The sequence below is a fragment of the Mustela erminea genome, chromosome 11 (genome assembly GCF_009829155.1).
Source record: "Mustela erminea isolate mMusErm1 chromosome 11, mMusErm1.Pri, whole genome shotgun sequence".
Taxonomy (NCBI): domain Eukaryota; kingdom Metazoa; phylum Chordata; class Mammalia; order Carnivora; family Mustelidae; genus Mustela; species Mustela erminea.
The window spans coordinates 61,444,006-61,588,184 of NC_045624.1; the positions used below are offsets into that span (position 1 = coordinate 61,444,006).

Genomic DNA, 144,179 nt, shown 5'->3' on the forward strand with positions numbered 1-144,179 from the left:
TCTGCTCGGCAGTGAGCCTGCTTCCCCTCTCTCTCTGTCTGCCTCTCTGCCTACTTGTGATCTCTGCCTATCAAATAAATAAATAAAATCTTAAAAAAAAAAAAAGAAATTCAGGAGTAGAGAGTTCAGGGTTAGAACATTGGCTCATGATATCATCAACCTCCTAGGCTCCTTATTGTATCTTTCAACCCTACCACCCACAGCTCGGGCTTTTCTCCTTATGGTTACTTCATGGTTTCAAGATGGCTGCTTCATCTCCATATTCGAGGTAGGAATCATCCATATTCCAGATAGGCGAGAAAGGAGGAAGCAACAAGGAAAAGAGATAGAATCTGTAGCAGGAGAGTAAAACTTACCCAAATCACCTAAACATCTGCTTACGTCTCCCTGGCCAGAACTCTGCCAAATGGGCCATAACTGTAAGTCAAGTGTTAGGGCCGATTTAATGTTAAAACCTGTTTAACTGTTAGGGCCTGCTTAGCCAGAGCGACTCCATATTGCCTAGGTAGCCATAGTGTTGTTTACATCCACGGACTTCATTCCGGGAATAAACGCCCCTGTAGTTCCTGGCATGGTTCCAGGTATCGATTCCGGGAGTAAACGCCTTAACAATAGAAGCCACATACCTTGGGTCTGCGGTTATGCCCTATAAAACCAGCTTGTGAGATCGGGAGGGGGTCACTCTCTTTGGAGGCGGCCCTGGCCGGTCGGTCTCACTTCTAATGCTTGGTATACAATAAAGCTTCACATAACTTTCACTTTGTCTCAGTCTCGTTCCCCTGGTCGGTCAGTCTAACTTCTAAAGCTTGGCATAGAACAAGGCTTTGCATAACTCTCACTTTGTCTCAGTCTCGTTCCTTTGATAACGGACCCCAACATCAAGCAAAAACATGTAGTATTTTTGTGTTTGTTTTTTATCTTTTTAACCTGGATGGTTTTCTCCTTTGAATAAAATCAGAATTCTGTTCATAAGAAAAAGTAAAAATTCCATATGGACTAGGGACTGGATGGCTCAGTGGTTCGGCGGCTGCCTTCAGCTCAGGTCATGTTCCCCGGGTCCCTCGCTCAGCGGGGAGCCTGCTTTTCCCTCTTCCTTCTTCTCCCCCTGCTTGTGCTCTCCCTCTCTCTCCTTCTCCCTCTGACAAATAAATAAAATCTTTTTTTTTTTAATTACATATGGGCTAAATAATAGCATTTAGCATAGGAGCTTTCTCTGAATTCCTGAAATATGAAACATTTTCTGGAAGGACCTTTTGTCATTACCCCTGTTACTCTTTCCCCTGGAACAGTTTTTCATGATGCTTATTTGCCTGGTAACATCTACTTATTCTTCAGGTCTAGCTTAAATGTTACTTCTTGTGGAGCGTCTTCTGTGAGGCCCGCCTACCCTACTCTCCCTCAGATTTCAGACTAGCTTCCTTACTACTCTCAGTATGATTGACTGTTTGAAATGTGATATAATTTTCCTTTAATGTTCTGGCTTTTCCACTACACTCTGCCTATTTTGATCACCATTATATGGTTTTTATTTTTATTTTTTTAAAGATTTTACTTATTTATTTGACAGAGAGAGAGATCACAAGTAGGCAGAGAGGCAGGCAGTGGGGGGGGGGGGAGCAGGCTCCCCGCTGAGCAGAGAGCTCGATGCGGGGCTCGATTTCCATCGAGGCTTTCACTCTGTGCACAGTTATACAAGGAAATTTGAGTTGTAGGGTTCACTTGTACCTGTGAATGTGATCTCATTTCAAAAAAACATTCTTGCCGATGTAACTATGGCTCTCGAAATCAGATCATCCTGCGTTAATGGGGCGTGCTCTAAATCCGGTGACAAGTGTCCTTCTAAGAAGAAAAGACAGTGAAGGAGCCTAGTGAAGGATTGGCGATGAGCCAAGGAAGACCTCGAGCTTCCAGAATCTGAAAGAGCAGGAAAGAGTCTGCCCTCGAGTCTTCAGAGTGAACGTGACCCAGACGACACCATGATTCTGGATTTCTGCTTCCAGAGCTGTGAGAGAATAAATTTCTGTTGTTTTAAGCCACCAAGTTTGCGGTAATTTATGAAACAGACAATTTGTGAGAGCAATAAAATAACTACAACTAAATGATCTGATTCGCAATCCTCCGGACTCCCTCACCCTTCTAAGGAGGCAAGGCTCTCCCCTCAGCTCAGCCAGTGATCGCTTGCTTGTTTGCTTCTGGTGCTTTGGGGCTCGATCATGTTGAAGGGCGAAAAGGAGAGTAACGGTAAGAGCAGGAATTGGGCTGGAGCCTGGGAAGAGATGAAGGAGGAAATACAGCAGCTTCTGCGAAGAGGAGGTTTGGGGCAAGGCCTGCTCTGTGTTCTTCTATATTAAACCCCCTTTTGTTGCCTTCTCAAGAGAACTTCAACCAGCCCTGGAACTACTTCAGAGGCTTCCGGGAGCGGGGTCTTTTTCTCTTTAGTTTGCAGTATTTTTTTTTTAAAGATTTTATTTATTTATTTGACAGACAGAGATCACAAGTAGACAGAGAGGCAGGCAGAGAGAGAGAGGAGGAAGCAGGCTTCCCGCGTAGCAGAGAGCCCGATGTGGGGCTCGATCCCAGGACCCTGGGATCATGACCTGAGCCGAAGGCAGAGGCTTTAACCCACTGAGCCACCCAGGCGCCCCTTAGTTTGCAGTATTAATTGAGATTAATGTGGTGGTGAGGGGCACGTAAATTAGGTTACATATATATTTTTTAAAGATTTTATTTATTTATTTGACAGAGAGAGATCACAGTAGACAAAGAGGCAGGCAGAGAGAGAGAGAGAGAGAGGGAAGCAGGCTCCCTTCTGGGCAGGGAGCCCGATGCGGGACTCGATCCCAGAACCCTGAGATCATGACCTGACTGAGCCGAAGGCAGCGGCTTAACCCACTGAGCCACCCAGGTGCCCCAGGTTACATTTTTATAACCAGAAAATAAATGATTTCTCCATGACAAAACAAAATGTGTGTGTGTGTGTGTGTGTGTGTGTGTGTGTACACCAGGATACTCTTGATATCTTGTATTCAGAGATGGCTACAGATGTTCAGGAAAAGGAAAGCTTCTTTTACTTCTGCACCGACCACACCGGCGCCCCGACCCACCCAGACGGACAGCACCAGAATCTATGCCTCCAATTGGACAACAGATGTTTTCTGCTGGTCTGGAGAGCTTCTATCTCTGCATGATTTGCCTGGGAAACTGACCCCCCAAAGTTTTATTCTCTTATCTAAAAATGGAAATTACGTGTCAAATCTGCCTTCTGGGCTCTGTAAGCACCAATCTAGCCATGATCTGCTGTAGGCTAGAACACAGGCAGAGAGCCCCCAGACTCCTCCGTCTCTGGCCCCATAGCCTGCACACGTTAGCCCTGCAAGTGTGCCATGATCTACAGGCAGGGCGTCTCCCCAAAACAACAGCAGCAGCAGCATTAGCAGTCTGATGAAACCCCTTAAATCCCAGCAGCCCATGTAACGATGAGGCCCAAACCCGAGAATACCCCTGCTCTGAACACTTAGCTTTTGTTAATTCCCATCTGATTCTGAACACGTGAGATCATCGTGCATACCACATACTTACATACAGCAGGCTGCATCTATAAAAATTCCAAGGCTAAGTGTGGTGTGACCTGCATAAAACCAACCACCGTGTTAAACACATTTAATGTGGTTTAGATTAGGGATAGTGGTTTGTATTGTGTTTACTCATGTTACCTGTCTCCAGGTCAGGTAGTAGTCAAATGGATTATTCAACCATTTTCTTCCCCTGGTGACCACAGAGACACTTCTTCTGGATTTTATTTCCTTCCTTAACACAAAGCTATCATGGTAGTGTTGTGTATTGGCACCAAAATGGCCCGTGGTCTCTAGCACACCTCTTACCTCCACCCCAGACCTCGCCAGGGAGGGCATCTCCTGACTCCATGGACAGGTCTCGCTATCGGACGTGCGGCTTCCGGTTTTTGAAGGTGGTGCTCGGACATGGTCAAGTCTATATTTCCCTGTCTACTGTTTACCATCCATAGAGAAGTGGGTTCAACCCGTAGACAGATGGGTCAGGAAATGTGCTCTCAAAAACCACATTCAGCAGCCCTGAATCGAAAAACACAGCAGCTCCACCCAGAATGGGTCACACTCTCTAGCAACTCATTCTGTTTTTCATATTCCACGAACTCTCCAACTTCACTGACACCTTGAGGTAATTTGTGTCTGAAAAAAATGATAACATTGATAATAAATACCTCCAGGACTCCTATCATAGGCAGAGGGCAGGGAGAAGCAGCAAGCTAGAGACAGATCATACGAATGAGCCTTGGCATCAGCTTTCGCCACGATCTCCCTTTCCAAGCATCGGATCCTTCTAAGATGAGGGAGACAGTCACAGTCCCCCTCACTTTAATTGCCTGCCTGCCTTTTTCACCTTTTCCCTGAACTCTATCTGACGTGAGCTCCGTGATGCATAATAAACACCTAAAACTTTAAGCAAGACTGTTTTCCAGAAGATACAGTTGCTAAAGACTCCTTATTCAGCTGCTATTTCCAGTTCATTGGAAAAGGAAGAGGTCAGGAGGGATTTCCACCTGTTAGCATCTTTGGTGGGTCAATGTTCCAGTGACAACTTGTCCCCACTCATCTCTTCCTTTGACCATTCTGAGGAGCTGAGGGCCATCCCCTGTCATTGTTGTTCCCCTGAATCCAGGGATCATCAGTCCCCTGGGAGGAAAGATCTTATAAAATACATCCCAGCACACGCTCATGCCGATGCTGGATAATTAGGAAATCTGAAATGATCTCATTCTTGTTTATTTGTTTACTTGGGAGTTGACATTAGCCAGAATAATTTGGATAACATCAACATTAATCTTAATTCATGAATTATTAAAACAGACTGTGTCACAGCAAATTTGCGGGAATAATATTTTAATTCAGTACTGTTCGTAATCAGTATGGAAATGCATTTTATGATCAAGCATTTTTAATAGTTTCATTTTTATCATAATAACCTTAAACAAAATCCCTCTAAAGAAAATGGACTTTGTCAAAGTAACTACATCAAAAGTCAGTTTTTTTCAGAGGTTCTAGAAAACATTATGACTACTGAATTCTCATGCTGGCATTAGGAAGAAAATGTATTGGAAATCATCATTCCGAAGAGATGGAGGCAGAATGAAATATGTGCAAATATCATAGTCCATTCTGTGCTGAAAATGACATCTTAATTCGGGACTGGTGTTGTCAAATAAGTCAGCTGCCATTCACATCATAATGACAGAGAAAAACACAAGTTGCAAAGCACAAAGCAAATAATACCTCCAATTTGCTTTCCACTGATTGCATTATACAAGGAAATTGTAAATCAATATGTTCATTTCTTTACCAATGCAAAAAAATTAATTTATCACTTAAAAATTGTCATATCTTTTGGTGCACTTTTGTAGGCATATCTATTGGGTATATACCATGGAGTGAAATTTCTGGGTCATGGGGTATGTATGGATGTATTCATTTTAATCAAAAGTGGAAGTTTTTCAAAACCAACCTATCAGGGGCGCCTGGGTGGCTCAGTGGGTTAAGCCGCTGCCTTCGGCTCAGGTCATGATCTCAGGGTCCTGGGATCGAGTCCTGCATCGGGCTCTCTGCTCAGCAGGGAGCCTGCTTCCCTCTCTCTCTGCCTGCCTCTCCATCTACTTGTGATTTCTCTCTGTCAAATAAATAAAATCTTTAAAAAAAAAAAAAAAAAACCAACCTATCAGTTGCAACTTGAACCAGCACTGGCTGAGACTTCCAGACGCACCACACCCTCCCTAGGATTTTTACTTGGTATTGCCAAGTGAAATATTTTATTTTAGCCACTCCCTAAAGAAGACTGGAGTCCAAGCACTTTTTATAGGTGTAATGGCTTCCTTCGTATCATTTTTCATATAAAGTTATAAGCCTCTGGCCCCACCCCCAGGTTGTTTTTCTTACTGGGGGACAACAGCCAGCTAGAATGAACGGTCATTCTAGGCTGGACATATGTGCCTTTGAATCCAAACCCTGTTCAAATGCATCAGGCTTAAAGTGCACGTTAGGGTTTTTACCCTTCTAATTGAAAGTAAGTTTCAGCTTACTGCTTTGTAGTCAAAGAGCTGGTTGCTCTGCACAACAGTATCCATTCAGAGTGTGGAGCTTTGGGAAATGGCTGGTCGAGCTCCCGCGAGGCTGAATGATGAGCCTGTTGGACAGATGCTTAATGTTCAACTCTATAGCAGGCTTCTCACCATTACTGGAGGACAAACATTCCTAAAAATACAGTACAGAGGCCATTCTCTTTAGCAGGACTGTTAGAGGAGTAGGTGGTGTGAAGAATAATTCAAGAAGCTACTAAGATAGGAGATAGGAATATCCAGAGTTATGCTGGAGTAAGTACAGTTGATCTCTAAATGGCTCTCCAGAGCATGTGGGTGGCTCACTGGGTTCAGCCTCTGCCTTCGGCTCAGGTCATGATCTCAGGGTCCTGGAATCAAGTCCTGCATCAGGCTCTCTGCTCAGCGGGGAGCCTGCTTCCCCTGTCTCTCTCTGCCTGCTTCTCTGCCTACCTGTGACTTCTCTCTCTGTGTGTCAAATAAGTAAATAAATTCTTTAAATGGCTCTCCAAGACAGAGCACTTCTGACTGGCTGTATTTTCTTGTAGGGAAGCATATCATATATTTTTTTTCTTTGATGCTTTCTGAGAGCATATGTTACTGCTGTGATGCATTCAGAAATCATATTGCTATGCTTTCTTCTCTTCTCTTTCTTTTGGGCAGGTTACAACTCCATAACCAAACTGAATAATCATTTTAGGCTTTCGCAAGCTTATCATCTTGCTGCCTATCCTGTCTGAGATTGCCATTCAATAGATGTTAACTGAGATCCTTCTATATGCCTGGAAATCAGAAATAAGAAAAAGCCACTAGATGAACTACAGAAACATAGTGAAATACAATTTACACTGAGTCACTAATCTTGCTCATTATTAATTCTATGAAAAAGTACTCTGATTCCTTCTCACCAGCTTTAAACAAAAGCTTGCCTGATCCTGACAAAAAAAAATTTTATTATTTTTCATTCCACGATTCCTAGAAATAATGCTTTCCTATATTGTTTATGTCTAATGTTCAAGTGCCATCTTCATTAGTATCCAGATTAAACTTCTGTAGCAAGAAGATTCCTTTTCAGGTAAACGCCTATTAGGTAAACATTAGTACTGAGTCACGTGGCCACGATGGGCTCCAAGTAAGGCTGAGAGATTTCAGTTTTACCTCATTAGTGACGTATTTGCTAAAATTTTGGTCGATTCTATGATTAGAAGGAATGAAGGGATGCTGAACACTAGGGTACCTTAAGTAGCTTCTACCATGATGTATTTATATGATAACTCAGTTATCCCCTGTCTCTTTCATCCCACACACGTCCTTTCCAAGAGTGAGCAACGCAGAGTTGACTGCCGTGCCTCCAGTCGCCAAGTCCCACACACAAGTGCAAATATCCTGACATACAGCCAGGAAATAGAACCAGGAAAACCATAAGAAAGATTCCTACTTGGACATGCAAAGAATGGGAAACCTACAGAATCACTTGTCTAGAGCAGCGCTGAGATCTTGCTGGACAGAAAGGGCAAAGAGTATCTTCACTAGAGGTGGAAAAATTTCCTTAATGAAATCCTGCTTTTCTCTCTCTCTCTCTTTTTCAAAAAGATTTTGTTTATTTATTTATTTGACAGAGAGACACCCAGGGGGAGAGGGAACACAAGCAAGGGGAGTGGGAGACGGAGAAGCAGGCTTCCCTCCCGCAGGGCAGGGAGCCCAATGTGGGACTCGATCCCAGGACCTCTGGGATTATGACCTGAGCCAAAGGTGGACGCTTAACGACTGAGCCACCCAGGTGCCCCATCCTGCATTTCTCTCTGAAAAGCCCGGTGTCATTTTGGTCTCTGGGCTTTGCCCTTTGGGAAACTCTCCTCTTGCCAAAATCCCCAGGGACACAGCCCCTACGCATGTTGGAGAGCGTCCCTTCTCTTCCATGCTAGATGGGATGATACACAAGGAGTTCTATGTTTTGAGCAGAATTTAGCATGAGTTTCTCTCTGCTGAGAGGATCTCAGGCGGTGCTTTATGGCTAAATAATCACAGATATTTGCAGACTAGACTTGTAAGTTCTTTAGTGGTATAATTGGCTCAAAATCAGAATTGACTCTTTGTCTACTTGTTCCTGGTAGTTGTATATGAAAGAAACCACAACTGGAGACTTTCTCTGGATATCACCGTAACAATCATCCCTCTCTCCCTTAAATGAAGAGCAGCTACGATGAGAGGAAAAACACCCTTAATCTGATTTTGGATTGGCTCACATTCCTGGCTGAGAACACTTAAAGGAAGGCTCCTGAATAAGGTCCTGAGCTGCAACTTTATCTACTGTTATTTTGTTTATAGAAACAGTTGGCTTTTCCAAGTTACTAATCCCTTAGTCAATTTAGATTAAAGGCCACCTGCTGAGAAGACAGCGGCCTTAGATCTCCTTTCATCTTTGCTTTAAACTGATTAATTCCCGCCTGACTTCACCTCTCTCTTAGAGCGCATTGCTAAAAGCTGCAAGGAACCCCCAGCACACATTAACATTCTGCACTTTCTCAACCTTAGCAGGCATCTAATCTGCCTTCTTAGTTACCACTGGTAACAGTTTTATTTACTGTTTTACCATATAAAGGATTATGAGTATCTCAGCCTGTAATACCTACTTACTCACTCGTAGCACGCCTGTCACTAAGTCAGGATGCCATATATTAGAACAATTTTAATTTATTTATATTTATTATTATTATTATTATTTTAAGATTTTATTTATTTATTTGAGAGAGAATGAGTGAGAGAGAGCATGAGAAGAAGGTCAGAGGGAGAAGCAGACTCCCCTAGGAGCTGGGAGCCTGATGTGGGACTCGATCCTGGAAGTCCGGGATCATGACCTGAGCCGAAGGCAGTCGCTCAACCAACTGAGCCACCCAGGTGCCCCATTTATTATTATTATTATTATTTTATATTAGAACATTTTTAGGAAAAACTCTACTTCTGGACTCAGTTTTTGTATTAATGAGGGTACAGGCTGAACTGCTCTAAAGAGACTCCAGGATACAGTGGCTCAAATATGGCAGAATGTACTTTCTTTTTTATTTATCAATTTTAAAATAAGCAGGTCCAAAATCTGTCGTCTACTACATGAGGCTTCTATCTCTGGGTGCAAGGTAGCCATTCAAGCTCTTATCACTTTCCAGTGAGTGGGAAAGAAACAGAAAAGGGAGTACAGTGAACTTCCTTCTTAAGGAATTGACTAGAAACCTGCCCTTAGAACTCAAAAGAACTTGTGCTCCTATGTCAGTGGCCGGAATTTTGGTCAGACGACCACATCTTGCTTCTGAGAATGAGAGAACATGAACCTTGAAGACATGTAAAAGGAAAAAGGTGACAATAGATAATATAGACTGATTAGCAGATACAGATATCCCATTAATATGTTTTGTTCCCCCCTTGCTTGTGTTTTTGACATCACTTTGAGAGAAATAGCACATATATGTAGAAACAGTATTTTTAGTTCCCAAGTTACATATAAAATTACATATTTTTCCATTTTTTTCAGAGCTAGAGAGAACACCTCTTTGGACTTCTACCTTCAACTTTCTGAATGTTCAATATAATTGCAATGTCTTACTGTTGTGCTGGGTTATAGAAAACTGTATCTGGTAAATGCAAAAAGTGTGTGGATATATAAAATGGTTCGTAACATTCCAATGTGAGGTGGATATTTTTCTTCCAAACACTTCTTCCCCCAAAATTTCTTCCATAAACAAAGGAATTTTCCCTACCTTCTACTTAGGTGTTGTTTAGTTAATTTTTTACTTCTCACCTTTGCATATACAGTAAATCTCATGGAGCACAAAGTATTTCAAATCAGGAAGAGAGTTTCTGGCACTCGGGTTTCTTCCCCATTGCCCCACGCTCACCACCATTATTGTTTTATTGATTCTACTCAATCCTTGAGCTTCTCCCAACACTCCCTCCTCTTCCTGCCAAGGTAGCTATGAGTAGTGAATAATTAATTATGCTTAAAACTCCATTCCTCAGTGTATCCACTTTTTGACACGTCCATGAATTTTGGTTTCGTTCATGCAGTTTATCTTGTCTTCTCGGTATTCTGTACATTGGAGACTGGCCATGCTCTTGTTCACTGTCTCCTTCTCTTGTCATTTGGCTTAGCCTGGGGTGGCCGCCCATGACCTCCCCTGACTTCCGGTGTTTTCCCAGCATCCACACTCCCCAGTGAAAGCTGTCTTGTATGTGGACTGTAAGATGAGCAGGCAAGCAAATGTAGGCTTACCTATTAAAGAACCCGAGGTTAAAAAGTAATTAAGCAATTTACCTAATATCCCCGTCCCAACTAGTAATGATAGAGCCAGGGTCCTCCTGACGTTTCTTTTAGTTAAAGGACCTATGAAGACACCATGCAGTGTTTAGTGGGATGTTGGTGTCAGAACCAACTACACTGCTTTCTGACAAAACAAAGGAAGTCCAATAGCTCAATCATCTGTCCATTGCATTGCTATTAGATGCCATCATAGGGATGCCCAGGAGGGACTCTTGTTCTGCTGAGACCGGAGCTGTTTCCTTTCTGTGGGAAAAACCATGCCTGGATTGAAATTACACCCTTTCCTTTTGCATTCAAAAAGTCCATGAGTACTAAATATATTAAAAAAATAAAAACCAAGGCAGCTAGAAATTTTAGGATCATAGAATATTTTCACTAACTACAGAGTACCTGTGATCCTTACCAGGAAATAGAACATAATAACTTTGCTATTGATGTTTTTTCATTAAAAGTTGTGGAATTATTATTCTGTGGCTATTTGTTCTTACACATTCTTCTGAGCTTGTGGCAGTTTGAGCTTGTGGCAGAATATGAGAGGATTTGCTCCTATGTATCATTTATAAAATTCCTTGATAAATATATGGGTTTTGGCAGCAACTTCTTTTCCTAAGGAATCTCATCACGGGAACATAAAGCAGAGGGTTGTGTGGATTCTGGAGGGATGGTTAGGCTTTATATAAATTTTCTACTTTGAGTAACTGATGACCTCTTGGGGCCTAAAACATTACAAAGGCAAATATAAAATACAGACTTAAATGAGCCGCTGATTCAAGGATTGTAAAACCAGATGTTATCTGTACTGCCCTCAAAAAGGTTCATGTAAAATAATACTTGACCGAATAAAAAATATGACCTTTTTTGAAGTACTTTTATATTCAGGAGTCAAAATTTCAAATAATGATTCCTCTCATTCAAACCTGGGTTGAATATTATGTACCATTAGAAGTCTGTTGGCTAACCTCACCGATGACCTGCTGAGACTATTATCATTCTAGTAATGTCTCTACTGTATCTAAAATACAGGCATTCACAGATATCCTGTACCTGAGAATAGAAAAATGCCACTCTCAAAAACCAAAGCTCAAAAATCTCTTATCAAATTGGATCCTTCAAAATATTGTTGTTCAAAATATTTTCAAATTGTTGTTCAAAATATTTTGGTTTTGGCTAAAGCCCAGTGAAATATTATTGTACTTCTTCCCTTGTCCCCATAATTGTCCCATATTTACTTTTGTCTTTTCAAGTAGTGCTACTATAATCGTACAGATAGCAAAGGCCCATGTCCGCCCAGGACGAAGGATTTCCTTCTGCCTCCATATAATATTCTCAGGTTGGAGCAAGAACAGCGACTTGGCAAGAACTGGGAAAGAGATGAAATGCTGACCAGATTTCCCTCTAGCTACAATGATATTTGTCGTCTGTTTCGGAAATGAGGTTTTAAGGCTGAAGGTGGAATAGATGGAAAGAGTTGGAAAATCTGTTTCTCAGCTTTCCCCCAATATGCCAACCACTAGAACACTGAGTTCACTATATGCCTTTTTACCTTGTGTGGTAGGTAGAATTATAAACCCTCAAAGATTACCATAACTTGCCTGGAACCTGTGGGTGCATCACCTTACATGACAACCGTAGGAAGGAGTAGAGGTAGGAAAGTCAGCCAGAGAAGGAGGCATTACTAATGGTCACACAGCAGAGGTCAGATAGGGAGAGAGAGAAAGATTTTTGAAAAATGCTACACTGCTGGCTTTATATACGGAAGAAGTGGCCACAGGCTAAGAAATGGAGGAGGCCACTAGGAGCTGGGAAAGGCAAGGAGAAGGATTCTTCCCCAAGAAACTCCAGAAAAATCCAATGCTGATAATCCATTTTATAATTCTGAGCTCCAGAACAGGAAGACAATATATTTGTCTTGTTTCAAGCCACTGAATTTACGATAATCCTCAACAGCAGCAATAGGAAATGAGTACACATCATTGATGGTAAAATTGATGGTAAATTGATTGTAAAATTGATTCAACATCAATTTTAAATATAGCATCTCAAAATTGTCATGATTAAAACTGAAAAAAAGGCTCCACATACACACACTGGTGTCCATATATTTTAATATCTGTTAAATAACTAAGTCTTAGGTATAGGGTCCCTATTTCATGATGATAAGAATATGGCAAATTGAGTTAATCTGAAGATCTCATTTGTCCTTTATGTGAAATATCATGTTAAAAAACGCAGCTCTCCTATCGTGTGGTAATATCTCATTTTAGCTTCTCTCCTTAAAATTTCTCTGGGGTAACTCACTACTTTTTTTTCCATTTTGAAATGCAGATCCTCTAGGTTTGGGATTCTTGGACTTGGTGATGTCGACTTGTTGGACTAAATAATCCTATGTCGCAAGGGCTGTCCTGTGCTGTAGGATGTGACCCGGCACCCCTGGGTTCCACCCACTAGGTGCCAGCAACTCCTGATGTTCCTTAGTGTGGCAACCCAAAATGTCACCAGACATTGCCCAGTGTCCCCTGGGGAGCAAAATTCACTCTGGTGGAAAGTCACTGTTTTAGGAAATGCACAATTTGGTGAGAAATGCCCCTTAAGCATCTACTACAACATTCACAAGAGTATGATTATATTATAGAAAGATGCGGGTTGTTGTACGACTAAAGGAGGCTGACATCCTCACCATCATGGATGCCCTTGGACTTCTTGCCTCACTTTGGTCTTTTTCTCATCTTTGCTGCTCCTCCCCACCTCTTGTGCATCTCCACAGTGGAACATCCTGGGACTCAGTTATCCTGTCAGATGCCTTCTTTATCTACACTCACACCTCATGTCATCACGTCGGCTCTCACGTCTTTAAATGTAGCCATGTGCTGACTCATAGCAAATATATGTCCCTGGCCATGAATTCTCTATTGAACTTGACTAGTCTACCTGACAACTTCCACTGACAGTCCAGTAGTAGGGTGAGCATCTCAAAAGGGAACATGCTCAACTCCTGTTTCCCAGTCAAACGCCTCCTCCCACGGCATTTCCCAGCTCAGTAAATGGCAATTCTTCTGAGAGTCGATTTCTCTCATTTTCTCACAGCCATTATCAAATCCATTATTCTCTTCCTGGCTTCATATCTCAAACATATCTGAATCCAGTCCCTCCTCACCAGCTCTGGCCTGGATTACTATCCAGTCTCTTCACTGACCTCTCCTTTCAGGTTTGCCATCCTCAGTCTCTTCTTGACTCAACAGCCAAAGCTATCCTCTCAAAATGTGAGACAAATCATGTCACTTCTCCGTGTCTTACCCAGAGGAAAAATGAAAATACCACAATTTCTAGGCGATCTATGCTTCTACTACCTTTCTGCCTCATCTCCCGCACTTCTCCATCCCTCTCAATCCTCTCCAGCCACACTGGCCTCCTCACAAAGCCTTGAAAAAAAACCAAGCAGCTTCTTTTCCCTCTGGTTGAAGACTCTGCTAGATCTGTCCAGAGATACATCCAGGGTATTAGTCATTGGTCATGATTCTCCAGAGAAACAAATCCAGTAGGAGGGGTGTGTGTGTGTGTGTGTGTGTGTGTGTATTTGTGTATAATTGAGAATTATTTTAAAGAAATTTGCTCATGTGATTCTGAAGGCTGAGAGGTCCCACAATACTCTGTGTACGAGCTGGGGACCCAGGAGAACCGGTGGTGTAAATTTCCATCTGAGTACCAAGCCCTGAGAACCAAGAGAGCTGATGGTGTACATCACAATCCTAGGACAGAAAACTGGTATTTCAAGCCAAGTGGTTAGACAGAGAGAGCCAATTCAACCTGCCGCCACATTTTTGTTCTATTCAGGCCCTCTACAGATTGGATGAGGCTCACCCATGCCGGGGGAAGGCCAACTGCTTTACTCAGTCTACCGATTCAAACGCTAATCCCTGCGAGAAACACCCCCACCTAATAACCCAGAAACTATGTTGAACCAAGTATATGGGCATCTCATGGCTGGGTCAATGGGACATAAAGTTTACCATCACTGACTCAACCCCTTACTTACTTCCTTTCAATCTCTGACCAAATGTCAGCTTAGAGAGGCCTTTCCTGTTCCCTCCATCTAACATGGAATCCCTCATCCCACAAATGCTATCCTCTCTGGCCTTAGTCTTTTTTTTTTTTTTTTTAATTTTTTAATTTATTTGACAGACAGAGAGATCACAAGTAGGCAGAGAGGCAGGCAGAGAGAGAGGAGGAAGCAGGCTCCCTGCTGAGCAGAGAGCCCAATATGGGGCTCGATCCCAGGACCCCGAGATCATGACCTGAGCTGAAGGCAGAGGCTCAACCCACTGAGCCACCCAGGTGCCCTTCTGGCCTATTCTTTTTATAACACTTATTGCTATACAGCAGAAGAAATATTTGAGAATTTGTTTTTTTTTCTGTCTCTGTCCACTAAACTGTAGCTTCACTGAGGACAGGGCATCCTTAACTGTCTGCTCTCTGCTGTATCAAGGATATACATGAGGTCAAGGATATACATGAGGAGTGATTTATCTATCTATCTGTATCTCTATTTTATATGTATATATATATATATATAATAGATATTATAGATATATATCAATATAGATATATAGATATAGATAGATATCATACATATATCAGATAGATAGACAGACAGATAAATATGCCAGATATACATGCCAGGGTATCTTGGCATGTAGCAAATGTATTATAAAAATCAATATATGATTGCACTCTGTTGAACCTCAAATTTAGAGGATAGTATAACATATTTCTAGAGTGAGAACACAGCCACATTTGACCTGCCTAGAAGCACTATTCTTTTTCAATCTAAAATAAAAGTACATATGACTATTTTTCAGTGTTTTGACCAACTAGTAAAGTCTGCCTTCATTAACATGGAGGAAGAGTGCCCTCTACTGTTTAGATATACGCAGTTCTAAAGTCTTAAAAAAAGTCTTAATTTTTGTTTTAATCAGGCAGAACATTGATTTAATTAATTTGAAGAGAGTTACAAATAGATAATGTCCATTCTTATTGCTTTAAAATAAAAATCTGTGTCTACAGTAAATGGAGAATAAATCTTATGCTGTGGGCATGCAGATTTCTTGTACCGGGATAATTACTACCTCAAATTTGATTCAAGGCTAGAGTAGGACATGGAAAGAAATTTTAAGTCAAAGGCATGTTTGTCAATTATCAAATACTGTGTTTGAAAGATAAACAATGATCGTTTTTGCTGTTCTTGCATATAAAAATAATATAAGTATGCTCCCTGGTTAATGAAGAGGGCTCCAGAGCCTGAGAGAGCTGTGTTTGATTTGTAAAAGGCTCTACTAGGTCTCTACCTTTGCTGCATATTATAATCACCACGGAGCATTTAAAGACTATTAATGCCCAGATCGCTTTCTTTCTTTCTTTTTTTTTTTTTTTAAGATTTTATTTATTTATTTGACACAGAGAGAGAGAGAGAGAGATCACAAGTAGGCAGAGAGGCAGGCAGACAGAGAGAGGAGGAAGCAGGCTCCCCGCTGAGCAGAGCTCAATCCCAGGACCCCAGGATCATGAACTGAGCTGAAGGAAGAGGCTTTAACCCACTGAGCCACCCAGGCGTGCCCCCAGATCACTTTCACCAAGAATACTTCTTCGTTTTCAATCTTTGAGCTTTTTAGGTCTCTCTCTTATTAGAGTGGTTCTCCATGAAGGGGCCATTGTGCTTCTCTATCTCCCCAGGGACTTTGCAAATGTCAGGGGGCATTTTCAGTTGGTTCACTGTTGGTGGAGGAGGAGAGTGCTACTGGTATGGGGTAAGCAGGGGCCAGGGACTCTACAAATCAACCTGTAATGCTCAACCCCTCCCCCCAACACTTAAAACAAAGGATTACAAAATGTCAATAGCGCCAAGGTTCAGAAGCCCTGCCTTATTACACTACTTATAACCCCCAATAAAATTTGGAATAGAAAAGATTAGAACAAACAACTGTATTTTGCTCCAGATCTTACTGAGAAACGTTTGTTTTCCTCTCTCAAATAGGATGTACATTTTTTGCAGATCGAGAAATGCCCATTCTCTGGTCACTGGATTTTATTAAATGCTTCACTGCATCTATTCAGGTGTTCATATGGTTTTTCCTTTTTAGTCTGTTAATGGAGGATTCTTGACACAGTCTTAAGTGTTAAGGTGGGCTCCATGACAAACTTCTTCAATTTTTACATATCGTTGGATCCAGTTTGATGTATTTTAAAGGTTTTGGTATCTATGTTTTGAGAAATGCTGGTATGTAGTTTTTCTTTCTTATAATCTGCTTCCTTTTGGGTATCAAGATAATATTGGCCTCATCAACGAATCAGGAAGTGCTTTCTCCTTTTTCTTTTTACCATCTTTTAGTGTGTATATAGAATTGGTTTTATTGCTTTCTTAAATGTTTGATAGAAGTAACCAGTGAAGCTAAATAAGGCAACCGGAGAAAGACAACTATCATATAATCTCCCTAATATGAGGAAGTGGAGATGTAACATTGGGGGCTTTGGAGGGTAGGAAAAGAATAAATGAAACAAGATGGGATTGGGAGGGAGACAAATCATAAGAGACTCTTAATCTCACAAAACAAACTGAGGGTTGCTGGGGGAAAAGGGGTCGGGGAGAGGGTGGTGGGGTTATGGACATTGGGGAAGGTATGTGCTATGGTGAGTGCTGTGAAGTGTGTAAACCTAGCGATTCACAGACCTGTACCCCTGAGGCAAATAATACATTATATGTTTATTAAAAAATTAAAAACAAATAAAAATATGCAAATCTGCAAAAGAAGAAGAAGAAGAAGAAGAAGAAGAAGTCACCAGCGAAGTCCAATCAAGCCTAGGCTTTTTTCTGCTAGGAGATGTAACTATGAATTCAATTTCTTTAGCATGCACACATTTTGCTACATAGGTGGCTGGAATACTTTGAGTTAACCTGACTAGTCTGTCTCCCAAGGAATTTGCCTGTTCATCAATGTCAAATTTATAAGCATGAAATTATGTCTCTTTTTTTTTAGTGTCCATATGTTCTATGGACTCTTTTTGTCCGATATTAGGAATTCATATTTCTTCCCTTTTTCTGGAAGAGTCCATATTAGTCATTCCCATCTCCCTGCTTTCTTTGGGTTTAATTTGCTCTTCTTTCAGTTTCTTAAGGTGGAAGCTTACATCATTGACTTAAGGCTTTTCCATTTATGTTACATTAACATTTAATGTTATAAATTTCCTTTTAAATACTGAGTTAGCCAAGAATTTGATAGTCTGCATTCCAATTTTCACTGAAATACAAATAGTTTCTCATTTCCCTTGGGATTTCTCCTTTCATCCAAAGATTTGGAGATAAGCCAGATATCTCCCTGTCGTTCACATCCTGTTTAATTCCACTATGGTTAGAGACCATCGTATGATTTTTTCAATTCCTTGTATTTGTGGAAATTTCTTTTATGGTTCAGAGTATTATTTTCTGTCTTGCTGAATATTTTAGATGTCCTTGCAAAGCAAATATGCATGCTGCTATTATTGGTCGCATGTTCAGTACGTATCAATCAGGTTAAGCTGGTTGAGAACGTTGTTTGAGAACTCCATGTTCTTACCGATTCTCTTCTCACTCTACTAGCTGTTGAGAGATGATTTCCCTATTGAGATGTAATTCCGTGTTTTCTTCTGTTTTTTTTCCATAGTTTCCTTTTCAGTTTAACTTTTTGAACCATATAGACTTTATCTAGGCACATATATGAAAATGTGGATCCAACTTTACTTTTTATTCTATCAGCATCAAAGTAGCTTATCATTAATATTTTAGGTAGTATGGTAAGATGGTATTTGAGAGAAAATTATGCTAGATAATTTGTAAAATACATAGCATAGCTTAAAAATATCTAATGAAAGTCTTTAAAACTAAAAGGGAAGAAATCATAGTGGAGAATAAAGACAGCGAGAAAAGTTTCAATAACACATTTTGAACTACAACATATGCATCCTGTACATATAAAATGAATACTATTATTCTTTATTTTGACTAGGATTCCATCCCTCTGAATAATTTGTCTAATGTGGAGGTTATTTTGAAACCAATTTTCTAGTGGTCTTGCAAAATAAAACAAATGGTAAGATAAAATAGTAGTTCATTTTACATAGGTTCCTCATTTTCTGGCCTTTGGCTCAAAGTTAATGTCGCAGTCTGATTTCTTATTTGAAATTTCTGATATTGGGGTGCCTGGGTGGCTCAGTTGGTTAAGCATCTGCCTTCAGCTCAGATCATGATCCCAAGGTCCTGGGATGGAGCCCCATGTCGGGGGTGGGGGGTCCCCTGCTCAGCAGGGCGTCTGTTTCTCCCTCTCCCTCTGCCCCTTACCCCCTCCTTGGGCTCTCTTGCTCTTTAGCTCTATCAAATAAATAAATAAAATCTTAAAAATCATTAAAATTCCCAAGATGTGCTACTTCTGACTAGAATATTATTTCTTTTTTTTTTTAAGATTTTATTTATTTATTTGATAGACAGAGATCACAAGTAGGCAGAGAAGCAGGCAGAGAGAGAGGGGGAAGCAGGCTCCCCGCTGAGCAGAGATCCCGATTCGGGGCTCGATCCCAGGACCCTGGGATCATGACCTGAGCCAAAGGCAGAGGCTTTAACCCACTGAGCCACCCAGGCGCCCCTTAGAATATTATTTCTGGTTAGCACATGGTTTTCCTGGATTCACTAAATTTTGTTTTCTAGTCACACATTTCATACAAAAAGGAGTGTGTTATATTATTTGAAGTAAGGAAAGGTCTGTAAAAGCACTAGTCACTGAGGACCAGCTATATTTTTTTGTTTTTTCATCCCAAAAATCTTTGAGGAAAATAAAAAAGAAGAAATCTAAAGTTCATATTAAAAATTAATAAGCAATAACTCCATTAAAGAAAAATAGAAAGTTATGAAACTTCTCTATCTTAAGCTGTATAAAACTGCATTTTAAATCCAGAAGATGAATTTGTGAGGATTTACATAAAATCTGAGTTTTAAAATGATACAGTATCATGGAATAACCACCCTTCTATAATCCACCAATCGCCTTTTTAGAAGTAGATGGTTCCCCTCCCCTCGTAATGATTTTACATGATTTGCAGGTGTTTCTTCAAGCCATAACAGCCTTAGGTATGAAACTCAAAAACAGCAACTCCCTAGCTCACCCTTTCTAGGTAATTTTTATAAATCATCTTATTCCCATCTCCCCACCAGCTGCCCACCACTTTCCTAAATGTCAGGTTTGTAAGTCTTCTTGACACAGAAGCCGTGGTTGCTGGTAATTTCTGCAGCCACCTCCAGTGTTGGAGCTGGGCACCGCTGCTCAAGACATCCATCCTCCCCACAATGCTTGCGCTGACCACCTGGCTGGCTCCTTCGTGGTCACCATCTCTGCCTCTGAGGACTTGGGTTTGGGTTTAGGAAAGCAATCTCTTCATAGCTCAGGCTTAAAACAGCAGTTCTGCTTAAGATGAATTTGTTCTAGTTCAGTGGTGACAGGAAAGAACCCTAAGAACCCTAAGGGATCTCCCTGCTTCTTCAGAATTCAGGCATGACAAAATGAAGCCATTCTATCAGACATGCTCCCAACGCCTGTGTTCTTGGGATTCCCTCAGACTGGCTGCGATCACAAGGTCCATTCCTTCCCCGTCGAGTCCAGGTTTTGTTATCATCTACCCAAAAAGACCTTCTAGAACCACTCTATTAAAATTGTACTCTGCCCCACTCTTGCCTAATATTTCCTGTCCTCCCTCCCTACACATCTTTCCTCCATAGAAGTTACATTCTGATATATTTTACATTCTAGTCCCCGCTTATCCACAGGGGATACATTCCAAGATCCCCAGCGGATGCCTGAAACTAAGGTTAGTACAGAGCCCTATACATGGTATTTTTTCCTATACGTGCATAGCTCTTGTTGAGGTTTAATTTATAAATTAGTACTTAGGAGCAATTAACAATAACAACAAAATAGAACGATTATAATATCCTGTAATAGAAGTTGTGTGAATGTGGGCTTTCTCTCTCTCACAAAGTCTTATTGCACAGTCTTATTCTTCCTGGGGTGAAATGCCTGGGGGACGCAACAATAAATGGATGAACCATTGTGTCATAGCGTCAGGTTACTATGGGCCTTCTGAGCTTACCTCAGGAGGATCATCTGCTTCCAGATCACAGTGGACTGAGGTTAACGGAAACCAAGGAAAGCAAGACTGAGGGTAGGTGGGAACAACTGTATCTACTTATTGCCTTTGTTTTTGTTAGCTTCTTCCCTGGATTATAAACTCCATGACAGTTAGGATTTTGTCTGTTTCATTCATGTTGGATCCCAAGTGCTCAGAATAGTGCCCCACACCCAGTAGATGCCCAATAAAAAGATTTACTGATGGAACAGTCTTTAGAAGTGCAGCTTCTCGCGACTTCCTCACCACTCACACAAGCTGTGGGTCCCCGCACGACCGTTCGCTTTTCTGCCACAACGTACGGGCTCGATTCTGCTTGCCAGGACCATGCCGGGACCTTCATCCCCCAGAGACAGTGTGAGAATTCCTCAGATCGTTCCTTGGCTCTGAGTCCCCTTTCCATGGAAATGTGACTCCTGCTTCTCCACGAGTCACCTCCTAGCCTACTGCCAAAGTTCGTTTCTGCTTTACGAGTGCTCCTCCTTCTGGCCCAACTCCTATCTTCTGGGGTCTGTTAAATTATTTAAACAAGGAGGCCGTTAGACTGAGTCGTGCCTCTAATGCTGCAAACCAAAATCTATGTCGGCAAACCAAAATCTAACCCTACAGATGCCTCAAGGTTACAAAATCAAAACCTGAGGACAACCCTCGCAAACAGCCAACTGGGCGTTCAGCCTAGCCAATCAAGAATTTCCTTACTTTGGGACGCCTGGGTGGCTCAGTCAGTTAAGTGTCTGCCTTCGGCTCAGGTCATGATCCCAGGGTCATGGGACTGAGTCCTGCGTGCAGCTCTCTGTGCAGCAGAGAGCCTACTTCTCCCCTGCCTGCTGCTCCCCCTGCTTGAGTTTGCTTGCACTTTCTCGCTTTCTGACAAATAAATAAATAAAATCTTTAAAAAATAATTTCCTTACTTTGCTTTTTCTCTAGAAAATTCTTTCCCTGCACTCCTGCTGGTAGAAGGCTCCTAACTGCTTTTAGTTTGGCACTGCCCAATCCAAATTGATTTTTGTTCAGATAAACTCTTGAAATGTTTAATACACCTCACTCAGTTCATCTTTAACAGGACCCAGATTTCATATGCACTGATATTTAAAATCTTTCATAATTATGTAACCTTGGAAAAGTTGTTTAATTTTGACTACTTAATGAGGATGAATTAAGAAATATTAAATTCGTATTTATTTACGCATAAAAGTATTTAACCTTAAAACTAATTGTGTCATTAACTCACATGTCATATTTAAATAAAATGTCACAACAGAAAACCTTTCCAAAAGAGATGCATTTTAATGATGAAAGACAGCATTAATGAATTTTTTCGTATGTAACCTTTGTGGTATTAAACGTGTACTGTCAAATACATATATCTAACCAGATGAGACTGTAATTATTTTGTCATGAAAAAGCTGTGATTTCAAAGGCTTTTAAAAAGGCAAAAATGGTAAAGTTACTCTTAGAAGATGATACTTAGGAGTGAATGGTATCAGAGTCACACTGGCAGAAGAAGGCAAATAACAAACACTTAAACCATCTTAACATAAACCTCATTGCAAATATACAATTCTTTTGAACACAGCATATGGGAAGGAGAATAACCTCCAAGACATTATGGCTTACATCTCTGGCATATAAACAACTAGTTTGGTTAAAGTTTCCTGAATTATAAAATTCCCTGATAAACTCCCCTAGACTATGCATAGCTTTTCAAACTTTTAAAAAGTCATATAAAAAGATACAAATGAGTTTTCAGCAGAGCTAATATTGGTCTGTAACAAAAATTACTTTAGGTTATTTCAAAATACTGACATAAGAAAATTCTAGTTTAGAAAGAATTCCAAACCAATACAAGGCATTAAAAAATCGTCATAGGGCTGAGGTTAATTTTCTAAAGTCAAATAAACAAAAAACCTTTCTTCTCCTCAAAACAGCAATGGGACAGTGGCTCCAAAATATTTGGTTTTTGTTTGTTTGTTTGTTTTGTTTTCCTATTAAAAACCTGTTTACCACCTTCTGGAATCCCAGCCCAGGAACCAGCCTGTAAATGTGGGTGGCTCATGGCCCTGTTTTACGATGACTATTGGTGTCCTCTTGTCTCTTCCAGAAGGGTCTGTCTCAAGATACATTTTGGCTATAAAGAGTTGAAAGATAAACATATTCAGTTAGTTGTTTTTTTAAAAAAAATTATTTAAATTCAGTTTAATTAACATGTACTTTATTATTAGTTCCAGAGGTAGAATTCATCAATTGCATTTAAACACCCAGTACCATTACTTCAAACGCTCTCCCTGATGCCCATCAGCCAGTTACCCCACTCCCCACCCACCTCCCCTCCAGCAACCCTCTCTTTGTTCCTTATAGTTAAGGGTCTCTTATGGTTTGCTTCCCTCTCTGTTTTCCTCTTATTTTATTTTTCTTTCCTTTCCTCTGTGTTCATCTGTTTTTTCCTTAAATTCCACGTATGACTTAAATCATATGGTATTTGTCTTTCTCTGACTTATTTCAGTCTTAAGTCTTCTGACCTAGAAGAATACACTCTAGCTCCCTTCATGTTGTTGCAAATGGTAAGATTTCATTTTTTGATGGTTGAGTAGTACTCCATTATATATATGCATATATATACATATATATGTCCCACATCTCCTTTATCCACTCATCTGTCTACGGACATCCGAGCTCTTTGCAGGGTTTGGCTATTGCGCACATTGTTGCTATAAATATTGAGGTGGTTATGCCCCTTCCAATCTCTATATATGTATCTTTTGGATAAATACCTAGTAGAGCAGTTGCTGGGTCATAGGGTCAGTTAGTTTTTTTTTTTTTAAAGATTTTACTTATTTATTTGACAGAGAGAGATTACAAGTAGGCAGAGAGGCAGAGAGAGAGAGGAGGAAGCAGGCTCCCTGCTGAGCAGAGAGCCCGATGCGGGACTCGATCCCAGGACCCTGAGATCATGACCTGAGCCGAAGGCAGCGGCTTAACCCACTGAGCCACCCAGGCGCCCATGGGTCAGTTAGTTTTGATTAAACTAAAGTAACTATGGAGTGAAAGTCTCTCAATAAAAATAATGAGTCAAATTTTCATTGCCCTGAAGACCCAAATACTGTTCCATACGAACAATTCCTTATTGATTTCTCTCATCTGCCATGGATTGCACATAAAGTCTAATGATTGCCTAAAAAGATTTCAAACTTTATAGAATTATCCTTATGGCATAATTATTCTTGTACATTTTAAAAATAAAAAATTGTTCCAGAAAGAGCAGCATTACTCAAAAAGATTTTTTTTTAAAAAAACCTAGGTTATCATAGTTACAGAGGTTTTACTAGTTCTATAATAAAGTGTATTTGAAGTTTGTAGAATAAATTGATGTAATTATGTTCTAAATTAGGTAACACAACATTTTTCTTATTCTTATTCTGAAATTCTTCAGTTCAAAAAAACTCCATTACACTTCAGTTCAGAAAGCAAAAGCTTATTAGATTCTGCCTGGTTTTAATATGTGATTTTGAAGAATGTGGGGAAAAGAGCAGTCAGGAACTTCATAATAAGCACTCAGGGTAAATGCCATCATTGTCCGTGGGATCTCGCTTACCAGACTTCAGAGATTCTGTCCTCTCGACTTCATTGGCGTCTTTGCCGATCCAAATAAAAATCTGAAAAACGAAACAATAATACGTACTGTTTGGGGAGTGTTGGCTCGGTGCAAGCCCTATACCAAGAGCTTCTCCCACATGGCTCAATTCATCTTCCCAGCAAGCCCCCAAGTTAGCGACGTGGAGAAGGAGGTACAGGGAAGGTGGTCCATCACTTTCCCAATGTTTGCATTTACTGGGAGATACTCGAAACGGATATCCAGCCAGTCTGGCTCCAGAATTCACATCCTGATATTTCAGGTTTATATAGTATTTTCTAGTTCATACACTTGCTCAAAACAATACATTGGCTGTTTTCTGCAGCCGCCCCTTTAAGGTATGTATGTAAGGCAGTCGTTATCCCCATATTATTTTTCTCCTGCAGGGACCTCAGCCTCCCTTGCAAAGCCTCTGCCTTAAACCTGTAGTGTACACCTAAAACTGTATCTTCTAACACTTTGGTAAAAGTGCTACAATGTTTAGTATTTAAATATTGAGGTTTTAAAAATTTTTTGAGGTTTTATTTTAAACTGATATAATTACATATTCTGTATGTATCCTTCTTGTCAAATGCATAGGTTGTGAACTTCAATGCTGAAACATTCTCTTGAATTTCCTTAATTTATTTTTAAACATTTTATTTATTTATTTGAGAGTGGGGGAACTGGCACATGAGAGAGCAAGCATACCCAAGAGCTTGGGGAGGGCCAGAAGCAGGCTCCCTGCTGAGCAGGGATTCCTGATTTGGGGGCGGGTGGGGAGGTGCAGCTGCTCAATCCCAGGACCCTGGGATCATGACCTGAGCCAAAGGCAGATACTTAACCAACTAAGCCATCCATGTGCTCCTTGTTTTATGATTCTTTTTAAAAAAGATTTATTATTATTACTTTTTTTAAAAGAAGATTTTATTTATTTATTTGTCAGAGAGAGAGAGCACGAGAGTGAGCACAGGTAGACAGAGAGGCACGCAGAGGCAGAGGGAGAAGCAGGCTCCCCCTCTCCCCCCCGATGTGGGACTCGATCCCAGGACACTGGGATCATGACCTAAGCTGAAGGCAGCCGCCTAACCAACTGAGCCACCCAGGTGTTCTGATTATTATTACTTTTTAAAAGATTTTATTTATTTATTTGACAGACAGAGATCACAAGTAGGCAGAGAGGCAGGCAGAGAGAAAGGGAGAAGCAGGCTCCCCGCTGAGCAGAGAGCCCGATGCGGGGCTCGATCCCAGGACCCTGGAATGATGACCTGAGCTGAAGGCAGAGGCTTTAACCCACTGAGCCACCCAAGTGCCCCTATTTTATAATTCTTTTTTTAAAAATTATATATATATATTTTAAGATTTTATTTATTTATTTGACAGAGATCACAAGTAGGCAGAGAGGCAGGCAGAGGGAAAGGGAGAAGCAGGCTCCCCACTGAGCAGAGAGCCAGATCTGGGGCTCCATCCCAGGATCCTGAGATCATGACCTGAGCCAAAGGCAGAAGCTTAACCCACTGAGCCCCTCAGGCGTCCCCTCTTATAATTCTTAATACACAAAGATGTTTTTATTGACATGATGTTTTAAATTTCGTATCTACAACTATGTGATCCATTCACCTGGGGACAATCTGTGACTAGATTCCAAATTCTAACATGTTAATTCTAGACCAAGAAGATAAAGGATAATATAACCAAATGATGTTAGCAATTAAGAACAGACCTAGAAGTCTTTACTTCCTGGTGTTGACTCTAAGAGTAGGCCTAATTCAGATGCAGGTATCATAGCTGTTCCATACATTTTAGTCCCTAATATATCTATTTTTCCCTTCTATTATTATCAGTTTACACAAAGGCTAAACAACAACAAAACCAACTATCAGATACGGCATGCCAAATCCCCATTTATTTCCTCCCAAATAAAGCCACACATAACAGCAACATATTTTCTAAATAGAGTCATGACTATTCTGTGTCTGTTTCTTCCCCACAGGAAGGTCCCCTATGATGACTCCTTGTAGGATTTCAAGAAAAACTCTAAATCTTTGACTTTGCCGTGGTACTGTACCCCCAAGGCATTGTACCCACGAATACATTTGCTACTTAAATGAATGGATGAATGCATGAAGAAATTAGGAGTGAATGAATTTTACACATAAATGAAAAATAGAACTTTTATGCCTAAAACTACACAGCCCCAGACAGTAGCATGGAATTTTTTCCACATTTGGAAATCAATTTGCTACAGGTATCAGTTTTATTTTTTGCCAAACTGTGTTGAGTCTTTCTAAAATGTTGCCTAAACTCACAAGTCCATTTATTATTAGACTTGGCATTTTTCAAAGCCGGTTTTGCCAGCTCCCAAGTATAAACACACCAATTACGATTTTACCTGTTCCCAAGCATCTAGTAACATGACATCATCTTCTGCTAAATCGTCCTGGGTGAACTCTCCTGGAACCTCTTCAATCTGAAATGTTTGAAAAAGCCTTAGGATCAAAGAGTAAAGCAATAATTTTTCTAATATATAGGGTACCAATGCATTATATTATTTTAAAACACCATAAAAATAAAGCTTGGTAGCCATTTTTTTGTTCTTTTTGGGTAATAAATACTTAGGTAATTATTTGTTTGTTTAATCGTCTCTCACAAGCTGACTGAATCTGATCTGGGAAGCACAGTGCTTATGACAAACGTGACACTGGAATGCCTCAGGAAGTCTATAGTCCGTTTGACCACACTTCCACTGCCAGTCCCTTGTGACAAGCTGCTTCACAGATCTTTGTTGCCTTCCTAGTCCTTAAAGACATTTGAACTTATGGTCTAAGTATTCAGTTGCCTTTTATTTTGTAGGTTAAGATTATTTTAATAAAATCAATAGGTCTGGTCATTTTCAAAATCAACAGTTCTTTTTTTTTTTTTTTTAAGATTTTATTTATGTATTTGACAGAGAGAGAAAGAGAGCCCAAGTAGGGGGAATGCGTGGCAGAGAGAGAGGAAGAAGCAGGTTTCCTGCCGAGCAGAGAGCCTGATGTGGGGCTCCATCCCAGGCCTCCAGGACTATGACCTGAGCTGAAGACAGATGCCCAACCGACTGAGCCATCCAGGCGCTGCCTAAATCAACAATTTTTGACACAATGATATTCCATATGCAAAGTTTTATTATTATTATTTTAAATGTGTTAAATCATGTTCTCTGTAGTTAATTTTAAAGTTTGCTAGGGAGGGTTAGTTTAATGCACACACTATCAGTGGGCAGGTATTAATCCAAAGTTCCAAATTTTTAAGGGATTCTGGATAACGAAGCCCCTGACCCTTAGGAAGGTATGGTAGACAGGGCTATAATTCACAACTCTTCACTTCTTCCCTCTGCTGTGTCTCTGTAGTACAGTAGAGTAAGTGGAGATAGTCTTGGCCTTGGCCATGTCTTATCAGCAAATGTGACTCTTCAGGGATCCTCTTGTGCTCCTGGGCTCAGTTATGGGAAAAACAGGCACGAATCCAACCTGTAGTCCAAAGGAGAACCTTCCAGCTGGGCCAGGCCTGGATAAACTTGGTCCCAGGCAACCTGCAGCCTTCTGACCTTAATACATATTTATTGTAACCTGATGAAATTTTGAGACTGTTCTATAAAATACAGACAAAAACTACTTACAGAAGGCAAAAACTTAGTTTATATTATCTTTTTTACAGAATATTTATCAATCACATAATGATTTTAAAAAAAACAAAAACTTTAAATATCATACCATGTCAGGCACTGTTCTAACTCCTTTATATGAACAATTAATTTAATATTCACACAACTCTCTGAAGTGGGTACTAGGATTATCCCCATTTTACAGGTGAGAATACCAAAGCACAGAGAGAGTAAGTAACCAGACTAAGGTCACACAGGTAGTAAGTAATATCACCAAGTAAGTGATATTGCATAGGCAGATTGGTTCCAAAACCTATGCTTTTAACCCACAGGCTCTGCTATCTTATGTGAATCTATAGATCTAAGGCCTGCTTTTTGATGATGATAACTAGATCAAATACTTCAAATCAAATCAGTCACATTTCTTTTCCTTAAATTGTGAAGGGAATAGTCGGAGTTCCAAATATCAAACAAGAAAATGAGTAGGTGTAAAGGAAAAGTATATTTCCCTTAAATATGTCCATGACAAAAACAAAGACTAACGGATTTTTTTAAACCTGACTGAGAACAAAGCCTAAGTATTATTTTTGTAAAATACATCTTCATTGGAGACAAGCTTGTTATTTATAACAATAATAACAAATAATACTAATAAGAAATTACAGAAATGTTAGTTGAAAAAAGTTGATTAGATGCCATATCGAATCAACAGTCAGAAGAGTAAAGTAACAGATTTTTTTTCTGGCAAGTTTCTAAAATACATGGATTTCCTAGAAAGTCAGTGAGCAACTGTGGTGCCCAACAACCAAATATTTATCACAATTTGAATCTTTAATTTGAACCTTCAAGTTTTAGGTCAAATCTCTTATAATCTTCAAGTTTGGTTTGAACATGAGCATTTTCTTCCTCAAAGCATTTTATTTCTAGCAAGCAATGTAGCTGGGGAATGATTTAGACAATTTTCATGTGTGTGTGTTGAAAAATAAAGCTTGTATTCACCAGGACATGGTGACCAAATCTTTGTATCAAATTTTACATAAGAAAGAAGTCTGTTCTTTAAGCAAAATATTTGCTCAAAAAGCTAGCATGTCAAACAGAGAAAACAGAATTTTTACACTTCAACTGAGATGAGCGGATGTACCCCAGGATATTTTAGAGCCTGATATAAAATCAGTCTTGTACACCAGATACTTTGAAATGTCTGCAATTCAAAGCCTGTGAATGACTATAAAATAAAACCTTCTTGCTGATTTCACTCAGTTTGCAGGTGCATATGTAGCTTTCTATGATTCTGCCCAATGATCATAATATTTTCATAATATTTCTAGTCAGTCAACATGGTGAAACTTTTTATTCCCTGGGAAACTGAAGTGCAAAACTGACACAGTTTGATCAGAAACCACCACAGTTTCCCACAGAAAGTGTCAAATTATTAAATTAGTAAATCCAACCATATGCATATTCATAGAGCTACAGCCTCATGCTGACACAGGTGCCAAGGAGTTGATATTTTTAAAAGCGGCTTGATTTATGTAGTACTTTACGGTGTTCCTATGCTTTCACATTTATTATATCATGGACTCTTAAAATGAACTTTTGTAGAGCTAAGATGATCACCTGTTTGCAGATAAGCAAGCTAAAACTGAGAATCAGAGCACTGACGTGGCTGAAGAGTGTGAGAACCCCATGGAAATGCCTCTCCCAATGTTCTTCGGTTCTAACCCCGTGTTTTGCAAGACACTCACGATGAATCGTCCAGTTTTGTTAGAGCAGCCATAAAGCCGAGGTGGATGGTCTTCAGCCTGGGTTTCTAGCAGTGGAGAAGTCTGGTAGTGTTTTCTCCCTCCAAGGGAATTCCAAAACTCCTCTGTGAAAATCACAATGAGTTAGCCAGTGCACTTCCAGGAGCCCAGAGGTGGTCTTGCCTTTACATTAACAAATGATATGCTTTGGTGAGTGCTGTGAAGTGTGTAAACCTGGCGATTCACAGACCTGTACCCCTGGGGATAAAAATATATGTTTATAAAAAATAAAAAATTTTAAAAAAAAACAAATGATATTATTTCACCTTGACTTTAATGTTAAGAAATTACTTAAATATAGCAGGTTCCATCACCCATTTTTGCAACTAAGGGAAGGATCTGTAATGTCCTATAACTTTTACAAAAGCCCTGTTTATGAAAAAGTTTTAAAATTACATGATTAGCAATTATACCAAATACAAGTCCTGGCTAGTGTCCTTGACCCCACAGTACACACCTGGTTCCTCGCCTTCCTGAATCTTTGTGGTTTTGCATTTGAGGACACTTGCCACATACTCTGCTCCTCTCTCCTCCTCCTGGCTGGCACCTTTTCCTATCCAGATGTAGCCATTGTTTTGTCGCAGTTTCAAGACAAAAACATCATTGGAATTCAAAGACTGTGCATCAACATCTACCTAGAGTATAAAGAAAAATAACAGAGGGATTCAGATTCACCACTACTCCCTCAATAAAGATGTCCAAGAAGCTGTGACAGGAACAAACCATCTGTTACCTTCTGTCCTGATTCCAGGGTGGCATTAGGACACCACTCTGGCATTAGAAACAGTAGTAGTACTTTGCTCTGTATCACTTTTATGTTTAACTGCCCACAGACAGCAACAGAGGGCTCTAAGAATAAAGTTGGCCAAACTTAAATGAGAAGGAACAAAGATAATATTTAAAGAAACCATAAGAATAGGCATTGACTATAAGTGATGTTTGGAAAGTGGGTGTGATAGATACAAATGACACACATAAAGCAAAGATGTTCACTTTTGGGGGCACGTGGGTGCCTCAGTGGGTTAAGCCTCTGCCTTCAGCATGGGTCATGATCTCAGGGTCCTGGGATTGAGTCCCACATCGGGCTCTCTGCCCAGCAGGGAGCCTGATTTCCCCCCTCTCTCTGCCTGCCTCTCTGCCTACTTGTGAGCTCTCTGTCAAACAAATAAATAAAAATCTTAAAAAATAAAGATGTTCAGTTTTTCTCTCCCCTATTTATGAGGTTTTCCAAATAATCAAAGGGACACCTACCCAAAGCAATTTACAGATTTAATGTAATCCTTGTGAAACTACCAACAGTATTTTTCCACAGAGTTAGAACAAACAACCCTAAAATTTGTATAGAACCATGAAAGACCCTGAAGAGCCAAAGAAATCTTGAAAAAAAAAAAACAAGACTAGAGGTATCACAATTCCAGACTTCCAAGATACATTACAAAGCTGTAGTGATCAAAACAGTATGGTACTGGCACAAAAAGACACATAGATCAGTGGAACAGAATAGAAAGCCCAGAAATACAGCCACTCTTATATGATCAATTAATCTTTGACAAAGAGACAAGAATATGCAATGGGAAAAAAGACTATCTGTTCAACACATGGTGTGGGAAAACCGGACAGCTACATGCAAAAGAATGAAACTGGACCACTTCCGGGAGCCTGGGTGACTCAGTTGGTTATGTGTCTGCCTTCAGCTCAGGGCATGGTCCTGGGGTCCTGCGATCAAATTCTACATCAGGCTCCCTGCTCCATGGGGAGCCTGCTTATCCCTTTCCCACTCTTTCTCTCTCTTTCTTTGTCTCTCATGAATAAATAAATAAAATCTCTTTTAAAAAAAGATAAAAACAAAAAAGAAATTGGATCACTTTCCTATACCATACACAAAAAGTAACTCTAGATAGATTAAGGCCCTAAATGTGAGAACTACAAAAATTTTAGAAGAGAGCAGAGGCATCGTTTCTCTGATGTTGGCCATAACAAAGTCTTTCTAGATATATCTCCTGAGGCAAGAGGAGCAAAAGCAAAAATAAACTATTGGTACTACATTAAACACACACACACACACACACACACACACACAAATCTTCTGCACAGCAAAGGAAACAACCAACAGAACTAAAAGATACCCTACTGAATGGGAGAAAACATCTGCAAGTGACATATCCAATAAAAGGTTAGTATCCAAAATATATAAAGAACTTAAGTAACTCAACACCAAAAGAACAAATAATCCAATCAAAAGCAGGCAGAAGACATGAATAGACATTTCTCCAAAGAAGACATCCGATGGCCAAAAGACACATGAAAAAGATGCTCAACATCGCTCCTCATCAGGGAAATGCAAATCAAAACCACAATGAGGTATCATCTTACACCAGTCAGAATGGCTAAAATCAGAAACACTAATGTTGGTGAGGATGTGGAGAAAACGGAACCCTGGTGCACTGTTGGTGGGAATGGAAACTGGTGCAGCCACTGTGGAAAACAGAATGGAGGTCCCTCAAAAAGCTAAAAATAGAACTATCCCATGATCCAGTAATGGCGCTACTGGGTATTTACCAAAAGAATCTGAGAACACAAATTCGAAAGGACACGCACGCCTATGTTTATTGAGCCGTTATTTACAATAGCCAAATTATGGAAGCAGGCCAGGTGTCCAGTGATACATGAGTGGATAAAGAAGCAGCAGGATATATATATTATTCGGCCATAAAAAGCAATGAGATCTTGCCATTTGGAACAATACACATGGATCTACGGAATATAAGGCTAAGGGAAACAAGCCAGGCAGAGAAAGAAATATAGCAGGTAGTTTCACTCATATGTGGAATTTAAGAAAGAAAAACAAACAAAGGGAAAAAAGAGAGAGAAACCGAAAAACAGACCCTTAAATATAGAGAACAAACAGGGTTACCAGAGATGTGGTGGGTGGAGGGATGGGTGCACTGAGTAATATATGGAAGTGTTCAATCACTATATTGCACACCTGAAACTAATATAACACTGTACATTAACTATATTGAAATAAACACACACACACACACACAAACCCACAAAACATAAAAATCATAAAAAAATCATAAAATCAAAAAAAAGAAAAAAAATTATAAAATCATAAAAAATCATTAAACAGGGACTGGAATCCAATGTTGGCAAAGAGATAACAATGCAAATTCACTAAAGGGTTCTCCAAGCTCAGATAAATTATAACTCAAATTGTAAAAGGCTATAGTAGATTAGTAACAGCACTGACATGACCTTTCCTTTCAAGCAAGAAGCTGTGGCCACTGTCTGGAATCGGGCCAGGAAAGCACAGCTGTGCTCCCTGTGGCCACAGGGGAATGAGGAGGACCCACATGGGCCCCGACTCTGACCTGAGGAGGAGGCAGAAGGCAGAACATCAGGGCAGGGCAAGCTGGTGCAGTCTCAGGCCTGGGAGTGAGCCCGAGGGCCCCACGATGGGCTTGTGCCTTCATGTCTACGGTCTTGGGATTCTGTGACTCTTGTCAGACTCTGTGAGAGCCTCTGGCCACATGGCCATGTGACTATGACAGGATGTGTATGACTTTCGGCACCATCGTGGGACTCAAGGTGATGAAGAAGACTCTGTGAGAGCCTCTGACCACATGGCCATGTGACTATGACAGGATGTGTATGACTTTCAGCACCATCGTGGGACTCAAGGTGATGAAGAAGAACCAGTGAGCACGTCTGAGATGGAACAGCCACGAGAGAGGAAGGAAATACAAGTCTGGTGTTCTGAGAGTATTTCAAGAAGGTGTCAGATGATGGTGTTTGGCCAACTGGGTCGAGGTGCCATCAACTATGCGGACAGCTGAATTTCACCAGGCTCACCAGGACCCTGTTTCCAGAGAGAGCCTTAGAGGAGGAAGGAACAGTTGTTGGAACTTTTATTTTTTATTTATTTATTTTTTAATTAAAGTACAGTTGACACACAGTCTGTTAGAAATGTTAAGGATGTGTTCCAGGGGTTGCTAACATTCAGGGATGTGGGTATCATCCTTTTGTAGGAGGAACAAGGCCTCTTGGACTCATATTCAAAGGAATCTGCCAGATGGGATGACGGAGACTGATAGGAACCCACACGGCCAGTTTCTCCTCCGAATGTCTCCTTATTGGCACGGAGGGAAGAGCTTGGAGGATAGACAGACAGAGGCCAAGAGACCCACACACAGACGAGTGTGGATTCGGGGAAGTAGTTCCAAAATAGAACATCACAAAGCTTTAGCCTCCCAGGAGATGAAAACAGAAAGCCTTACAATGATTTTGATGAGCACACTTCAGAGAGGCTGGGAACGTGAAGGCCAGTTTGAGCGGTTACAAGCCAACAAAGGAACCAGGTCACAAGCAGCTCACATGCCTCTTAAAGACATGCCTGCGGGGAAGAGACTAGGAATGCAAGGGTTCTAGACTCTTCCATTTGAAACCAGCTGAGAGTGCCTACAGAGGAAAGCTCAATGGTTACCTTGAGAGATGAAAAAAAATTAGTCATAATAGAACATATGAGAATCCATGTACAGAATGTTCTAAATGAGATCAATATATATGATGGTATTTAAATGATAAGACTGAATGAGATCACCATGGCGAGGGCCAAGACTGAGCCCTAGGGGTTTTGGAGGACGGGCAGAGGAGAAGCAGAAACTGGACTGGTGCAAGAAACCTCTTCAGAAACTTGGAAGAAATCCTGGTAAGTGTGGTTGCTTCAGAGGCTGAGTGAAAAAAAAAAAAAATAGTGTTTCAAGAAGCGAGGGAAGGGTGACTGTGGCAAAGGCCAGTGGAAGGTTAAGGAAAGGGGTTAGAAAAGATAACTTCTGTCTCCGTGAAACGCAGGTACTAGGTAAATGCTACGCAGTACGCAGTGCTGGAAAATGCTAGGAGTGGCTGGAACGACGCCCGAGGAGAGCGGCTTAACAAAGAGGCTTAACCATGAAGGGACGAGGGAGGGAATGAGGCCAATGCTTCTGAGGATCCGTGCTCTCTTAAGGAGGGCAGAGAAAGGATATGGTAGCTGGGAGGGTCGGGGTTAAGAGAAGGGTTTTTAATGGAAAATGGGAGTGTTTTGAAGGCATGCTTGTTATCTGAAGTAAATGATCCAGAAGAGAAGAATACACTGATGACAGAGAAGAGAAAGGTTACTGTCCGCCCTCATGATGCACTGGAGGTGAGGTAAGAACACGGGACAGAGGGGAACTCCGGGAAAGTCCGCAGGAAGTCAAGAGGACTGGGACAGAAGTTGGGGGTAATGGTAGTGGTAGGAATTTGGTCTCAGGGCAGGAGTCACAGTTTATTTATTTACATAATAAATATGTATTAATTTATTTACCAATATATTACTTTTTACAAACATTACTTTGTAATGCTAACTTATGGGTAAGAGTATATTGATATTAATTTATAAAATTATCATTATTTATATCTAAGGAACTATTATAAAATACTTACAAATTATTAAATATAAATAAATTACATTCACTTCATGAAACAGGCAGGAAGGAGAATATATGTGTACACACAGGAGCACGCTGGTGACACTGGAGGGGAGTAGATGAGGTGACTCTTGTGTGATTACATTTATGTTCTCTGAGAACTCTGACTCCGTGCTCAGTGGAGAGCAGGCGTGTTGGAGGTTTGGAGAGGGAAGACATGAAGGGTGTGTTGGATGGAGACGGTTCCGGGACTTAGGTTTGAGACTGGAAATTGCTAGAATGTGCATCCTAGAGTAAAGGGACCAAACAACAGGAGAGGGTTGTCGGAGATTAGATGCTGGAAACAGATGTTCGAGGTGCTAAAGTTATAGCAAATTTCAGTACAGGACCACATGAGTGTGAGATAAAAGGGGTCAAGGACAAGTCTGTTTGATGAGAGAAGCCAGAGGGATGGAGTCAGTGAGACAATGGCTGAAGTCACCAAAGAATAAGAGGGGAAGGGCTGGCGGCTCCATGGACGACGGCACAAGGATGTTGAGAGAGGGAAGTTTGATAAGAGGGACAAAAGTCAAGGAGGCAAGAGTGGGCCAGGAGGGTTCCCTATTCGCCCCCATACCCGGTAAGAGGGCACTGAGGAAAAACAACTTGCCCTTGCGAGGGCTATATGGGAATCTGTGTCCTCAGAGGATGCCACAGAGCAAGAAGGTACAGGGGGAGCTGGTTCAGAAAAGAGACTGCAGGTGGAAGGTATGTCACGGCCCAGTTGGTTTCAAGAGCTCGGCGGAATGGCTTGTGCCAAGGGGAAGGGTTGGCAGGTAGGTCCAGGTGTGGGGATTATAGAATGTGGTGGGCAGTTTAGGGGTGACTGGGGAGACGTGGATTTCAACAGTGATGGAGATGTCTGGATTATGAAATGTGATGGATGGTCCCAGAGGTCAAAACACTCAGCCATTAGACACCTGGGCCTGCTGGCTGGTCCATGCATGAGGTCTTCTTGTCTTCTGACCTGTGACATGGAGTTTGATTGGTTCCCCAGCTGCAGTCAGAGACAGCTTATTTGTCTGGTTGATTTATGGCTGCAGACCAATACGGTCAAGCCTGCTTCCACATTTGTTACACTAGGACAAACAAGGGTTTTCCCTCTTGAATTTCCCCTGTGACCACCTGACCATCACCTGCCATCCATCTTCCTCCAGGCCCTTCTAAAAGATAAAGCTTCAGGCCTTTGACCATTTGATTTGTTATATTACTCTTAAAATTTTATTTTATTTATTTATTGTTTTTAGTACAATGCAGTTGAAAAGTGTGAGAGGCCTGTTATCCAGAGTTCACTTTTTACTTGGTTCTCCTGTTTTTGTTTTGTGGGGTTTTTTTTGTGTGTGTGTGTGTGTATGTGTGTTTTTGTTTTGTTTTGTTTTTGGTGAACAATGGATTAATTATTGAAGTAGAGGGAATCTACTTGCCAATTTTTTGAAGACTAATATTTGTTGATGGCTCAGGTCCACCGGGAAGTCCATAAATAGGGCACGTTTGATTGAAAGCATGGCATTACCTCCATGATTCTGGTGATGGATGCCAGGTTTCTCCGGACTTGAAAGAGGCGTGTAGGGGGAGCAGGTGCCTGACCTCCTTTCTTTGATGTTCCATTCTTGTAAATAATGAGCGGTTTGTCTTTGAACAAACTCAGCAGGTGAGCAGGCTCTTTGCCTTGGGAGACCCGGATCTGGGAGCGGAGAGGATAAAAGAAACATAAGGAAGGATGCAGTGAAGGAAGGTTGTATTTCCACACGTGTTATCTTCCCTTTTGAAAACAAAGCAAAAAATAAAAAATAAATAGGAAATTGAGAGCAGGAGGCATGGTGATTAACAGAAAATATAGGTGAATGCTAATGAAGCACAGTTTTCTGGCTGAGTTAAGCATCTTTGACTCCAGACACAGCACACTGAACTATTTCTTCCAGGGGGAGACAGCACCGTAGGGCACCATGTCCTGCTTCCAGAAAGTCCAAAGCTGTAAGTGTGCTCATGTACATCTCCAAAAGAGAAAAGACAGCAAAGTGCTGATGTACACCATTGTTTGTAAAAATTACTCTTTTTTCAAGAGCATTGACACTTGACAGTTGTGTAGTGACACACTTGTTTCAGAAATATTTTGGAACTTGTTCAGAAGGTAAGGAGATGTGCATTTAAATGCTTCCAAAAATAAGACGACACCAAAGCATACTCATTATTTCTACATCTCTGTAACCATGAGATGAAAAAATGATGACAATCTGGCTTCCAAACATCAAAATCTGGCAAAAATAAATAGAATTTGTTTTCTACTTTTTATTCATAAGGATGGTAATAGATTTGCTTGATATAAGCACTCTAAAAATATGTAATATAAGGACTTTTCAGGACAAGGAAATTAAAGAAAGTAAATGGTAAATTATTTACTTTCACTTGTTAGTTTAACACCAGACATTGGATTAGAAATGAGTTTCTTATTTCTTACATAAATTGTTGATGTAATTTCTTACATAAAGAGTTCAACTTTTGTGTTAGCTCTCTATTTTCAAAATTATTTCAATTTTTCAATTATTTTTTAATTATTATTTTATTTAAAATTGAACTGTCTTATGCACCCTGGTGTGTCTTTTTCTAGAAGCCCAAATAAATGCATACACCATAGCAGGGAGGCCTAGGGAGTACTAAAAATAATTAACGTCACAGGCATCTTTCTTTTTCATTTCATTAAAAAAAATTTTTTTGAGTAATTTCTATGCCCAACGTGAAGCTTGAATTCACAACCTCAAGCTTAAGGGTCGCATGACTCACGACTGAGCCAACCAGGGGTCCCCCACAGGGTTCTTCCAATTAGTAGGCATTCAAATAAGCAAGTAGCAACTCACAGAAATCTTTTTTAAATCACAGCCCCAAAGCTTAGGATGAGGTTAGCTAGGATTACTTAAAACTGTTGCTGCCTTGGCATTTCCCTTAACATTGAGAAAACCTCAATGTTATGTTTTTCTATGTTGCCAACATAGATAAAAAAGGGGGGGAAATAATTAAGATCCATTTTTCCATTGTTAAATTCAAATAAAAGAGACAAAAGTTAAATTGAAAATGTTTCGCTATTGTTAACATACCCTACAAAGGAATTTAAAACAGCGGCATGGGGGACTAGAGTTGTTTAAACATTACTGTGAACTACTGCCATCTAGTGATAAAACTAAACATTACCATCTCATTGGGAATTTGGGATGCGACAGACTAACAATGGAAATTAATTCACTGGGTGTATCAAATATTTTATTACAAAATACAGAATTTATAAGTCACAATGTATGTCTTCAAAGTCTTTGAATAATTTGGTAAGGAATACTTTAAACGTTAATCAAATGATACTTATGTCAGTTCTTAACTAGAAATATTTCATTCAAAAGTGATTATAATTGTTCAGGGAAAAGTTCAGTGCATTTAAAGAATTCAGTCATCTTGCTAATTTGTAAAAATATTAAAAAGTTAATATGAAACTTCAAATTTGGGACACCTGGGTGGCTCAGTTGGTTAAGCAGCTGCCTTCGGCTCAGGTCATGATCCCAGCGTCCTGGGATCGAGTCCCACATCGGGCTCCTTGCTCAGCAGGGAGCCTGCTTCTCCCTCTGCCTCTGCCTGCCATTCTGTCTGCCTGTGCTCGCTCTCTCTCCCTCTCTCTCTCTGATAAATAAATAAAATCTTTAAAAAAAAAAAAAAAGGAACTTCAAATTTTAAGATCTAACTTGCTTTATATATCGACTGTCAAGTACCAAGACAGGAAAAAAACCAGCTAGAAGACCAAATTTGGCGTCCACATCTTAAATTTTATGTACTAAAATATCTGATTTACCTCAATGTTTAATTATTATCTTTTAAGAAGTAATTACACACTTACAAAGATCTGAAAACTGGAAAGTAATCAGCTGGGAGTAATAACTTGGGTAGAACAGTTTTATGTCAAATAACTGTCAATTCCTTTGGTTCCGTTGATCTGTTAACTAGTTTTTGGTTTTTGCTTTTGTTTTTCAATTTTGTTTGCTCCCTCTTTTCCAGAATCTGAGAGAAGTAGTATGGCATGAAAGCAGGAACATTTAAGTTGCAAAATGATAAAATGCAATATTTAGGAAAGGCCAAATTCCCATCCCAACTGGAGAGATCTTTAAGTAGTCACTGGGCCAGCAAATAACGTGGGTGAGTTGTGGGAGAGAAACTACCCCAACCTGCACAGCCTGGCCTCTGAGGGATCTATCCAACTGAACGGTCAGGAATGCAGATGTTGTCAGCTCATCTCTTGTGGCATCTGCTCCTTGCCTGGAGGAACCAAAGTAAAGAAAATTAGCTTGTATTTAAGTTTTTTTTTTTTTTTAAGATTTTATTTATTTATTTGACAGAGAATGATCACAAGTAGGCAGAGAGGCAGGCAGAGAGAGAGAGAGAGGGAAGCAGGCTCCCTGCTGAGCAGAGAGCCCGATGCGGGACTTGATCCCAGGACCCTGAGATCATGACCTGAGCTGAAGGCAATGGCTTAACCCACTGAGCCACCCAGGCACCCAGCTTGTATTTAAGTTTTAAGACTTTCTAGTGTAGGCATTTCAGAGATTTAAGTCATTAGGGAAGATCAGAAACCATTTTGACAAGATACAGCCAGAGAAGGTATCGTTTTTCTGAAAGTGCTAACCTTGACCCATGAATTGCCCTGCATATTACCTAGACCTCCACATGATAATTATATTTTTTTATCCTCATATTATAGGAAAAGAAACTGAGGCTTATCTCCTTACATAACTTAGCTCAGTAATCAGGTCTGTCTCATTTCAAGTGGGGGCTGCCTATTTTGGGAAATTGTCTCCACAGTAAAAATAATCCATCTGAGTAGAATATGAACCCCATCTATTAGGCTGGATATTAAAAGCATTCTATCTTTACATCAGCATTTGGTGACCATAGTAACAAATGTCTGGACCCAGAAAAATCAAGGAAAGAATCATCAGAAGTACGTGACGGAGTGGCCCCATTTTGTCATGCTAGCAATTCTTTAAAGGTTTTATGCATAAAACCATAAGAGTGGCTCAGTTACCAGAGACCCAGACAGGGGTCAATAAATCAGTTCGTCCAGTTCATTTGCAATTCTCTTTTGAAGGTACCTTGTGGCTATAACTCCAACCACTAGCTTAACCTGTACAGCAAACTTTGGGAGATGGGCTTGTTTGATGAGTTTGTGGGGGGAAAGCCGAAGCACTGAGCATGGTTTGTTTCTAGCCAATTATCCCACCTCTGCCTGACTAGGGGTTAGCAGGAAAAATACTAATCCTGGAATCGAATTTCAGAAGCTAACCCTATTAGGGTGTCAGGTTGGCTCAGTCGGTTATGTGTCCGACTCCTGATTTTGGCTCAAGTCATGATCTGGAAGTCATGAGATTGAACCCCGCATTGCATGGAGCTCTCTGCTCAGCAGGGAGTCTGCTGGAGTCTCTCTCTCTCTCTCTCCCTCTCTCCTGCTGCCCCTCCCCCCAACTTACACACACACACTTGTTCTCTTTTTCTAAAATAAATAAATAAATCTTTAAAAAAAGGAGTCAACCATACCTTTTCTTCTGAAACCTTAAGAGTGACCTACTTGTCCAATACCCAGAATAGATTAGCACTAACTTTCCATCTTGGGCAATACATATATATACCTACACATGCCCCAAACACTGAGTACAAGAAACAAGTTTTGTTGATTTCAGAATATTTCATTGTACCACAACAGAGTCAAATGCTAGACAAAAGTTCTAAAAAGTGTGTGTGGGGGGGACATGCTCATGTGAGGCACACATTCAAAAGAAAATAAAAAATGTTTTCCCTAATAAAGCTTACTCATAAAAATAGTCTTTTAATGCCAATAGCTTAAATTTAATGCCAATAGCTTAAATTTTTCAGGAGCTTATAATGTTAACAAACACTTCAGCAAGCCTCTGGGAGCACCGAGTAGGGAGTAACATAGAGGGGTCTGTTACCACCTGTCCTTTCTCTGTCACATCTGCAGTTCCCTGCCTAGTTCTCTATTTCCTTTTTTTTTAATCTGTAGAAAAACATTCAACTGACTATAGACATTATTACCAAACTTTTGTCTCAATTTCCATTTTTTTTTCCCTTGAAGCATTTCATCCAGCAAACCTAGAAACCCTCACCAAACTCCTGCCTTCTGATGCTCTTAATAAATTTTTCACTACTTATCTCCAGCTCCTCTTCCACTTCATGTCAAAGTGACCCCTGCTCCTCTCCACACAGATTCAGACTCATTTGCTTTATGGATCTGTGACCCAGGGGGTCAAACACTCCACCACAACTAAGACATAATAAAGTTGCTCCACTCCAGTTTTGAAAACCTACACTTAGGGGTAGTGGGGGTGAGAGCGGACAACTCTACTTTGACATGATTTTTCCTTTATAAATCTTTGGCACTTGTTACTCATTACAAATAAATGCTGCAGGAAAATAGAATTTACTGCTTTGAGAGATTCATCATTGCCATTGTTCAACGTCTGTTCAATTTCAACTACCTGACATTCTCAAGAAAAGATCACATTTTAGAATACAAGTGGTTTCAGAAATTTTTTAAAAAGCCACAACAATATGTGTATTCAGTAGTTGATTTAATTCTCGTCCTTCATCTTTTACTGTGCCTCAAACTTAACCATTTACATTCCTGCATCAAAATTATCATATAACCTGGGAAGCTGTTTAGTTTGAAAGCTTATATTCAAGAGATCTGCTTATTTTCTAAATGTCTCTACACTGCCTTTACACAAGCTTTTGAAGTCCTGCAAACCACACAACGTTAACAAACTGACATATTTAACATCCGTGAAAATAAGACTCTCAAAAGGACCCTCAAATATCTAACGTATCTTCTTGATATCTCAAAAAATGATAAATTCTTATCCTAGGATCCTCGATCACATAAAATTGGAAAGAACAAATTAAATGACCTCTTCTTCCACCCTAGCCCCATCCTAAAGAGAGTAATTATTAAGAATATGGCATATTCTCACTTTTTCCCCTCTGATTTTTTTATAGTAAGGGCCAAACCTGCCCTCCTCCTGAGTTTCTTATCTCAGTGAATGAAACACTACCCATGTGTGCATGGACCAGAAATCGGGGGCCACCTGTGATTTGGTCATTTTCTCTGTTTCTCATACCCAGTCTTTCTGATACCAATGCCTTAATACTACAAACTCATCTTATCCGCTCCCTCCCTGTTGCTCTAACACTGAGTTCTGGCCACATTATCCCTTGGCTGAATTACTGCAACACATTCCCAGTGGCTTCCCTGCCACCGACCTTCTCCCATCAGCCCATTCTCAGAGATGTCAACCAAAAATAATTTCTGTAAGAGGAAAGCCAATCATATTGCTCCCTGAGCAAACTCTTTGACTGGTTCCCAATGCCCTGAAGATAAAGTTCATCCTCCCTAGGATGGTTCCAAGGCTGTTCACAGGTTGGCTCCTTCTGATTTCTCTGATTTTATCTTTTGCTCCCTAACTTTGCTCCATCCATAAGTCATTACTAGTAAATTAGAGCACACATCCCCTGAGTTGCTTAGTACAACTTCTCTATTTGCTTGCCTGCCTACCTGCTCCTCTGTTCCCAGTTAGATGTCACTTCCAGGAGGCCTACAGGTGGGCTTGGTATCTCGTCTAGAATTCCCCAAAGATTAAGCCTGGTTTTATCTTAAAATCCTTCATACTTCATTGAAATGCCTGTTAATCACCTGCTTCTTTTTAAAGTATCAAATCTTGGGGCTCCCGGGTGGCTGAGTGGGTTAAGCATCTGCCTTTGGCTCAGGTCACGATCTCAGGGTCCTGGGATCGAGCCCTACATTGGGCTCTCTGCTCAGCAAGGAGCCTGCTTCCCTTCCTCTCTCTCTCTGCCTGCCTCTCTGACTACTAGTGATCTCTGACTGTCAAATAAGTAAAATCTTAAAAAAAATAAATAAAGTATCAAATCTTGGGACACGAGTCATTTTTTTTTTTTCACCACAGTATCTTTAGTATCTATCTAGCACAGTGCTTGGCGCATAGAAAGTGCTTGGTGAATACTTTCAAATGAGTTGAGAAAAAGTAACTGCATTTAACATTTATCATCCAATTTAGTCTGTCTTCGTTACAGCCACATAGTTGTTTACGTAGATGGTGAATTATCAACTTTTCAAAATGTGCTCTTGAGCTGCTTGTTTCATTTCTCTTGTCTGAGCTAAGTACCACAATCAATTAGATTTTTTATATGCAAAAGAGAGCAGAGAGAAAGACCAAGAAACAGAATGTAAAAGAAAAGCTGACTGAGAACAACCGATTTGTCCCTGTAAAGGCCATGCTTTCCAGAAACACTTTTCTGAGCTAATATTTTGGAAGAAAAAATTGCAAAAGAAGGACAGAGCTTACACCAGGGTACAGGGGCGCTCAACTTTAGACTTAAAAAGAGCTGTTTATCAAAGTGTGAAATGCTCCTTCACCAGGTACAACAGTTGTGAATTTGGGTTAAGTTACTTCATCTTAAGTCTCTCCCCTCCCTTTCTGTCTTTCAAAAATAACCTGGTTGTGAGGAAGAAACATAATAATGAAAACACCTAGCACTTTGCTGGCACAATCATGCTGCTCAAAAAAATGGTTGCTATGAAGATGACATCATAAACACAGAGTCAAGTAGCTGAATACATTAATGATTGACAGGATGTGATGGGAACCATTGCCTAAGGTGGTGCAGGGCCCGTTAATCAGGAGAGTGCATGTGGATCATCTGGGATCTTGTTCAATTGCATGTTGTGCTTTAGTGGGCCAAAGGTGGGTCCTGGAATTGTACATTTCTTTTTTTTTTTTTTTTCCTTAAAGATTTTTTATTTATTTGACAGACATCACAAGTAGGCAGAGAGGTGGGCAGAGAGAGATGAGGAAGCAGGCTCACCGCTGAGCAGAAAGCCCGATGCAGGACTCGATCCCAGGAACCTGAGATCATGACCTGAGCCGAAAGCAGATGCTTAACCCACTGAGCCACCCAGGCAACCCAAATTGTACATTTTTAACCAGCTTCCAGGCAATGCTGATGTTTCTGGTTCCCAGACAATCCTTTGGACACCAAGAGCCTATAGGATAAAGATAATCATCCCATCTCCTGAATTTGGCTGGCCTCAAGGCACAGGTCAGGGTAAGTGGTAAGTGGTTACACTGTCCAGATGGAGGTGACTCTCATCTGGCAGGACCCTCACCACAGAGAAACGTCTCCATATCAACAGAGACCCATGTCCATGTACACTCAATACACCCACTGAATGTTGCCATCATCATGTAGGCAAAAGTAGGATCCTGCTTCACCCCTGTACCTTCCACCCTGATTTCACTTAATAAAAAGTTGGAGAATCTGACACTATATGATTTGTTGCAGAATCCCCATCCCTTTGGAACAGCCCAGCATGGTATGTATGCTTAACTTACCCGACTGGACATTTCCCACTGATCAGAGCCTTGGCACTAGACTCTAAGTAAACTTAACCTTCAATTAACTCAAATTATTATGGAAAACCACATTAAGACGTGGGTGTGCTGGCATTTTTTTTCTCCTTTATTGCCACAAATTTCATGGGGACCAAGAGTAAAAATGCATCAATTTGAGGTCCCTGGGGTATGAAACAGAGCCATAAATTATATATATCCCCCAGAGGGTTTGCCTCACTGCCACTTTGCAGCTCCAATTACGAAGGACCTCAGTGAATTTTAATAATAAGAACGCATGGTGGTCAGTACTAGCTAGCTGGAGTTAGCTTGCACAGGAGGCAAGATATTCAACCGCATATCTACTAAAAGAACACTACATTTGGATACCAAAATCTTGTTCCTACACTAGAAAGGATGATTTTAAAAGAATTTATTTACTTATCTGAGAGAAAGAGTGAGAGCATGCATGAGTGGGGGGAGGAGCGGAGGGAGAGGAAGAAAGAGAACCTCCAGCAGACTCCCTGCTGAGCTAGGAGCCCCACCTAGGGACTTGATCTCACAACCCTGAGATTGAGACTTGAGCTGAAATTAAGAGTCGGAGGCTTAACCAGCTGAGTCACCCAGGGGCCCCTAGAAAGGATGATTTTTTATCTAACCCTTCCTGCTTGTGGAGAAGAGCTACAAATCAGAGTCAAAAATCATATTGAAAGAAAATACCACATGCATGCTATACAAATCTCACTGGGATAACTATAGGATAATTCTACCCCTTGTCCCATGGAATTTTTTTTTTTAAAGGTTATTTATTTATTTATTTGACAGACAGAGATCACAAGTAGGCAGAGAGGCAGGCAGAGAGAGGGAGGGGGAAGCAGGCTCCCCGCTGAGCAGAGAACCTGGACTTGGGGCTCGATCCCAGGACCCTGGGATCATGACCTTAGCTGAAGGCAGATGCTTTAATCCACTGAGTCACCCAGGTGTCCCATCCTGTGGAATTTGATGAAATGTAAATGGAGTAAAATCTGTCCACCTTGAAACTTGAGATTTTAAGAAAGAGGAGAACTTACCAGGTGTAGATGATCTGTCCTCTGGGATAAGTATAGAGTATAATGTAGCAGTCACCACCATAGAATTCACCATAGGAGTTCTGGTCAATTTCAACCCTACCATTATTTTCTACACGCCATATCTGAAAGGAATGGAATGTCCATAGCAAAATTAAAATTTTCTTGATCTAATAGTACTTCTCAGGAGTTTTTTTTTTTTTTTTTAGATCTATTATTAAACAACTTTTAAATACTTTTCTAACTAGCTTACAAATTAAACAACAGGAAGAGATTTTATCAGTTTGACAATTGGTTCACTGATTTTTTAAGTGTTTATACATATATTTTTTGCATCCTCCAGAGTACTTACATCAGTTCTGAGCCTATTAATACATACCTACTGTTCGATTGATCAGTGAAAATAACATAAGACTCTGGTGGAATAAGGAACTAAAATATTCGGCTCAGAAATATATCTCGTAACTTGCATAAAATATTTCATTCACTGGGAGACAACCTGTTTGTTTATTAAACTTTTTTTTCCCCAGCACAGTAAAGCATGATTATTTCCTCAGGCAAGAGCGGCAGACAGGGACCAAATAATCAAGATGCCAATTGCTTGACTATTTTCAAGAGGTGCCATTTAGGCATAAGACTGAAAAGATAAAAGTAGGCAGAAACTTTTTTTTTTTTTTTCTGGCTTCTCAACCTCATCACAGATTAAAGACACTCCAGGTTGGAGAGATGAGAGCTGTAGATGAACCAGGAAAGCAATATGAAAGCCTGCCAGGCAAAGTGCGCATGCGCACCCTCCGGGGGACAGGGAGGATACACGCCTCCCCTTGAAATTTGGTGATGGAGGAGCGGCAGTGCTTTCAGAGAGAAGCATGACAGCCTGGTGATCAGGGGAGAAACACCAGTACCCCAGGGCTAAACCTAAAAGCCTAGAGAAATCTCCCAGACTTCCGAAGTCCGGGGCTGACTCAGGAGGACATCTCAGAGGCAACATAAGAGACTGTCCCTAGGACCTGGTGCTGGAGAGCCAAATCTGCCACCAGACCCTCCTGCTGTGCTGAGCTGCAGAAAAGCGCTTGTGAGCAGGAGACAGACCCAGACAGCAAGCTGATACCCCTCGGACAATGGCCATGTGGGGCCTTTCTCCCTTTGCAGTTCTTGCAACCCCCGGATAGCTGAGATGCACACCTTCATGTCTTTGAAAAGAGGCAAAACTACTTCTTAAATTTCTTTCCCATATACTTCACTCTAATCACTGTAGTAAGCCTTGGGAATACAAGGATAAACTATTCAATTCCAGCCCTCAAGGAACTAAGGAGAGGGCCAGGAAGAAAAATAAACTGTTTTGCAGTCCTTAGATGATGGTTCTGTGAGAAATATCACTTATGGTTTGAGCACAAAGGCAGCTCCAGGACAGAGGGAAGGCTTCTCAAAGAGCTTCAGCTTGTGACTGAACTGAATTCCGCAGGAAAAGGAATGGAGACTTTAGCCAGAGGGAGGAGGGAAGAGCCCTCAGGCAGTGGTAGAGTGAGGCAGCCAGGAGAGCAAGGATCAAATCCTGGAAGAGCCTGCAGGCCCAGCTGAAAACGGAAAGCCATTAAAATGTTTTATAATAAGACACAACATTACCCAGTACTCATTAAGTTAGGTGACTCAAGAGTGGAGGGTGAAGAGAATTGAATTAGGGATATTTATTAGGGGGTTATGGGCAATTTTTTTCAGAAAAAGAGAATAAACAACAAACAATTTGAATGCTCTATAAATATCTGTGAGTTTAGTACGTACCCTCTTTGCTTTTGTGAGTGCCCATAGGTACAAGGAAAGGTCTAACTAATGGTCACTGGTACCTTCAGAGCCACTCGTCCTCACTGGACAATCCCATTCCAGGAGTGGGAGCAATTCTGGACCAGGAAACAAGATGGCTGGTTTCCACAGCATGTCTAATAGTAATGAGGTGATCTTGCACAGATAGCCTAACTTCTTGGAATCTCAACACACACATTGTAACATAGGATTGAAGGTCAGAAACTGTCTCTTCCAACTTTAAATTCCCTGATTTAATATACAGTCCTGGGCCACCTTTATTAATAAGTAAAGTAAAATGACAAAGTTTGTAGTCTTCTGAAGTTACATTTCCAGGTATATTGGCATACATGGGCTTGAGGAAAACAAACAGACACAAACAAAAGCAGCCAATTACCTCCACTTTTCCGGAACCATCATCCACCATATTGTGCTGGGCAGCCATCTGGGGAGAAGTGTGTAGTTTTGAGGCATCAAATGGAATTTGTTTTATTTGAGCCACTTTCTCGGTGACATAGACTTTCCCGAAGCCATCACTCTGATCTTTCTCTCTCCAGTCCTTAAAGAACTGTTTGAAGATTGGTGTTTCCCCTCCTTCTGGAAGAACTTGAATCTAAAATTTAAAACAATGATAATTATTCTAAAAAGAAAATAGAGGAAAGACATTCATCTAGGAGTGGAGAAAAAAACTCAGGAAAAGACTGTCTTGGTTTCTGTGGTGACAGATGTAAACCTAGAAGCTGGGATCTGTGAGTGAGTGTGAAATGGAAGATTATCAGATATGAAGGTGAAACAATCCACCTCTGCTTTTTGTCACAACTAAAGTGATTGCCCCTGAATTTGGATGCTTGAAGTAAGAACAGAGCTCTGTCATGTTACCATTACAGTCAAATATGTGTGACTCTTATTCTGCATTAGGTTTATAAGAGATCTGTAACCTGGAAGAAATGATCTCATTGTGTTCCTTGTGTGAAGACATAAACTGAAGAGAAAGGATGAGACTGAAAGACTCAGAAAAGGAAGAGTAACTAATCAGACGTCAGTGAAGCCAAATATTATCTGGCTATTAGCCCAGGTCTGTACAACCTGCTCAAAGGACTAACTGAAAAGTGCTCTCAGTGCATCCAACTGTGGTTGATCATCTTGACTGAAACACCGTGGAGGAAGCAGATGGGGTCTTTTTTCATAATGCAGCCCATGGAAGATCTGATCTCCAGTTTCTGCAAAATTCCATCCTCCGCAAAACTATGGTTCTAGGGACATGGGACACAGTGGCACACACACAAAGGAAGAATCACTTCCACGCATAGGGTATTTTGATCCAAATTCTCACACAAGTTTTGTGAAGACAGGATGAGCTCCCACATTTTAATTTTTTTTTCTAGCCAGCTCATTTCCACACACACTTACTTGGGTATTGCTGGAATAATTCATTTGCTTTAGGAATTCTTCAGCTGTCTTCATTGCAGCTTTTCTCTCCTGGGGATTAGCGTCTTTACCTAAATGGAAGATAAATGAAAAGGACAGAATATCAGAGAGGGAAAACATTATATGATTATGAAACATTTGCACACCCCAAGCAATAAACATGATTATAATTTTAATTTAAATATGACACTGAGCATGGCAAAACTGTCCTGGTATGTTAAATATATTTTGTAGTATCCTAATGATTGCCATTATATATAAAAGATTCTTTTTATATTGTCCAGTGCTATCTTTAACCCGATCGTTCTTGGCAAATGATACTAGTAGGAAGAAAACACAGTTTTGATATGTGCATTTTATATGAGCTATTTACAGATCAAGTCTCAAAATGATAGGCTTTCTTTTTTAAATCAGAAAAGTTTTCTTTACCTTTTCAAAGAGATAGTCATTAAATCTGCAGTGCAGCTACTATGTCAATGGCATTTCTTACCCTTCCATACGAAAATTTGTTTTGCAGAACCATGGTCCAAAATAAAGCATTCTTCGGAAAGCAGCATCGCCATGGAGAAAGGGTTCTCTTCTGCAACCACAGTCACTCTCATGGATCCACTGGCATCTGAAACCTAATATAAAAACCATGAACTTGTTTGCAGATAATCAAAATGTTCTAAAATTACATCATGGTGATGTTTGCACAACTCTGTAATTATAATAACAACCATTGAATTGCATACTTTTAATGGATATGGTATGTAAATTGTATCTCAACAAAGCTATTAAAAAAACAACAACAACAAAAATCCATGAGCCAAATTATACCGTAAAAGGCTATTTTTTTTAAATTTTAAAAATTTTTAAAAAGATTTTATTTATTTCTTTGACAGAGAGAGAGTGAGAGATCACGAGAGGGGACACAAGTAGGGAAGTGGGAGAGAAAGAAGACTCCCCGCTGAGCAGGCAGCTTGATACGGGACTCAATTCCAGGACTCTGGGATCATGACCTGAGCTGAAGGCAGGCACTTAATGACTGTGCCACCCAGGCACCATACCTAAAAGACTTTTTATTTATTTAAAAAACTTTTAAAAAGATTTTATTTATTTGACCAACAGAGATCACAAGTAGAGAGAGAGGCAGGCAGAGAGAGAGAGAGAGAGAAGCAGGTATCCCGCTGAGCAGAGAGCCCGATGCGGGGTTTGATCCCAGGATCCTGAAGGCAGAGGCTTAAACCCACTGAGCCCCCCAGGTGCCTCCCTAAAAGGCTTCTTAAAGGTCCTTTGGACAATCAACAAAACTAAAAGACAATCCACAGAATGGGAGAAGATACTTTTGAATGACATATCTGACAAAGGGTTAGTATCCCAAATATATAAAGAACTTACATAACCCAGCACCAAAAAACCCCAACAGTCCAATTAAACATGGGTATAAGACATGAACAGACACTCCTCCAAAGAAGACATATGGATGGACAACAGACACATGAAAAGATGCTCATCAACATTTATCATCAGGGAATTAAAAATCAAAACCATAAGGGCGCCTGGGTGGCTCAGTATGTTAAAGCCTCTGCCTTTAGCTCAGGTCATGGTCTCAGGTTCCTGGCTGGGATCAAGCCCCACATCGGGCTCTCTGCACAGCAGGGAGCCTGCTTCCCTCTCTCTCTCTGCCTGCCACTCTGCCTACTTGTGATTTCTGTCTGTCAAATAAATAAATAGAATCTTAAAAAAAAATCAAAACCATAATGTGATATCACTTAAGCCTGTCAGATCGGCTACAATCAAGAACACAAGAAAAAACAAGTGTTGGCAAGAATGAGGAGAAAAAGAAACCCTGATGCACTGTTGGTGGGAATGCAAACTGGTACAGCTACAGCAGAAATAGTATGGAGGTTCTTCAAAAAATTAAAAATAGAACTACCATATGATCCAACAATTCCATTATTGGATATTTAACTCCAAAATGCAAAACACTAATTCAGAGGGACAGATGCATTTCTATGTTTACAGCAGCATCATCTACAATAGCCAAATTATGGAAACAGCCCAATTGTACATTGATTGATGAATGTATAAAGAATATATGGTGTGTCTATAAACAATGGAATATTACTCAGCCATAAAAAGGAATGATGTTTTGCCATTTGCAGCAACATGGATAGATCTAGAGAGTATACTGCTAAGTGAAATAAGTTGGAGAAAGACAAATACCATATGATTTCACTGATATGTGGAATTTAAGAAAACAAAACAGAGGTGCCTGGGTGGCTCAGTGGGTTAAGTCGCTGCCTTCGGCTCAGGTCATGATCTCGGGGTCCTGGGATCGAGTCCCACATCAGGCTCTCTGCTCAGCGGGGAGCCTGCTTCCCTCTCTCTCTCTCTGCCTGCCTCTCTGTCTACTGTGATCTCTCTCTGTCCAATAAATAAATAAAATCTTTAAAACAAAAACAAAAACAAAACAAATGCACAAAGGAAGGAGAAAGAAACCAAGAAACAGACTCTTAATCATAGAGAACAAACTGATGGTTATCAGAGGGGAGGTGGGTGGGGCGATGGGTGAAATACATGAAGGGGTTTAAGAGTACATTTATCATGATGAGCACTGAGTGATGTATAGAATTGTTGAAACACTGTATTATACACCAGAAACCAAGATAACACTATATGTTAACTATATAAGAATTAAAAAAATTCTTTTGGGGTAAAAAAACCATTAACAGAAAGTTAAGTTTCAACGCTGGAACTAAAGAACCAGAAAATAATAGTGGTAATAGTAATGGCTAAGGTTTGTTGAGATTTCCAAATAATAGGCACCAGGCGATGAACTTTACATGATTAGTTACTAATTTTTATAGCAATCTTTCCAACTAGGTAATAATCTAAGACTCACTGCACCCACATTAAGAAAAACAAAGCTTAAACCTTTATTCATTTAGCATTTATTGAGTGCCTACCAAGGCCAAGCGCTATGCTAAGAAGGCAGTGGCACATTACAGTCTATGCATAGAGACTATTCCCAGATTAGGTCCTGTAATTTAAGTATTCTTTGTGTAAATTGTCCAAGTAAATTTCTTCTGGCACAAATATTTATTTAGACTGTCAAAGTTTGGAAACAACCGCAGAACGTTTCTTTTTTTAGTGGCTCAGTCAGTTACACAACTGCCTTCAGCTCAGGTCATGATCTTGGGGTCCTGAGATTGCTGATGGGGCTCCCCACCCAGCGGGGAGTCTGCTTCTCCTGCTCCCTCGTGTGCGTGCACACACACGCACACTCTGTCTCAAATAAATAAAATCTAAAAATAAAAAAAAAATTTTAAAAGAACAATTTTTTAAAAGGTGGAGGTGGCATTGCAAAACTGAAAGTGATGTTAATGCTCACGTCAGAATTCCCTGTTTTTCAAAGGCCAGCTTGTAGGCTGCAAGGTAATCACCCGGGTACTTGATAAATATGTGGATTCTGGGGCCTTCCCTAAATCAGTGGTCAAGCTGTGCAGCATTATGCTGGGGCTTGAATTCTGTTTTTTTTTAAGTTGTGTAGGTGACTGTTTCCCAGCTGTGTTCTGCAACTCCAATTAAATTTATTTACAGACCTGGTGTTTTACATATATGCAATACATTTTATATCCACTAGAGGGAGGAATGATTCAGGATTAACATCTTCCCATTTTAAAACATTTCTTCAGTTGCTAATGCTGTCCAAGTGGGAGAATGGTTTTATTTGATGATATGGCAGAAAAGATATTTGTTAAGCTTTAAATGAGTTTTAGAAGCAGTAGTGAAAAAAAAAGGTGCCATGAAATCTTTATTTTTTAATTTTTATTTATTTATTTGAGAAAGAGAAGAAGAGAAAGCAAGAACACATGTGGGGGGAGGGGGCAGAAGGAAAGGGAAGACAGGATCCCAAGCAGACTCCGCACTGAGCTTACAGTCTGGTAGTCGTGCCCATCCCTTGACCCCGAGATCATGACCTGAGCCAAAACCAAGAGTCCATGCTAAACTAACTGTGCCACCAAGACACCCCCTCAAAGTCTTTAGAATAATAATTTCTGTGTAGTTTCTATTAAAATCATCAGTACTTAGCAGAAGTCATGACCACATTTTTTCCCTTGCCATCTAAGAAGAAAATAATTCACTTACTCCTTACAAAACACAACTTATTAGACACAAGTTAACAACTTGGTCTTCACTCAAAATCAGTTTCTGAGCTCAAAGTTGTCTTAAAGCAGGAAATGTAACTCCTTCCTGTGGTCGCTGATGACTACTTAGTTCTTCAGTGAGATTAATGGTCTGCTCCAAATCATGCACTTGGAAAGTTACAAGGGGACGGAACTCTTGCAGGATCCCTTTGACTATTCTCCTTAACTGGTGTATCTGTGGCTTCTGTTACCTCCACCAGCAATAAAATAATAAAATTCTGGAGTTCTAAGGAACCTGAATAATCTTCTAAAGGAATCTGTCTCTCTTTTTTACAGATAAGAAAACCGAGACCCAGCATGGTCGTATCTTGCCCAAGGTCATCCAGTGGGCCATCACCAGAGAGGTGACATGGAACTATGTATCCAATGCCCAGGACAGGGTCGTTTTTACCCTGTTTCCTCCCAGCTGTTTGATTTGATAGCTTTGCCCTCCTGTAATAAAGAAAGCTTTCATTATGACTAAATAGGATATTTAAAATAACATGAAGATTTTATAGTTTATCAAAATTTTGGGGTGCCTGGGTGGCTCAGTTGTTAAGCGTCTGCCTTTGACACAGGTCATGATCCCATGGTCCTGGGATCCAGCCCTGTATCAGGTTCTCTGCTCAGCAGAAAGCCTGCTTCTCCCTCTCCCACTGCTTCTGCTTGTATTCCCTCTCTTGCTGCCTCTCTCTCTCTCTCTCTCTGTCAAATAAATAAATAAAATCTTAAAAAAATTTTATAAGAAAAAGCTTACTGAGTATTTTTATTCCACGAAGGAAACATTTTAAGAACGTCATATATCAAAATCTATCGTTGCAAACTAGCATGGCAACACTATATAATTTTATTTAAGTTGTAGCAATAATTTCACTGATTCGACATTTTTAATAAAAATAACTAAAAATAATAAAAAGAGGAATTTTAATAAACATACTAGAGGAAAGAATGGATTCTACTGACACACTTCTCTTTGAGAGCAAGGAGGATGATCAGCCGTAGCAGAGTCCCATCCAGAACATGTCTCCCGGCTGCATCCAGTCTAGTGAAAACAATAGAACTCACTAACAGTGAACTCACCATGTAGAGTTTAGCCATTTTCCTGTTCGTTATGTCTGCTATGGTGTCATCGTCATCATTTCCATCCGGAAGCTCCGGCTTTGTCCCTAAAACCTGGAAAAAAGTGAACAGATAAAAGATAAAGACCTCTCATTAAAGGATGCAGAGTTAAAAAAAAAAAAAAGTAAACTATCTTATATTTCTAAAGACATAAATTATAACATATTTGCAGTTAAAATGACCAGACTCAAACATTTCTCACCAATCATACTGCATCGGCCTTTGCTCATGGACCAAATGAATGAATTGATTGAAGTAAACAAACGCTGAGTTTGCTTATGATGTGAACTTCCAAGAAAGTAAAATCCTACACCTGAAAGCAGAGGTGTTCGTATTACTGAAGACTAACGGGAATCAATTAAAATGTGAATTCTAAATACACTTCTGTAAGAGATTTCTTCTTGTGACCTCTACTTCTTAGGAGCAAATTGTAGGTTGAATTACAATAAATCTTGGATCAAATTACTACTTGAGGGGAGAGGACCATTATAATTAGATAAAGGGCAAATTCTGGAGTACATAATGCTACATTTCCTGCTGTATATTTGGCACTTAAAAGTGTCTGGAGCATGAGAGATGCTCATTAAGTAATTGTCAAATGAATAAATGAATGTATTTTTTGCATATATGATACAATCCAAAATTTAAGTATATAAAGCATTAATAGAAAGTACATTTGAACCTGCTTTGATTTTCTACACACTACAAGCACAAAAAAAAAAGGTATACAAAGCAACTTTATTATTAAATTAATTGACACAAATATAGACTGTTAAGGACAGGAAAAAAATATAAACTTACTCTAAACAGTGTGACTTTTATAACAACATAAGCATAAATTCAAGTTTAGAAATGCAAAGAAGGTATTCACTTAGACTCAATAAATATTTCATATATAATGAAATTCCTTATAGAATGTGTTTTATTGCTCTCTACAAGACATTGTATGAAAATACATTCTGCCAAATACCAGGCAATAATACAAATGTATATAAATTTTAATCCTTGTTCAAACAGGGCACTGCCTGGAGTTTCGAAGCACATTAAGGAAGTTATTTTCTCTGGGAAATTGCTCATCTTTTTATTGACACAGTGATCGATAAAACATTTTGATCATTGTACATACTGAATGATTATAGTACAGTTTTTCTTTTTTGCTAAAAGTAGGATCAAGACACAAATTAAAACCCTTGGAATCAAAGGTGCTTTTTAAGAACACCTTTACTTAAAAATCTTTAAAAAAAAATAAATAAAACAGCTTTACTGTGTTAGAAGTATGTGTATCTTCGAAGAGCAGGAAAAGCCTCCTTGTGTGCCCTTTTGTGATTCTTCTGTAGCCAAGACAGTAGTTTGGATCAACAATTTGGGTTGAGGACATATCTAGGACTTGGAAGTTTCCCAAGAGGCCAAGTGAGTCTGAGACTTGGAGCATACGCTAACTTTTAATTTTCAGACAATTCCCATATGAGCCAAGTTTCTTATTTAGCCTCTCAAAGGGTTGTAGCACAGTTGGGAATTGAACCCATTTACCAGAAACAGGCTTACCTGCAGGGATAGGGGGATGCTGTATATTGTTAGATAACCCCAAGAATCATTTTATTTTATTTTTTAAAAATTTTTAAAAGATTTTATTTAGTTATTTGACAGAGAAAGATCACAAGTAGGCAGAGAGGCAGGCAGAGAGAGAGGAGGAAGCAGGCTCCCTGCTGAGTAGAGAGCCCGATGTGGGGCTCGATCCCAGGACCCTGAGATCATGACCCGAGCTGAAGGCAGAGGCTTTAACCCACTCTCCCACCCAGGCGCCCCCCAAGAATCATTTTAAAATTTAGTACAACAACTAAGCATTTACCAAAAACCTCACTGGGGTATACAAATGAATTTCTAACCATCTTCCCAAATATGAAGGACTTTACATCTTGTTTAGAAAGAGGAAGATAACTAAACATGTTCTCTTTATCATCTATGCCATATATTTTGACCTTTGAAATAAACTACAAATACAGCTGTTCTTTTTTCTTTTTCTTTTTTTTTTACAAGTGGGATAATACCTAAATTTTAAACAGTCATTTTAGGTTTGTCAAGTGATTAGCATTTAACTCATGTAATACTTGGTGTGTGAAAAAACATATATTTTGACAAGTTAAAGAGGAAGGGAGTGGTGCCTGGGTGGCTCAGTTGGTTAAGCCGCTGCCTTTGATCCCAGGGTCCTGGGATGGGGCTCCCTGTTTACCAGGGAGCCTACTTCTCCTTCTGCCTCTACCTCTGCTCCTCCCTTGACTTGTGCTGTCTTTTTCTAAAATAAAGAAAATCTTTTAAAAAAATTAAATAAACTTTGGGGCACCTGAGTGGCTCAGTGGGTTAAGCCTCTGCCTTGGGCTCAGGTCATGGTCTCAGGGTCCTGGGATCGAGCCCCGCATCGGGCTCTCTGCTCAGCGGGGAACCTGCTTCCTCTCTCTCTGTCTGCCTGTCTGACTACTTGTGATCTCTGTCTGTCAAATATAAACCAAAATCTTAAAAAATAATAATAATAATAAATAAATAAACTTTAAAGAGGAAGGGAAATAGAGAAGCCTTATCTGAGGATGTTTCTTAAAAATTTCATCTATTGTTCTAGCCAAGACCTGTCACTCAAGCTTGGGAGTCTCCCCACCCCTCCCCTTCCTTCAATTATTTTCTGTAAATTTCCACTTAAAAGTATCATCATCCTTTAACATGCTCCAAACTGAGCTTAACTTTCCATAAAACCAACCATTCTCAATTCTCCATTTGCGTCAGTGAATCTCTGTTCTATTCACCCGGACTTAAAATCAGAAGGTCAGTTCTGAACACTGCCTGTCCTCCATATTGAATCTCCTACCCACTTGGTCATTAAATTCTACTTCTTTGTAATAATGTTTGGAGTCACCTTAACTCCCACCTTAGTGAAGTCCCTCATCACCTGAGCGATGGGTTCCACCTGTTCCTGTCGGTTCCCTCTGCCTTCAGGCTCACCTCATTTTTTCATCCAGAAAGTTATCCTATACACTGGCTGGAAGGCCCCTCATTTTACTTTACTCCCAAATTTCAAGAACATGACTCCAGGAAAAAAGTCTTACGTCCTTTATCTGCACCAGTGACTTAAAAAGCTCTGTGTGCTCAAGCAACATCTGGGTAACCTGATAAAATAAACAATCTCAACAGCCAGCTATTAAGTCATTAGTTTTGGGGTGAGGCCCAGGGAACTGCATTCCAGATGATGCTGAATTGGCTGCTTATCGACAGAGCCAAAACTTGTGTCTGGATTCCAAAGCGCCTTCAGAGCTGGATGTTACCGACACCTGCATTATTTCTCAGCATTCTCTACCATTCTCAGCATTCTCTTACCAAGCTGATGTTTTCAGTGTCCTTTGTGGGAGCCACACGCTTGCCTTCCCCAGGGCTCTCCCAAATGCTGTATGTAACTTCTACCTAGGTTGACTCTGTGTGGTAGAAGCAAAACTGAGCAATTATTCTTTGGTTGGCTCAGCTAATTATAATTAGCCCAGGAATAGTTACTGCTTATTGTGTGTCTACTGTGAGTCACACTTTGTGTCAGGAGCTTTGGGCATGTTTCATCTTAATAAGAGATCCCATGAGCTAGATACTGTTATCCTCATTTTACAGAAAAGCTCACTGATGCTCAAAGAAGAAAAGTGATTGTTCCACAAAACTGCTAAGTGTTGAGGCTTAAGTTATGTCACAGATCCCTTCAATGCCATAATTTCAATAATTTTTTTAAATTTTTCTATTTTTAATTTTTATTTTTTTAGAGAGAGAGAGAACGGGGTGGAGGAGAAGAGGTAGAGGCAGAAACAGAGAGAATCTTAAGCAGGCTCCATGCCCAGCATAGAACCTAACCCAGGTTTCAGTCTCATGACCTTGAGATCATGACCTGAGCTGAAATCAAGAGTTGGACACCTAACCAACTGAGCCACCCAGGCACTCCTCAGTCATTTTCAGAATAATTAGTTGCATACTTCCTTAAATCAAGGGAAACTAGGGAAGTTTTGGAAAGAGACAAAAGGATTCTTTCCAAGGATGGTGTCTAGGGGTTCCTTCTGGTGATCTGATACCATAAAGTTACTTTCTTCCCTTGTCTTTGTTTTCTAATTCAATAGAAGATTGATAGCAGCAAATGATTTTTGTCCACAGAGATGCACAGGAATTTTGTCTGGTGGAGATGAAACTGATTTCTGCCCTGTGGAAAAGGTCAGCTTTACATTTATCCACAAATTCATCTTAACACTGATCACCCATTCACTTGTCTGTTCTTTGGATTCTTCTTCAAACTAAGTACAATACCTTACTAGTTCTCTTATTTATTTATTTACTTTTTTAAGATTTTACTTATTTGCAAGAAAGAGAGAGAGCACGAGCAGTGGAGATTGGCAGAAACAGAGGGAGAAGCAGGCTCCCTCTGCAGGGAGCCTGATGTGGGTCTTGATCCCAGGACCCTGGGATCATGACCTGAGCCACCCAGGCTCCTCTTACTAGTTCTCTTATTAATGAATGACTTAAATAAAAATCTTTGATGTGGGTTATTTTGTATTTGTATGAGACTCACGATTTTATTGGTTACTACCTTTTAACTAAAACTACCTTTTAACACCTAGTACCTGTCTTGTCTAAACCACATATATTGAAATTTGTTTACACATTTATGGTCTTTTTTATGTATTACATATCTCCAGCTTACATTTCTCAAGTGCTACTATGTGCCATATTAGGGACTTCATAAATTTTGTTTAAAACATCCTTCCAGGGACACCTGGGTGGCTCAGTCAGTAAGTGTCTGATGCTTGCTTTCAGCTCAGGTCATCATCTCAGGGTCGTGAGATTGAGTGCCACATGGGGTTCTACCCTGAGAGTGGAACCTGCTTTGGGTTCTCTCTCTCCCTCTCCTTCTGCACCCCCTCCTTTGCATGAGCATGCTCTCTCTCAAAAAATAAAAATTAACAAAAATAAAAGATGCTTACATATCCCTGCTTACCAGACACTGGTCTAAGAACATTGGATTTATTAAGTCATTTAATCTTCACATCAGTGGGGCACTGTTATTATCCTATTTTATGCCTCAAGAAACAGACTAAGTAACTTGCCCACTGTCATGCAGGTTACAACAAATGACAAAGTCAGGATTTGAACTCTGGCTCCAGAGTGGGTGCCCTTATCTAGCCTGCTGTGCTGCTTCTGTGGGCACTTAAAAATGGTCTTCACAATTAATTGTTGAGGCCTGGTCTCTGGAGATAAAGCAGGAGGTGTTTTGCAACAACGATTGTAGAAGGACTCTCTTAGGTCTCCTTTTTTTTTCTTTTCTTAAGATTTTATTTATTTATTTGAGTGAGAGAGAGAGAGTGAGAGAGAGAGAAAGCACGAGAACGTAAGGGTCAGAAAGAAGCAGGCTCCCCACTGAACAGCGAGCCCGATGTGGGATTCGATCCTCGGACTCCAGGATCATGACCTGAGTCAAAGGAAGACGTTCGGTACGCCTGGGTGGCTCAGTGGGTTAAGCCACTGCCTTCGGCTAGGCTAGGGTCATGATCCCGGTGTCCCGGGATCGAGTCCCGCATCAGGCTCCTTGCTCGGCGGAGAGACTGCCTCTCTCTCTGCCTCTGCCTGCCTCTCTGCCTGCTTGTGTGCTTTCTCTCTCTTTCTGACAAATAAATAAATAAAATATTAAAAAAAAAAAAAAAAGATGTTCAACTGACCAAGCCACCCAGGCATCCCCAGTTCTCTGTTTCTGGTGAGAGCAATACTAGCATGTCTATGTGCAGCACACATGCTAGTTGATATGGTGATGGTGTTCCTCCCTCCTCCCTCCACTGCTGTTCTCATCTCTCTCCAAATCCTCTCTCCACTCCCCATCCTAGCAGCTCTGCTCATGCTGTGGGCATCAAAGGCTGACAGAAGGAAGTTCTTCCATCACATCAGGTGTTCTGTGAGCAAACAGCCCTTCAAACAAGATACGACAGTGTACAACCAACCTGAGAATGCGACGAAGGAATGTAAAATAAAGCAAAAAATAATTCTTTATCCATAAAATTGTTACAAGTTAGGAGACAACTGACAACATCCGATGCTGGGAAAGATTCTGTATTCTACTAAGAGCTCTCTGGTAAGAAGTAGGTAACAGAAATACAAGAAAGAGACCAATTATTAAACCCAGTAATTCTATTCCAGCAGTTTATTCCAAGGGAATAATTAAAATACATACAAAGAATCAACCTACTAAACACATCACAGCATTTTACAATCCTAAAAAACACAAACCACATAAATGCCCAACATGAAAGGGATTCATTCAATAAATTAGGCTGTATCAATAGAATGGAAAACTACACAGATATTAAAGTATTATAAAGATTATGTGATGGTCAGGAATTAAATGTTTATAATATCTTAAGTATAAATTTAGCTTGCAAAGCATTATCTACTGTAGGAACTTCTTCTTGTGAAAGCACAGAGATACATACACAAAAACAAAGATTAGGAAGGATTTAGTTATTTTTTTCCTCAAAGGTGGAAATATTTTTTTTCTCTATTGTGACTATGTATATTTTGTAAAATTTCAATAATAACAAACAGGTAGTTGGGGTACCTGGGTGGCTCAATCGTTAAGCATCTGCCTTGTTAAGCGTCTGTCTTCAGCTCAGGTCATGATCCTAGAGTCCTGGGATCGAGACCCTTGGAAAGCTCCCTGCTCAGGGTGTAGCCTGCTTCTCCCTCTGCCACTCCCCCTGCCATTCTCTCTCATCCTCTCTCTCTCTCTCTCTCTATCTCTCTCTGTCAAATAAATAAATAAAATCTTTAGGGAAAAAGAAAGGTATTTATCTTTAATAAATAAAATTGTAAACGTTTGTATTAAACAAAAACTACTATTTATTTTCTCTCCCCAATGGAAGAAACAGTTGGCATTTCATTACTTCAAATGCAGAAATTATAACTCCTTTTTAACTTACAATCTACCTTAGGCTTCTTCCTCAGACTTCCTCATTCGGTTCATCAAAGCATAGTAACTATTCTTGATGGATTCCTAAATGCTCTAGGCATTTTGATCAGAGAAAATTTCCTTAATGTAAAGACCTAGAAATGGCCACCAGTGACAAAGGGACCTTATTTTTTTCAGCTAGAAATTGAGTGATTCCAAAGGTCAGAGGTGTTATTTTGTTACAGGTGTGAAATGAGTAGAAAAATGGGAGCATCTCTTTCTTCTCTGTTTGCCGGTAATGTAATAGAAATGTTTAACTACTGAAGACACTACTCTACATTAGAGAGGCTGGAAATTTGTGAAAGTATACTTTTGCTCTATGCCAAAGTAGACCTTCTGCTATGCCATTCACTCTTTGCCTTCAACAGTTCAATTCAAAATAATTCAGAAGATACTTATATTAAACCATTATAGCAATTATACCAACTTGCTTTAGATTCACAGTCCCCTAGCTTCAGATTTTCTTGAGTTCTCATGACATGGGTCAAGACCATCCTTAGTGTTCTGTTTTTTTTCCCAATGACCCACTGTGACTTTTTCTTTTAAAACGTAAATGGGCCTATGTGTAAATTTGTTTTAGAAAGGGCTGGTAAGTTAAGAAAAAAGTTGCTCTCTCTTCAAATCTTTACTTAACTTTCACATTTGCCCCTGCCCTGCCTTTATTTATTTATGTTGAAACTTTTAGGCAGCCCCACCTCTTTGGAAAATGGAATTCCAATATTTACCGTTTTGCTCCCTTAAGATGCACTTTCTCTATTTTAACATTCTATAGAAAAGTCAGGATGCTTGGACAATTTGCTGTAAGTATTCAGAGTGAATAGTAGGAAAAGAAAGGATAATACGTGTTCTGGAGGAAGGACAATATCCAACTCAAAACTCGAGATCACTGTAGATGAAAATGTTTCAAGTTAGTGACGAGTCCCCAGAGCATTTAATATAGTTGGTCTTGGGATGCCTGGGTGGCTCAGTGGGTTAAGCCTCTGCCTTCAGCTCAGGTCATGATCTCAGGGTCCTGGGATTAGCAGGGAGCCTGCTTCCCCCTCTCTCTCTGCCTACCTCTCTGCCTGCTTGTGATCTCTGTCTGTGAAATAAATAAAATCTTTTTAAAAAAATAGAGGGTCTTGTATGCTTCTCAACTGTGATTTCAGCTTGACAGATCAGGAAAATGAGAATGAGAGAAGTTAGGCGTTCTGCCTGGGGTCAAAGTTTCATAAAGAGTAAAGCAAGATAATCACGTCAAATAATGGGCAGAAGACATGAACAAACACTTCTCCAAAGAAGACTTACAAATGGCTAATAGACACATGAAAAAATGTTCATTATCATCAGCCATCAGGGAGATTAAATTGAGATACCACCTTATACCAGTTAGAATGGCCAAAATTAACAAGACAGTAAACATGTGTTGGGGAGGATGTGGAGAAAAGGGAACCCTCTTACACTGTTGGTGGGAATGCAAGTTGGTGCAGCCACTTTGGAAAACAGTGTGGAGATTCCTCAAAAAATTAAAAATAGAGCTACCCTGTGACCCTGCAATTGCACTACTGGGTATTTACCTCAAAGATACAGATGTAGTGAAAAAGAAGGGCCATCTGTACCCCAATGTTCATAGCAGCAATGGCCACAGTCGCCAACTGTGGAAAGAGCCAAGATGCCCTTCAATGGACGAATGGATAAAGAAGATGTGGTCCATATATACAATGGAGTATTATGCTTCCATCAGAAAGGATGAATACCCAATCTTTGTATCAACATGGACAGGACTGGAAGAGATTATGCTGAGTGAAATAAGTCAAGCAGAGAGAGTCAAGTATCATGTGGTTTCGCTTACTTGTAGAACATAAGGAATAACATGGAAGACATTGGGAGATGGAGAGGAGAAGGGAGTTGGGGGAAATCGGAGGGGGAGAAGAACCATGAAAGACTATGGACTCTGAGAAACAAACTGAGGGTTTTGGAGGGGAGAGGGTGGGGTGTTGGGTGAGCCTAGTGGTGGGTATTAAGGAGGGCACATATTGCATGGAGCACTGGGTGCATAAACAAGAATGCTGGAACAGTGAAAATAAAATAAATGAAATGAAATAAAATAAAGTGGAAAAAAAAAGAGTAAAGCCAGGATGTAAACTCCAGGCCTCCCAACTCCTACTGAAGTGCTCCTCAAAGCAACGGAGTCACAGTCTTCTTAAGGTCATCACTCTAGTAGGCATGGCTGTTTCTGTTCTCACCAGAAACAAAGGAAGCTCTCAGGTCCTAAGAGTTAACGTTTTAATTACCTAGAAATTCTCCTGTCTTATTCCTTTCCCTAACTGGAAAAAAAAAAAAAAAGCCCACACAGTTAATTGTTAACATATGGTGAATAGATACAAATTATAAAGGCAAAATATAGCCTTGTTATGATATATTTTCTTTCTTCCAGGAATTTTATGGTTTAGGTCAGACAAATATTTGATAACAGGAAAGACATACAGAGATAAAATTACAAGCAATTCTGAGAAAAGCTGTGACCCCATTTGGCTTGCTCCACCTAATCTTCCAACATTTGCTCTCCGGATCCCAGGGTGTGCTTCCCTGAGTTTGAAATACTTCTATCCTGTTACTGATAAGTCAAATAAAAAGGGTAATGTGATATATCAAATAGTGGGTAAAGTTATTTTAGACTGAGAGAAAGCATGGGAAGTACATGTTTGGATAAAAGGATAAAGTGAATGACGAGTCTGCAAGAGAGGTTTGGTTATTTAATAATCTGGACTGCCCAATAGAATCTCTGTAACTGAAATATTCCTTATCCAATATGGTAGTCATTAGCTACCTCCAACTACTGAGCACCTGAAATGTGGCTACTGTAGCCAGGTAACTGGATTTTTATTTTATTTAATTTTAATTAATTTAAACAGCCATTTGTGTCTGACAATGCTGTGTTTGACAGTGTAGCTCTAGCGGACTCAAGGAATGCTGTGACCTTGGAAAACTCACCATGATGCAGGTCTGTTCCTCAGTGTGATAGTAACCTCACAATAGGAGAGATTAGATTTAGAGTGTACAACTCACGAAAGTCAACTCCTGTTATTACAACATGGAGAGCAAATTGACTAGTTACAGAGTGTACAACTCACAAGAAAGCCAACTCTTAATTTATTCTTATGTGGAGAGCAAATTGACAAGTTACTATACAATGGAATGCAAACTTACAAGATACTATAACATGGAAAAAGGTAACTCACAAATTATTAAAATACATAAGCCAGAATGCCAATTTATTAAATTAGAGTAGTTATCTTAAGTAGCTATGTATTAGAACCATCTGGGGAGTTACAATAACAACTACTAAAGTCTGAGCCCAACTACTAAAATCTGAGCCCAAAATTCCAACTGAAGCCCTGGCATGGTGTATTTTCAAAGCCCTCAGCTACACTGTCAAGTTTTTAGTGGCATCAGCTTTGTTAATCTAATCTTGTTTCATCTATCTTAACCATCAAGACAAGTCTGCCAAACATTTCTGATGTTCAAATAGCTTTGCAGGGAAACCTTCCCTGGACAAATAAATGGTCATGGTCTGGGAGTCAGGAGGCTGCCCCAGAGAAAATCTCAGGTAAAGATTTTAGCCCACCTGTTCTTTCTGGAAATCATTAATTTTTCTTTTCTTTTCCTTCTTTCTTTCTCTCTCTCTCTCTCTCTCTTTTTTTTTTTTTTTTTTGGTAAGACCACAAACCCATTTGGACATTTCTATCTGATTAGAGCTTGAAGAGAGAGACTCCCATTGTTTGCCTCTGGAGTTTCTAATTAGTATGCTTCACAATGACCATCATCCCTTTCTTTTTGACAATCCTCATTTGGTAGGAACCTGCACTTTGAGTTGGATGGACCCATTCCTGAGTGACTTTGCGACTTTGTTTCTACACTTAAAATGGTCTAATAATTAATGCCATTCACCCATCATGATGATTAAGTGAAATGATGTATGTGAAGTGACTATCACCGCACCAGACACGCCGTGAGAACTCCACAAAACTCAGGTCTACTCCTTTCTCCACCCATATATACATTGAATGAAACCTGCCTTTCTTAAAGGGTCGTTCTCTCTCCTTGGTGTGACCTTGCCAGTCACCCCTCTGATTCATTGCATGATGATTTTACCACTGAGCTTCCTGCCATACACCTCCCTGTAGGCTTATATTTACTTATTCACTTACTACTTATTAAGTAAGTTATGACTTGTTTATGTCTTGATCTAATGATGTCATTAAGCGGTCTCTATGTCTTGACCATGTATCCTTGTCAAAGTCTTTTATTTTAGATTTAAAACTACACCTGGACGACAGATAGAAATATCCCTTTTCAAGAGAAAGCAGAAGAATAGTCTCCTGTGCCTCAGCAAGGGAATCATAATGTTGAGAAGAAAAACAAGACAGAGTAATCTCTTCTCTTCTTTGAAGTTTCTCCACAACTGAGGTATGTAGGATACCATTAGTCCTTGGTTATAAGGTGGATTCTCTGGTCTTCCTATGTGTTTCAAAACTCTCCCCCCATTTAGTCCTGTACACATGACCTTACCTTGGGGAGTCAGCACACATTAGCTACAGTTTATTTATCAGTAAGTTTGATGTATGGAGTGTCTATGATATATCAGCACCATAAGAAAGAGTTGGGCTATAATGATGAATAAATTAGCTGTGGCCCCTCTCTCAGTGAGCTAACTTTCAGGGCAAGGATGCTAAATAGGTTTGGCCTGTCCTTGCTAATTGCCAGAAGCTCCTGGAGCAGTCTACAGGGAAAGACTCTGAGGTAGCTTCCAAATTTGGTGAGTAAGTCTAACATGACCCACCAGCTATCACACTCATAGGCAAGTAGAAGTGGCAAGACACACTGCATTTGTTTTCAACCCTAAATACATGAAAATTGCCTGTAAGAATTCTCAAATTCAGAGATGTGTAGAAAGTGTATCTTGTCTGGGGAGGATCACCCTCTTCCTCTCAAGACTGGCTCTCTATCATAATGCCTCTGGGCTTCTCCCCTCATCACTTATTGCTTATTTTCACCAACTTTGGTGATTACCAGAGGAAAAACTACTATTGGTTGGTTGAGGGGAGGAATGAAGAAGAAACTGCCTTTCTTCTCCAAATTCTTCTTTAGAGGCAACAAGAAGACAGACCTACACAGAGCATCCGTACTCTGAGAACATGAGCTAAACAAACTTCCGGGAGTATTTTCTCATTGTCCCTTATCACCACATACATATATGCACATATTTACCCATATTTATTCCATTTTATCTCCTCTATCCCTTTAGGGAGAGGTAAATAAACCTGATTTATATATTCTCTTTAATCAGATTAAGCCAAGTTTTATGGCAAGAGAGTTGTGAAAGCTTCCTCTCCATCTATATAGTTCAGAATATTTCCCAACACCAATATTTAACCAAAAAACTCCAAAAACCTTTCATATACTCTGAGGTTCTTGAAAAATATTTCCATACTTTTATACACACATTAAAAATGTATTTTCCTGGGCGCCTGGGTGGCTCAGTGGGTTAAGCCGCTGCCTTCGGCTCAGGTCATGATCTCAGGGTCCTGGGATCGAGTCCCGCATCGGGCTCTCTGCTCAGCAGGGAACCTGCTTCCCTCTCTCTCTCTCTCTGCCTGCCTCTCCATCTACTTGTGATTTCTCTCTGTCAAATAAATAAATAAAATCTTTTTAAAAAAATGTATTTTCCTTCCAAGAAAATGTCTTCCCAATTACCCTGTATTACCCTCCATAGTAAGGGTGAAAGGTTTCATGCTGACAGCAAGAGATGAAACAAAGGGACAAGTCAGGCTACTGAAGACAAACATTATGCCACTAAAGGTATTATGATAAGGAATACATAAAATAATATATAAAATACTACATAAAATACATAAAATAATACATAAAATACTTTGTCAAAAGTATGTGGCATAATTTTGGTAGTTCTAAAATAACTTCGCAGTGGATGAGATTCCTATCTCTCTGTATGTTTAAGATGGTTCCTCTGTAATGAAGACTGCCCCGTGAATCACCATTCTCCCATTCCCACTCTCCCTTGGGCAAGTTAGGCAGCCTCTCCATGACTTACTTCCTTCATCCATAAAGTAAGGATATAGAAATCCCACTGGTGCTCCACCCATTCCAACTTGTTACCTCAGAGATCATCTGTAAGATAATTTCTTAAAGGTCAAAGACTTTTGCTCTCTGATGGTATTATCTGGCCACTGAGCTATACTGCATCCATACACAAGGAAGACTGGAATTCTGGGAAGTTAACCCCCAATGAGTGACCCTCAACCAATGAAAGATGGGAATTACTGGCTAAATCCTGCAGCAATGTCAAGTGCCTGTGGGCTGATTCTGAAGGGTGATTCATACAGTTTTCATAGGGTCCCTCTGGGACTAAGCCCCAGTGCCCCACAGCAGAAAATTACTTACCAACAATAAGCGTCACTTTACTCTTACTTGCTGCTTCCAGGATCATTTTCCAAAGAACCACCTGCCCCCAAGTCCTTGTATAGAGTTGGCTTTTGGAGGAACACAAACCAATACAGGGGATAACAGATGTATCCTCTTCCTGGGGCTGTGGTGAGAACTAAATGAGCTCATTTTTGTAAAGCCCACAAAAGAATGCCAGTCACCTGGTAGGCACTGGATGTTTGCCATGATGGTGGCAAAAAAAAAAAAATGTCTATCACAAATTTTTTCCTAGATGATGAAATTTTGGGGTTAATGACAAGAAGTACTTGTATGGGGGTGCCTGGGTGGCTCAGTGGGTTAAAGCCTCTGCCTTCGGCTCAGGTCGTGATCCCAGGGTCCTGGGATAGAGCCCCACATCGGACTCTCTGCTCAGCAGGGAGCCTGCTTCCCTTCCTTTCTCTCTGCCTGCCTCTCTGCCTGCTTGTGATCTCTGTCAAATAAATAAATAAAATCTTAAAAAAAAAAAAAGTACTTGTATGATGTAAAGAAAGTACAGCTAGAAAGATTAAGGAACACATAGAAAATTCAACCTGCCAGGGAGCCACTTGCCTTTAAACCCTGCAGAACAGCAAGATGAGAGAAATTAAGTCATCATGAAGCAACAGAGCTCCATGACAGCGAATATCACAGCAACTGGTATTTAATTGTAGTGCATATGCTCCTTGCTTTGAGGTGGTTTTTGATTAACCTGTTTGTCTTGTCCACATGCACTCTGTCAGTCTTCATTAAAATCTATATTCAGTTTGGTTTGCTTTTCAGTTGCCAGCATTCATTGATATTGAGCACTGATAGTTAATTTCTCCACCATGCCTGGCACAGGACTTCATTTCCCTGTATATTTGCATGGCTCATTTGTTTGTATGCAGGTACTTAAATATTTTAATATTTTGTTAACAGTATGTTAGTACTTTTTTCCCTGATTACTAGAATGTTATACCCAGAGCTGAGGATTGCCTCTGGGTTTCCCCTGGAAATATACTATATTTACCTCAATGAGCCATGCTTTCCTGACAAAGTCACTTTAAAGTCCTTTTTACAGATAAATATGTATATGCATAGTTATACAGATTACATATGTAGTATACATATGTGTGCACATATATAGTGGGATAAGATGAAATTGTCCTAAAATAGCTGAAAGAAAATATACTCTTACTGTTAGTTTTTTATTGTACAGTATCACTAATATTATAAAAAGCATGAGGAATAATATAAAGAAAATGTAACCTGGCATTCTACTTTTATATTTTTTTAGTTTATCAAGTCCAGTATGGACTTTGTGGGGACAAAGATCTATCCTTCTATATAATCCATCTGTGTTAGAACTGTACTATCTTATTTACAAGGCTTATCACACTATTCCCTCACTTCAGGCACAAATTAAAGGAAAAACTGCCTCATTCAGACACAACTGCCAAGTGATATTAATTTAGGCTCATTAAATAAAAGTGATACCTTGATCAATATGGTCGCAAGTCTTTGTGTTGAACTTTGGTATGACAAATTGGAATATTATTTGAATTATTATATTGCAGCATATGGTTAACTATACTGTTACTGTATTTCTTATCTTTGTTCAGAATATTTCAACTTCCTGGGGCTCCTGGGTGGCTCAGACAGTAGAGCATCCAATTACTGGTTTTGGCTCAGATCATGATCTCAGGGTCCACATCAAGCCCCACATCAGGCTCCATGCTCAGCTGGGGTCACCTTGAGATTCTCTCTCCCCCTCTCCCCCTCCCCCTACTCATGCACGCATGTGTGCAGGCTCTCTCTCTCAAATAAATGAATCTTAAAAACAAGAATATTTCAGCTTCCCCCCACCGGAGTAACTGGCAAGGAACAAAATGTATACCTGAATGAAATCATGTCCCTTATCTCTATCACTAATATTTTATTTTTTTAAAAGATTTTATTTATTTATTTATTTGACAGAAATCACAAGTAGGCAGAGAGGTAGGAAGAGAGGGGGAAGCAGGCTCCCTACTGAGCAGAGTCAGATGCGGGGCTCGACCCAAGACCCTGAGATCATGACCTGAGCCGAAGGCAGAGGCTTAACCCACTGAGCTACCCAGGTGCCCCTCTATCAATAATATTTTGAAACTGAAGTTATATTTTACAATTTTCTTCTTCATTTGCATTTTCTTTTTAACTTTAACAGTGTAATGTATTAATTAAAGTATTAATTTACTGCTTAATCTTTTTTTCTCTCAAAACTCTAAATGAAATCCAATAGACAAGCAAATGTATACACACACAGTTGGGGCCTTCAGGCTGTGCCTTCACTTCCTGGTACAGAATACAGACTCCTTGGCAATTAAACACGGAAACTGCCTGAGAGACAAGGTTGGATCACTGATTGCTGGAAACCAAAGGGACCACAGAAGCCACTCTGTCTAACCCTGCACTTTACAAATGAGGAACCAGAAACAACAGAGGTTAAGGGACTTCCTGAGGACTCAAGATGACAGAAGAGAAGCTAGTCTGATACCTACCAGAGCACCACCTTTACTACTCCACCAGAACAAATCTTGGTCCTGAGTCCACTCTTTGCAAAAGACTCATTATTAAAACGAGACATTATAATCAATTAGAAACACATCTTATTTATAGATTTTTGCTTCCAAATATGAGATCTGGAAGACTTAAATGGTGATTACATATCTAGAACAGAGGTCTTTAAAGAATATTAAAAGTTCAAGAAATTGTTTTGAATAGTTTTCAAAGTCTAATTTATTAGCAGTGTTATTACGACTATTGAAAACTCAGTTAATCCCTGATTTTACTTTGTTTTTCTTTTAGTTGGCCTTTTTTCCCTGATCACAAAAGGAAAACATGTGAAACAATAAAAAAAATAATAAAAGGAATACACGTCTATTATAATACATTTTGAAAACGCAAGGACAAATAAAGAAAAAAAGAACAAGGAGCCATATCCCAAGAGTCGAAGACAATATTGGTAATATTGGCAATGTTTCAGCATATCTTTCCCAGGTATATATGTATATACAAATATACAGCTATATACCTAAATATAAACATATATTAAGATATTACAGTATAGGGGCGCCTGGGTGGCTCAGTGGGTTAAAGCCTCTGCCTTCGGCTCAGGTCATGATCCCAGGGTCCTGGGATCAAGCCCCACATCGGGCTTTCTGCTCAGCAGGGAATCTGCTTCCCTTCCTCTCTTTCTGCCTGCCTCCCTGCCTACTTGTGATCTCTGTCTGTCAAATAAATAAATAAAATTTTAAAAAATGAAAAAAAAAGATATTACAGTATATAAAATTTTATATCCTGCCTTTTCTCTTAGTATTTGACCATGAACATTAACATTACTAACATGAAAGTCTGTGTTTAGTAGTTATTAAAATAATAAAGTCTAAAGACATTATGACAATAAAATTATCCCATATAATTTTTGTTCACTGGACTATGTAGGCTATTACTACATTAAGTAACTCTAATGCATGGAAATTGCTCTAAATCAAAATTATTAAAAACATGTTTATAAGACAGTTGTTAGAAAAACTTGAGTGCAAGGATGCTTGGGTGGCTTGTTGATCAAGCATCTGCTCTCAGGTCACGATCTTAAGGGTTCCTTGCTCAGCGGGGAGTCTGTTTCTCCCTCTCCCTCTGCCTATACCCAACCTGCTTGTGCACTCTTTCTCTCTCTGTATTTCCAACACATAAATAAAATACTAAAAAAAAAAAAAGAAAAAGAAAAGAAAAACTGGAGTGTAGATAGCTAAAGTCATTGAGGAAAATGTGTATTCTCCCAAGAAATGAAAACTCACAGAGATACCACCTGCTACTATTAAACACAGAAAGATTCAAAATGATATTATTATAACAGTAAATCTTCACAGGGTTCTGCAAAGTCATGAGAGAATAAACATTGGTACAAACATTTAGTGCCTGACATACCACTGTAGTTCAGTAAATACTGTGGAATGAACATATGGAAATCAATGTATCAACATATCAAGACACCTGAATATGATTATGCCCTTAACTCATAATCTTTTTTTTTCTTAACATAATCTTAAGGGAAAATATAAAATATACACACTGAGGCACTCGCTGCTGTTTTTTTAAAGGGGAAAAACTGGTGACAACTAAATGTCCAAGACTGCTATAATTGTTAAGTAAATAACAAAGATATAAAGAGCTGTGAAGATAATTTTCAAATTAATTCAACAAGTATACTAAAATCACAGGGGTCTTGCTGAGAATTCTTAGTTTAAAATTGAAATATATAAAATATTGGTGTATTCATTCTCTTAAAATAAGATTTTATTTCATTCTTTTATTAGAGTAATGAATGCTAAAAATTGCATCACAGCATTATCACAGCATTAAGCAATATATATTCAGAATCCCACATGAATAAACTATTATTTTCCTTCCAAAATATATTATTATAGTCAAGGTCAAAGTGTTACCCATCTGACTGCCTACACCACAGAAGATGGAGTCAGAGCTTCCTCTGGTGGGCATACCAGTGGTGAAAGAAAAGAGAACTGACTTTCTATTTTCTCTATATCATGACTTTGATAACCTTGATGTTTCCCCTTACCTAATCTTAGCCTAGGCCCAGTATTAGGGAATTTGTTAAAAGTAACACACACAGACAGAGAGACACACACACACACACACACACACACACACACACACACACACACGCACACACCACTGACAGTGGTAAACCTTTAAAAACCAACTCAAGTCACAATACCTTTCTGAGCTCTGATGGCTCACTTCCTTCTTCCACCACAATCAGTTGAGATCTTCCTTTTCTCTCATTGTCCCGAATGCCAATGGCAACCTGGCTTGCCTTCAGGCGCTCGTATTTGTTGCAGGAGGAACCACACCACTGGTAAATTTCCTAAAAGAAAGAGACAGATCTTTTGACCCAGAAACATGTGGAGGACATTTAGTCCTGTTGTAATACTCACTGTTAGTATTAGGGAAAAAACAAAAAGATATAAAAAATAAAATGAAAGTTATCTATTGTTGCGGTCCATATAATTTTACATGCGTACACCTCATTCTGTATCGGTTGCTTTCAGTTAGCATTATGAAGTAACCATTTTTTACACATGGAAAATATAATTATATATCTCACCATTCTTTGTGTGTATCCATTAATTACAATTTATGAAAGTATACTTGTATGTTTTACCTAAGTTTAAAATAATAATTTGACCCTATTTCAGAAAGGTAGTAAAGAATATGTCACAGTAATGTGCTCTTGATGATTACAAAAATTCATCTAATGCTTTTGGCAATTTAATGAATCTTATCAAAAGCCAGAAAAAGAATTAAAACCTTTGGCCCAGTGATATCACTATCTGGAATTCATTTTAATAAGTTATTCATAAAGATTAGGGAGAAACCACATATACAAGGAGTTTTATTGCTATATAATTATACTAGTGAGACATTGGGAAGATATTAAATATTCTATAATAGGATAATAGTTATATATATTTATGATACAGAGAAAAAACAGATAATATCAAAGTTATATTTTAACAGACATTTATGACAGTTCAATGTATTCTAAAATCAATAGATTATATTAGCTGTCATTTAGATTAAAATATTGTATATTTTAGACAATATCAGAAGATATAGATACAAATGTAAACTAATAATAAAATATCATTTTCTCCATTTAATGTGGTTTTAATGAAAGAAAGAAAAATGTAATGGCACCTATGCTTGGCAGGGAAATAGGAATGAGCGTTGTCATTTTCTATTTGGGTTGCATAAACTGATACAGGCTTTCTGAGGGAAATTTGGTTTCATATCAAAAAATTACATGTGCTTTTAGGATCAGGAAATTCAACTTCTGGGAATCTATCCTACGGAGGTATTCAAACATGGTTTATAAAAACAGAGAAAGAGAACAGAAACCCCACAAATGTCCATCAGTAGGGGGGTGGCTATGTAAATGTTGTTATATGGAGATTTCAGACTGTTCTTTAATGCGTAAAAACTGAGAAAAGTGGTTAAATACCAACACAGAAAATCATTCAAGGTATACCCTCAAGAATAAAATAAAGTCACAGGATAATACAGTTCCATTTAAGTGGGAGCAGGAACAAAATCTCTGTTTCTGTATTTGCGAAGAAAGAGTTTTAAAGATATACAGTTTCAACAGATGGAGAGAGGCATGTATACGCAGGAAGAAAACCTTCAATTTTTATCTAACTTAATAGTTTTTTTCTCTCTCTTTTTTTAATGTCACATGTATTAAGTGGCTGCGATGAGCTAGACGCTAGAGGAATAAGAGAAAGCTGGCAAGGACAGACGACGTGTAGACAACAAATGCTAATAATGTATTTGTACTACACTTGTTTTCAAAATGGTTCCACACGGAGTTTGTGCACAGTCCATTTTGGAGAGGTGATTAACGCATTGGCTAAGTGTGAAGGAGACAGACCCGGCTGCAACTTACGAGCTATACAACCTTGTGTTTGCAGTACTTAAAAGAGCATGTCATGTCTATCAAATAAATAAATTTTTTTTTTTTTTAAAGGGGGCACCTAGGTGTCTAAGTAGGTTAAGTCTCTGCCTTCAGCTCAGGTCATGATCCCGGTGTCCTGGGATGGAGCCCCACAAGGGCGGGGGACTGGTCCCTGCTCAGCGGGGAGCCTGCTTCCTCCTCTCTCTCTCTCTCTGCCTGCCTCTCTGCCTACTTGTGATCTCTGTCAAATAAATAAATAAATAAATCCTTTAAAAAAAACAAAATAAAATAAAAGAGCACATCAATTAGCAAGAGCAAGATAAAAGAGCACCCAGCATCCACAGAAGCCACAGAAAAGAAAATGGCTCTTTTCTCTGAAGCTAAAATATTTCCAGTCCAGAGTCATTACTCACGAATGTTTACTGATTGCCTAAAATGGGCTCTCTTCCCTTCCCTTGACACCCAGTTTTGAATTACACAGGCCCGGGGGAGACTCTCTGACCCCTCACCCCATCCCTAGGTTCCTGATGCAATTATTCCATATTCCTCTTCAAGAATAAAATATACGTTTTAGCAATTTGAGTCTTTATAAGAAGAAAAATAAAAAAGACTACGCCTTGTAACTCCTTTCACTATAGACTCTGAACCAGTCTATGCAGTGAAGGGGTAATATCTTTTCTGTTTTTAAAAGAATGGTGCACTGCTGATGTTTCCTCTCTAATTTCTTTTTTTACATCTGGGCATCCGAAGAGGAGACTCACATTTGGAATCCATTTGAATACTATGCTCAGGTCAGCAATTCCAAAGAGTGAAAGCAAATGGTGCCCAACCATTCATCCATACCTATCACCGTGCATTAAAACCAGGTGGTGGTGTTGGGCGCCTGGGTGTCTCAGCTGGTTAAGCAACTGCCTTCGGCTCAGGTCATGATCCTGGAGTCTCAGGGTCATGCTCACCGGGAAGTCTGCTTCTCCCTCTGACCCTCACCCCCTCCACTCTCTCTCTCAAATAAAGAAATAGATAAATAAATAAAATCTTAAAAAAATAATGAAATCAGGTAGTGGCATAGAAAGGTGATTTAAAAAAAAAAAAAAGAAAGAAAAAAACAGGAACCTGAGCACTTGCAAAGGATCTGCAACATCTAATGACCCAGTGCAGCCAAGTGTGCTTCTCTGTTCAGTACCCCTAGGCTCTTGGCTCAGGTTTCTTTCCCATCTTATCCCATGAGATTTTGCCCATGATTCTTTTCTCAGTGGGTCTGAGAAAGCAAACTTCTAATATCTATGTTATAGTGAAATACAGGAACTGGATCAGAAGATTAGAGCTCTAGATTTCTCAGACTTACTTGTAACTTACACGACTGATTTGCTGTGCATTCATCTAATCGTCCAACAGATGTCTGTGTTCTCCCTAACCTAGTTGTGTAAGTGACTTCTCATCGACTTCAAAGAGATTATATAAAATCACACTTAAATTTTATTAGCTTCTGTTAAGCATTATGCTAGCTTGGTCAAATGCGTTTAGAAGAGAATTGCAAATAATAATTTGATGAACATAATTATTATTTAATGTAGAATTTTACAGTAGTCCATGGATCCCCAAATATTTTCTATGACATGACCTTGGGTTAGGAGTTTTTATGTGCAGTATCAGTTCACAGATAAATTTAGTTATAGAAAATATTCCTCACCATTACAGATGGACCTCAGTTTCTACTTTAAAAATGGCAAAAAGAACAAAGCTGGAGATACCCCAATCCATGATTTCAAGATATACTACTAAACTACAGTAATCAAAATGAATGAGATGCAGAAGTAGACACATAGAACAGAACAGAGAGCCCAGAAATAAACTCATGCTTATATAGTCAATTAGTCTATGACAAAAGGGGCAAGAATATGCACTGGGGAAAACATAGTCTCTTCAACGTGTTAGGAAAACTGGACCACTGCATGCAAAAGTGTAGAACTGGACAACTTTCTTACACCATACACAAAACTGAACTCAAAATAGATTAGAGACCTAAATGTAAGACATGAAACCATTATATTCCTAAAGGAAATCACAGGGGGGATCCTCTTGGACATCAGCCTTAGCAATACTTTTCTTAATATGTCTCTTCAGGCAAGGGGGAGAAAAAGCAAGAATGAACAACTGGGACCACATCAGACTAAATAGCTTCTGCAAAGTGAAGAAAACTAGCAACAAAATGAAAAGACAAATACATGATTTCACTTAAATTTATCTAAATCTTAAAAAAAAAAAAAGAAAGAAAAAAATCCAGAACTAAACAAATACCAGAACTACAATCAGAAATACAGAGAAAAATTAGTGGTTGTCAGAGGGGAGAGGCATGGATGAAATAGGTGAAGGAAATTAAGAGGTACAAATGTCCAGGTATAATGAAGTCACAGGAATGAAAAGTACAACATAGGGAAAATACTCATTAACATTGTAATACATGTTGTATGGCGACAGAAGGTAACTACACCTATCGTGGTGAGCACTGTACAATGTACGGAGTCGTCAAATCACTATGCTGTACACCTGAAACTAATATAACATTGTATGTCAACTACACTTCAATAACAAAAATTTTTAAATAGCAAAAAACACATCTAGGAAATGCTCATAAAAATAATTAAACTGTTTGGAAGTAAAATTTTCCTTTTTAACTCAAAGATGACCCAGTCACTAAAAAAGGTGTTAAAGAAAGTTTCTTACTGGGTGGCTCAGTGGGTTAAGCCTCTGCCTTCGGCTCAGGTCATGATCTCAGGGTCCTAGGATTGAGCCCCGCATCAGGCTCTCTGCTCAGCAGGGAGCCTGCTTCCTCCTCTCTCTCTGCCTGCCTCTCTGCCTACTTGTGATCTCTGTCTGTCAAATAAATAAAGTCTTAAAAAGAAAGTTTCTTATTGGGTATGAAAATTAATGCTTTGTGCTATGCTTACTCTTTTATTATTTTCAGTTAATTTTGTGTTATTCTTTCTATAAAACTGACATATTATCTTATTTCCTAGACTTAATTTACAGTGGTGAATTCAGATAAGAAATACAATAAAAAATGGACTTTAATTATAAATTTCCCAAAGCCAGAATTGTTTAAAGAGTAATATTAATTTAAAAAACCCTCTTTTTTCAAGGCTACTTAAGTTTTTCTGCAAATATATTTCATTCAATCATGGCAGCAACACATTAAAACGTGCTTTGGATTTTAAATAGAAAATCTGTTTAGATTTTAAACAGAATTTAAGCAATTCATTAAATTTGAGCAATTTAAATTCTCTCATGGATGTATGATGCAGTTAGGACATCTCATTTTAACAAAGCTCTACTGTGCTAAACAAATGTGTATAGTACTATTAATAAGCTGCACTACCAACACTTACTCTATTCAGAGGTAGCTGGGTAAGACCACTTCTTTGCTCTGTGCACAAGGAAACTCTGTGCTCCATTGGCCCTGTGCTTGAAAAACGCTCCCATAATTCAACTTACCCTGTTTTTTGGAGGGAGTGAGCTAAAAAAAAACCAAGAACACGACACAGAGCTAAAAAAAAAAAATACCCGAATTGGTGTAACAGGTGATGCATACTATTACAACAACAAGAAAAAAAGTAAAATTTAAAATAGTAAAACATAAGTTGTTTTATTTATGATACTTTGATGGAATTTAGATAAAAATTCTTTGGTAAAGCTGATTTAAGCAGTTGAGACCCTGAAAATGATAAAACAAACATGGTTTCAGAGGCAACTATTTACACTCTAAGATTTTAAAGAATTTAACAATTCAACACTAAATGTTATACTTCTTTGGGGGAAGGGACATAAAGCCCCCTGTCAATATGGAAGGATCGATTCAATTCAGAATGAAATGCACTTAAATTTTGGCCAAAATTTGCTGATGTACAAATTGCCCATGAACAACCTGTAGTTGAAGTTTGTCCAATTATAATTAACTCTGAATACACAAACTAGGAAAGGAAAACAAAATTACTCTGGATAACTGGAAAAGTAAATGAAGGAGTAAAGACAACAGTTATGGGCAATTTGTTTGGACCACCAATAAGGAAGTGAGTGGTATTTATGGAAACAACCATACTGGGGACAGACTAGAGGTTTCTAAAATTTCCTTTAAACTACATGGTCAGAGTTAACAAGTAAAACATCAAAGTGCAGCCAAACCTCCTTTGGGGGCAGGAAATAAGAGGAGAAATAAAACAATGCTCAACGATGCCCTTGGAGGGAAGCAAGATTTCAGAAGCTGAGTTTAAAGGAACAGTCAGAACAGCCCATGTGATGTTGACTCATAACACGTGCAAAGAATTCAGCATAAACTTGTTACTCTTTTGTCCTTTGCTCAGTTGTTTATTCTAAATACATCTACAGTTTTATGAAAGCAGAAGAGAGGCCAGACCTCTTGCTCTCCCTTGCCTCTGCTGGCTTTATTTTTACTGTGCTTACTTTTCCCTTAGATCGAGTTAACAAAATATAAAAAAAGCTCGTTCAGATATCCTCTTTGCCTGAGGCTCTCTAATCATAACTTAAACACCATAAATGACTTGTGAGATACCTCTAGGAATATACCTTTTCCTATTTATAAGCTTTAAACCATGACTTTTTTGGGGTGTTTTTAGATGAACAAGTGTTTATTTATATCCTATCTTATTGTTCAAAGCCAAGGCAACTCAACATCATTCCGTGATGCATATACGTATTTTTTAAAACACCTCTGACTGAAGAATGGGAGATGAATGGAGTGGTTGTGCATGGCCACTAAGGGCTTGGTGAACGGAAAGGAAGAGATTGCCTGTGAACTAGGGCAGAGCAGTGGCTATGGAAAAAAGAAGAACCAAGGGATAGCTAGAAGGTTAAAGCCTACAGGATTGGTCAACAACGCCCTTTGAGTGTAAACTGGAGGACAAGGAGAGAGCGCCATGACTTGGACCCCTCTAGTTTGGCTGCTGATAGTGATGTCACTTTCTGAGACCAGATGACAGCTTCTGGAGCATTGTTTTTGTAGTGATAAGGAGAGTTGGTGAAATTATGTTCTCTATACTCTTCCGAGTATTTGGCGAATCAAAGAAGTTTTATAGTCACACTTCATAAAAAATAACTTCTGGCAGCCACACAAATTGGTGACTTAACTATTTTTAACTGATCTGGTTTTTTCAGACACGTAATTAACCCTGAATTTTCCAGCACCTTTAGACATTTCCCATATTGAAATGGTTCTCAACGTTAACAGAAAAAGGACTTACCCAAAGTCCCATCCCAAAACTTTAAAATCAGAATCTTTAAGGGTCACATTACACAGTATTTTAAAAACCTCTCCTTAAGGATTCTAATGTGAGCTTGTAAGAATGAAAAGTTTGTAAACAATTTACAGAAAATTGGTTTTGCATATCAGGAACCAGAGTCTTGGCCTTAGGGGTTAACACCGTGAAATAGTATGAGACTGGTTGGTCAGGTCCAAGAAGAGAAGAGTATGGGGATTACAAGAGAACTAGGAAACTTGATCAGATGCAGTGAATCTCTGACAAGAGCTCAGTGCATTCCCCTCCAACCCATTTGTGATATATTCATCCATGACCTTGAACATTAGAGTAGAAACAACTGCAGGCAGTGTCCACGCAGTCAGACCAATGAACACGGGTACAATGTGGGTACAGTATCCCCACAATAGCATGTGGTATGGGAAAAATAAGGCAGACTTCCATAGGGGCTACTATAATGGCTGACGGAACCAGAAAGGGTAAGATAACAAAAGACCAAAGTAAGGCCATAGATATTTTCCAGGAACAATCTTGGGACAGAGGCCAAAGTTCAAAGCCCAGAGCTCAAGAACGAATGAAATGGCAAAGTCTCAATGAATGTTAGAGAGGAATGAGGGCTAAACACTGCAAACCAGACTCACTTCCATTCTCAACCCGGTCCCCCATCCCCAGGCCATAATATCACACATACACACCCTCTATACCTGGGGGATAGAAAAGGGCATGGGTGGATAGGTATGATTTGCTTTCATGAGAAACAAGGTTCACCTTATAGGACAAGACTATTTTATTTTTAATGCTTCTGTGGAAATAGAAGCTTGACACTGAAAAAATAAAATAAAATAAAAATAAAAAAGAAATAGAAGCTTAACTATGAACTCAGGTTGAGCTAAAGGTGAAAAAAAAAAGAAAATTATATCTCTATCCACATGACTGCATGAGACTGTACATTTGTTGAGTGACTGTAAGTTCTGAGCTTTCTAATAAGGACAAAGTGAGTGAGTGAGGTTGATAAATGAAAGGACAGGAAATGTGGAAAATGGCAAGACAAGTCTGCAAGTTGATAAGAAATAGGAGATAAAGGCTTGCTTAATTTTCCAGGGGTGTGAGGTGGGACAGGGGAAAGAGGGAGGAAGAGGCCAAGAAATACATCATGAAAGGAGCAATATCAGAGTTGAATATTTAAGGATGAGATGGTATCAGACACTTACCAGAAAAGTGATGCAGAACAAGAGTGGATCTTAGGCAAAGGAAACAATGTGTGCAAAGCAAAAGCATGGTGACTTGAGGGAAAGTGTCATGTGCAAGGACAATGAGATAGTATCACAGTGATAAAGAGTATGGGAAGGATTCAGGAGACACTCAAGAGGTAGAAGAGAGTAGGTCCAGTGAGCAATTGAATGTAAAGCCCCTGGGAGAAGTCATCTCAATGACTTCAAGATTTAAAGTTTGAGGTCTCAAAGATGGGTAGCTCCATTCAACAAGGTAAGAACAATAAGAGGAGAAACCATTTTGGAATGAGAGGGTGAAGTTAATGACTTCCATTTTTAGACTTGTTGAGTTTGAGGTTCTTGTGATACACACGAGAAATATCTGGGAGATAGTCTGAAATGCTGACATAGATCTCAGGTAAGAGTTCTGAGTGAGACTATAAAATTGAGATTTACCAGTGGATGAATAGTTGAAGCTTTGGGTGAGGGCAAGTTTGCTCAGGAAGAATGTATAAAGAGACAATGATCAAAAGTGAAATCCTTAAAAACAAACAAACAAACAAACTTGAGGGGGTGGGCAGACCCTGTGAAGAAGAATGAGAAAGGATGGCTTGAAAGGGAGGAAAAGCAGGAAGCCAGGGGTGGGAGGGAGTGAGGCTGAAATAAAAGGGAGTAATCAACAGTGTCAGTTGGAGTAGATAAGGAACAAAGTGTCCCCTGGATTTAGCAGAAGCCATTGCTCCAATAGGATGAACATTTCAAAGAAATGGTGGGAGTGAAAGTCAGAAAAAGAGGGCTGTGGAACAAACGGTAAATGCGGAAGTGCAGACTGCTGTTTCAGAGCAGCAGGAGGGAACAATGAAAGAGCAAGGCGAGTGGGGCAAGGCTGCATAACTGACCAAACAAGTTAACAAGGAAATGGAACATGCCCTGTAACAGCACAATTAGTAACTCAACCGCAGAAATTCCTCCTCCTGTGAAATCCAACTCTCCCCTAGTGGTTGGCTCTGACACATATTTCTAAAAGAGTTAGTTCCAGATCCCAACTTTGAAATTATGGATTCTTTCCATTATCATCCACATTCTGTAGTTACTGATGGTTTTGTTGTAATATATTTAGATATGATTGTGTTAGCCATTTCTACAACTACTTCAACCACCTCATAGCCTTAAAAATAGTGGGAAAATGATGATTGATAAATTCACCAACATTAAAATTCACAGTTCAAAGATTCAGTAAATTCCAAATTGCTAAGATTTCCAAAGATTCAGTAAATTCCAAATTGCTAAGATCTAGCCATGTCCCATATTATTTTCTGTGAATATACTAAATATAAGATAGCTCATCCAAATCATCCTTTACAATGTTGATAATTTCTTAACATTCAAAGTGATTAAATAGGGAATTTTATAATCTTGTGCTTTTGATCGAGGTGGTTACATGGTCATATCAGGAAATACTTACAGTAGTCTCAAATCCTGTAATAGCATATGTTTCAAAGGTATATGGCATATCATATTAAGAATAGTGATTGCTGATCAAAAAAGTTGACTTCCTAAAATCAAATCAAAATATAGGATTTGGTTATGTCTATAACCTTAGTTTTGGCCAGCTGGCTCTAGATGGATGAGAACTTTAGAGGTCCAACCTACTTTTTTCATACCTGGATAATGAAACAAACTTGAAGAAATTACACTGGCTTCTTTTTGTACTGTCTAATGAAGAAGGTAATTTTGAAATCATGAAATCATTAAGATTTTATGGTAGAGAAAATTTTGGTCCCATGTCCTTCTTTGTTTACTGTGACATATCCCAAAAATACAGTCTCCGAGGTAATTGCAAGATCTTATCGCCATTCAGAAATCATTAACAACATACCAACTGGTTAAAGATTAGTAACATAAAAAGAGATCATGCAAATAAATGAGAGTATATGTAGTACTGCTTGATTCCTACCAGGGTATCTCTCTGGGGTATGGTGTACTTCTACAACATAAGAGACAATCAACTATCTCTGAAACAAAATCATTCAAAATGTCTCTAATCAGGCATGAGAGCAGGAGACAACCTGAAAGTCATTAAAGGTAATTAACTCTATAAAATAAAGATAATTTACTATTAAACAGATAATTTCCTTGACTCTCATAATAGAGGCTCTGTCCTCATAATAGAGGCTCTGTCTGAGCCTGTACTTATGGGCCATACTCCCATAGCAGACATTACCCATGGGAAGACAGAATATGTCACTGGAACTACCATTCGCCTGCCACAGCACAGCACAACTATCTAACCCATGTAGAAGCTCCATACTTGCTCAACAAAATAATAAATGATTTCATTAACAATACAACTTTGAGAAGATTCTAAACTAGATTAGACATAATTCTGAATTGAGCAGATTCGGAAACTGTTGCAAGATACTCTGCTGTAGAACCATACCATCATATATCCCACCAAGTTAGCTTAGAGTAGTGAAAAGAATGTAAATTAAGAACAGAAAACCTGGGCACCTGGGTGGCTCAGTGGTTTAAAGCCTCTGCCTTTGGCTCAGGTCATGATCTCAGGGTCTTGGGATCGAGGCCCGCATCGGGCTCTCTGCTCAGTAGGGAGCCTGCTTCCCCCTCTCTCTCTATCTGCCTCTCTGTCTACTTGTGATTTCTGTCTGTCAAATAAATAAATAAAATCTTTAAAAAAAAAAAAAAGAACAAAAAACCCCCGGTTACCACTCAGCCTGCATTATTGTAAGTGACTTGCTCCCACCCTCTACGGCTTTTTGTCTCTTGTGGAAACCATGATGACAACTTTCATTTCCAGATGTGACTCTGTGTCAGGGGAGACTGAATCATAGTCAGCCAAGGTTAGAAGTACCATCAGAAATCAGATGAAAACAATAAATGAGGAAGTTAAGGCTTCAGAGCAGTTAATGACTACTCAAGGTTAAAGATTAGATAGAAAGATGAACTGGAAGCTATTCGTGGTAATTAAAAAGATGATTGCATGTTTGAAGCAATTACATTACACATGAAAGTTATTTTAAGAAAGAATTATGTTCACGTAATGGCAGTAGGGAATTACATGACCAATTAGAAGGGTCTCTTCTGTTTAGGGGCCCCAGAGATCATCTAATCAAATATCCAACTTTTATAGGTTGATTAAGCTCAGCTTGGATGAAAACTGAGGTCTCTTTTTAATATGAAAAAAGCTATCTTATATGTCAAAACACTTCCTAAATTATCAAGGGACAAAGAGCTATAAAAATGTTAGGAGAAGCCAGTTAGGAGAATGGATTACCGATTAAAGTTGAAAAGGGCTCTTCCAAGAAATTCACAGTGAGGTTCAGGGCAGTGGTACTGCCGTCTGGGGTGCAGATGTGTAAGTGTGACACTGAGAAATGTACTTTGGACGTTATTAATAGAATGATGGCGACTGTGCACACAAGCTGGTATGATCCAAGATAGTCAAATTATACACTAGCAGTAATAAAACTACAGGTATATCCTAACTGAGGGAAACCCATTAAGTTTATAGCTTGGGTCCATTTTCCAAATGATTTATAACCTTGCACACTTAATCTCTGTGTTATCTCTAAGTTAATCTCTAAATTAATATTGCCTTTACAGAACCTTGACTGTGTGGCTTCATTTTCAAAATCCTAGTGTCCCTTCTCCATGCAGGTGGTATAAACTCTTTTGGCTTCCCCCCAAATATTGTCCATGAAGAGGCAGTAAAATAAAATGCTCAGGTAGGAATCACATATCCTCAGGGCTGAATCCTGGCTTCACCGTTCACTGGCTCTGCACTGGGAGGAAATTCCACAGCCCATGCAAGCCTCAGGCTAACTGAAGCAGCACAGGTCAGAGCAGGTCTCTGTACAATGCTGAGAGCAGAAAGGTTTGTGATGATGAGGAGGATGCTGATGTATATGGCTTAATAAGAAGGGGATCATAAATGCTCAGGGCTCTCCTGCCTTCTCTGCTTTGCCCATGGGTTTGCAATGGTAGAAAATGCCTTTTATTCTTTACACAAAGTTTAAAAGACCCAACTTAATCCCACCTTCTAAAGTCTAGCACAAGACCTTGCAATACTTCTTTTCAAGATAATAATGATTCGGGGTGCCTGGGTGGCTCAGTTGGTTAAGCGTCTGCCTTCAGCTCACATTATGATCTCAGGGTCCTGGGATGGAGCCCTGTATCCAGCTCCCTGCTCAGCAGGGAGTCTCCTTCTTTGTCTGCCCCTCCCCCTTGTACTCTCTCCCTCTCTCTCTCAAAATAAATAAATAAAATCTTTAAAAAATAATTATTAATAAGTATACCTAAACTTAGAGGGGCCGCTTATCCTGAAAAAATTAAAACCTAAGTCAGATAATGCCCATCCCTTTAATATGATACTTGATATTCATACTTGTCTTTTAATATTCTAAAATAGTTAAAAACTATAAAATAATATGGTGTAGTATATGTGTGAAATGTATCCCAAAATATCCCCTAAAATCTCCTCAGGGAGGCTGTTTAGACTCATCCTATCGCCATCTGAAATCCTAGAAACTTTGCTTTCTGGGGGAATTAATTTGCCCCTGAAAAAATGTTTTCCCACACCCAATTAAGGACAAAAATAATTAGTGGAAGCTCTGTTCAGCCAGAAGGGTAGATATATTAAAAATGATTCAATGTGTGTTCTATGGTAGGAAGAACTAAATCACTACTCCATTCTAAACCTATCAAAGAGAATAAAAACTTTGAAGTCTCACTCTGTATGATTTCAGTACTTGCCAGTTCGTCATATGATATGATTGCCTCTCACATAAACATGACCTCTTCCCCATGTGCAGAAAACGGGATTATCTTCCCCAGCACATACGTCTGATTTTATCTAAAGACAAGTCGCTCTCCTTTAGACGTCTGCCGTGTATGTAACACTTACTGTGCCAAGGTCAATGATGAAGCAGTCGCCCTTGTTGAAACTGTCCCAGCTAAGGGGAACTTCCGTAGCCCTGACCACTCTCCGACCCTTCACATGCAGGAGCCTCTTAGCGGTCAAGTCATTTGTGAGAACATGATTCAGTCCAGATGCCACGCCTCCAGCCTGGTCAGTGGGGGGGGTTAGACAGAAAACAAAGCAAAAACAGATGAGGTTTCTAACGAGATACAAAAACATATAAAATCACAGGTGTACATGCCTACACTGCATGTCAGGCCAAGACAAAATAGCCACCTAATGGCATGTGAAACATTAAGTATGCAGAAGAGAAGACCTTGGAAAATCAACAGTTTTTTTTTCTTTTAAGGCCTTTTGCTCTTCCTGTTTTAATCATTCAATTTAACATCGGAAGTATTTACTAAGAACCTTCAGTGGACAAAACCTGGGACGTAAATGAAAAGAAGCAGTAGCTCGTGTTCTTGGGGAATGAATGATTCTAAAACCAGTTAAGTGAGAGGCGGACAAGATTTCTAGGAAGAAGAAGACAGGAGAGAAGAGGAGTCAGAGGTAACAAGAGCAAGTGAGGAGAGAACTAGCCACCCCCAAACCCCCAGGGCCCACACAGGGTTAGGACACAGAAGTGGAGTTGAGTCCTGGCCAGGGATGGGTGGATCCCATTGATGATCTTTGTTTTAACATTATAAAAATTGTTTTTCCTTATTTCTGTCCCTTCTTTCTTTCTCTCCCTCTCTCTTTTTTCTTTCTATGCCAGGCCCGAGTATTTATACCCTAAATTTGGTTGCATATCCGAAAACAAAACAAAACAAAACAAAACTATATGCAATTTAAAAATACTAAGGAAAATAATGAACCATATCAAGTACATCTTCCTGTCTTCTTTGAAACCAGCTTTTACCTTTTCACTTTTTCCTTTAATTAAATGCTAGAAATTATAAACTTTATTTATTTCCACAATTAATTATGAGGTAACGTGCATAATAAAGATGCAGTGTTAGCAAATCACTTTTATTGCTCAAAGGCCTCCTATATTAATATGGTAAGAAAATTAGCAGTATAAGAAACCTATAAAATGATTAAGCATATGACTCTTCCTTTTAGCCCAGGTCATGGTCTTAGGGTCATGAAACAAAGCCCCAAATCGGGCTCCATGCTCAGCGTGCGGGTCTGCTTGTCCCTCTCCCTCTGCTCCTCTCCCTGTGCATGCTCTCTCTCTCAAACAAATAAAATATTCTTAAAAAGCTTATTCATAAACGTATATAATAAATCCAAAGAAAGACATTAAGCTGCCTATGTAATCATTAGCATATGTTTGAAATTTCCACTGACTTTATTTTTTTTTTAAGTTATTTACTTATTTGTCAGAGAAAGCACACACGCAATGGGAGTGGCAGGCAAAGGGAGAAGCTGGCTCCCCACTGAGCAAGAAGCCCAATGCAGAAATCGATCTCAGGACCCTGGCTCACGACCGGAGTTGTAGGCAGACACAACCAGCTCAGCCACTCAGATGTCCCGAAATTTCCACTGACTTTAAATTACCACCATTCTCCAGAAAAAGACCTTCATGAATAGAAAGGTTTTATTACTATAAGCTAAAAGCTGACTTCAGGACAATTGTAACCACAAATTTTATGAAATATATAATAATTTCTCAGTCCATAATTTTATCAAGGTTGCCATAAATAAACAAAATATTATAAATAAAAATAAACACCATTTATAAAATATTATAAATAAAAATAAACACCATTTTTCATCCACATATTACTGTTTTCAGCCATTTCACTTTTTTAAAAAATAAGTACCTTGTGATCTGATAAAGTGTAAGGACATTGTGATCTGAAAAATGTTACTAAATATAAAACAGACTGAGGATACTTATATAACATTTAAGCTACTGCCATATAGTGATATACATATCACAGAGTGATATATTTAACATTTAACACTATTTTTAAAAAATTTTGTTTATTTGACAGACAGAGATCACAAGTAGGCAGAGAAGCAGGCAGAGAGAGAGGGGGACTGATCCCCACTGATTCCCACTGAGCAGAGAGCTCGATGCGGACTCGATCCCAGGACCCTGGGATCATGACCTGAGCCAAAGGCAGAGGCTTTAACCCACTGAGCCACCCAGGTGCCTCTTTAACAGTATTTTAAAAATTAATTTTGTTTTAATAAAATTTGATGTAAAAAGGCAAAAAAAAACCTGTAAGCTTCATATATGTTGGTATTTCATAGTAAGTATTTCTGGAATAGTGTTTGAATTAACCCTAGAAACTCCCAGTCTCTTTCTACCTTCGCACAGCAGAATGAAAGCAAAGTGGATGATCCTTTAAATCATTGACACTATTAACACAGTTTTGTTGGCTGATGCATGTTTGACAGTTGCTATTTACAATCATGGCTGAGAGCCAGGTCTTACTGAGCTTGGGAAAGAGATTTAATATAAGGAAGAAGTGGTAAGCGACACCTGGGTGGCTCAGTTGGTTAAGTGTCTGCCTTTGGCTCAGGTCATTACCTCAGGGTCCTGGAATAGAACCCCAAGTCGGACTCCCTGCTCAGTGGGAAGCCTGCTTCATCCTCTCCCTCTGCCTGCTGTTCCCCCTGCTTGTGTGCTCGGACTCTCTCTCTCTCTGACAAGTAAATAAATAAGATCTTTAAAAAGAAAAAGAAAAAAAAAAGGAAGTAGTGGTAAATATTACTCCTCTAGAACTCCCCCAGCCTAAAAAGCCTCATAAAAAGAAACCTCAGGTCAATTAAATGACATGAGAAGATGGTCTTAATGTTGCCTCGCTGAATCTTTACCTTCAACACGGCAACCTAATATGGCTGTTGCTGCCTTGGTAATGGTAGGCTTTGTCAAACTGTGTCCATCCCAAACAGACACGATACCCTGTTTCATAGAGTAATCTTAAATAAAACAATTCACCTTGATATTTGAGCCATTTATTTATACTGAGATCATCATAGTATAGTGATTACCAGTTTAGGCACTGAAGTTAGGTGGTCATCCAGTCACATATCCACTATTAGACCTTGTTAAGTTACATAATTTCTCAAAGCTTTTGTTCACTTATCTTAATTGGGTGACAATGATAGAAACTGCACCACCAGTGTTATTTAGATGAAATGAGATAATATACATGAAGTGCTTAGCACATTCTTGTAAGTATGAAATTAAGTACAACATAATAGTCTTTGCCATTCTAGGGTACCTGGGTAGATTAGTTGGTTAAGCATGTGACTCTTGATTTCAGCACTGGTCATGATCTCAGGGTCGTGAGATTGAGCCTGTGTCAGGCTCTGAGCTCAACATGGAGTTTGGTTGAGATTCTCTCTCTCCCTCTGTCTCTGCTCCTCCCCGCAGTTGTATTCTATCTCTCTCTTCTTCTCTCTCAAAATTAATAATATCTTTAAATAAATAGTCTTTGCTATTCTGGGTGGAAAATTATCTTTGCTTCCACATTTCTTATCAAGTATTTTGCAACTGCACACATTGTCATCTGCTCAATGTCACTAATGATAAGACAGTGAGCAGATTATTTTGCTGATAAATTTGACCTTCATTTGCACATATCCTCTTACCAAAAAAATGCTGATTTTTAAATAATTTTGATCTTGATAATTAGAAGATACTTACTTTATAACTGTAAAATTGCCTTTTCATGTTCACTTTTAAATATATATCTGGAAGTTTGATTTCAGAGGTCCTGCTGATAGCCAGAAGGATTAATAATATCACAAGTTCCTACTGACTGTATATGCACTATATACGTATTTTATTATTTAATTTGATCCTTAATCCTTACAAAATCTATATGAGGAAGCTGTTGTTATATCCACTATATATTTGAGGAAACTAAGCACAGAAAGCTTACATACTTGCCTTAGGTAAACAAGTCATATGGAACAGAAATGGGTTCATAACTGGGATGATGTCCTATTACATGATTTCAGTAACTGTAAGACCCAGCTTATTCAAAATGTTGTTTCATTGGCATAAAGGAAGTTTGAGAATCATTTGACATAAACTGTAGGAACTCACATGAATTAAATAAAATGAGAAGTCACACATTATTTCCTATTCAGGGTTGTTTATAAGCTAGACTGAAAAAATCACTTCAAGAGAGAAAGGGACTTATGAGTGTTTATCCTCATCTCAACAGACATCACAAAATATTCACTAAGGCTCTGACTAGGCAAAAGTATAAATAAACCCTACTATTGTAGTAGATAAATTTAATATATATTCAGAATCCTAGTTTAGCTCTGAGGTCTTAGGTCTTCAGTAAGCTAACAGGCTCAAAGGGTAAGGTGGTGGAGTCTGCAAAAGACCCATTGGAGTGTGTCTGGTTTTGAAAAAGATTGCTACCAAAAAGTTTGTCAAGGGCGGTATTTCTCACACGGTAACTGAACATTCTTGGAGGCAGGGAGATCGTGAAGGGTGGCCAGTCCCATAAAGGGTCTATTACCAGACCCATAAAAGGTCTATTACCATAGAAGGTAATATATTTCGTTGAAGGTTGCCTTAAAAGAAGGGAGCTACTTACCTTGTTTTCACTTCTTTTTCTCCCAGAAGGAAAGCCAGTTAATGATTAGTGTTTCAGGCCAAAACACATAAATTGTGTGCACGTGTGTATAGCAGTGTAGGTATACTTGACTTGGTGAGCCTGAACTACAGGCTATGTTTAACTCAATGGTTCGCTTCATTTGCATCATTTCCAAGATCAAACCACACAATTTGGAAGATGTGTGTATAGTCTTTTCTAGTAACTGGAATGATAATTGTTACAAATATTGCATCACGATGTTCTAGAACAATTGAGATTCCCAAGTCTTGGGTCATCTGCAGCAACTTCAGAGGTTCTCTAGAATGGCATTAACAAAAATTGCGAATACCCAAGTTCCCAATATTTAATTATTGAAAGAATTCCACAAAATTTTAAAGGGTTTTCTTGTGACAACATTACTGAAAGCTCTTAACTTTATTAAAAATTAACATATTAAATGAAATCAATCCAGAACGTTTCACATATTACATCCATGTTCCATAAACACATATTGAGCACCTACTATGTATCCAGCAGGTTCTGGAATACATCATCAGTAAAACAAAACAGATTGAAACAAAAATAAAACAAAAAATCCTGTCCTTAAATGAACTTTCCTTCTCTGAAGACATGGATAGGAAGAGAAAGGGCGTCATAATGGAAATAGTTCAAATGTAATACCTTGTATTTCAGACCTCCTTTGAAATAGCCAACAAAGTCAGTAGATTCATAGCCTTGAAGTTCTCTACTCTGCACTGGCTTGCCACCCAAATAGTCATCCATCTGAACAGTAAAGATGGCAGCTGCTGTGCTTTCGTCCTGAGTACACTCCTTTCCTGAAACAGCAAAAGACAGCAATTCATTATCAAGCAAGGAAAACGACTAAGACAGAATTTTTGATATGAAAAGCTCTGAAATTTTCCTTGAATTTCTTGAGTTATATCTACATCAACACAATAAATCATTTTCAGCAGAACAATCTTTTGACAGAAATGTTGTAATATAAAATATTATTGTGTTAATAGCTACAAGAATTGTTTTGTTCTTATTTTTCAATTCTTTTTTTTAAAGATTATTTATTTATTTATTTGACAGACAGAGATCACGAGTAGGCAGAGAGGCAGGCAGAGAGAGAGAGAAGAGGAAGCAGGCTCCCCGATAAGCAGAGAGCCTGATGTGGGGCTCGATCCCAGGACCCTGGGATCATGACCTGAGCCAAAGGCAGAGCCACCCAGGTGCCCCTTGCTTTTCAATTCTTTTAAAAAAACTGTTTAAAAGAAGCACCTCTGGGGGTGCCTGGGTGGGCAGTCGGTTAAGCGTATGACTTGGTTTCCTCTCAGGTCATGATTTCAGGGTCATGGGATGGAACCCCATGTTGGGCTCCATGTTCCATGCAGAGTCTGCTTGGGCCCATCTCTCTCCCTCCTTCTATCTCTCTCTAAAATAAATAAATAAATAAATCTTTTTAAAAAATCCACACACACACAACACTGATGTCTGTATATGTTCGAGAAGATATAGCACTATATTCTAGTAGGATGCAGATTCATTTGCTAATCAGAGCAGACTACGAGAATGTTTTCCAATTGTTTTAGCCTTTATTAGCATCAGTCTGCTAATATGTTAATATTTGTAAGGAATATGAACATCATAGGCCACAGATAAATAGCTTTAGAAAAGCAAGTGGTTTTTAGAATGGGAAAATGAACATCACTTGACCTTATCCCTATTTTTAAGTCTTAGTGCCCTCACTTCATTAGCTTATTAGTTGTAAGATTATATTCTCTAAGTGGAAAGGCAGGGTAAGAGAAAGATCCTAACAGCCGTTGAATGTGAATGTAGGTATTATTAATCCAAGAATTTAACACACAACACACATTTAATTTTCACAATTCTAGAATAAATCCCATTCGGGCAACCTCACTCAGGTAAAAAAAAGCGATCCTCCAGAACTGGCATCTTCTGCATACACAGGGATCTGAGCCAGCCCTGACGAAACTCAAATTTAAGAAAGCACACTTCAAAACCCTTACTGCATCTGAGCTGTGTAAAAATCATAAATTATTCTAGAAATAATAACAGCCAACATTTATACATTTATAATATCCTTGATATGGGCCAGATACTGTGCTAGTGGTTGACATGAATGATCTCATTTAACCTTCGCAAACGCATGCAGCAAAAATATTTTCTACTATCTACAATAGAAGCAGTAAAGGCTTCGACAGGCCAAGTAACTTCATAAAGTTGACCTTTGGTAGAACATGACACAGAGGCAGGTTTCTGTGATTCTGGAGCATAGGTTCTTAGAAACTACAACACGAATCAATAGTTTTTTCATACTCAGACTCTAATCAGCAGTAACATGTTGTGGTGATTAGGTTATGATATTTTCTTCCACGAGTAACTGATGTAGAAAATTTAGAAGTCGTAATAAAACTACAGTTCACAGGAAACTCCAACTGAGAGCACTAACCAAAGCTGAAGAAAGGGAAATAGCTATATTAATGAAAGAATTGGATTTCTTTACATTCCTCTCTTACTCTCAAAGAGAACCTGTGTAGCAATTTATTGTCTCAGCAAAAAAAAGTCCACTAGCTGTAGGAGTATTTGACATAGTATCAATTTTGCACTTGTTGTGGTCAAAGGAAAAAAAAACACAACACCTATACAACTTTGCAGTCCGAAAGAACACTCTGCCCACTTTCCCATCTATAAATGAAAATACAAATAAGGATACAGATGTAGATTGGCACAGAGATGTTTTAAGAGGGAACTTTAAATCAAGGTTAATATCAAAAGCATTAAGCATAATGTGTTTGAAATAAACATTCTTACTTGAGCACAAGTTGAAACACAGATTTCTTTAGATGGATGTAAATGGACAGGCATGCAATTAATGAGCGAACTGGAATTAAGTTAATTAAATTATGCTATCATCTTTTGATGCTTGTGTACTGAGCTGGACTAAGGAATATCAGTTTGAATAAGCTAGAATCCTTGTTCTAAAGAAGTTGAAAGATCCTAAAGAAGTCAATACCAGCTTTTGAATGTGAAAACTAGAATGCAATTCAGTATCATGATGCAATTTAGCAATGTTCAGACTCATATGCACTTGCTCTATGAATTCTGCTTATAACTTCATTTATTTTCCCTTTTCTGATATCTTGTACTAATGTCTTTCAAGTTATGATATGTTCTTTTGTGTTATGTTATTTTATATTTTGTTGCTTTACATTTTATTTGTACATATGTGGCAAATTTCCCAAAATTGTTTTAAGGATGTGATGACAGGTACATGATCTACATGCTAAAAGTTAGAGAATGTTAATGAAAAAAAAAATCAAAGACCTTAATAAATATAAAGACACAGTGTTCAAAAAAAAATAAAAGGTATAATGTTCATGGACTGTAAGAAACAATATAATAAAGATGTCAATTTTCCCCAAGTTGATCCACAAGTTTAACACTATTCCTATAAAAATCATAGGAAGGTTTATTATGGGTTATTTGTTTATTATAAAATTTATATGAAAAGGCACAGTCCCCGAAAAAGTTAAAACATCTTGATAAAGAAAAATAAGATCACAGGAATAACTCTATCTGATATTAAGTTTTACTATACAGGTATAGTAATTACCACAGAGTTGTATTGGTAAAAGGAGAGACATAGATCGATGAACCAAATTTCCTCCAAATGGTCACATTTTTCAAATTAGAGTATAGTCTGTTATATCACAATATACTAAAGCAGGAGCATGGATGCACAGTGCAGCACAGAATGCAAAAACCAGTATATTGACACTGACACAATCCACATACATTTCTCATATTTCCCAAATTTTCCTTGTATTCATCAATGTGCAGTTAGTTCTCTAAATCACCTGTAAACTCACATATTCATTATCCCAGTCAAGATACTATATAGTTATATCATCAAAAAAATCCCTTACATTGCTTTTTTATAACTACCCCCATCTCCCCCTCCCCACCCCATCCTTAATCTCTGATAACAAGAAGTCTAAACTTGTTATTTCAAAAATGTTATATAAATGGGATCATACAGTATGAACCCTTTTGGCATTGGTCTTTTTCACTCAGAATAATTTACTGGGGATTCATCTGAGTTGTATGCATCAATAGTTTGTTCCTTTTTCTTGCTGAGTAATAGTCTCTGTTACAGATATGCCACAACTTGATTAATCAGTCACTTGTGGAAGGATATCTGGACCAAATCAAGTTTTCACTTATTCAGATAAGGCTTCTATGGACATGTATAAGATTTTACATGAATATAAACTTTCATTTCTCTGGAATAATGCCCATGAATGCAATTGCTGGGTCATATGAATAGTCGCAAGTTTAGTTTTGTAAAAAAACTGTCAAACTCTTCTTCATAATGGTTGTACCACTTTATATTCTCCCCCAAGCAATGTATAAAAATCCAGTTTCTCAGTGTCCTCAGCAGCCCTATTTATATATTATAAGTTCCTTGAATTGTACACTGTATATTGTAACCCAATTCTTTGGATTCTCAGTGTCTTGCATAGAACCTAGCACAGACTAGATATACCACAAATGTTTACTGCTCTCAAATACATTTATGCAAAATTTAAAACTGGAAAAGAGAGATGAGGAGGGAGGGTGTTTGTAGCTTACGTCCAGGATGTGACTGAGTAGCTTTATCATCCAGCTGTGCTCAGAGACAGGAGGCTCTAAGTAACGAGAAGCAGAAGTGGGTACATCTAAACTGCTCCGTACAGAACTGAAATGGCTTTTATGGAAGGACCAGTGCAACACCTTTTAAGTTATATGCAACAAATTCTTACTTTGTAAAATAAATAAAGGAAAAAATAGTAAAAGGAAATAATCTGAGATATGCAAGGGTATCATAGAAAGCCTCTGAGAGAGAGGGCAGGAAAGATGACTCTTCCTCTCTTCTATTTTCTGTCCTGCTGCTTCTTGCTTCCCCTTTCCTCCTCTTACATGGCCTGCTTCTTGATTTTCATCCAGGTACTTCTCCAACCCGCTCTGAGTCTAACTTCATTCCCCTCCATCTTCCTTCCAACTGATTTCCTTTAGTTGACTTCCTTTCCCCCTGAACTTTCAGCTCTCCCTCTTGGAACTTTTCCTCAATCTGCCTCTCTGATTAATTCTCATGAACTCATCCAAATATAGGTCTTAGGGTAGAAGATTTTGGATGAAATCCAGCTTGCTTCAGGGAACTAAAGTAGGAAGAGCTGTCGAACAATTCCATCTAAAGGCTGAGTGGACCATTTTACTCTAAACTTTTCCATGATCCCCATGATTCTCTCTTGGACAAAATCCTTCCAATTACTATCATTTTCCTCTTTTCTGTCAAAGCTTCTCTCCTTCCCTGCTTCCCCATAAATACAGACACTGTGTCTTTCACAGCGTTTAGCTGTTCTGTGTTATATCGCTTGTCTTATTGTATCTTTGAGATTATAAACTTTCAGAGAAAGTCCATAAATTATTCACATGCAAAAATGCCTTATACAGGGCGCCTGGGTGGCTCAGTGGGTTAAGCCACTGCCTTCGGCTCAGGTCATGATCTCAGGGTCCTGGGATCGAGTCCCGCATCGGGCTCTCTGCTCAGCAGGGAGTCTGCTTCCTCCTCTCTCTCTCTCTGCCTTCCTCTCTGCCTACTTGTGATCTCTCTCTGTCAAATAAATAAATAAAATCTTTAAAAAAAATGCCTTATACAATGCTAGGCACATTGAATAACTACTGAATGAATTAACTTATTAATTAACACACTATTAAGTTCAGTTTTAGGAGACCTTTAAAAGCCTGAAGTGTTTCTGCCCAAAGCATTTCCTATTATAGTTTTCGAAACTGGTGAGCACTAAATGAATAATGGAGTTAATGTGCATCTGTACACCATAAAAAAAAATTTAAAGAGTGAGTTTCTTTGAGTAAGAAAGAACCTACAGAATAACCACCCCCCAAAAACAAACAAACAAAACCCACAAACTGTGTCCAAAGCCTCTTGCAGTCCTCTGACAAACTTAACTGCTGTCTACAACAAGATACGCAGTGCCTCTGCTTCTTAATTCCCCAAAATTACAAATGTGGCATTTGAGAGATACTTTTATTCATTCTAGATCCAAGTTCCAAATAGAGAGACCAAGATGAGGACATTACTATTCTGGCATCATTCATTCATGAACATGGTTTTACATTAAGCTTTCAGTGATTTCTGGTATAAAATGTAAATAGATCACTATTTATCTTAAGAATAGTGACACTACACTGGGAAACCAAAATGTGTTTGGAACTCTGCTTGACTTTGGTCAAGCAAGCACAAAATTTTAACTTCAAATGCTATAATAAAAACAATCCATCTCCCTCTTTGTATTTCTCACTGGGAGTGTCTCTTTCAGGTATTCACCACCACTGAGAACAACCCTTCTTAATGGTTTCTGCCATTTCATTTCTTAAAATCTTCAAAAGTTAGAAATAAAAATGATGGCTTTTCAATGACTTCCAAATGCATATATATGTGTGTGGTTTTGTGTGGTCTCCCGGCAGGCTCAGGAATAAAGCTGAAAATAACAAACTCAAAGTCCAGGAGAGGCAAACAGTTTGAAAAGAAGGCCGTAGGTCTCGGATAATCGGCACGTTGTTAGACCGGGTGTGCCCACTGGCACAGGATCTTACAGGGAGAGGCTGGACATTCAGGATGTTGACGAGTAAAAGTAGAAGGTGGAAAAGTAGAACACACAAGGCCCAGTATTCTGACAACCTGGCACAAGTGCTGCCCAAAATAATTACTACTGCTGGAGAAGCGTTTAGTTTTATACTGTGTCCTTGTTCAAATAGATAAGTAGTAATAATAAAAATAACTACTAGAATAAAGCAACTCATTTAAATAATACATAAACCATATAAAGCTATTTATTTATATTAACAAGATCTGTATTTTTTTTTTCTCTTTTCCATCCAGGGTCGCCAACATGCTGACCAGCAGGAATTTCTTTTAGCCGGCTGTGTGAGCAGTGTGGAGCAAGTGGATTCTGATTCAAAGTCGCACAGAGCATTAACTGCCTCAATGTGGGGAGAAATATAAACTGGGGCCCAAGGGCAAAAAATAAAAACAAATTAACCAGAGAAAAGGGCGACGGGGGTGTGTATGGGGTGGAGGAGTACTTCTCGCCAGCTGCGGAGGATGCCTACAAACTTGTTTGACTTCATCTCCTCCCTGACAGGGAGATCAGGACTGAACTTGTCGAAGGTGAGCGGGACTTGGCCAGAGCCAGGGTGCGCTAAGCAGCGGCCCTGGGCAGGAGCGGGGTTTCCAACTGGAAGGTGCAACGGACAGAAGCTGAAGAAACCAGCCTCCGAGGCCGTGAGACCGCCCTAACAGAGGTCAAAGCCCGTGGGGTAAGACTGCTCCCGACAGCTCTGCGCCCCGCGTTTGCAGCGGTGTTTGCAACAGCGGACTCTGGCGTGGGGAAGGTGGCCTTCCCAAAGACGGCCGCCCGGAGGGGACACGACAGACGCGACGGGTCCCCAGGCCCTTCCCGTTTGCGGTTTCCCTCTCCCCCGACCCCACCCGCCCTCCAGCCTGCCAGTCTCAGCCTCCTGCGGCCTCGCCCCTCCCCGCCCTGCCTGCGCTCCCTTACCCAGCCAGAAGTGCAGGCGATAGGTGAAGCCCTGGCCCGCCTTGACGGTGTGCAGCACCAGGTAGGCATCCCCGACGTAGAAGTCGCCGTAAGCGCTCTGGGGCACCGGCACGAGCTCGAGCTTCTCGACCCGCCAGACCTGCAGCCCCGCCTGCTTGCCAGCTCGGGCAAACTCCTCGTGGTACAGCCCCTGGGACATGGCTCGGACAGGCTCTGCTCCGGCAAAGTGGGCGTGCGATCCAGTCGATCTGGAAGTCGGACTAATCCGAGACCTGCAGTAGGGACACTGTGGACCAGGGTTTTATAGGATTCGCCCCGCGGGGAGGCGGGGCTCGGAAGAAGGAGGGGCTAAGTGCCCGAGCCTCAGTCACTCCGGGAGTTGGGGATCCCTTCCCATTCTCATTGCTACGCCGGGTACCGAACTCCTGCGCGCTAATCCGAGTGAGCAGGAGAACCAGAATCTCAGAAATCCAGAGATGCGAAGGGAATTTAAAGAAATTCCTGAAAATGCCTACTGGTCTAAGGAAGGACATTTCTTTCTGGTAACACGTGGAGGAGATCAACAATTTAAATTCCAGTGGGCGAATACTTCTTTAAAAAAAAAAAAAAAAACAGAAAAAAAAAAAAAAAGAAAAGAAAAAGTCTGTCCAGGCAACAGTCATCTTCATCACGAACTCCTTCATTTCACTGGCCAGTCTCTCCATTCCTGACAGCCAAAATTTCTGTCTTGATCATTCTGATTTGAAAATGCTGTGAAAAGTAAAAATGTCAGCTTTTTTGGAAAGGATGAAGAGCTGGAAGGCTGATGGTCCTGTGCAGAGGACACGGCTCTTGTATATCCCCTGGGGCTCAGGAGCTGTGTTAAAGCTCTGCCACCTGCTACCTTTGGCTGTGCGGTATTATGCGCAGTTTGCCTTGTGAGTTACCTGGTACCTGGCTTCAACGGGCCGATTTCTCATCATTTACCTTACAGTTTTTGCTTTTGCAGCACTGTATCATACATGTTGATGTTTACTCCTTATTTTGCATTCTTTTAACCACAGCGGGTATGGCAAAGGATTTTGTTATTGAAAAAGCAAATCGCCCAGAATCTGAAGATTTAAGAAAACTGATTTTTTTAAAAGATTTTATTTATTTATTTGACAGACAGAGATCATAAGCAGGCAGAGAGGCAGGCAGAGAGAGAGGAGGAAGCAGGCTCCCTGCTGAGCAGAGAGCCCGATCCCAGGACCCTGGGACCATGACCTGAGCCGAAGGCAGAGGCTTTAACCCACTGAGCCACCCAGGCGCCCTAATAAAACTGATTTTTATGATGTTCATTTTCTTTCACTATTTTCCAAATTACAAAAGTCCCCAGAAGGTCCCTAATCATATACAATTCAATTTTTCCTTAATTAATTTATGTTTTTATGTAGGTATTACATGACTACAGGAAAAAAATGTACAAAAGTACAAAGTTGTGAAATTTAAAAATTAACTTAATTTCACCTGCTACCCAACTGCTTTCCCCAGAGGCAGCTAAGTTACCAGTTTCTTATGTATTTTTCCAAAAATACTCTTTAGCTACAAGAATATAGGTAATATTTCTATTTTCTAATATAAATGGCATTATAACACTGTTCTTAAAGAATATGTCAATACATATTATTACGCAGTGCTCCTAGAGCTGCCTTTTTGCTATTGTGGTAAGCAGAAATATCATCTTATAAATGTACTGTCCAAGTTCAGAGACATTTAAATTTTTTCTGTCTTTTGCTAATACAATGTTGTAAACAACATTTTTGAACACACTTTTTTATACACATCCATTATTATAACTGAGTTAAATTCCTAGAAATATAATTGCTGGAGGGGTTGGAATTAAATGGATGGTGATGATAATTATGAAACCAGTCACTACAATTTATTCTTCTGCAGTGATGGGCTATGGCACATCAATTCCTGCCTCCATCTCTTGGTTCTGAGGCTTTTGGCAAGTTAGCAAAGCGTAGTAAGTCTCAGGCTCCTCATCTAAAAAATGGGAAAAGTAGTATTTACCATAAAGATTGTTATTTGGATGAAATGAGATGACACAGTAAAGCATGCATCTGTTACATAGAAAACGCTCAGTCATCAAAAGCTATTATTTTTTGTGGCAGTCAGCTTTCTGTTGCTCCTCTAGGTATCTTCACCATTCTGCAGCCTGCAGTCTTCCCTCAGGGCTGACTTGCATGGACCAAAGCAACTAGTCTTTGATAACCTCAAGCTTAGGGTTCGGTTGGAAATCAAAGGGAGAAAGAAGAGTGAGGTCAGAATATTTGACGTGGTCCCTTCTACCAAAAGTCACTGTAACTCTATGTCGCTTTTTCTCTCTTTTTAGTTTCCAGCAACCAGGTGCATTATCCTTCTTGGTTTTTCTGTCCCTCTCCTTCTATGTATAAACTACTAAAACAAAACAAAACCCCCAAAACTTCTGACATTTTCCTATTTTGTGAGTATCATATGCTTATAGGTTGGGATGCCGATTGATAAATATCATTAGCTATATTCTCTTTTTTCCCCCTCCTAACCAAAACAATAAAAGGTCGGTATAATGAGGCTCATTTTATAGATGAGAAAACTGAGTAAGGCTCTGGAACTTGTTTGCCCCACTGTAAATGGCTGAGGAAGAATTCACAAAGGCCACTATGTCTCATTCAGAAGCACATGCTGTTTACCAAAAGTCATTCTTTCAGTCCAATTATTTAGTTAAGATTTGCTCACATAAGTAGACTTCATATTTTTGTTTCTTCCAGTTTATCCCCAGAGAATCTTCTGATCTAGTATGCCTCATGTAGCACCAAGTTTACTTTTAACTTTGTCACTGAGTCATTATATGTCTTGGTTTCCTTATCTGTAAAGGAGAAATTGTTTGTTCTCTTCTTTCTTCTTGTGAAAAATTATGAGAACTGGTGGTCTGGACACAAGATAACTTAAGATCAGAGTATCACTTAAGTTCAGTTTCAGTTTTAGTAATAATTTCTTTCCTGCTAGTGAAGGAATTCCTTTTAATGAGGAAATTTTTTTTAAATTTTTTTAAAATTTAAAATTCCCTTTTTTAAAAAAGGGAATAATTTATTTTTAGTAAAGAAATAAAAAAGAACTTTGGTACAGATAAGTGGAATTTCCTCTTTCTTAGGCCAAGACTAGGGTAAGACAAATGTAGCACCTGCCTGGGATGCAAAATTTAGGGATGCAACAAAAAGGCTTGGGAATCAAGATCAAATTTCAGTCTCTCTCTCTCTCTCCCTCTCCTCCCCCTCTCTTCTCTTTTTTGAGAGGAGCGGGAGAGAGAGAATCTTAAGCAGACTCCATGCCCAGTTTGGAGCTCAGCACTGAGCTCAATATCACAACCCTGAGATCATGATCTGAGCTGTATTCAACAGTCGGACACTTAACTGACTGAGCCACCCAGGCACCCCAAGATCAATTCTCTTTTAAGACAGTATTTTAACAAATCAAAATTGATGCAAAAATCATGATAAAAAATAAAGATTTTCAAATAAAGGTAGAATTGTTCATAATGCTCTCTGGGGCCATATTGGAGACTAAGGGAAAGGAAAAATACTGATCTTTCCTTACTTAAAATTTCGATATTTGGGTTGTCATTTTTTTTGCATTAATTTTTATATTTTTTACAGGTATCACATTGAAATATTATTGATCTTAATCACTTTTTTCCCACTCCCCTTCAATTTGTGCCTGAGGCAAGTAAATCACTTCTGTCACACCAGTTCTATCCTGGCTAAGCAGCCTCCAGACTTAAATCTGCAGCTTCTTGCTAGCAGACCTCCCTAAAATGATCCTGCCAATTTCAAGTTAGCATGTTCAAAACAATCTCATCATTCCCTCCAAACATGCTTCTCCTCCTCTCCCTAATTTCATTAACATGATGTAATTTTGACTCAGCATTCTATCTCCACCTTTAATCAACTGGGGTATCCAAAATGTTTCTCAATCCATCCCAGCTGCCCACATTCTTGCTATAACTCTGAGTCCCATCTTCAGGAGAGGCCTGCCTCAAAGTGAGGGGCCTAGTGTATAGTAAGGCCTTGATGGGGGCCGAATAATGGCTCTTGGACTTTTCAACTGACTGAGCTTGGACAAGTTACCTAATGCTGCTGTGTCTCATTTTTCTCACCTGTGGAATGGGAATACCAATTAAGAAAATACCTCATAGGATTGTCGTGAATATTAAATGGATAAGTAGACACAAACCTAGAATAGCACCTGGCATATAAGAAGTGACAATAAATTCAAATGAAGTTGATAGTGGCTAATCCATCTCTCCAAATCCTCTCCTATCAGAATAATGTCTCAAAGTCTAACGAGGTAAGGACTGGCCATTTTCCATACAAAAAAGTTTCCTAAAACCAGATAACAAATTCCTTCCCATGCCTGTATTTTCTCTCTTTCATATCCTAGGCCCTTAAAAGTGGATTCTTTTCTCCCCTTTGTGTTATAGCCCCTCTTCTATATCTCTCTTAGCAATTCTTTAATATTTAATTAAAGATGCCCAGACTCAACAACATCCTTACCCTGGCTCCACTGAATTTCAGAATCCTGCATGCTCCCAGTGCTATAGATACACAGTTACCACACGGGAAAGTATGTTTTTTCTCACAAGACTGTAGGCTCACTAAGTGACTTGTGTTTCATCATTTTCTTCTCTGGCCTTATGGTAATACACACTGAATCAGTGTGGTTGAATAGTTGATTTTGGATTAAATTACTTTTTATTTTTTTAATCAATTTCCAATACTCACTTAGTCCATGTCTAAACAGGCAAAATAATTAAGTCTTTCACCAAGAGTGAGGAGGTTTGAGGTATGAGGACTGTGGTTAAATTCAAGACAGGTGTTCTTCTAGAAGGCTAGTGCTCAAGGGGAAATGTGGCACAGTTTAATTCTTGGAATAAATAACAATGGTAAAGAATATAATTGATGCATTGTGCAATTAATTGGAATCAGTTGATAAAAAATAAAGACATACAAACAACAAAAAATTGTTTCCAAGTGATCTTCATTCCTCAAGTTGCAGAACCTCAGAGCTCAGATGATCTTATTTTATTTCCATCACTGAATTGTGACCACAGAATTGTTGAAATCAAATACATGCAGAAGACAGAAGTGTATAGTGAGTGTGTGTGTGTGTGTGTGCGTGTATAAATTTTTTTTTCAAGAGAAGGAAAAGCTTCAAAATTGGCATTTATTTGCTTTCTTTTGTCTATCAGTAATGAAATAATGTAATTAAAAATACATTTGTTTTATTGGTAGTCCTGCTATAAAGCAATCACTTTTGTTTGATTTACCAAATGATTTGAGAGTTTAAGTATGAAAACTAGAGTCAGAAGTGTTGAGTGTTGTGAGGATTAAAAGTGATAATGTGCCACAACTGTGAGAACACAATCAATAAACACAGTTAATAATTAGCAAGGGCCCTTAGCCCTAGTACCTATCAAAGCTGTGTGATTATTAAAAGTGAAAATGCACTCTAGGGAAGTCATATTTAAATTTTTCATGACCGTAGTAGACAAACTAGAACTTAGAACTTCAAAAAGAAAAAAAGAAAAAGTTCACCTTTTTCTTTTAGCTTCAGTCAGAATCTACGATTTTCTCTTTCATTAATTAATTTATTCAAAATTACACATACACTATGAAAACATAGTCCCGGCTCAGTATTATGGTGATGGTTTTACTGGTCTTGAAAGTCTGCTGTTTTCATAAATAATTCATTTCTTGTAAACCTACTTATTACAGCAGTTTGATTAAGTAATTTTCTTTTGACTATCTTCATTATATATTAAAAAAGTTTATTATTTTAATTATATAGGAAATAGCTAACTCCTGTAAGAGTACTGAGAGAAAACACCATCATTATTTTAGGGGTTCACATATTAGAGAATGTTTATGGCAAAAGGGAAGTTTGAGGATCCAAATTCCCATGGAGATTTATGATTTATGATCATTTTTGCTTTAAGTTTGTGTTTATGCAGATAGAGATCTAAAGACAATTCTGCTTTTAAAATATAAAATTGAGGCTAAAGTGCTTGAGATAATAGCAGTTTTTTTTGCCTTATTTTTCTAAATGCATCTATTTTCTAATTATCACAATTAACATTTCATTCAGTTTTGTTTGTGTGTTGCCCTAACTTTACCAACCTCTGAGAAAAAACTTCAGATTTTCAACAACTACTTAAATATTTGAACGTCAGAACTCTAAGACCATAGAGAATGACGGAAGTCAAATAAAACCAGATCATCATTTTGTGTCAGGTACAAAATAAGGTTAATTAATTCACCTAAATCAAATGGCAGGCTGTTTAAAAAAGTCAAGACGTGCAGACCTGGGAGGGGAGAAGCAAGATGGCAGAGCAATCAGAGACCTGAATTTTGTTTGGTCCCAGAAACTCAGCTAGATAGTTACCAAACCATTCTTAACACCTACAGACTCAACAGGAGATCAAAGGGAAAAAAACAACAACAACACAGGAATTCTAGAAACAGAAATGCGACCAGTATCTGGAAGGTAGGACGTCCAGAGAAATGAATCTGAGACAACATAGGGGAAGATAGACTGTGGGGGAGGGGCTGGCTCCCCGCAAGCGGTGGAGCAGTGGAGCACAAAATTGGAAGTCGGCTCCACCGAGGGACATCACTCCAGAGGGTAAGCACAGGGAGGAGCCCTCATGGGGACAGCGTGGTCTCAGGACCCATGGGGACACAAAAAGACCAGGGGTGTCTGAGTGAGGCAGAGCTTCCAGATATCAGAGCGGGGAAGCCGGCTGCAGAGACGCAGCTGAGGAGTAGGGGCTCAGCTCGGGGTTGCCTTAAACCGTGATCCAAAGAGCAGGGACCCAACAAGCAGCAGATCTGGGGAGACTCACCTTCTTCTCTGGGAGGAGAGGCACGGAGTGTGGCAGGAATCAGCTGGGTTTGGAGACTCCAAACGGGGCCATGCGTCAGAGACAGAAACGCTCGGTCACAGGCCGGGTGAGCAGAGAGTGCCGGCGGAGACCAGGGACACAGGAGGGACTGACTACTTTTCTCTGAGGGCACACTGAGGAGTGAGTACCGGAGCTCTCCGCTCCTCCAGGCCAGAGATTGGGAGGCCGCCATCTTCATTCTCCTCCTCCAAAGCTGTACTGAAAGCATTCAGGGAACAAAAGCTCCTATAAACAGGGGCGCCTGGGTGGCTCAGTGGGTTAAAGCCGCTGCCTTCCGCTCAGAGTTCTGGGATCGAGCCCCACATTGGGCTCTCTGCCCCTCAGGGAGCCTGTTTCCTCTTTCTCTGCCTGCCTCTCTGTCTACTTGTGATCTCTGTCTGTCAAATAAATAAAATCTTTAAAAAAAAAAAAAAACTCCCAAAAAGCAAACCTGAGCAGATTGCTTACCCTGGCCCTTGGCAAGGGTGGTACAATTCTGCTTCGGGCAAAGACATTTGAGAATCCTGGCAACAGGCCCCTGTCCCAGAAGATCAGCAAGAACATCCAGCCAAGACCAAGTTCACCAATGAGAACTGTAAAACTTCAGAGTAACAGGAATACAGCACATAAAATTCATGGCTTTTTTCCCATGATTCTTTAGTCTTTCAAAGTTAAATTTAAAAAAATTTTTTTTCTTATTCTATTTTTAAAATTTTTCCTCTTTCTTACTTCAACCTCTTTAAACTATTTTATGTTATCAATACCTTTTTAAGTCTTTTTAAATTTTCATTGTTATAGCCATGTTCTATCCCTGCATTGTATTTAACCTATTTTTTATATAAATATAAATTTTTCTTTCTTCAAAATTTTGGGATACAGTTTTTTCTAACAGATCAAAATATACATTAGATCTACCATATGACTTTTCTTATCTCCAGAATGACCGCATTCTCTCCTTTTTTTTCTTTCTTCTTTTTTCCAGCAACTTCTTATCTTATCAATTCCTTTTTTAGAATCTTTTAAAATTTTCATCTTTGTAGTCATATTCCATCCCCTTCATCTTCTTTACCCTTATTTTTGTATATATATAAGTTTCTCTTTCATTAAAATTTGAGGAATGTTGAGACAGTTTCTTCTAACAGACCAAAATACACCCAAAATCAAGTGTGTGGTTCTGTTCTAATCATGTATTTTTTTTTCTCTTTTTTCTTTCTCCTATCTTCTCCCCCAGTTTTGGGTCTCTTCTAATTTGGTTAGTGTATATTTTTCTGGGGTCATTGCTACCCTTTTAGTACTTTGCTCTCTCACTTATCTAGTCTTATCTGGATAAAATGACAAGGTGGAAAACCTCACCCCCCCAAAAAAAGAACAAGAGGCAGTACCAAAGGCTAGGGACCTAATTAATACAGACATTAGTAAGATGTCAGAACCAGAGTTCAGAATGATGATTATGAAGATGCTAGCCAGGCTTGAAAAAAGCATGGAAGATACTAGAGAATCCCTTTCTGGAGAAATTAAACCCCTTTCTGGAGAAATAAAAGAACTAAGATCTAATCAAGTTGAAATAAAAAAGCTATTAATAAGGTACAATAAAAAAAAATGGGTGGCTCAGTGGGTTAAAGCCTCTGCCTTTGGCTCAGGTCATGATCCCAGAGTCCTGGGATCGAGCCCCACATTAGGCTCTCTGGTCAGCAGGGAGCCTGCTTCCTCCTCTCTCTCTGCCTGCCTCTCTGCCTGCTTGTCATCTCTGTCTGTTAAATAAATAAATAAAATTTTTTAAAAAATGGAGGCTCTTACTGCTAGATTAAATGAGGCAGAAGAGAGAATTAGTGATATAGAAGACCAAATGACAGAGAATAAAGATGATGAATAAAAGAGAGACAAAGAACTACTGGACCATGAGAGGAAAATTTGAGAGATAAGTGATACCATAAGTTGAAACAATATTAGAATAATTGGGAGCCCAGAAGAAGAAGAAAGATAATGGGGGTTGGGAAGAAGATACATTGGAGCAAATTATAGCAGACAATTTTCCTAATTTGGGGAAGGGAACAAGCATCAAAATCCAGGAGGCACAGAGAACCTCCCTCAAAATCAATAAAAATATGTCAACACCCCATGATCTAATAGTAAAACATACAAGTCTCAGTGACAAGAGAAAATCCTGAAAGCAACTTGGGACTAGAGATCTGTAACAAACAATGGTAGAAATATTAGATTGGCAGCAGACCTATACAGACACCTGGCAGGCCAGAAAGGACTGGTATGATGTATTCAAAGCACTAAATGAGAAAAATATGGAGCCAAGAATACTGTATCCAGCGAGGCTATCATTGAAAATATAAGTAGAGATAAAAAGTTTCCAGGAAAACAAAAACTAAAAGAATTTGCAAACACCAAGCCAGCCCTATAGGAAATATTGAAAGGGGTCCTCTAAGCAAAGAGAGAGCTTAAAACTAATAGACCAGAAGGAACAGAGACAATATACATAGCAGTCACCTTACAGACCAAAAAATGGCACTAAGTTCACATCTTTCAATAGTTACCCTGAATGTAAATGGGCTAAATGCCCCAGTCAAAAGACACAGGGTATCAGAATGGATTAAAAAATAACCCCAAAACCAAAAAAACAAGACCCATTAATATGCTGCCTGCCAGAAACTCATTTTAGACCCAAAGACACCTCCAGATTGTGAGAGGGTGGAAAACAATTTACCATGATAATGGACATCAAAAGAAAGCTGGAATGGCAATCTTTATATCAGATAAATTAGATTTTAAACCAAAAACTATAATAAGAGATGTGGCAGGACACTATATCACACTTAAAGGGTCTATCCAGCAAGAAGAGCTAACAATTTTAAATATCTATGCCCCTAACATAGGAGGAGCCAATTATATAAGCCAACTAATAACAAAATCAAAGAAATAGATTGACCATAATACAATAATAGTAGGGGACTTTAACCCCCCCCCCCCACTGAAATGGACAGATCATCTAGCTCATTTTCACACCACAATGCTTTGAAACTAGAACTCAACCACAAGAGGAAAGTTGGAAAGAACTCAAATACATGAAGACTAAAGAATATCCTATTAAGGAATGAATGGGTTAACCAGGAAATTAAAGAAGAATTGAAAAGATTTATGGAAACAAATGAAAATAAAAGCACAACTGTTCAAAATCTTCGGGATACAGCAAAGGTTGTCCTGTATATAGCAGTACTAGCCTTTCTCAAGAAACAAGAAAGATCTCACAAAACCTTACCCTACACCTAAAAAAGCTGGAGGAAAAACAGCAAAGAAAGCCTAAACCCACCAGAAGAAGAGAAATCATAAAGATCAGAGCAGAAATCGATGAAATAGGAACCAAAAGAACAGTAGAACAGATCAATGAAACTAGGAGATGGTTCTTTGAAAGAATTAATAAGACTGATAAATCCTTGCCCAGACTTACCAAAAAGAAAAGAGAAAGGACCCAAATTAACAAAATCATGAATGAAAGAGGAGAGATCACAACCAACATGAAGGAAATACAATTATAAGAACATACTATGAGCAACTATACACCAGCAAATTTGACAGTCTGAAAGAAATGGATGCATTCCTAGAGACGTATAAACTACCAAAACTGAACCTGGAAGAAATATAAACCTGAACAAACCCATAACCAGTAAGGAGATTGAAGCAGTAATCAAAAATCTCCCAACTAACAAGAAGAGCACAGGGCCAGACACCTTCCTAGGGGAATTCTACCAAACATTTAAAGAAGAATTAATGCTTATTCTCCTGAAACCATTCCAAAAAATAGAAACGGAAGGAAAACTTCCAAACTCATTTTATGAGGCCAATATTACCTTGATCCCCAAATCAGACAAAGACCCCATCAAAAAGGAGAATTATAGACCAATATCTTCATGAACATGAACATGGATGCAAAAATTCTCACCAAAATACTAGCCAATAGGATCCAACAGTACATTAAAAGGATTATTCACCATGACCAAGTGGGATTTATTCCTGGACTGCAAGTTTCATTCAACATCTGCAAATCAATCAGTGTGATACAATACATTAATAAAAGAAAGAACAAGAACCGTATGATACTCTCAATAGATGCTTTAAAAAAAATTGACAAAGTACAGCATCCTTTCTTAATCAAAACTCTTCAGAGTGTAGGGATAGAGAGTACATACCTCAATATCATCAAAGCCATCTATGAAAACCCCACAGAAAATATCATTCTCAATGGGGAGAAACTGAGAGCTTTTCTCCTAAGGTCAGGAATATGGCAGGGATGTCCACTATCACCACTGCTATTCAACATAGTACTAGAAGTCCTAGCCTCAGCAATCAGACAACAAAGATAAAAGACATCCGAATTGGCAAAGAAGAAGTCAAACTGTCACTCTTTGCAGATGATATGATACTTTAGGTGGAAAACCCAAAATATTCCAATCCAAAACTGCTAGAACTCATATAGGAATTCAGTAAAGTGTCAGGATACAAAATCAAGGCACAGAAATCAGTTGCATTTCTATACACCTAAGCAAGAAAGAAGAAAGTGAAATTGATCCCACTTACAATGGCACCTAAAACCATAAGATACCTAGGAATAAACCTAACCAAAGAGACAAAGAATCTTTATTCAGAAAACTATAAAGTACTCATAAGAGAAATTGAGGAAGACACAAAGAAATAGAAAAATGTTCCATGCTTATGGATTGGAAGAACAAATACTGTGAAAATCTCTATGCTACCTAGAGCAATCTACACATTTAAGGCAATCCTTATCAAAATGCCATCAACTTTTTTTCAAAGATATGGAACTAATAATCCTAAAATTTCTATGGAACTAGAAATGACCCCAAATAGCCAGAGGAAAAAAAAAGCCAAAGTTGGGGGCGGCACAATGCCAGACTTCAAGCTCTATTACAAAGCTGTCATCATCAAGACAGTATGGTACTAGCACAAAAACAAACACATAGATCAATGGAATAGAGAGCCCAGAAACAGACTCTCAAGCCTATGGTCAACTAATCTTTGACAAAGCAGGAAAGAAAGTCCAGAGGGAAAAAGACAGCCTCTTCAACAAATGGTGTTGGGAACATTGGACAGCCACATGCAGAAGAATGAAACTGGACCACTTCCTTATACCACACACAAAAATAGACTCAAAATGAATGAAAGACCTCTATGTGAGACAGGAATCCATCGAAATCCTTGAGGAGAACACAGGCAACAACCTCTTAGACCTCAGCCGCAACAACTTCTTCCTAGAAACATAGCCAAAGGTAAGGGAGGCAAGGGCAAAAATGAACAATTGGGACTTCATCAAGATAAAAGGTTTTTGCACAGCAAAGGAAAGTGTCAACAAAACCAAATGACAACTGACAGAATGGAAGAAGGTATTTGCAAATGACCTATCAGATAAAGAGCTAGTATCCAGAATCTATAAAGAACTTAGCAAACTCAACACCCAAAGAACAAATAATCCAATTGAGAAATGGGCAGAGGACATAAACAGACATTTCTGCAAAGAAGACATCCAGATGGCCAACAGACACATGAAAAAGTGCTCCACATCACTTGGCATCAGGGAAATACAAATCAAAACCACAGTGATATACCACCTCACGCCAGTCAGAATGGCTTAAATTAACCAGTCAGGAAATGACAGGTGTTGACGAGGTTGCAGGGAAAGGAGAACTCTCCTACATACACTGTTGGTGGGAATGCAAGCTGGTGTAGCCACTTTGGAAAACAGTATGAAGGTTCCTCAAAAAGTTGAAAAATAGAGCTACCTTACGACCCAGCAATTACACTACTGGGTATTTACCCTAAAGATACAAATGTAGTGATCGGAAGGGGCACATACACCTGCATGTTTATAGCAGCAAATGTCCACAATAGCCAAACTATGGAAAGAACCTAGATGTCCATCAACAGATGAATGGATAAAGAAGTACACAACAGAATACTATGCAACCATCAAAAAACACAAAATCTTGCCATTTGCAATGATGTGGATGGAACTAGAGGGTATTACGCTAAGCGAAATAAGTCAGTCAGAGAAAGACACCTATCATGTGATCTCTCTGATATGAGGAATTTGAGCGGCAGGGTGAGGGTTCATGGTGGGAAGGGAGGGAAAAATGAAACAAAATGGGATGGGGGAGGGAGACAAACCATAAGAGACTCTTGATCTCAGGAAACAAACTGCAGGCTGCTGAGCAGGGGGAGAGATAGGGTTGCTGGGTGATGGACTTTGGGGAGGGTATGTGCTATGCTGACTGCTACGAATTGTAGAAGCCTGGTGATTCACAGACCTGTACCCCTGAAATAAATAATGCATTATATGTTAATTTTAAAAAGAAAGATATGCAGATCTGCTTCTCACTTACCAAGAATCACTTCCTTTAGCAAATTCTCTTCTTAACTCAAGATTCTTTATATGAGTTTAAATGAAGCAATTGGGTATTCCTTTTACTCTTAGCTTCCTCTTACCTCAATATTTTGAGGTTTTCTTAAAATCATAGGCTTCTATGGACTATTCAAATTGACTGGAAGGATTTTTGAAGAGTTTTTATTTTGTTTTGTTCTTTATATATTTCAGAGAACACTGTTATGAACTTGGAAAAGGGAGCCTCATCACTTCCAGATATACTCAGTCCCTCTCCTGAAGTGACCAAGATCAAAAGTAAGCCATTCAATAATTATCCCTTAGACAACTGGTGCTCATTTTTCCAACTGAGGTCCACTAAAGAGAAAATGGTAGGCAGTTTGTTTCATCAAAGAAATTGTGGGGCACTGAGATACTTGGGAGATGTTTGAAGGCAAAAATCTTTTTTTTATTTTTCCCACTATTTTTTTATTTTAATATTTATTGTGAATTTTTCTGCTAACAATGGTTACATTTACTGAAGATGATTTTTAAAGTAACAACTATGAATAAGTTTCAAATAAGCTCTAATCACAGATACCATTTGATTTGTAATTTGTTTTGTCACCTACAGTACTCAGGTCTTTTCACTGGTTGGGAGTGCTGTACACAGTGTAGAATTTCCAAAATTCCCATCCTCTCCTCTGGGAAACCCTGACTTGTTAGGCATGAACAAATCGCAAGTCATTTTAGAATTTTTAAAAGAATGTCATAATTTAAAATTTTATTTTTATTTGAAAAATTGTAAGAGGATTATACTCCCACGTAACTGTATCTCTCTTGCTCCCCATTTTGACAAACATTTTATTAATTAAGTATTTAATGTCTATCTTTGGCCCATAAAGTCTACCTCTCAGAGCTTGCAACATTTAACAATTTGATTCATATCCTTTTCAAATGTTTGAGTAGGTGCAGACATATTCAAGCATTATCTTTCTGTCTTTCCATCTGTCTACCTCTGTTCATCTATCCATCCAACTCTCTCTATGTTGGTGCTTAAGAGTGCAGGCTTTGGAGCCAACTGTCCTGGGTTCAGTTTCCTGCTCTGCCAGTTCTAGCTGGGTATCCTGTGGCAGGTTCCTGGGATGTCCAGTTTTCTTGTCTCTCAAGGAAGATGTTTGATTCAATAGAACTGTTGTGTTGCTTAAACAAGTTAATAAGATAAAGTGCTTGGAAGAAATCTTGCCAGAGAGTAAAATTGTCAGTAAATGCATATTAAAATTCACACACAAATACATACATACATACTTACACACATTTCAAACTAAATGGAGAGCACATTCATATGTGGCTTGCTTTTATTTTTTTTTATAAAGATATTTATTTATTTAATTGAGAGAGAGCAAGAGAGAGAGTGCATGGGCTAGAGGGTGATAGAGGGGGTGAGAGAGGGAGAGAATCTCAAGCATACCATGCCAATCATGGAGCCCATCCTGGGACTTGATCTCAGGACCCTGAGATCATGACCTGAGCCAAAACCAAGAGTCAGACACCTAACAGTCTAAGCCACCCAGGCACCCCTCATACATGTCTTGCTTTTCAAAAAAATTAGTAGATGATGAACAACTTTCAGGTAAGTATGCATAGATTTACCTCATTAAAAATAATACTAACCTCATTGTATTAATATACCATTTTTCTAATTAAATAATTTTAGTTCTTATAACAATAAAATTTTTGATCATTTAAAATGTACAATGTCCCTGTTCTGTAGATTTCTAAAAGTGGAATTTCTATGTCAAACGATTTCTGTTATTTTAAAAAATGTTAAAATATTACAAATTACATTCTCTAAAACAGTATATAAGAATATCCCTTTCCCCAGTTGGCAAAACCAAAAGACAACCAAATGGGAGAATGGGAGAGGATATTTGCAAATGACATATCAGATAAACGGCTAGTATCCAAAATCTATAAAGAACTTATTAAACTCAACACCCAAAGAACAAATAATCCAGTCAAGAAATGGGCAGAAGACATGAACAGTCATCCAAAAGGACACCTGCACCCCAATGTTTAGAGCATCAATGTCCACAATAGCCAAACTATGGAAAGAACCCAGGTGTCCTTCAACGAATGAATGGATAAAGATGTGGTATATACATATACAATGGAATACTATGCAGCCTTCAGAAAAATGAAGTCTTGCCATTTACAATGATGTGGCTAGAACTAGAGGGTATTATGCTAAGCAAAATAAGTCAATCAGAGTAAGACAATTATCATATGATATCACTGATTTGTGGAATTTAAGAAAAAAAAAACAGAGGATCATAGGGGAAGAGAGGGAAAAATAAAACTAGATGAAAACAGAGAAGGAAACAAACCATAAGAAACTTTTAATCATAGGAAACAAACTGAAGGTTGCTGGAGGAGAGGGTGGAGGGATGGGGTGGTTGGGTAATGGACATTAAGGAGGACATGTGATATAATGAGCACTGGGTATTCTGTAAGACTGATGAATCACAGGCTTGCACCTCTGAAACCAATAACACGTATTATGTTAATTAATTGGATTTAAATTTTAGAATGTTTTAAAAAATGACCACCATAAAAAAGAAAGAATATCTGTTTCCCATACCTTAGCATTAGATGTTAACCCTTCATTGAAAAACAAATTGTTTCCAATCTGATGCGTGAAATTCTCATCTAATTTTTTGAAAATTTGTATATTTGTGATTATTAGTGAGGTCATGCACTTTTCTAGTATATTTGTAACCTATTTATGTACCTTTTGGGAATTTCATATTTATTTATTTTTTTAAAAAGATTATTTATTTATTTATTTATTTATTTGACAGAGAGAGATCACAAGTAGGCAGAGAGGCAGGCAGAGAGAGAGAGAGAGGAGGAAGCAGGCTCTCCACTAAGCAGAGAGCCCAATGCGGGGCTCAATCCCAGGACCCTGGGATCATGACCTGAGCCAAAGGCAGGGGCTTTAACCTACTGAGCCATCCAGGCGCCCCAGGAATTTCATATTTTTACTATTTGTATATGTATCTGTTGAATTACACATTTTTAATAGTTTGTAAGTAAAGACTATTTTTCCTCTCACATGGTTACAAATATCTCATTTATTTTCCTCCTTTATTTCCCCCCAGGAAGTTTGTTCTAACCTTATATTAAATATCATTCACATATAGTGTACTGTATGGTGGTTCTGTATTTTGTATTGTAATATGGCAATTTTGTATTTTCCCTTTAGATCTTGTTAATCCATTTGAAATATACTTAGTGTTATCATATGATGTAGAATATAAATTTTTTCTTCCAAAGTGATAACTACATTTCCTAATATGATTTGTTCTATAACCCATAAATAGGTATTGATTCAAAATATTGTATTTATCATACATAAAATTCTTATTTCTTAGCTCTCTATTTAATCTACTTATTTATTCATTTATCTGTAGTATGCTTCTTTTATCACCATAATTATTTTTTCCCTTTAACTTCTGCTATGGCAGGTCTTCACTAAACATATTTTTTCAAAATTTTCTCATCAATTCTTACATAATTTTCCATGTGAAATTAAAAATCAATTGAACATTAAAGTTTAACATAAGTTTAATTTACTGTTCTGGGAACATGATGTACTCTTGGCATTTAGTTATGTCTTGGTTTATGTAAGTCAATAATATTTCAGAATTTTAAAAAATTCTTATTCCTGGGGACTCCTGGGTGGCTCAGTGGGTTAAGCCTCTGCCTTCAGCTCAGGTTGTGATCCCAGGGTCCTGGTTTCGAGCCCTGCATCAGGCTCTCTGCTCAGCAGGGAGCCTCCTTCCCCCTCCCCCTCTGCCTGCCTCTCTGCCTACTTGTGATCTTTCTCTGTCAAATAAATAAATAAAATATTTAAAAAATTCTTATTTTTGGACTTTTTATAATTGAATATATAATACATTTGTGTTTCCCTATGTGTGTTTGCATGTGTGTGCATATAACTATATATATAGCTTATATAGGTATATAACTATACATATAGTTTTATTTTCTTATATTTCTATTCCAATAATAGGCTCATCTTCAAATTTAAAGGAGTGAAAACTACACAGTTACATCAATAGTTGGTAAAAAAAAAATCTGATAATGGTTGGAAGTTACTAGAAGTTATATTTTAGAATATGAGTTACTGGAAAATTTTTGTAACAACATTGAATGAAGGGAAAAATGCAAGATACAAAGTGATATATTCACATTTGGTTAAATTGTAAATAAACAGATTACTTTTGAATATTTTGTATGTGCCATATACTGTGTACGTGTTTTCATACATACTACCAGTTTAAACACAGCAATCATGTCAGGTGGACACAGCTATTATCATCTCCATTTTCAAGAAGGGAAAACTGAGGTAGAGAAGGGATAAGAAACTTGCACAAAGTTATGTGGGTACTCAGTGCTGAGCTGGTATCTGAACCCAGGCAATCTGAGTCATGAGCTCACCATCTGAACCATAGGGACCATCTGAACATCTCTAGACTTCAGGATTAACCTATCTAGGCCCCTACCAGGTGAGGTAGCCTAATGTATGAGGAATAGTAAATTGATTTAACATGTATTTAGATTGATCTCAGCCAGACTGTTGTTCTTTAATCTGAGAAGCAAAGACAGAGACTGAGGGTTGATGGGACCCTAGGGATTTGATTCTAGCAATTACATAAATATTTTAAAAATCAAATAAAATATTTTAAATAAATAAATGCCAATAAATTTGAAATTCAAAGCAAACAGATATATTTCTAGAGAATATCAAATGCCAAAATTAACACAAGAAGAAATAGAAAATCTTAAGTGACCAATATATTTTAAATAAACAACATTGCTTTAAAACACTTTCCTTCTAGAAGTTTTTGCACGTGAGTTTTACCATGTATGTTTCTATTGTATACTAGTTTGTCTAGAAAACAGAAAAAAAAAGAACAGCTGCTAAAATTATTTTACTTAGGCTATTTTTAGCATAAAAATCCCAATAAAGATAGTTCAAGAAAATAAAATGATGGTTCCATTTCATTTATAAACATCAACATTAATATTATAAATAAAATTTTGTCCAACCAACTAAAAAAAGTGTTTTGTTTAAAATACTAAAAAAAATAATAATTTCAATAGATTAAAAAGGGATTAAATCCCCACATGTTCAACATTCTTAAAAAAGTAGGTAGAAAGGGAATTTTCTTACTCTAAAGACAACATACTACAGTATAGCAATAACATATCAAATAAAAAAATTTTAGAAGGGTTTCATTTAAGGTTGGAAAAAAAAAAGAAAACCAAGTATTTCACTATACTTCAACAGGACACAGAAAGTCTTAGGTAATGGGAGAAGACAAAAAAATAAATAAATAAAAGGGATTAGGAATTGTTAGGAAGAATTAAAACTCATTACTTCCTGATGATAATCTGAGAATCAAAAGTCTAAAGAATCTGCTGACAAACTAATAGAACCAATAAGAGAATCCAAAGATTATCACATGATTAGAAGAATGTGATTGATATAAAATGAAATATAAATTCAAAAGAATTAAAATGATGTAATTATTATAAATAATTTTTATAAGTATTTTTATAAATTTATAATAATAAAATTGGATGTGTCTATGATTTCAGAATAGAGATTTTTTAAACACTATTAAAAAATAGCATGAAATATAAAGGAAAAAATTGATAACTTTACTACATTGAATTAAAGATGTGCCTTCAAAATCAGACCACAAATACAAAATCAAATCATCAACAGTAGACTGTGTGAAAATCTTTCAATTTCTATAAAAACCAAGAATGTTAAGAATGTATACAAAGGAAAAGGACTCAGCAAGAACAACGTCAAAGAGCCTTATAGAAAGGTAATTTAAAGCTGTGGAGTAATTTGAGTGGCCGCTAAATACATGTGGAGTGCTCACTGAATTGGGCCTTATGTTCACTGGAGGAACCATGTTAACAACCAATATTTGAGCGCCTACGATGTCCAGCCACTATTCTAAGTGCTTTTAAAATATAAGATTATTACAGCAACTCTATGAACTAGATATTATTATGATCTCATTTTACAGATTAGGAATCAGGAACAGAACATTACACAAGTTTTTCATGGTAAGAGCTAGAATCTGAATGCAACCAGGATGGCCTTGAGTCCACGCACCTAATCTCTATAATCACTGTGATTCTTGCTGGTGCTGTAACGTAATGCTGAAGCAATCAGCTCACTAAAAATTTGGGATATAACATTAGAGGCTGCTAAAGGTGTGGGGAAATGAAAAATATCATATAGTATTGAGAGGCACAGCTCTAAAACAATGTAGCCATTTAGAAAACAATCTGGCAATATTTAGTGAAAATTGTAGGCACATACTTTGTGCTCCAAACCTCTCACTCATGGGTCTACACTCTGGAGATGCTCTTCACAGACACACCAGAAGACATGGACAGTGATGGCCTCCAAACCATTTTGTGGTAGACAGCAGTTGAAAGGCAACCCAGGAGTTCACAAATAGGCATCTGTTTACGTAAAATGTGGCATTTGGATATGCGTGAGAGGAATACTGTACAGTGTCAGAGCCAACAAGCAACATGGAAGAAATAGCTGTGTAACCCCACAGCAAAACTATACAATCAAATAAAATAATAAGAAACAAAATGTGACACCATTTATGCCATCAAAAGCATACCTATATTAGAAATAAATTCCAGGGCCGCTGGGGTGGTGCATTCGAAGAGTAGACTGACTCTTTGTTTCAGCTCAGGTCATGATCTCATAGTCGTGAGACTGTGCTCCTCGTGGGGCTCTGTACTCAGCGCAAAGTCGGCTTGAGATTCTCTCTCTCCCTTTGCCCCTCCAGTTTGTGTCCCACCCCCTGATTAAAGGAAAGAAAGGAAGAAAGGAAGGTAGGAAGGAAGGAAGGAAGGAAATTTCAAGGATGCACATATTTCCCAATTACCACAAACTGTGTGGATTTTTGCTTGGAAAAGTACAAATTAACTGTCTGTAAGTTGTTGCCAGGTGAATGTGGGAAAGAGATTGATGATGGAGGAAAGGATGGGAACAATCATGAAATAAAATACTGATTGACAATAAAAATTTGCCATGACCCAAGGTGTTCAGTTCTGTGTACCTGAGATTCAAAATCCCAAGGCAAATAAAATAAATAAATAAAATAGAAATAGCAACAAAAATTTCAGAATCTATCTTTCTGATAAATATATATATATATGTTTAATAACATAAAAGTTGTTTAGAACTTAGACTTATAATAAAAGTTATTTAGGGATTTAGAGTCCTATAGAATAGCACAGAGAGAATTATTGGAGATGAATATAGTGATTCTAATTCCTTTTATCTCTGCATACTCTTTTAGCTGTTTGATAAAAAGGAACACCTTTAACTCAGGAAGTGTTTCACATGAACTGGGTTACTAATTTACTATTTTATTACTACCTGGTTTAAGAATGCATAGAAAAATACCTGTTTTTGTGACCTGAAATCTTGCAGCTTTACAAACTATCATTACAAAAACATCCAGTGACTGTTAAGGAAAATATGCCTTATGTTGCCTTTCTTTTGGCCTAGATGCAAAACTTATAATGACCCCAAAATGTATTTACTTATTGAATCAAGGAAACAAGAAAGAGAAAGAAGCTTAGTACTTAAAGTAAGAAAAGGCACACACAGAAAAGGAAAATATTTCTTCTCTTTCAGCAATATTCTAATGGTCTTAATTACTATCCTCTTATATAAATGACCTTTACTATGTGACTGTAATATTTATTTAAACAATGGCAAAAATGCAATGTATATATTCCTTAAAGACAAAAGGTAAAAAGGGTAAAAACATCCCATTATCATTTGGAGATATAGTAAAATATTTATGACTAAAATGACACAATGTCACTTTAAAATCCTCCAGGAAAGAAGCTTGGGAAAGAGAGAGAAAAACGAAATTGGTAAAGTGATAATAGTTGTTGATATTGTATGATGGGCATATAGGGGTCCCCTATTCTCTTAGGCCAACTTTGTGTCAGATTACAATTCTCCATTATAAACATTTTTCTTAAAAACATAATAAACTTGGGCTTTGTGGGGTTTTAAAAATGATTTTGCAATAAGGACCTGAAATATTTATGAGATGAATAAAGCTTCTAGAGCTGCAGGGCAGGATACATTTGGGAGAGTTTATGATGCCATCCAGGAGGCCAGCCACATTTAGCATGAGGTATGGCCTGACACATCCCTCATTATCAGAACAACTGGCAGGTGTGGGCTGCTTTTTCTCATGGGTGGTGATCACTGGTGAGTTTTCTTCCTCTCCAAATGAGTGGGGCCAATTCCTGTCCACAGACATTGCTTTCCCTCTCACCGAGCAATTTCCAAATTAAACCGGAGGTGATGAATATTTATTATAATCAAGTAACCTTGTAAAGGAAGAGAAAGGGTTTTGTTGTTGTTTGGTTCGGTTTGGTTTGGGTTTGTTTGTTTGCAGTTTCCCAAACACACTGCGGAGAACAATTGCTCGAAAAAAAGATTGGTGAGGGAAATTGTTAAAGTTATTGACAAGTTTAAACCCAGTCGTTTGTTTTAAGGAGGATTTTCTATATTAAAATACTAGTTGGAAATTAGTAACATGTAATTTTACGGCTTGTGACAATTAAAACATTTCAAGCTAGGAGTACTAAAAACAGGGAGGATGAGGAGGACCGCTCTGGAGGTCTGTGCCAAGCAGGCTTCCCAATAGAATGATGGAACCAGCTGGCCTCCTCCTCTTGTCATGTCAAGTAAACCAAACTCATTCTTTAGGGAAAAGTCACATCTTTCAAAAGGTCATCAAGAGGTTAACTTTCTTGTGTCATTTGGATGGCCAAGACAGGTTTTCCATTTTTACAGCTTTCAACTTTCCCTCTTGGGATTATGCAACCGTAAAAAGTGAATCTTTTCTACAGAATGTGCGTGCTCAGCCCATCTGCTAAGAGAAGTTGAAGAGTTTTATGATGAAATTGGAATTCAAAAGTGTTAAGTTCTACTTCACTAGAAGGAAAATAATTTGACTTTTGAGTATTTTTACTTTGTATTTCAACCGAAGAAAAAAATGGGATGTTCCTCAACAGTTGTTAAAAAATATGGCAGTTATCTTGGCTTGACCTTTTATCTCCCATCCTAGAAAATGTGGAAAAGATATTCTTCAAACTACAGAGAAAAATAAAAAGCCACCTTTTTTTAAGATTTTTTAAAAATTTTATTTATTTGACAGGCAGAGATCACAAGTAGGCAGAGAGGCAGGCAGAGAGAGAGGAGGAAGCAGGCTCCCTGCCGAGCAGAGAGCCCGATGCGGGGCTCGATCCCAGGACCCTGGGATCATGACCTGAGCCAAAGGCAGAGGATTTAACCCACTGAGCCACCCAGGGGCCCCTAAAAAGCCACTTTTGTGCCTGTGTCAATTTTATAGACAGACAAATATGTCTAATACTTAGTAGATTAGGAGATACGGCTTAGCAAAGTGGGTTTTCCAGTGATAAAGGTACAGATAAAAAGATACTTGAAGGCTGTTTCCTGCCTCCTGCATGGTTTTAACTCTTAGAGGCACTGAGTATAATAATTAAGAATCTGGACTTTGCATTACAAAAGAAACAAAGCTACTTATATTTTATTTCCAGATACTTCACTTATGAGCAATGTGGCCTTTGGCAGATTAGTAACCTCCTCAGCATCTCCATCTGTAAAATGGTGGTGATGAACGCACTGGGCACATACATATGAAAACCCATGCACACTGTTGTACAGGTAAAATCAGATCGGATATAAAAAGTACGTAACAAGTAACTAGCACGTTTATAGAATGTGCCCTGTAAACATTCATTATTATTGGCTCTGGGCTAGCATTTACATTTACTGTAAAATACACAGCAATAGGTATGTATGACTGGCAAAAATAATTGCTTTGAAAAGAAGTTTAAAAAACACATTTGTGGTGTAGAATGAGGCAAAATGCAGCATGTATGGGCACAGTTGAATGATTCTGAATTGCCCTGAAATTCCCTGAAAGAGACTGTTTTCTTGCTGGAAAATACTTTGGGTTTCAAACTGCACCTGGTTTGAATTAGCTTTGGAAATCACTGCTCTTTTTTTCTAAGATAAGTGCTTGACAACTCCACATAATCCTGACAAAAATATCATTTAGGGTGGGTTCCTTTTCTTTTGGGATAGTCTCTTGATTCTCAGAACTTTCACAAGCAGCTGGTTATGCACCTGGACCTTCATCGATTGTTAATGCAATTGTTTGACTGTAAGAATGTGAAAGGGCTCGTCTCTGGCTGTACACTGTTGTTGTACAACTGTACTCAATCTAGAACATGTCTCCTCATCGCTGGCAGTTCTTAATTATTAATATTCTCAAATCGATATTGTTGTGGCTCCAATAAAAAGCTTCTCACCCAGTGGGTGCCAATATTTTCCCCCAAAACTATTCCTTATCTAATAGGACCTTAGTATATTACATTCATTAACCTTCCATTTTATTCCCTTGAGATAGTAATGGAGACATCAAAGATAGAATCCAGCTGCTTATTGTTGGAGATAAAAAAGAGCCCAGAAAATCTTAGGATTTTCTTTTAAAAAAAAGAAATCACAAGAGCTTTCCAAATGTTCCTGACTGGCTCAGCGGAGAATCTAACCTCCGTGAGACTCTGAGAGCTTGACCACACTAACCAGGCTTCCGCTATCCTGTTTCACGCGGGACCTGTTCAGAGCATTTCAATGAAAGGTTTAAGAGATCACACGTTCTGGAGACAAACTGTTGAAATCAGTTCCAGTTCTGTCACCTACTCTGTCTTAGGTAATTGTTTGTGGTCTTTGAAAAGGGAGAAAACGAATTCCTAGCTGGTGGGATAGTTTTGAGGATCAGTTGAGTCATTTCATGTAGAGTGCTTAGAATACGGCTTAGCACAAGGTGATGGCCAGTATATATTAGCTATATCATCATCAATATCAACATAATCATCATCATTATCATAAGCCCCCAGATAAATATACATATATATACATACATATAAACATGCATATATGAACCAAAATGGTATACCTTTCAGTTTTACTGTGAAATTTTTACTTACCATGCACTACTTTTTTGGGGAAGTACATAAAGATTTATCACACTTAAAAACTGCTGTCTTCTGGCACATTATACTGATGCTCTAATCTTACATTGGTGTCCCTTTAGCTTTCTTTCTGGGTTTTTTGCTTTACATATAATACTTAAACCCACAGGATTTTATATGTAACTTTGCATGTGAATACCACTCTCTCTGAAGGATGGATTTGTAGACATGAAGCTAATGGATAAATTATATTTCTATTTTAAAAATTTGATAGATACTTCTAAAGTATTCTCCAACTATATCATGCCCATTTCATTCTTCTAAAAACCGTATAAGTTGGTTCATTTAAAATACTTCGGCAGGGACGCCTGGGTGGCTCAGTGGGTTAAGCGTGGGCCTTCAGCTCAGGTCATGAGCCCAGGGTCCTGGGATGAGTCCTACATCGGGCTCTTTGCTCAGCGGGGCATCTGTTTCTTCTTCTGCTTGCCGCTCCCGCTGCTTGTGTGTGCTCTCTCTCTCTCACACACAAATAAATAAAATCTTTTTAAAAAATGAAAAATAAAATACTTTGGCATAGGGTGGCTCATATGCATGTGTGTGTGTATGCATATACGTGTACATATATACACACACACACATATGTATATATGTGTATACACACACACATACATATAGTAGTCACTTTCCTCAGAGTGAAATACATGTGAAGTCAGAGCTAGAAATTGAGAGTTGGATAAGACTTTAAATATTATTTGGTCCACAGTCCCATCTTGCTATTCAGATGACTAAGTCCCCCCCCAAAAAAACCAAATTGCTTACCCCAGCCTAGGGGAATTTGATTTGAATGTTAAAGCCTGATGGTTGGTCTGAAATTGCATCAGCTGGCTAGACCATCTCTTTACATGACATTTCCTGCCACATGGGCCTGTATTAAGCAATTTGACTGGTACTGTTTTCATGTTAAACTTCCTCTTCTAGATATTTTTACCCTTCCCTGAAATCATAGGTTTTACAGTATTGTTTCAGATAGATAGAAATTATTTTTGCACCTCTTATCTTTAAAAATATGTATTTTTTTTCAAAGCCCTGAAAGAGTTTCTTCAACTTTTGGTCTGGCTCAACACTTCTTCTGAAAATAATAAAGTTTAATATTCCATCTATAAATGTCTACCAGACACAAAGAAAAACACACAATTTGATTCCTAAAATGTGTATATATATTCCTAAATGTGTGTGTATATATATATATATATATATATATATACACACAAGCATATACACACTTGACCATAATCTTCAAGAGAAAATCTGTAGGGGCGCCTAGGTGGCTCAGTGGGTTAAAGCCTCTGCCTTCAGCTCAGGTCATGATCCCAGGGTCCTGGGATCGAGTCCTGTGTTGGGCTCTTTGCTCAGCAGGGAGGCTGCTTCTCCCTCTGCCTGCCTTTCCCCTTGCTTGTGCCTGCACTCTCTCTCCCTCTCTCTCTCTCTCTGACAAATAAATAATTAAAATCTTTTAAAAAATAGCTCTTAAAAACACTTTTAGTATACTAAATAAGGTAATACTGTAGAAAAATTCTATTTGCTATCACTTAATGTCCTAGGAGCCAAAGACTATAATTCCTGATTGGAAATGTTATGTATAGTGACTCCAAACTTGGAAATAAGGTGAAAGAATTACAGCACAACCTTTCAACATCATCTTGAGGCACTGTTTAACAAGTCCATTTAATGATTATTTAATCATCTCAAACTACACTAACATGGTTACCACCCACCCTTTGTAGTCATTGAACACTTGCAATATGGCTAGTCAGCACTGAGATGTGCTAGAAGTATAAAATGGACACTAAATTTTGAAGACTTAGTAAGAAAAAAGAATGTAAAATATCCTATTAATAATTTCTTATATTACGTGTTAAATTGATCATAGTTTTCATATAATAGTTTACATAAAGTTATTATTAAAAACATTTTTTACTTTTTCTTTTTATTCAATGTGCTTACTGGAAATTTTTGAATTACTTGTGTGGCTGGTTATTTTATTTCTGTTGGATGGTGTTGATCTAGAGAATATAGCCTTGTGTGATTCACTATTTACAATTAACTAAGTCCTGGACTCTGTAAAGGTACACAGGAACTGGTAGATTTAGTTGCAATAGGAGTGCAAATGATTTCTCTCTGGTAGAAAACATAACCCCACATGTTATGACTTTATTGCCCTGAAGGACAGCAAGCAGTTTTGTAAATAATCTGGGAATCTTATTACAACATTTTTAAAACATGTGTATAAGTACCCAGAATCTTAAAATGATCTTTTAGCCAACTTCATCATCTTCTTGACTCCTTTATTAATGAATTAATAAACGTCTAATGATTTAATAGATATGGTTGAGAAGAGATCATTCCAATTAACAGTATATGTGAAAGAAAGTCTTTTTCAACTTTCCAAAAATGACACTTTGATAGGAAAAAAGTTCTTTTTATGCTTACAATCTTTGAATTAGTTTAGCTTTATAAGAGATATCTTTACGATCTGTCTTTTGTAAATTAATTGCACTGCTTTTCTTAAAATTTGGCTATGACACAATTTAACATTGTTCTGGAAGTCACTTTATAGTTCACAATTCACAAATAACGTGCAAAGAGAAATATAACCAGGAGTTTATGGCGTGACCTTTATCCATTGTCTGCAAGGATGTGAACCCCCTATCATAGAGATTTATGTTAATTAGACCACTTCTCTCCTGCATCTTTGAGCAGTTAATCATTAACCTTCCCAGCAAGCCTTCATGCTCAGCCTGTGTTTGCCTGGCAATGATGAAAAGACTTAGCAATCATTGAAGTGCACGCATTTTCCCTAAAAGCTTCCTTTCTTACCTCAAGGGATAGTATTTCCATTTCAAATACAATGAATAAGAATCTTAAAATTTCAACATTCCTGACAGATGCAAAGCAATGTAAGTGCATACTGCTCTGCAAAGATATTAATTTAGAAATTGGTTCATTCCCACCTATTGTAACCTAGAAAAGAAAGGTACATGGAATATATACATACTCCAGTTCTCTACAACTGCTGGTGGATAACTTCAGCTTCATTGGCTCCTTAATCAACAACTAGGTCATCTATGCCTTATGCAGCTCTCAGATTATTCCAGTGAAGCTAGTCATTCAACAAAGCTTTCATGGGCATCTACTATACATCAGGTACTGTACTTGGCACTGGGGCACAGCAGTGAACACTGACAAAATCCTGGCCTTTCCTATTAGTACAGGGACCCTAATGGCTGAAGAAGAGGAAACGAAGGCAGAAGTGGATGATTTCAGTCAAGTAACCAGGACAAAATAGCAAAAGACCATGTAGAATATTGAAAGAACTTTGGCTTAAGATGTGAAAGATACTGGAAAGTTTTAAGCAGAAAAATGACATGTTAGGGATTGCATTTTACAAGAGTCAAACAACTCCAGTGCTCTGTTGAGAATAGATTAAGGTAAGGGTGAGCCTCTGGGAGGCCCCCAGACAGGCTATGACGATAATTCAGGCAAGGGATAATGGGGATTTTGCCGTGTATTTACTCGAGATGGTACAGTATAATTGAGGTATAGTATAATGTGAAGTAGAAAGGACAGGATTTGCTGGTATGTGGTGTGAAATAAAGAATAGAGACAGAGTGACTCCATTTTATTTCTTGCCCGAGCAAGTGGGAGAATGGAGTTGCTCTTTAATGACATAGACAAGACAATGAGAGAATCAGTAAAGAATATCAGGGCTCAGTTTTGAGCATGGTAAGTTTGGGAGGACTGTTAGACATAGTGAGGAAAACTCCAGTTGTCTGGAGTTGAGGAGAAATGACAGGCTAGAGATATGTAGCATGTACATGGCATTTATTTTATTTTTTAGATTTTCTTGAAATAAATTTATTTAAATGTGTTTGAATTCTAGTTAGCATATAGTGTACTATTAGTTTGAGGGGTAGAATTTAATGATTCATCAGTTGTATGTAATATCCAGTTGCTCATTATATCAAGTGCCCTCCCTAATGTCCATCAGCTGGTTACCCCTCCTTCCACCCACAAGGCAAGTGGATGGGATCACAAAGTGTGCATAAAGTTGAGAAAGAGACTGGGGCCAAGCAATGAGCCCTTTCAACTCACAAGTTTTGAGTAAATTCACCAGTCTGATGTATTTAAGATTTTACTTATTTATTTGACAGAGAGAGATCACAAGTAGGCAGAGAGGCAGGCAGAGAGAGTGAGAGGAGGAAGCAGGCTCCCTGCTGAGCAGAGAGCCCGATGAGGGGCTCCATCCCAGGACCCTGGGATCATGACCTGAGCCGAAGGCAGAGGCTTAACCCACTGAGCCACCTAGGAGCCCCAGTCTGATATATTTAATCAGTATCTGCTACATCTATTTTTCTAAAGAATACATTTTCTTTTCATGGATTATCTATTACAGTTCCTGAGAACTTGTATTATGCAGAACATCCTTGGGGAAATGATGTAACTTATTGCCTCATCTTTCCACTTAATGCTGCTTATGTAAACAGAGCTATTAAATCCTTATTTAACTTTATTATAATCAGTTTCCAAAGTGAAATTGGAAAGGAGATAGGATAATTCATTTGATAAAAATGTGAGTGGCATGAGGTTGTACACTTTTCATTTTTTATTTAAAATGAAAATGATCAAATCTTGGTCAGAAACAAAGACATTTCTGGTCTTTTTTTTTTTTTTTTTTTTAAACTTTCCTACAACATTTTTAAACAAAATTTTAGAAAATGATTTTAATATGTTAAAAGAAAGACTCTCCCCTCAGAACTCTAAATCCTCCAAGCCTGATGATTCTCAAGTAAGACATGTTTTATCTCAGTTGGAGATCTTCTCTTTTTAAATATGTTTGAGTATGTCAAATAAACTTCAAAAGAATATTGGAAAAAAACTGAAAAATGAAGATTTAGATTTTCATTCATATGCCATAAATATGCAAAATAAATTTGTATTGTTTCAACCCATGCCACTTTGTAAGTATGAACACAAAGTTTATACATATAACTCTTGAGATTTTGTGGCTTTTTTTTCTTAAGAAATAATACTGTTTATTTTTTTTTAAAGATTTTATTTATTTGACACAAAGAGAGATCACAAGTAGGCAGAGAGGCAGGCAGGGGCGGGGTAAGCAGGCTCCTTGCCGGGCAGAGAGCCTGATGTGGGCCTTGATCCCAGGACCCTGGGATCATGACCTGAGCCCAAGACAGACACTTAACCCACTGAGCCACCCAGGCACCCAGAAATAATACTGTTTACAGCCCATTTGGTATCCCAAGATTTCTGAAATAAAATCTACTTCTGGGAACAACTTAACTTTAGAAAAACATCACTGTGCTCAAATTAATCTCCATTTTCTTTTCCTTTGGATAACATCCCACTAGAAAAGTGCCCAATTTATGTGAACTACTTCGTCTCTGATTGCTACATTGTTCTCTATTTTTTCAGGTCGAAAGTTTTTATCTTTAACCAACTATAGGTTTCCCCAAAATATAATATTCATCCTTTAAGAGAATATATGCTATTTATAAGAAATTGTTGCTAATATGAAGGATGGTAACAAAATCCACAATACCTGGTTAGAGAAGCTTGGTGGTCAAATTTAGTAAGCATTATTCTAATTTCCCTGCCTCTTCTTAGCCTAACCTGAGACTAGAGCATTTCTTTACTTTTGGGCGTTAATGAAAGTACACATTTTATCAGCTTTACACTCAAAGGTGCAAGATCTATCTGTCACAAATCACAAGTCTGATAACGGTATTCTCATCTATGTTGCAACAAAGCAATTTCAAGTCAGGCAACTTTGGTTTGAAAAACCTATAGTTTTAGAACTTTCTTATGACTTTGGGAGTGTGCTTGTTTCTGTAGAATCCAGGATGATACCAAAACCCATAGATGCTCTCATAAGGAAATGCACAGAAGATGAATCTCCTTCATTCAGGAGAGATTTCAGGAAGCCCCATGTTGTTTTGGTCCATCAGCTATCTACATGATCAAAAGAGAAATATAAGACCAGAATTTCCTGAATCAGCTTCCATAAATGGATGAAATTTACCTGGTACGTTACTCCCAGGACCAGAAACTTGACTGCAAATGCTAGACCTCATCTGTTCTGTCCTTGTTTCTTATTCTAGTGCTTTTCATGTAAAACCAAGCTTATTAACAGCATGTTGACAAGAAGGATAGTTTAGCATGACTACAACTATGATCGGCAATGAGAACTATACTGTGTTGGCCGTATACATTTATTTTGGGTTATTTATCAGAGAGTACGCATTTGTCACTGCAATCTGGAGCTCTTTGCATTTTGGAGCATCATAGTAAGTGCTATGAACAGTAAATTTCTAATGAGGACTTGAGTTTCCTAGTTCATAAAATTAGAACCATGATGACAAGGATGATGGTGATGATACCGAAGTAAAGACTGTGAACTCGAGAGGGAACTGAGGGAAGCTATGCCTATGAAAGTGATTGCACGTTGCTAAGCTCGAATTGTAAAAGATGACTAAGCAATGCCAAAGTCAAAGATTCCTAAAAGCATCATGTTCTTACTCCATTAAACATCTCCCTTCCACCAGCAGCAGTAAGGTGGAAGGTCCAGAGAAGTGTTATAATGGACCATTTCTTTTTAAGATTTTATTTATTTATTTGACAGACAGAGATCACAAGTAGGCAGAGAAGAGGCAGGCAGAGAGAGAGGAGGAAGCAGGCTTCCCGCTGAGCAGAGAGCCCGATGTGGGGCTCGATCCCAGGACCCTGGGATCATGACCCAAGCCGAAGGCAGAGGCTTTAACCCACTGAGCCACCCAGGCGCCCCATAATGGACCATTTTATATCTAGTTCCCAGTAATCTGTATCAATGCTTCACAATGAACCTCAACCACTTTCTTCTGTTTACTCATTAAGCAAAGTTTTTTAAATACCACATTCCAGGTGCTCATGATAAAATGAAATCAAGCCTGGCTCTGAAGTTTTTTTATTACCTAGTTGGAGAAAAGGGCAGTATGTCACCTTCAAGCGTGTAATAAAAGCTATGCTGGAGGTATGCTGTGGGTGGTGCTAGCCCCTGGGTGAATGAGGAGTTTTCAAATAAAATAGGTGGGTGGAAAATGCCTAGAAGAGATATTGGCAGGAAGACTCCAGGAAATGGCCAAGGGCATGTGAGCTGTTTGCAGGAGGCTTCTCTCTTAAGTGAGAAAGTAGGGGCTCAATGAGGCAAGGAATACAAGTGTTAACAACAAGGAGAAGTGGGATCTTTCCTGTTGTCTTGAAGTGAAGCAAAACCCCAAAGCCGAAAACATAAGGAGAGACGCTGTTAGAAGACATATTCCCAGAGGGCTTTCTAAAATGTGGGTGGGTCAGATGTGCTACTCTTTTCCCTATTCCATCCAAATTAAGTAAGTAAGTGATCAAAACTGAAGGCTCGGGGCGCCTGGGTGGCTCAGTAGGTTAGGCCGCTGCCTTCAGCTCGGGTCATGATCTTGGGATCTTGGAGTCGAGTCCTGCATCTGGCTCTCTGCTCAGCAGGGAGCCTGCTTCTCTCTCTCTCTCTCTATCTGCCTGCCTCTCTGTCTACTTGTGATCTCTCTCTGTCAAATAAATAAATAAATCTTTAAAAAAAAAAAAAAACCTGAAGGCTTTTTTTTTTTTTTTTTTTTTTTGCATTAAATAAGCATCATTATCCTTGGGGAGAAGCATTGCAGAGTACCCATTCAGGTTCCTGTGAGAAAACAAAGGTGGTGATCTCCACAAAGCCAATTCAGAAATTCTCAGAATTATCATTTATAGAGAATAGAGATGGTGGTTGCCTACAGGAGGAGGAAATGGGTGGGTGTGGATGGCTTCTTGCTGAGCTGCAGAAAATGCAGAGACTATAGTGGTGCCTCTCAGCACAAGGTAGTATGGCAGTTCCTAGTGGAGGTGTGGTTTCATCTATATCCCTGGCTGTTTCAGAGGGTGTGCATTTGATCACAGAGAAGGGTCTAGAGATTCAAAGATGGGTGGCTCACAGTGTCAGGAAAAGGAGAAAGGAAATATATGGGACCATCCACATGCTCACCATTTGGTGGGCTATATGGAGTGTTCCATGAACACAGTGGACTCATAAGAAAGCTAGGCTCCAACCATCTTGTGGGTGGTCCTACCAAAATGGTTGCCCGCACGGGACTTAGGTCCTCCTGTGAGAGGCAGGGGGATAGACTGCAGAAAACGGGAGACTGGAGGTTAGTCCTCATCAAATGACCATGCAAAATGAGATCCCTGTAGAGCACAAAGAAGAATGTACAAAATAGGCTCCACAATCAAGTCACTGTTTGGACATCTGCCGCACAGGCAATGTCAATGTCTGATTACAGCAAATCTCTTCTACCTAAGTTTTTGTCTCTATTCTTCCCTTTTACCCTGACCATTTCTCCTTTGGGCACCAAAACCTTGGAGATAAAAAGCAGACCAAGAAGCAATGGAGTGTGATGGGGAAAAGATGTAGAAAGAGAAAAAAGGAGATGATGTTCCTTTCTTCACTGTAAACCCCTGATCCACAGGGCAGGCTTTTGTTGAAGAGAGCAAAGAAGTTTTGAAATTTAAAACTTTAATTTAGAACAGATGAGGTCTTATATTTATTTGTGAAAGTTAAGGTGATTACAAGAAAACTTCCAGTTAATTTTTTATAAAAGTTTTACATATATACAGCATAGTGTATATATATTAAATATATATTTCTATGAAATATCACAAAGGGAATGCATCTACCTTACTACCACCTGGGTCAAGAATTATTGCATTTCCAGGACCCAGAAACCCTCATTGTACTCCTTCCCTTCAAACCAAAGGAAACCACCTTTTTTATTTCTTACACAGAGACAAGTGTCTTTTTCCCTATAAAATGGAATAACTATACATATATGTGTGTGTGTGTATATATATAGTATAGTTTATTACACCATATATACTATATAACTATAATATATACATACACTATAATATATATTATATATACCCTATTAATATACTATATAACATATAGAATGTATAAAATATCTGTACTCTTTTTTTTACTCACTGGTATGTTTGTGAAACTCATCCATGTAGTTATAAATAACAACACTTTATTCATTTTCTCTGCTGTATGGTAATCCATTGTGTAAATATACCACACTTTATCCATTTTACTATTTATTAGCATTAAACTTGTTTCTAGTTTGAGGATTATAACAAAGAATTTTGCTATAATATTCCTGTACATATAAAATATATTGTGCATATATATATATATACTATGTATATGTGTTAGATAAATATACTAGGAATGAAATGTTGTGTCCTATGTTATATATACACATTCAACTTTAGAATATATTGCCAAGTAGCTTTCCAAGGTACTTGTCCCAATGCACACTCCCTCAAGCAGTATAGAGGAGTCTAGTTGCTTCATGCCTTTACCAAAGCTTCATCTTTTCTGTCTTTTCCATGTTAGCTATTCTGGTAGGTGTACGATGGTATTCCATTGTGTTTCTGACTGCACTTCTCTGATGACTCATGAAGATGAGTACATTTTCTGAAGTTTGGTCATTTGGATATACTCTTCTATGAAACCCCATTATTTTTTCTTGAGTGGCTTGTCTATTTCATATTTGTTGCATGAGTTTTGTGGCTGCCTTTCCACTCCCGAATTGTTTCTTTTGATGGTTGGAAATTTGGAGGGTTTTTTGTTTTCATTTTTGTTTTTTAAAAGATTTTATTTATTTATTTGACAGAGAGAGAGAGATCACAAGTAGGCAGAGAGGCAGGCAGAAAGAGAGGGGGAAGGAAGCAGGCTCCCCACTGAGCAGAGAGCCCGAGGCAGGGCTCGATCCCAGGACCTGGAGATCATGACGTGAGCTGATGGCAGATGCTTAACCCACTGAGCCACCCAGGTGCCCCTGGAGTTTTAATGCTTAAGTAGAGAGAGCATTTTTATAAATTTTTTCTATGTGGATACTCCCTTTCCTATGGTCCTGTTTAAGATTTCATTTATTTTCCTTAAATTTATTTTAGAAGCATTATTTTTTTCCTTTCACTTTGGAATCTATAATCCACATGAATTGATTTGTTCATGGAGGGTATGAGGTAGCAAAAAAAAAAAATCAACAACAACAAAAATGTTTTTATTCTAGGCTGCAATTTTTCATGGCTGAATGTGAGTTGAACTTACAGAAATGACATTGCTGATACAAATGAAGTGATTGAAAAGCTAAGGGATCTGCCAAAGATGCTCTCAAGCTTAGGGAAGAAAGATCCAATAGAGCACATTTGAAAGTCAGGTTGGAGAAAAATAAACCCATTTTGCTTGAACTACCACAGGGTTCAATTTGCTAAGTATATCAGATATTTTTTAAAGGAAAAAAAAAAAGAGGAAACTCTGACTTCAGTTTAAAATATTTCTATTTGGAGAAGCCCGTGGGGTACTGAGATAGAACTGTTCTCGAAATCAAGCAAACATGCTTCCCACTGGAAACAGCTAGGAAGGGCGAGGTTCTGGTGGAAACTGGAAGCCCTTACTTCTTAATGCTGCAGCCAGCAGGAGTCTATGATTTTCTGCAACTGATTTAAGGAACTTGGTGATGGAGTGCCCTGTCATTTTCTTTGTGATTGGAGCCTGTATTTGGCTATAAGATAACGTTGAGCATGGAGCCCCTAATAACTAAGCTCAAGTACAAAATCATCTATAGGAGAAGCCTCAGCCATCGCTATGGTGATCTACACATCAATGAACAGCAGGATCTTTGCAATTTGAAAGAACCATTTTGTAAACTTTGTAAGAATAAGTCTACCACCTATGTCATTGGTGGGGTGACTTCATACTTACCATGTCCAGTTGAACATAATTTTCTGGACACGGATCTCCTCTTTATGTATTTGTCTGCTATCTGTTGCAGACAAATACAGATAGCTGTCTGCTAATGTTCAGTCTCTGGGTTCCCTTCATTTACATAAGGCCATACATTTATCTTACTAATAAGAGTCTCTCTCTCTTCCCTTCCCAACCCCAACCCTCTTTTCCTCTCTTCAATTTCAGTCAACTCTTGACTTGACTAATCTCGAGACACTTGTTTTGTCCATGCAAGATGTATAGTTTTTAATTTTTTACTCATGAAATACTTGTATAGTTATCAGTGTCACTGCTATGATCCACATGTTTTATAAAGTTTTAGCTTTTCACAACAACTCTATGAAATGGGTGCTATTATTATTATTATCACTTTACAGGTGAGAAAACTGAGCCATAGACAATTAAATAACTTTTCTATGGTTATGCAAAGCCCTATCAATAATAAGTTAATCCAGAAGATATGAGGGATTTTACCAGCAATTTACATATACCATTTTACTTAGCTCTCCTAAAACCCAAGAAAGATTGATTCAGAAAATGTTAGGAAATCATCCAAAATTACATTTATAGATTTGTTTAGGATTTGAATCCATTTTGAGCAAATCCAAAACTCAAACTATTCACCATGTTCACCTGCCTCCCACCCCTTTCCTAAAGATGACATTGGCAAGTGCGTAAAGAGAGCTAAGAGAACTTAAAAATGGACTCGGACACCCCCTCCTTGTCTGTATCCCAGGACAGTGCATATTATTCCCATTCTACAGGTGAAGAACTGAGGGAGAATGGTTGAGTAATCTACCCAAGATCATGTGGCTAGCCTGGGATTCCAAGCCAGGCTTTCTGCCTTCTAAGATCATTATACTACTGCCTTCTGGTGTCATGATTTAGGTTTCCCCAGAAACAGGCGCTTAGCAAGCATTCTGGTGAAACCATAGGTGGTCCCCAAGTGAAGATAAAATGGTGACAAGGTAAGCCTGTAAGCAAGTGAGACAGGAAGGAAGCCAACAAAGTGCATGAGGCTCCTGGACGGCTGGAGTTTAGCCGCCGGGGCAACGCTGGGGAGCAGTGTAGACCAATCACCTCCATTATTACTTGCAGGCTGCTGCTGGGAGCTATTAACCCCCAGCACTTCCGACTTGCTGTGGGCAGCTTCGGCAGCCACAGATGGCTTTGGGCAAGGCGACGTTGGTGTTGACTCTTTGCAGCTGGCAGAAATGCTCTAGACTGATCAAGTCTGAGTGCATATGGGTGAAATCTGGAACTGTGACATAGTCACTGGTACTTTTCCAGATTTCCATTAAACCTAGGAGAAATAATTTATCTGATCAAGGGACTGGACAATTTATAAATTTATAATAAATTATAAATTCATAATTTATAAAATATAAATTATAAATTTATATGTTTATTATAAATTTATAATAATTTATAAATTATTATAAAATAATTTATAAGATCAAGGGACTGGATTCTCTTTGACTCCACTTAAAATGACTTGAGCATCATGTAAATACTTCATTCACCGTTCTTATGATAGAGCTTCTATAGGATAAAGTATATATTATTGAAAAAATCATTTGAAAAGCCACTCTAAGAAGTTAATATAAGTGTTCAACAACAATTCTCGAAATGTTTACCCACCTGTTCTTGCATGTTTGGGTAAACTTGTCTTCCGCACGATCCATAAATGCACTGTACACATCTTGCCGCCTTCTGTGTCTCTTAGGGGAGATAGCACAAAGGAAGTCAGCAAAAGCAAACATGTACTGACTTTAATTGTGGTTTATCTTTTCTAAATTGCTATTTTATAATCTTTGCTTTAAAAACTTGCTCCATATGCCAAAGGCACATCTTGCTGCTTTGGGACCTACAGGGATACAAAACAGCCTTTCTTGTCCAGGGTAGAATACGAACCGTGGTAAAAGTGTGTTTTCTCAACATATTTTTACGAGTGGATGACAAAGGCTCCTTGTCAGGTCTTCTTACTGAGCGCAGTTCACTCAATGGGCTGCTCCAAATGGGGTGGGACTACCTTTGGGGAAAATTCCACATGGTATTCAGGCCTCAGTCCACCAGACCAACCATCTTTGTAATACGAAAATAAAATCCAAAATTCTGGATAATCCACTGTTCATATTTTAAGAAAAAACAGAGATCTTTCTGATTTACTTTTAAAGCTAATATCTTTCACCATATATGCTAACAACAAATGAAAAAATCCTGCATTAAAGTAATCAATAATAGTTTTGGAGACCTCTCCGAACAGCTGTAGAGGAAGAGTCAAGCTCACCGTGAATGAAGCAGATTTAATGGGCCAGGGAGCTTTTGGTAAAATTAACTTTGAATCCCAGGTGCATTCATGAGGCTTGTAGGTGATAAATCTTTCTGAACTGTTCTTCTGTTTATCATCTTTCAGTGAGCGGCACCCATGTACTACAGATACGGAGACAAATGAGAAACTTAGTAATTACGCAGGTCTTTGTTCAAGTCTCTCAGAATTTAGCTGGAGATCAGGGCCCAGGAGAGATGAATTGACGTCCAATTTATAACACAAATCCAAATAAAATTTTGCTTATCCTGTCCACCAATTCTACTGCAGTTAATGTTGTCCTTCAAACTGTTCACATCCCACCTTTTATTTCCCCGGAAATCTCTTTTTAAACTTCTCAGTAGTGCATTGTGATTTGCGTTCTACTTAAATTTTACTTAGACATTTCTTGAGATCAGAGTCTGGGTCTTATAAAGTATCTCTAGCTTTTTTTTCCAGAGTGATTTACACGTAGTTCACGTAAGGAATGTTGACATGTCCCATTTTAATTGCACACATAGAAAAGACTTTTGTCAATATAATCCATGCTAAACTGTATACGTTATTTATGAATAAATTATCTCCATTTCATAATTATAAAACTACTTGACACTCATTTTTAAAAGAAGAAAATAAGACTCAAACTTTGTCTTCCTACTCAGGGACAACCACCATTAACATCTTATTGTTTTGTCTATAATTGATATGTAATTATAACATATAAATATATATCTATATTATCACCCTTGTCCAAATAAGGAATGCGGGGTAATACAAAGTTAACTGTGAACAAGCACTATTCAAATGGCACCACAATAATAACTATTGTCAGGGGTGAGGGGTGCCTTGGTGGCTCAGTCCTTAAGCATCTGCCTTCCACTGCGGTCATGATCCCAGGGTCCTGGGGTCAAGCCCCCGTCAGGCTCTTCACTAGGCGGGAGGGCTGCTTCTCCCTCTCCTACTCCCTCAGCTTGTGTTCCCTCTCTCTCTGTCTCTCTCTCTTTCACTGTCAAATGAATGAATAAAATCTTTTTTAAAATAATAATAATAATAATTGTGTGTATATGACCATGTATGAGATAACTGTGCTATATACACATTATTAACTAAGTGACTATGTATGTGTAACAGATTTAATGCTCACAATATATCTATGATATAGATCCAATTATTATCATTCCCATTTATAGATAGGTAGACCAATAGACAGTTTAAGTAACTTGGGGCAGCTTACTTCCTGGTTTATACTCTTAACTACTTACTCTATTCGTTTTCTACACAGAACACTTTGAGTTAAAAACTCAACCTTCAATAATATATTAAAAGGTGTAGATGATGAAGAAAGTGGATTGCTTCCATTAATTAAGTGAGCATTTAAAAAATTTACCATATTACTAAATGTGATAAGTTAAAAAAAATCATTTGGGCTGTATGTTTTTACAAGTATTACTATTTTTTAAAAGATTTTATTTATTTATTTATGTAGTGCATAGGGGGAGGGGCAAAGGGAAGGGGAGCAAGAGAGGGAATCTCAAGCAGACTCTGTGTTGAATGGGGAGCCCAGTGAAGGGTTCAATCCCATGACCCAGAGATCATAACCTGAGCTGAAATCAAGGGTCCGAGGCCCAATTGAATGAGCCACCCTGGTGCTTCCAAGTATTACTATTAAGATAATGCAAAAAGTTTATTTTTTGCTATATTCATAAGTTTATGATAATGACTTACCTGTACTTAAGTGTCTGGACTTAAATTTTAATCCAAAAGGGTCCCTTTCATAAGTTGTCACAAAGTTTGGTAAATTGGGTTGGTACTAGATATGTAAAGAGAAGATTGTACTATTACTAGTAAATATTGTTTATTACTAACATCATATTTGCCATGTGATTTTTACAAATATTAATATTTTACTGGCAAAATGTAATTTTGATGATTTTATTATAATGCTTAAAACTTGCATATGAAATTTGAAAGAATAATCTAATTCAAGATACTATACTGTATAGCCAATTCATTTTATAGTGGAACAGAGTACTTCCAAATTCTAGGGGGGAAAAATAAAAAATAATATTTTTTAACACCATGAAATTAAAGGAATCCATTCAAAAGTTGCATTTATTTTCAAATGCAAATAGGGTTGCATGTTATATTTCTGGAGCTGGGTTTATTTCAGGGACATAAAAATATATAACAAAGCTAAAATAATTTACTGAGACTGGCATAGAGTAATTATTGACTGTTTTCAGTAAACTATACCACAAAATAGGTTTTTTTTAAAGATGGTTTCAATGAACTAATTAATATAAACTAAAATAGAATTTGTACACTTTCAGAAACTAATTTAAAAAACATCACATATGTCTCTGCTTGAAAGCTTAGTTAATGGGGCACAAAAGGGTGAACTCGGGCAGAAGACAGACAGGATTCTCTTCTTTGTGAGTGATTCTACAACCTGCTAAAGCAAATAGGAAAATATTAAAAGTCCCAAACGAAACTCTAGTACAAGATTTTTCACTCTTTAATCAAATGAAATGAGAATCCTTAGTTTAAGAAAATTATACTGACATCTGGTGGTTGCACAATTCATAGTACAGAGTCTTCAACTCACTTTTTCATAAATATAAATTAATTCAGTTACAGTTAAAATGTCCCCATTCCTTGAACTTTTCTTACTCAGGTCTTATGATTGTAACCGTAACTAGTGAAATAGTTGAATGAACTAATGACATTTGCTGTTTAACTGTCTTTCCCTCAACTCCAAAAGTTAATATAGTTCATTTACTGCAAATAGAAGGGTTTAGATACCGTAAATGAGTAAAGAAGTTTATGGATCAAGGCTTCTGAATTTTCCAGCTTTTATCCTAAGACCTCCTAAGAATTAACATTCATTCATAAATATTTTGCATATCATTATTTCTTTCATTACTTAAAAGAATGATAACAAGTGTGAAGGAGGGTTATTCCGTGTTATAAATAAGAAAGAGGCTTAATAACTTTTCCAAAATTAGTGGCAATAAGAGGGCAAAGATACCTAATCCAACCCCAAAGACCACATTCCTAACTGCTTTCTTATATTTTCTGAGAACAAACTTATTCTTTTTTATAGCTATTTTTTATATTGCCAGCCCTATTGCTTCTCTTGTTACTGAGCAAGAGTCATACTTATGTGTAAAATTATAGACATAAGTAGAGAATATATTCATTTTCTAGAGGAATTATATTTTGACCTCATTTGTATTTCCTTAAATATATGTGTATTCCCCACCACCATTTCAAATTATAAATCTGATTCTTGCTCACATTTTATTTAAATTATTAATCATTAAAAAACTCATTAAAGTAACATAATGCCCCCTTTGTCAATTTTTATTTATTCATCCATTCATTCCATGAATTGATTTTATTACTTTCTAGATTGAAACTGGCAATTGAGGTCTGTTTCCCAATCACATCTAAGTCCCAACCATTCTAAAAACTAGGAAAGTCCATCCCAGAGTTAGTCTTTCCATCTGGCTGATAAAACCATATCAAAAACATTAACCAAGGTCTTACCTCTCTTCTCTGTCATTTAGTGCTGAATCTGACTTGTATTTTTCTATGGGAAATAAAGATGCATATTTGTACATATTATATGCACATACCTTTTTTGCTCATGTAATAGTAGTCATAGCTAAGAAATGAATAAAAAATAATACATATTTCCCCTTATCTGTTTTAAGTTATTTTGAATCAAACACTCTTTTGTACCTGTCGAAAGTCATGTGGTTTGGGATTGAGGTGTACACCATTTGGATATTTTCCACTCTTCACGAACATTAACTTCACTTTATGTGAATCCAGATGTGGGAATGTTGTTATAAACTCAGGGGATTTGGCCTTCTTGGGATGACTCCTTATGCTGGGCATGTGAAGCCTTGTTTCCTGAAAATTACCTCTTTTCCCCCTTCCTTGTTCTTCCTTAATACTCCTTGATGGTTTTTCTGGAAATCCCAAAGATGTATACAGTTTATAACTGAAATCGGGAGGCTTTATTTCCTATATGTTGACTTCCATTTCAGATCGTGGTGGTCCCAGGACTTCTTTTTTCCATTTGGAGTTGAGATCTTCTGTGGGATACTGCAACCTTCTTGTGACACCTCTGCTTCTGTTGCCTTTCTGAGAGTCAAGGTACGTTGGGTGGAGAGTGTTTTTCACCTGTAGCAACCTTCAACAGACATGTTGGTGAGGTCTGCCACTATAGCAACAGTATATTGAATACTTTTCCTCCAGGCCAATGTAATTTCTGAAAGATTTATGAAACAGGAAAGAAAGGCTCAGAAATGATGGGAGCATGTGTGTGGAGGGGGAGGGAATCATCATGGCTGTTGCAAACATCTATTCAGCACCCTTGTCCTAGCAGTCAGTCCCATCTAGGAAATCAAAGATAATTGACTTGAAATCAATGTTCTTAAGTCATGATGGGCTTCTTGGGAGAAAGACATGAAAATAAAAAATAAAACACATAATGTGATAGATATTACAATAGTGCTATGAGAAACAGAAAGAGTGATGGCCTATGTCTGAGGAAAATAGAAGTGACATCACTAGAAAAGTCATTTGGACCAATCTTGAAGGATAAGTAAAAGAATATTCCAGGTTGTAAAGGAAGCAAACGACATTTCACCAAGGCACAGAAGGTATGTAGAATTTGTTATAAGCTATTTCTAGGATACCTATGGCCACCTAAACCACCACAAGTACATTGTAGCTACTGTCGTTGGAACCTGTGGATAAGAATCATGGATTTGCTTTTCACTGACCAGTGGCAAGGAAAGGAAACTGTTGGCACATTTCTAGAATTTAATATGTTTGTCAAGATGTTACTGGAAAATGATAATCAGTTTGACATCCTCTTGGAAAGAGGGATGATTACCAATTAAACTATGTTTAGCTAAGTGGAAATAATATAGCAAAGCTCGTTCTTAGGAATAAGGCAATGAGGTGGTATGAATTTCCTTGTCTTGTGCTAGAACTTAGTGTTGTTTAATAATATTAAATTGATGCCAGGAGGGTCATAAACTCGAAGAATAAAAATAGGTCAAGACCTTGGAAATTTAATTGACATAAAAAACAAATATCATGGCACTGAGAGAGCCAGAGAGCCATCAAGCTAAGAGGTTGTGGTTAGAAAATGTGGCATTGGTCTAGATCTCCATTTGGCTAGACCGCTGGGAGTAGACATATTCCTCAATCCCCCTGTTGACGCTGAGTCCTGCCTCTGTCTCTATTTATAGTCTTGGGGCTTCCTGACTAACAAAAATTGAAACAAAGCCACATTTTTTTTATTAAAAAAAAATTCTTTTTACTAAGTCATATTTTAAGCGGTTATAAATTCTCTCCAATTTTTATGATACTTTATTTTGTCTTATATTATGAATTTAATATCATATGCTATTCATTTGAATAATATGTTTGTAACATTAGGCTTTGATAGTATCTGAATCATGTATTGGGATGTTCATTGTAGTCCATAGACACCTCAGAGAAAGAAATCCCCTGGAGATCTAGTTGAATGATTGAAGCCTGTGATGGTGATATTACATCATATTTATTTTAAATGGAAAGAAAAACTACAGCATAGAGAAATACAAAGTAACGAGATGTGTGGCTGAAGAATTAAAGAAAAATAAGCCAGCAACATTCTCATTCAGTCAAAGGTTTAGCGGTCAATGTTGATACTACAGAAGTTATATTTTGGCCTAGACGTCTCAATGAAAATAAAAGAATACATTATTTTGCATTCAATAAACACAGTTACTTTCCACCTATGAAATTATTCTTATCTCTGAAGGACCAGTTTAAATGCCATCTCCAGCACAGTGTCTCCAGATGCCCCTGCAGGATTCATTCTTTCTTCTAAATAGAGCAATGGAGCTTAACGCTACATTTTGCCTCACATCTTGTATTAAAGCAAATTATTTACAAAATCTGCCTCCAAATTAGATTATAAAATTGATGAGACAAGAATTTCTAGCTTTACAAATACTCTGTAGGGTTCAGCATATTTTAAGTTGAGTCATGTGAAATTCTGTTTTTCAAAAATTTTTCAATCTTACAAAGATGCAAATTTTATGTGGTTCAGTAAAAGGAATAATAGGAATTCTGTGCTTCCCAAAATCTGAAAATTACAGATTCTGTTTTTGAAAACTCTATCTAAAACCCCAAATATCTGATCATAATTTTTTTCTATACAATGGAAAGCTCTTTATATGAGTGGCAATACAAGAAATAAAATTTGATTTAAATTTGTTCCTCAAATATTTTTAACTGGAGAGTCACAAAATTTTTTATCTGTTTTTAAAGATCTACTAGTTAAAAGAAATAAATTTCTTTTGTTAGCAAATGTACGCAAATTTAAGCTTCTTTTGCTTACATATCTGAGTTTAATTTTGTAATATTAGTATTTGAGGTAGTAGATATTTAAATAGATTGATATAAATATATAATGGATACCTACATGCTGTCAACATAAGAAAAAGCAGTGTAGTGTGCTATTAAGACCACAGTGAACCACAAATTTGTGCATATTTGTGCATAAGTTGATAAGGAAATTCAGTATGTTCTTCTAGCTTGGTTTTCTCCTTCCTAATACATTTTTTCATAATTTCCCTTTTGCAGTATTACATATAAAGAAACTGTTTTTCATAAATAAATCAATCTATCTCATATCAAAATACACAGATTCTAAAAGCTAGTCAAATTGACAAATTGGAATAATTCAAAATAAAAACAAAAGCAGAAGCATTCACTAGAAAATCAGTAACTTCACTCACCATTTGAAACTGAGAGCTTTTTGTAAAATTTTCTAGGGCTGTGTACCTCAACAATTCTTTTGTTCAAAGCCAAGAAAGACTAAACAAACAGTTTATAAGGGAAATATTTAGCCTTTGCTTTAAAGAACCCTACCTATATTTAAGTTTTACCCATTTGGGTTGCTAAGAAACTAATTTAATTTTCTAAAGGACTCAAATCAGAGTAGAAAAAAATGAAAGCACCTCTAATTGCTGAGTGCAAGGACCTCTAATTGTTGCCTAACACCTAGCAACAAGGCAGTAACTCCTTTTCTCTTTTTTGTAAGGTCGAAAAATCAACATACGTGGAAGCTCAATACTTAGTAAATACTGAGAAACAAGAGAAAAATTAATTGCGCTCCAATGCAGTTTACTAAATAGTAAGTCTCGACAATTCACTTTTTGTTATTTGTTTAGTGATCTGTTTTATAAGACAACACAAGCCTGACACTTGATACAAACATGATTTGAGAAGCTGTATCCACTCTCTTATTACCTTGGGCTTAAGAAGGTTTGAGTTCAGTTCCTCAATGTTCATTTATAAGGCAAACAAGGATTTTAAGTTCTTCTGTCTCACTCACGATTTAACCTACTGATTTCTGCGAAACAGTTTATGGAGAAAACTCTCTGTTTTTACTAATCAAATCCTATACTCAATGATAATCTATGTCCTGCTGAAATTTGAAAGATTTTGTTATAGAAAATTTCAAATAGGGGCGCCTGAGTGGCTCAGTTGGTTAAGCGACTGCCTTCGGATTAGGTCATGATCCCAGGGTCCTGGGATTGAGCCCCACATTGGAAAGCAGGAGCCTGCTTCTTCCTCTCCTGCTCCCCCTGCTTGTGCGTGCGCTCACTCACTCTCTCTCTCTCTCTCTGTCAAATAAATAAATAAAATCTTTAAAAAAAAAAAAGAAAAAGAAAATTTCAGATATGCACAGAAGTAGACAGAATTGTGTAATGAAGCCCCATGTAACCATCAAACACCTTTAAAAAGTTTCAATTAATAACTCAAAATGTTTGAAATATAGCTCCAATTTCTCTCCCTCCATTCTGTATCACATCATTTTATCAGTGATCGTCTTGGAATGTTTACTCTGAAAGACAAAAATGATTGTATTTTAAAGTATAAGCCCAGAACCACTATGATATCAAAAAATATCAAACACAATTCATTGATATTGAGAATCCAGGCCAAAATCCACATTTCCAATTATCTTATAAATAACTTTGTTTTTACTGTTTTTTGTTTTTGTTTTTGTTTTAATTTGCCTGTCTGATTTGGACTAGTTATATATACTCTCAGTTGGTTCAAAATTTCCTATGACCTTAGTGTTAACTTCTTTTTCCCTTATATTTTTCTAGTGGAGTATAACATTTCCTGACCAAAGACCCCTAGTAGCTAGAGTCTTTCGACTACATAAACCATTATTTCAAATAAAGTGCAAGTTTGCCACTGGGTGGCAGTACATTACTTATAATCTTATCCCAGTTTATAACTGGAGCCTCAAAGATAAATTTGCCTGTATTGTTTCCCCCAATGTTCAATTTTATTGTTTTTTGTTTTGTTCTGTTTTTACTTGGGAAAATGACAGCATTGACAGTACTCAATTTTCTACAATTTTGGAAATAAAACCAACCTATCTTTATGCTATCTAATTTTCTTTCTTTCTCTATCTTGCATAGAGATGCATGATTCTTTCTCAAAAGCCTATGTTCAGGTGTCTATTTATGTTTAGTTTACTAGTATTGGTTGTTTGGGATGCCCAAATTCCTATAATGTGGCCCTAGATTTCAAGAAAATAATAACTGGCTAGAAAAGGTACAACCTGTAAGAACACATCACAAAACAAGGTTCTAAATGCCAGGTGATCAGTCC

The 144,179-nt window shown here is 38.4% G+C and overlaps 1 protein-coding gene across 1 annotated transcript; it reads right to left on the bottom strand.

Moving 5' to 3' along the window:
- Positions 1–21,900: 21,900 nt before the first annotated feature.
- SCIN (scinderin) lies at positions 21,901–98,098 on the bottom strand. The gene is made up of 16 exons (XM_032305465.1): positions 97,793–98,098; positions 90,828–90,982; positions 85,579–85,740; positions 72,440–72,589; positions 54,177–54,269; positions 49,415–49,547; positions 48,907–48,995; positions 47,894–48,109; positions 45,700–45,821; positions 39,380–39,470; positions 36,691–36,861; positions 30,146–30,323; positions 29,632–29,753; positions 26,639–26,716; positions 24,229–24,289; positions 21,901–22,764 (listed from the first exon to the last, which is right to left on the bottom strand). The coding sequence occupies exons 1-16, from the start codon at positions 97,989–97,991 to the stop codon at positions 22,637–22,639; spliced, it is 2,148 nt and encodes a 715-aa protein (XP_032161356.1). The 5' UTR covers positions 97,992–98,098; the 3' UTR covers positions 21,901–22,636.
- Positions 98,099–144,179: the final 46,081 nt, after the last annotated feature.

What these genes read in the sequence shown, in the direction of transcription:
- SCIN (XM_032305465.1), bottom strand. Translation starts at nt 97,991, where the DNA reads ATGTCCCAGGGGCTGTACCACGAGGAGTTTGCCCGAGCTGGCAAGCAG. An exon ending in AAGGAGGTCTGAAATACAAG is followed by an intron (nt 85,741 to 90,827) that starts GTATTACATTTG and finishes CCCACTGACCAG; the next exon opens with GCTGGAGGCGTGGCATCTGG. An exon ending in ATTATTCCAGCAATACCCAA is followed by an intron (nt 48,110 to 48,906) that starts GTAAGTGTGTGT and finishes TTTAAATTTTAG; the next exon opens with ATTCAAGTTCTTCCAGAAGG.